This window comes from Onychostruthus taczanowskii, unplaced genomic scaffold, assembly GCF_017590055.1.
Source record: "Onychostruthus taczanowskii isolate IOZ18803 unplaced genomic scaffold, ASM1759005v1 scaffold11, whole genome shotgun sequence".
Lineage (NCBI taxonomy): Eukaryota > Metazoa > Chordata > Aves > Passeriformes > Passeridae > Onychostruthus > Onychostruthus taczanowskii.
In genome coordinates this window covers 3,395,567-3,539,745 of record NW_024497629.1, presented here as the reverse complement: position 1 = coordinate 3,539,745, position 144,179 = coordinate 3,395,567, and the positions used below count along the sequence as shown (strand labels likewise).

The window sequence follows — 144,179 nt, the reverse complement described above, 5'->3', positions numbered from 1 at the left end:
AGGCAAATCTACTGTTTCACAAAATATCTGACATCCCTGTTTTCCCTTTTTCATCAGGTAACAAGGTTGGTTGGTGACTTTTCCTTACTTTTGATGAAATAGCCATTTTCTCATAAGGACTAACGATGAATTCTGTGTGTCTAGAGTGATACAATAATAAACTAGGGAAGAGTTTATCCCTAAGAAGCTTTGTTGTTGGTGGGGGTTCACAGGTTGAAAGCTGAGTAGAATTGCTCCTCTAACGGTAGCACATTTTTTATAAGCCAAACAAACACATTATATGCATGATAAGTAGATCATATTATCTTTTGCACTAGTGGCAATTATGGGATGTCTTTTTCAAGGTTGGATTTTATATGTGAGGAGAACACATATTTATAACATTTCACAAAACTGCCCTCCCTTGCCTCTTCAGTAAAGCAGATAATTTTAAAATGATAGTTTATACATGTTTTTCTTAGTGAGTTTTTAATTATCATTTTGTGAGTGTCCATCACCTTAAATGTTTCTTCAAATCCTCAAGCACAAAGCTGGAAAACAATGACCAGGTCTTTGCAGAAATCAGTGATTTTCACATCCATTTATTGTCTATTGTAAGAAATAGGTTCCCCTACACTGCCAAACTGAAAATCTCTACAAGATTTCAAAGAACCCTCTAATGCGAAGAAATGTGCAGTAATAAATTGTCTTGTGGTTTTTTCTACAGTCCATGAAGACAGAATAAGTTCAAGGACCCCATTGCATAATTAGTTTTGAGATTAGAAGAATTCCTCTATTTTAGAAGCACCTGACACTTGAGGCCAATGGGGGGTAACAGGGTCAAGTAGCAAATAATATAATAAATTCACCAAAATTTATAAATCTGCAAGTTAGGCTGAAGAATTTGCTTTCATCTTCAGAGCATCTGCTGCTTCTCAGGAGGGCAGATAGGAATTTTTCCCTTTCCCTTTTTTTTTGTCTTTTTTCTAAATTTCAATCACAAGGACTATGTTAGGACTTAAGAAGCTGCACTATTTCTTGGTGTCTGTTTTGGATTTCATTGACTAATGACCAGACTTCAGACACTGACTCTTCTGATTTTCAGTATCTAATGTTGGTCATGCTGTGGCTGAAAAGAAAGTAGCTTTAGGAAATGGCCTCAACTTGCATGACTGGGAGGGGGTCTAATTTATGCTGCATGAAGAATAAACATAAGTACATCCTTTGCCAGGGCTGCCAGTATTCAGAGGGGTGGATTTTGAAGAATTAAGGTGACTAACAAAGTCACCTGGTCTGAGGAGCTCAGAGCTTGGAGAGTGGAAAAGATGGAGTTATTTAAGGCACACATACTAAAACTATGCAGAAATGGTATTCCAAAGAAGAAAATACACAGGGAAGAGCAATGCTAGGGTAAGCAGACAGCAAATGAGGTTCAGTGAAAGAAAGAAAATAAAAGATGACAAATAGATATAGCTGCATCAGAGGTAGGGAAGAGGAGATGTAAAATGAGAACTGCTGAGTGGAGAAATTATTTAGACTTGACAGATATAAAATAGGAAAATGTTCTTTGCCCATATGAATAGAACAAGAAGAATGGAAAAAGTGAGCACCAAGTATGGACCAAGGATGCTCTAGATACAGATCCCAAAATAAAGAATAGATACTCAAGCACCTAATGTGAGATTTAAGCATAATATAAACCCCCAAGCCAGCTGCCTGCCTTTCTGTTATGACCTGGCTGCAGTTCAGGGGGCTCTTCTGCTTGCATGTGCCCATGCTGCCTTCTTGCATGCTCTTACTTGCTGTGCAAATCCCCGTTCAGGAAGGATTTGCAAGGTACAGATTATATGTGGCAGGCAGGTTTGTTTGGCATTTGACAGCACAATAACAACAGCAAGTAACGCACCTCTGCCCCAGCAGTGGAAAAACAAGGGGTGAGTGAGCAGACAGGGCAGTGAAAGCACAGAGGAATGAATCAGATAATACCAGCATAACCACACAGGCTGCACACAAGGTCAAGACCACAGAAATGAGGGTGGGGAGAGCTGCTATTTAGACTAAGAGGAGCAGAGTTTTTAGCAAATGCAGTACAGCTAGGAGTTAAAGGTCTTAAAGGCTGGTCTAGGAAAACTCCGTTATTGTGGTTGGCTAATTCTCTTGCTTCCAGAAGTTACAGCATACACCTCACTTTGGTATCATTTTAGGAGATTTACCAAAAAGCTTTCCTGCTGGGATGTTCAGATAAATTTTCCTGCTTCAGCCTCTCTTGCTGGTTCTGTCCCCTTGTATTCTGGTTGTCAGTGGTCAGGAGATGAATCAGTAGCTGGGGAGATCCTGTTCCCTGTGTTTAACTTCATAACAAGATAGAAGCAGTCAGGTGTATTGATACAGAGCCACTTGTGACACCACATCTGCTCTGCTGTTCCCAATGACTTGGGCACAAGTACAGCTCATGCTCTTGTTGGGGTCGATGTGTTGGGGAGAACAGAGGTCAAAAAAAATAAGACTGAATTTACATTGAGATGGTCTGAAATGAATTCTCAGCTTGATTGAGATTTTATTTATCCCTGTCTATATGAAAAAAAACCAAAACCCAACAAAATAAAACACTTCCAGGCCACTCATTTGCTACTTACTGCATAGCATCCGGAGAGAGGAAATGTATAAAATATCTTGTGAACCAGCAGGACCTGCTAGGAAACCGTGTTATGTTCCCCTCTGTTCAACAGGCTGGAAAGTCTTAATGTTTCCTGTCATCTTAAACTTCCTCTTTGCTTTATAAATAATTCCTGGATGCAAAACATTTTCTAGTGCCTTGGCCCTGCACTGAGGAATGCATGCTGAGACAAGCTCCCTGAGACAAAAAACACTCCAACAATTGTCCTCTTGATGCACTGCCAAGCAATGGAGATTTTCAAGCAGGCCCTGCAAATTGAAATGCAGCTATGCAGATCATCATCACTTGGAAAAAGGGAAAATTGCTTTACAGGATGAAGGGTTTGTAGAACTGGTGAAAATAACTTTCTGTAGCTCATGCTGATTTGAAGGAGAAACTGAGCCAAATTGCCATTTAACCCTGCTTAGGGCAGAAAATCTGGAAAAGCATAAAACAGTGCAGAATATCTTCTCTCATACAGCCAGTGTTAGGGAAAGATCAGCCCTGGATCTTCCCTGAGAGCACCCAGGACTGGGAGCTGGGAACAAAGAAGGAAAGACACCTCAACCCCTTTCTCATTCTCCTCTCTGCTCCTTGAGCAAATCCCAAGAGGTGGGTGAATCTGCTGACAGCTGGTGTGAGCTGCCCAGATCAGCAGGACTCCCAGGAGCTTTCTCCTGGGGTTTGCTCCAGGATATTTCACCTCTGCTCATTCAGTGTGGGCAGAGCTGGGACACCACAGCTGAATCCATCAGAAGCAATCTAAACATGCTCACTGCAGCAATCCTGCTGCTATTTCATCAGGTCGATATGTAATTGTTTCTCTTGCTGGAAGGCTCCATCACCCCCTTCATTAAAATGCAAATTTTACATTAATTAAAAATGCTGGGAGCACTTGCACAATTTATGACCAAATCTTAGAGTCCAAAACCCCCACGCTGGGGAAAGGCAGCAAGACAGTTTTGAAACTACTGGAATAAATCCTTATCTCAGAACACTGAGGATGTTTTAGCTGATAAACGTTCTTTGTGGACTTCTAAAATTAATTTGTTCCACCTACATTGGGAAATAGACAAAGCAGAAGGCATTCAAGCAGAATTATATTCCTACAGATAAATGCATCTAAAACTTTTCACACACAAGAGAAAGGAAGAAGAAAGATCCCATTTTATGCTCTGATGCAGCAGTAAGTGATCTTGTATCTTCTCAACCTTCCTTTCCCAACCAGAAATTTTGCATATTCCCCTGTATAGCTGACCTACTCTTACAGCACTGGGAACTTGTCTGCTGAGATCCCTCAGCTTGATTGGTGTAAATCTCATCTGCTCCTAATTAGTCAGTAATGGTAGAATTTCTCCTGAGATGTGCTGGGGTGGGTGGGGAGCAGCTCCTCAGTGACACGTAACAGGCCAGCAAGGGGAGACCCTCAGGCTGTGGCTGTCTGGTTTTCATGCAATGAGCTGGGACCTTTCCAGCAGTGTTCTGCTCTGGAGTGAGGATCTGGAGAGGTGCTGGGGGAGCCTGGGCTCACTGGTGCTCATCTCCTTGTTCCCTTACAGGTATGGCTGCAGGGGGCTCTGTGTCTGGCAGGGGGGAAGGTGGGAGTGGTTGGAGTGTGAAACCCTCCATGAGACCTCGTGACACATTCATGGCATGTGGAGCCACCTGTGGTGTCTTGGCATGACTGGAGCCTTTCACTCTGCCCTAGGGGAGGAAGCTGTGTGATCTCCCTGCTGGGAAGTGCCTGGGGTGAAGGATCAGGCTGCAGGAAATCTTTGCTCTTCCTCCACAGGATACCTCAAGACTATGGCCAGAGGCTCTACCTCCTCATTCAGCCAGTGCAATTTCAATTTTCAGTGCCTTCACCTTTCCTGAAAATCAGGCAGAAACAGCCTGAGGGTCTCATCTTGCTGGCCTGGTACATGCCACTGAGATGTAACCTTTTCCCCTATTTTCTTTAAGCCTTTCAGCTCTTCCTACCTGGTTTACACCCTTCTGCCCCAGGGAAACCTGTGGCAAACCTGTCCTTACTTCTTCTGGGAATGAGCAAATCACAGCGTGCCACTGGGGGAAAAATATCCCCACAGCTGCAAAAATAACCCTGATGTGAAAAAAATCTTCTGCCTTGGAAGTGCAATAAATGGCAATGGAGGGTGGCAGTTCTGGGCACACCCTGGCCCCGTGCAGGAACAGGAGAAGCAGGAGTGTGAGCAGCATCCAGCAGTGTATGGGAAGAGCTAGGCAGGTTGCACAGGGATCTCTCCCAATGTGCCACTGGAAGTGACTGCCCCTGGTGCCTCCATGCCTGAGGTTCCTGTTTCTGTTCTTCATCTCCTGCAAGGGATAAACACACACACGCCTAACTCCAGCAATGCCTGTGCAGAGCCTGTTTCTGGTGCATGTATAAATCATCAGCAATTTCTACCAAGGTAAATTTTGTTAGTCATTATAAAATTGTTGTAAGTTAGGTCAGAATCCAGCCTCCTGAGGGGCTGCTAATGGGCCCTGGGGAGTCTGGGTTCGTGTGTGTACGTGCATGGATGCGTAAACAAGCAGAAGGGAGGCCAGGACTCAAACACTGCTGTTATTCTCATTGCAATGCCCATCCTTGGAGAGATGGGCTCCTCTGGTGCCAAGCTCTCTGCAAACCAGGAATAAAGCAAAGGTTCCTTCTGCAAAGAGCCCACTCTGGTTTAGTGACAGCTGTAACAGGTGAATGGGTGAATGATATGGAAATGTGTGAGTGTGGAAAAACAGGGTGATTATCGACACTGCCCGGTGTCACTGTGGGCACAGTGGCACTGCCAGTCCCAGAGCACATGTGCCTCTCTGCAGATGAGATTAGTGACTGCAGATGGGTGAATTTCTGCAAATTTAGGGCATTGGCGGATCTGGTCTGTTATTTATGCAGAGTGATCGAACACAGACGTTAGTTTCTGTGAGGCAAGACTTTTTATGGCTCCCTATGGATCACACAGTGGATACTGGATTGCTGTCCTGGTCTTAGATAAATTGTCTACGAGAACCCAGGATGATCTGAGACTGTATTATTAGGATAGTTTCCACATTCTCAGCCCTTGTACTTAAACACAGTAAATAAAGAAATGAAAGATGATTTGTTTTTCACTTGGTTGAACTATTCTAAGATTTCAGGGGAAAAAAAAAAATCAAAAATCATCCTCATAGGTCCAGAGTTATAAATAGCAACACTGCATGTACTGGGGAAAATGCTGCATTCCTCTGGGTTCTAGTAAGAAAAAGGATTAAGAGAATGTGAAACTTGTAAAATTTATGGTGGCCCTTGGCCGGATGTGATGTGTCCGTGGATGCAAGGCACATACCAAACGTGAAGTCAAGCAGTCACTGAGGATTTATATCTGCTGCTTCTCTGTCCCAATAGCACCATATGTTTATATGGACTGTGCATTTATTATTGGAAATTGAAGGACTGCCTCATCACTTCTGACTGGAATCTCACGGATTTGTTTTCTGAAGGACACTGAGAGCAATCCATGCTCCCACTTATATCCTGGGTCTATTTTAGTTTAAAGTAAAATCTAAAATATGTGTTCCTTCTTCTCAGCAAGGAACAAGATTCCTGAAATTAGAGAATGGGAGCAGGCAGCAGCCAGCCACCTCATTTCCATGTTTCTTGTGAAACCTTGTCTTCACATGTAGAATTTTATAAAAAATTTACATTCTTCTAGTACTGTACACATATCCCATCATTCGAGCCGGGTGCGAAACAACTCCCCCAACTGAAAAGCTGCCAAAAATCCAGGAGCATCCCCGGTCTGCAACAGGAATAGTCCTGGAAATCTGTCAAAGCAAAAGAAGTGAGATGGGGGCTGGGGTGTGGGTGCTTCCCCAGCAGCCAGGGAGCTGAAGCTTGGCCCCAGTGCCCTGGTTTGCCCTATCAGTGGCAGGGACAGAGTGATGGGGCACAGGAGCTGCTGACAGAATTCCCACATGGGTGGTGGAATGGTGACAGAGTACTGCTGGTGAGAGGGAAGGCAAATGGGCAAGAGCACGTCCTAATGTGCTGAGGGACATGACGGGCAGGGGGGCTCAGTGAGAGGCATTGCCCAGTCAGAGCCCTCCCTGAGCAGGCAGGCAGCCAAAAACACCCGCTGCCGTTTGGGCTACCTGTGCTGTGCAGCTGGAGGGATGAGAGCCATAACATGCTAGGGAAATGAAGTTGCTTTCCCAAGCACTCATTCCCAGGAGCCGGTGGCAGGTGGGGATGGCCCCAGGATGGGAGCTCCCAGCCAGGGAAGGTCCCTCTCACCTTCTGCTGAGACTGATCTTGTGCCAGCAGCAGGAAATAATATCTTAAACAAGCACTGCCATGGGTAGTTGTGGTAGCTAAAACAATATTCCATACTCCATGGAGATGGAATTGTTGTGGTTAACCCAAGTGTAACTCACCCTATTAAACTCACCCTATTAAGCAGCTCCTGCTCATGGTGAGAGTTACTTTATACTTAACATAATTTTACTTACCTACAATCTAAGGTGTTGCCTTTTTTCTAGTCTAACCCAGGCCTATGTGAATTTGTCACTGCTACCCTGCAGAGCTGCTGTTAGGTCACAGTTATCTAGAGGATACACACACACACACACACACACACATGTACTCTTTTAGGGTATATCCTCACTGGGGAATTTAAACAGCCAAGAGGTGTTCCTCAGCCTCAGTCAGGTTTTCTGCCCATTAATGGCAACTCCACATCTCCAGTCAGGCTACCCACATTCAAACAGCCAATTGGGAAGAGCCTCTGGTCCCTCTTAAATCCTAAACTGTTCCCAGGGATTGCAAGGGCCTTGCTGGGGGCCCAGCCCTGAGCTATGTCAGTGCTGCCAATTTAGCAACACCTGTGATCAAGTTTCAGGGCTCAAACCTGCAAACCTGGACCTTCAGGATGAGTTTGCTACTATGGATGTAACCTCTGCTTTCTTCATGGGGAAGGAGAATAAACAGGAAAAACCTCTCACTTATTTACATAAACTATTATGCTCTTACCCAAAAGGCTGCCTACTAACACATTACCTTGCCTGGAATCTGTTTAGTTTTTGATTTCACAAGCGATAAGAGACTCTGCACATCACCACTTCTGTGAAAGGACATGCAAAAGGCAGCAGAAGCAATGGGCATCACCCCAGGAGCTCAGACCCAGGCTGTAGGTGCAGACTCAGTGCTTTCAGGGAGGGCAGCACTACCTGCAGCATGGTCTGGCCCAAAAACAATGTGCCCTCAGTTAAATGGTGTGCAAAATCTAGCTGAAGGAGAGACAGGGATACCCAGCTTTGAACTAATTGGTGTAAGTCACATGCTTAAAAGTTATCTGTCTGACCCCAGAAACAACAGTGTCACTAAGGCTGAGGAGGTCTTGCCTCTTGTTGTGTCTGCCATCAGAAACACAGCTGAAATCACATATGAGATTTTGGAAAAAGCAGGGGTGGAAGCAGGACCCACCCCAACCTTTTGCAAATAAATCCAATCTCTCTCTCGCCTTCCTAAGTTTGATTTTGTGCTGCAAAGACCCTAAACACCTCCTGGTACAAAATGAAAAGGAACAGAGTGATGTTTATTCTCCAGACTGGCAGCGTTTCAACCCTTGGACCAGTCTTCTAAGCTAAAAATTGCCGAACTAGCTGAATGCCTCCTTCTGTTCCTGGATTAATGTGTTTGGCTTCTGCTGATTTATGGGAGCTGTCACCTCATGACCTCAACACGTGCTCTGAAGAAAGTGAGTTTGTGCCAGCAACCAGGAGCTACCCACTGGAAAACAAAGCAAAGAGAGATGGATCTGGTCTGTAACTGAGCACTGTGCCTGGGGCTCAGGTGTCCTGTGCTGTCACTATCACAGAACATCTGTGACTGCTCAGCTGGGAGGAGGGAGAGAGAGGGAGATGCCACTTGTCATTCCCTTCCTGAGGTGCTCAGTGCCTTCATCCCCCCATAACCCCACTGGCTGCACATCCTCAGCTGTTCCCAGCATCCCTGGAAGTTTCCTGGAGTGTCTGATTAAGGGGCCAGAAGAATTCCACTTGATTAGAGCATGATCTGATCACAGACACTCTGATGCATTTTCCATATCTGAGTGGAAAAAGCTGCAGCTCTGCCCCAGTGTAAAGGTAAAAGATTGACCTGGTGTGTCTGCAGAAGGAAAGTCCTCACAGGCTTTCAGCAATGGAAAAAAGCAGAAAGACAGACCAGTGATAACAGAGGGACAGCTTTCCACACACACTGAGCTGGCAAGGGCACAAAGGACACACACAGAGGATTCAATTTTTTTTCCTAATTCCATCTGACATTTAGCAATCGTAACTTTTCATTTGAGTAATAAATGGATTTGTCCTTTCCAGCAAAACTGCTGTGGACATATAATTCCCTTTATGGTGTGTTTTGCTGAATTCCAGATGTTGCTGTTTATTCAAGTCAAAGTTCAACCAAAGAAGAGTCAAAAACAAAAAAAAGAAGTTTTGCTCAAAATGAAAAAGAAAATAAAAGATTTTGAAAGCAGTTAATTTCTGCAGGTATTACAGTTATATGAAACTTTACACTGAACTGAAGTACAGCAGTGCAGTGTATCATTCCAGGGGACTGAAAATGACTGTCAGTGCTTGCTTCTCCCATTAACCTTTTATAATGTGAGCTTGTAAAATAATATGTGGTCTGGAAGAGGAGGGAAAAAAGAGTACTCACTGAGCCAGCCTCCACAGGAGAAATTGTCATCTTTCCTGATGTAATGATGAAGGAAATAACCCTTTGCTTATCCAGTGTACCCCCATATCAAGTGCCTCTCTCTGCAGGCAGAGATGGAGTAACCAGAGGAAACACATGATTAAAGATGGTGCTTGTTCAGTTTATGCCCAATTGTTTCTTTCTCAGGTGAGATCTGTGTGCTTGGTGCTGCACAAAGCAAAACCTGATCCTCGCTAGAACACTGATAGGCACCTCAAGTCCTTGCTCAGAGATGAGAATATGAAACATTCTTCAGATGTTTCTCAATAATTGAAATGTAATTGCTTGCATTTTAACTAGCTTTTAATCTTGGGAACCAGTCCCTCTGGAAGCAGCCCAGGTGGCTGCAGAGCAGCCTTGGGGTAGCTCTGAATAGCAAACCTCTGACTATACTTGTGTCTTGGTCCTGGAGTGAGAAGATGACATAAAGCTGAATTTTTTCTCTCTGCATTACTAAGCTAAGGTGGTGAATTTGCCTCCAGTTTTGGTAGATTTCCTCCATGTTGCAAAGGAAAACAAGCAGAGCAAAAGCAAGAGATTGGTTTTAATCACCTGGAAGATGTTCAAAAGAGTGGCTTGCTACCTGCTGTCGCTAGCTGAAGGCTGCTGAGATATTTAGCACCTATTTGAACTAACTGCATTCCCTGTGACTTCATTTTTAGATCCTAAATCAGCCTTTCATCCCTGTCAAGTGGGATGAAATCACCCCTAGTGGGTAACCCACTCCTGCCTGAGGAGGTTTTAATGTGCGCCTGCCCATCCATCACTGCGCTCCTGAGATGAGGGACAGATGTGGAGAGAGAGCATTCCCTGTGGCATGTGGACATGATGGAGAGGTTTTCTGAAGCCATTGGAACTGGGAACCACCTCCTCAGGAATCCAAGAGGCTGATACCTCCCCAGTCCAATGGAGGTGAAAATAAAAGTGTGTGGCATCAGGAGTGAAGAGGCCTTATACTGGGCTGGAAATGAACAGCAGTGCAAAATCAGCACAAAGCACAAACAATAGGTAGCCTTTCCCTGGACAGTTTTAATGTTTAGCCAGTTCCTGAGCAGCTTTTCCTTTCAGTAACCCTTGGAGCACTCCAGGAGCTCGTCAGGTTCTTATGAGCTGCTCTTGCCTTGTGCAGACATGAGGGATCAGTCACAGCTGAGGGAGGCATGCTGGGGTGGCCTGTGCCCTCCAGCAGCTCACAGCTCTCCCTCCATCCTGCAGGAACCACGGAATCATGGAACCACTCAGCATGGAAAAGGCCTCTAAGACCACCAAGTCTAACCAGTAACCTGCACTGACAAGTCTCCCACTAAACCATGTCCCGTAATGCCACGTGTACGCAGTTTTTAAATACCTCCAGGGATGGTGACTCCACCACTGCCCTGGACAGCCTGTTCCAGGGCTTGACTACCCTTTCCATGAAGAAATTTTTCCTAATTACAAATCTAAGCCACCTCTGGTGCATCTTGAGGCCCCTGTAACCCATCTTGTGACAGATTTGAGGTGGCTTTGGTGTGGGTTTCTGGGTGTTGACAGGTGACTGCCGCACAGACAGAAATGCTGGTGATGACAAGTGAAGGGCTCCTTGGCCTCTGGTTCTGGGTCTTCATTCCATGTCAGACATGACAGAGGGACCAGGAGGACACGTCAGGGCTGGGAGTGGCCGCCTTGAAGCAGCAGAGCTAAAGTGCCAATTGAAGACTAAAATGTGAAATGCTTGCACTCATACAGATTTTTTTGAGTACCTTTGCCCCCACTTATGGAGAGGTTTGGTCTTATTTCACTCAGGAGCACTTTCTCCCCATTCAGAAGGAGCAGAGGCACTAATGGGTGGCTGCCCTTATGAACCTTTGTGGCTTCCTGCCACAAAAATCTACCAGAAATCACTTGACAGCTCCCTAGGGCTTCTGTATCCCTTAGGTTTGGTTTCTCCTTAATTAAAAACTCACTAGATATCAAACAGATTTTTGTTTTCATTTGATTTAGCTGCCTTTGAGAAGGGGGAAGGGGAAACAACCTTTCCTCTACTTCCTAGCAGGAATATTTGCCTACGGACAGAGCCTAATCTGACTTTCAAGCAAACAGATCAATATTTGCTTTTCACCACATTGAAACTGGCTGTTAGCATTCCTGGTACAGAAATTACTACATGTTGATATTAGTTAGGGGGCATTGATTTGTCTGGTGTATGTGTATGTAGGTATAGCCTGCTTCAATTCAGCAGAGTCAGTATATTCCATCAGAGAAGCTGCCCTCATATATTTCACAGTTGTATCAAGCTTGGTTTCCTAAATGAAGTTGCAATCGAGATAGAAAAAAAATGATGAATGGAAAATTAACAGCATGAGATCAAACAGGAATCAGCATGGGCACCTGGGAGTGTGGGGGAGAGCCTCATTTGAAGGAGGGGAATGCTGTTGCGGGCTGGGTTACTGCTATCCCCTGCCTGACTGCCTAAACCTGCATATCTCAAGTTTCCCAGGTCACAAGGTTATTCATATTTGCTTGCATTATAGCCTCTGCTAGGGCACTAATGCATCACTCCTTTTGTGTTTGCCATGAGGAAATACATGGTATTAGTCTGCCTGCCGTCTACACAGACAAGGTAAGTAGAAAGTGATAATGCTATTGTTATTTATGAGCTGGGAAGGTTCAGGGAAGGAGATTAAGGGACATGCCTGTGGCAGTCTGTGGCAGATAGAACAGACTGATCTCCCAAGATCCCTGTTAGTGTCCTTCTTGTATGGCCACCTCTCCCAGGACAACACCCTGGTCTTATGGGGACAAATGAAATTTGAGCTGTGCCAACTACCCCTGTAAAATGACCTTTCCAAAACATGGATGGATTTTACAAATAGCTAGATATACCTTTTCTTTACAAATTAGTAATAGGAATCCATTAGACCTACTACAGGTGTCTTTGGCCTAGTACCAGTATCACCACTGATGATTTGAAGGCAGATGCTACTGAATATTGCCATGGGCAAGACTTTCGTCCCTGGGCTTGTAAACACCCCCATGTGTAACACATGGCTGGTGAGGAGTGGTAGCTTGGTGAGACATGGATTCAGTCACCAAGAGAGCACTCAGGACCTGGAACACGTGCACTGCACTGTTGTATGATCTAAGAAGATATTTAAGGTCTCAGCTGGAAAACAAACACGGAAGAGATAACCATGGATTACGAGGCAGTTTGAGATCTACATAGATACATTGTTTTGACAGCAGAAATTATAAACAGCTCATTTTTGTTGACCTGTGCCCTACAATCTGTTTGAAAGCAATTCCTGCTTTTTATCTGAGAGACCAATGGTGGAAAACATTGCTTGCATGGAAAATATTGTCTCGGTCATCTCTTGCCCAATGGTTTGTTTCGAAACCCTGATTACCCAGGCTAAGGCTCATTCTTCCTTGGCAGTACCTGAGTGTGAGTCCCCGAGGCTGTCGCTGACGGATGGGTCTGTGCTGATGAGTCACAGCCGACAAGTCTGTGATGGACTGATAAAAGGAGGATGACACTTCAGACAAAACAAACCATGAGAGACCCACACATGTCAACCTGTTCCACAATACTTTCACCAGTGGTGGAGGAGGAAAGTGGAAAAGGGAGACAGGGTAATGAGAAAGGCAATAGGAAAAAAATCAGGGCATGGACACATTAAAAAACATTTCCAAAGCAGAGAAAAGTGGCTCCCACACAGAAATCTGCTCTACTTTGTCCTGCTTACTTAACAGAAGCGCTGCAAGCTTCCCACACCTCTCTTTTTGTTACTGGTGACAAGAGAGAACCAGGCTGTTTAAGCATGTTTCTCTTCCTCACTATTACACTTGACCTGCTGCTTGCTCTTCCCTTCTTAGGAGAGTGACAAGGTGGAGGCAGGGGACTGGGGTTCAGAGCAGCCCTCCTGGAACTGAGGTAGGGCCAGCAAGGCAGCAAACATGTAGGTTTGGGCAGGTTTGACCAAACAGTGTTGCTGTGTTACTGCCAGGTTCTATGATCAAGGCAGAAACTATAAGGGGAGGAAGGAAAATTCCTCAGACTGCTGGAAGCAGTTTATCCTGGTTTCACTGTCCTCTGAAGTGTGCAGGTGGGGGTCAATGGTACCTGTGTGGGAGCAAGAGCATTGCTGCTGTGACAGATAGGGGATTTTGCTCCATTAATCTAAAGAGATTAGACCTCTCTTTACAAACCTGGCTGGAAAAGGAGAATAGCAACCCATTTTACACACTTTAAGTGTGTTTCTCTGGGACTGAGGTCCAGCAGGCTCCAAGAAACTCCTACCCAAGTGAGAGAGCTGTTGCTAGACCTGTGTTTACCCAGTCATCAGTCTGCCCAGTTATATCTGAGAAACATTCTTGTGGAACTATCATTGCAGACCATTTGCTGGTGTGGATCAGTGCCTGCTTTTTGCAATGTCCTTTGACCTTTCCCCAGCAGCATTGCTGCCGGGGCCAAAACTGGGCTTTCATTGTTGCAGTTATAGGAGTCATTAAACTTGCACAGGATGCAGAGTTGAAGCCAGGCTAGTCTGTTTCTCTCCAGAGACTGGCTTTCATCTGCATGTTATTATGTTAGAAATCTGCATTAATGGGAGATATTCTTAATACAAGATCAATTGAGACCTCTTATTTGGCTCTGTTCTGCCTACCCACTGCTGTCCAGACAAATTGCTCCCAGGACACGACAGCCATGGGTGCCAATTCCAATCTGCTTCTGTCATTTCTAAAGCACTGCTGTTGATCATGTCTGACATAAGTCACTTGTCACCAGCACCTCCTCGGGTTCACACCATAACTGCTCCCTATGCAGGTTCACGGGCCCTGATCCTCTCCCCAGCCAGGTGTGCTCTCCCCTCTCCCATGCAGAGTGGACACCATGAGGCCACCTGAGGCAGGGTAAACACAGAGAACCTGCCTGGTGGGAATAGTCCGTATTTCATACCCTGTGCAGCAGTTGCTTGTGAGGTTGTTTGATGGTCTGAGGACAAAAACCATGCTGGCAACAGAGATACTATTCTATTGATATGGAAGCCTCCAGACACATGCCCTTGTCCTATTTATATATTCCCTAAATCAGACATGGCCCAAATGACCTAGCTTCAGTAAGCTATGTAGGGAAAATATCAGTCTAATGCACCATAAAAAACAGACCCTTACTCTGGGAGTGTAGCAGATCCTGCCCAAGGCTTGACAAAAAGCCTGGGGGTTCTTGGGGCTGCAGGGAACACAACAGCTCTGTGCCCACACCAGTGGTGTTCACACCCCCTGGGCAGCATTTGTGCTGCTGCCTCTATGGTCTTTTGCTGCCAGACACAAATCAAAATTAAGCAATCACATTTTTATTTGGGTATCTTCTACTCTCATCGGTTTTTACAGAGCAAGATCTGGGCAGGAAACATCTGCTTCAGTGACTGCAGCAGCCAGAGCCGTCAAGTGGGCTCTGGCAAAATGGGGAGTAAACAAAGCTCGTGCATAACAAAGTGGTGTCCGGCAGCAAATTCTTCCTATCAGAAAGAAAACTGAATCTCACCCTTGTTTCCCGGAATCCTGTCTGTTTCCCGGTTAAGCCCCAATGATTTCAAGCATCCCAGGCATGCAAGGAAACACTGTTGATGTCAGGCGGGGGGGAAGAGGGGATGGAGCTCAGGAAGTCTGGGCCCCTGGCAATGAAACAAATACTGTGTGGAGAGCATATTCTGGGTCATAAAAGGGTTTCCCCGGTGTTCAATCTGTCTGAGACAATTTTCTATTTAAACTCCCCAGCTGTAGCCTGAGGAAGGGGCAGTGGAGCACAGAGTGAATCACCCATCCTGTCCAAGAGAATCCTGAGGTGGGAGTTTTCCTGCCTTTGGAAAGAAAACAAGATACACAGTCACTGCTGGTGCCAGAGGGGAATCCAACACCATCCAACTGGAACCTCAGAGAGGCCATCCATGAGCCCAGACATTTATTCCATCTGCCATTGATGCCCCATGCTCAACAAGACGTGAGCTGGGGGCTCTCTCATGACTGGTCTGCTATGCTGGAGTAGACCCAAAACAGGGCAGGTGGTCCCAGCGCAAAGCCAGCTGCAGCCGGGCTGTGCCAGTGGAGGAGGAGCTCACAGCCACCAACACCATGCTCCTCCTGGCCACTGGAAGCAAGGGGAGCCTCCCTTCCCAGCTCCATTCCTCTTGGAGGCACGCTGTTGTCAAGGCAATCAAGTCCACGCTGGTTCATGAGCTGCATAGTGTGGTACTCTCTGCTCACCTCACTAAAGGACTCCTACAGAAAATTATTCATCAGAGAAAGGTTCAAGTTACAAAACACTGTTATTCATTGAATCAGCACTGAATCATGTCCATACTCAGCACGTAAAGCAGACTTTAGCCACAGCAATGCTTAAACTGCTGACTGTGAGGAAGAAAGTTGTGAACGCAATAAAATGTAGGCCAGCATTAGCTGAGCTACACCTATTGAAATCCAGATATCTACAGTACTCAAGTTTTAAATTTGTACTTCAGGCTAAATTTTGTGTCATTTTGTATATTTTAAATGGGATTAAGGAAGGCACTTTGAAAATGTTTTGGGTCTATTTTCCCCCTCACTGAACCATTGAGAGTTTCAATGGGAGCCTCCCAGGGAATACAGAAAAGTTGTAGGTATGTGTTTGAAGAATCACTGTGGTCAGACATGCAGATTGCTGATCTGCTAAAAATTCAGTGAACTGATTCAATCATTCTCATATCATTTTAATAAGTTACCTTTTTACAGGACGGTTTCATATTGGATCAGACAGTTTTTATTGTGTCACTGCAGCTTCACGTCAAATGGAAAAGCTGCAGGTGATGCAGGTCACCTGTCTGTCAGACAGAGACTGCCCTACAAATACCATTTTTGGGAACTTGCTCTATTTAATAGTGAGTAACATTTGCAACCATTTTCTGTACCATGTTATGCTAATCAAAAAAACCATTTCCATTTATTTGACTAGCTTTACATTAGTTCTAAATTAAGCATTGTATTTAAATATGCACTTTCATAATATGTCCTTATTTTATTCATTAGAGAAGTAAATTTCTGCTTGAAATACTTAGTAAACAAATAAGGGGAAGTATCTTTGTCTGCAAGTATGCTAGAGGTGCAGACCTCAGTCACGGTGTCCTTATGGGAAAAGTTTTTGAATGTTTGACAGGAAAGGTGGGATTTGCCCAACCAACTCCAGATGTTCACACTGCAAATTTCTACCTGTGAGCTAAGAGCCTAGAGTGTTTTTATAGTCAATGGAAAAATACAGGCACTTCAGGACGTATTTCCCCTAATCCTAATGTCTGCAACAGCTCTGATATCCACTCTTAAAGTGCCTGCTTCTTTCTCCTGGCTGTAAAGGGAGCCCCTAAAGTGACTGGCACTAATGCAGATGTTCAGGCTATGTCTGCACTAGAAAACTAAAATGCCAGGGATCATCCCTTGGCACTTAAGATGAGGGGCAAAGACTGGCACAAAATATTCTTGCCCTCAGAAGCAGTGAGGTAGCTCTCAAGTGACTGCTACTGCCCTGCCCTGAGCCTGCCAGGCCTTTGGGAGAGCACTGGGTGGCCCAGGTTGGAATATGGGAATATGATGCTGAGGACAAGCAGCTGGGATGGTGCAGAAGCACTGTGGATGGCCACAGGAGGAAGCTGCAGTAGCTGGCCCAGGAAGAGAATTTTGTGTTGTAGACATGCTGAAGAATAGAAGTGAATCCTACCAAATGTTTGGGGGTGTTCAGGTTCTCCTCTTCTGCCTTCCCTGCCTGTAATTGTGAATGATTTTGCGGCTGCTTGGAGGCTGTTGGTGTTTCTTCTGAACAGAACTATGGTTTCTGGGTAATATTTGGCTGCTCTGACCTTTCCCCTTATCCTTCCTGAAGCAGAACGGTATTTCTTGCCAGTGCCTCCAGCTCTTTTCACAAACTATGAAGGAAGAGAATGGCTCATTTACCTCCATAGAGATTTCTCTAAATTGATTTCCCTCTAGTGGATTTGTGCTTTTGGAAGGATTAAGGTTTTCTCTTCTTATTTGGTGATTATGACAATCATTGGGGACAGAATTGCAAGATCAAGCAATGTTAAACCCAAAGGGCTTCCTGAGTGAACTTTTGCTGTTCCTTTGATACCACCACATGACTTTCCTCATCCATACCAGAGTCAGTTGTCAGCTGCACCCACAAAAATCATGAGCATCCTTTTGTAAATTCTCAGTCTGGTTGGAAAACTAGTTGTTAATATAATGGAAAAATCTTTATTTTGTCTAGATTTCATAGTGGAAGCACACTGTTTTAGGTTTACTTTTTGCCCTGAAAAAACTGCTTGTTTGTAAACTGTTTCATTATTTTGAAACAAAATTTCTCATTTTTCATCTTTCAATAGCCCTCTCTTGTGTCTACAAGACACAAATATCACTGTCACTATGATCTATTGCTGTGGGTATGAACTATGTATGCTAAATCTATCAGACTCTGACCACAGTTTTAGTGGTGCAAGTGTAGCATGGCCATGATCAGAGTCTGTCTGCTGGGGAAATAACACCTGAGTTAATTTCATGCAGCTGGGACACCTGTTTCTTCACATTTTTTTGCTCTGTCTCAGCAGTTTCAGAGAGATTTCTCCATACAGCAGCATAAATGAGAAGCAAGTCTGACCCCAGACACTGAGGACAGACAGAAATTAAAAATAAAACTCAAACCCAAGGAATTGATGTTTCAGTTCAATTGCAACATAAAAAGTAGCAGAAATGGGATGTGAGAATCTGAGGGGAATCTAGAAATCATGACATGTCATTACAACTGCTTCTTTTTAGTATGAAGTCTTGTTCTTTGATAATACATTACTGAGTAATTTTATCTATACACCTTCTCTTCCATGTAAAAATACTGTTTTTTCAATTAAGGAAGCTTACTTTTGTTTTGAGTGGTTAGATTTTATTCCTGAAGCTTTAAAACAGAATAAAAAATATTGATAGGAAGAGTGCTCATATATATCACAGGCAAAATTCCTAAAGACAAGGAGTTCTTGAAAATTGGTCTCCAGACCAATTTTTGCACAAATGAGAAGTGCTGTGAAAAATGATAATCCATATTAATTAAATCTTTTGGTGTTAGAGAACAAATTGAGGCTCATCTGAAAGCTGAAGGGATTTGTAATGTGACTCAGTCTTTTTGCCTCTAGGTCACCACTTCAGAGTTGGTCTAGGCTAGTAGCAACTGAAAGTCATTATTCTCTGACAGCTGTTTGGAGACCTCTGGGAAATGAGTTTGTGCTATCCTGCTAGCAGTGGTAGTGACTGATGCAGCACCAAGTAATCTATCCTCCCTGCAGGGGGTAATTGGTATTTTCCTCCATGATGGCAAACAGAGAGTCTGTAGCTAAAGCAGGCATAAACCAAAATTATCATCCTCTCATTGTATCACCAGCATCAGCCACACATTTTAATGTGCAGCCCCCAAAATGCTAATGCTGTGTGCACCTCATCACCACAGGGCTGGGCTCTGGACACTGGCACTGCCAGCAGGATGGCACCAGGACTGGAACCCCTCTCCTTGCTGGGAAGGGAAGGGAAGGGAAGGGAAGGGAAGGGAAGGGAAGGGAAGGGAAGGGAAGCTCTCCAACCACTCCCTAGGATGTACTGTTACTACACACCACACGTGCTGCCTGCAATGGCACAGATCCTCTTTGTTTCTGTTCATGGCACTTGGGCTCAAAGCAGCGTCAATGGCCTGTTGGTCTGGTTCCTCCTGCTTACTGCCTGACTCTCCCACCATTCACTCCTGTCCTCCTGAAATTTTGGTTTCCTGACTGGCAGCACCAGCATGTGTGCAGATGATGTACCCCTGAGCACAGGACCATGTTAACCAGTGGGCCCAAAGCAGCTTTAGATGGGCAGCTGAAGTCAAACATCAACAAACTTTGGTTGAGAAAAAGCTGCCAGAATGCATTAGGGCCTTGTTGGTATTTCACATTCTTGTAAATATTTTGCAATCTTTTTTTCAAAAAATTTGCAAAGAATGGGTCTCCATCACATGTTTTTATCTAGTACTAACACTCCCCAAATCCAGGTTTACTGCCCTTTGTCACTTTTAGAGACTGACTCCCATCTCAGTCAAAGCTCTCTCAGTTTACCCTGACTGTGTGTGAAAATTGGGGTCCAACCTCCACTGGAATTTCCTGTTATTTCCCTGGTGGGGTCTGACTGAGGGAGGGATCTGCATCTAGAGGCACTTTCCTGGCAGATTTTTCTTGCCGTGTTTTTCTCATCTAGCTCCCTGTGCTCTCAGGCTCGCTGTGCTTTGTGACTGATGCAGCCTCCTACAGACACTGGTGGTTCACTTAATTCAAAACCAATTCAAACCAGAAGTGTTGCCCGCCAGAGAGGCCTGTCTCACCCCACGGTCTGAGAGCTGCTTGGAATGATGCACTCACACTTATGTGTAATAGAACAAAACCTGGTAGAAGGAAACCTGCATCTTAGCATGTGCATTTCTAGAAAGAGTTAACAAAATGGAGTCAATATTCAGAAGAAATTTTAAAAAGTATTTGTAGACCTGGAAAAATATGTTAGAAGATTTAAAGTGATCAGTTTGATTTATAAAGGAAAAGAAGATTTAGTGGCAACTCAATTTACAGTCGATAAAAAGGCTGCAATGTTAAACAGCTTTTTAAATCTAATGGAGAAGGACATGACAAGAAACAGTGGCTGGAAGCTGAAGCCAGACAAATCCAAGTGTAGTCTCATAAACTGTAACTCCCATAAAGCACTGTGCAACCAAGGGGAAATTAAGTTTAATGATGGTCCTAACTCAAAGCAGATCATTGCTGGGAGGTGACAGCCGTGCCAGCATCTACAACAAATTTTTAAGCATTGAGATTATCTGGGTGTTGTGATCAGACTCAAGTGGCCAACGTGTGATCTGAGCAACCACAGGTGAAACCTGGGATCCTCATGCCATTTGAGGAGTTCTGGGAAGTCTGAGATATCCAGACAGGACTGGCCAGTCATGCCACAAGACCTACAGAAGACCCTTTTGGAGTAGAAGCTAGAAAGTGGGAAGGATACATGAATGAATCTGCAAGGATGCTGGAGGATGGCAAGGGGATGGCTGAGTGTAGTCCCAGTTGCCAAGAATCCTCTTACAGACAGTGGAGGGCTTTAAGTAGGCTACTCAAAAATGGGGTTCTGAAATAAATCTGATGAACCATGACATGAAATACCTATTTGTCTCCTTGCATTGTACAATGAGAGCAGGGAATTTGGCTAAGATATTGATACCTTGCTGTAGGCATCTAATGCTAATGTATGAGATGAATACAGTACTCAGTGATTAAATTAAATGCTCTGATACCATAGCAATGACTTTAGATATGTTGGATTCTAAATTGCAAGATTTTTAATTCATCTGAATTTTGGATAGTAATAAAAAATGAACAGCCAGAAATTCAGTGTTTTACCTTATGCCAAACTAAAAAATAAGATAGAGTACAAGTTATTTCAGTGCTCTCAATGAAAAAAAAAAATACCCAAAACAAACATACACCCATTGAAATCAGAAATTCTCATTTTTCTCCCAGAAACATCTCAGGCCAACTTATGCAGTTTGATGAATATATACTTGCTGATATGATATGTATTGCTACAGCCCAGAAATCCCTTTGCCTGAATACAGAATCCCAGCAGTTCGATGAGAACCCCGTGCCACGTGTGTGTTGTTGTGCAATGTCCAAGCATAAGACTATTGCCCAGCAATACACAGTGAAGCAATCAGGGAAGAAAAGGAGAGGAGGAAATAACCCAACCCACAGTAAGGGAAAGATCAGAAGATTGTTTGGTCCAGTGGCCTTTGCCATGGAGTTGCTGCTGTAGCTCAGGCAACACAAATTTTCTGCTTGGGCTCTCCAGCTGGAAGAGACCATTGCTCCCTTTGGATGACTGCACTTTCTACCACTCCTGCACAAGATTAGTTGTGTAGTCCAGGTCTGAATTGTGAAGGAAAGTGCAGGGAAGTGGCAGCAAAGACAAAAGCTGTGACCAAGGGTGGCAGAGGTGTGGACACTGAAGCCAGCTGGGTGCAGAGGAGCAGCACTTTGCCCTGTGCACACCCAGTGCTGTTGAGAGGCACATGGCACCACACCCTGCAAACACAGAGCTGCCAGTGAGCAGAAGCGCACAGGGGTCAGGATTATTTTTAGAGACATGAAATTAACCACCTTCCTTCCTGAGTCATTGGAAAAACATTGTTTGGGGGCAGTTTCTGCTAGGAAATGCACACCACCTTTAAAGGTGCGTTTACCTTCTCAACACCTTTAAATGTTTGTTTGCCTGCAGTACATATGGGTTGGGCTTCAGAGGACAGAAATACTCGAAGAAAAGGCAATCTCTAAATCACTTACAAGCAGATCTTTTAGGACAAGCAGATTATCACATTAAATTGTTCAACAAGTGCTGAAGTCACAGGCCAAGATGTCCCTGTAGTGCCTAAAGGAAAGTGGGCTGTGGTTTGAGCCATACCATGGCATATCCTCTTGAAGAAGTGGTTTTTAATGTGTCAGCAAGGCCTGACATTGTTTTAGCAGGTGTTGCCTACAACTCCTCTTTCCCTCACTGGCTTCTCCTAAATTGACTATTTAAAAAAAATCTTGTCTGCAGTAGTATTTTAGTGCTATTCATTATTACTCCAGGAGTGTCTCTGGAAATTGAAATAGTTTCCATTTAGCAAAAGATGCTTTCCTGGTCCTGGCCTCGCAGGGGATAGAGGGATAGGTGACAGTGAGAGGTGACTCAAGACATACCCTTGGAGTGATGCAGTGTGGACTTTAGTCCACGGAGCACAAGTGCTTCTGCATGTGCTGTTACCTGAGCTGGTCCTGAGCTGAGCTCTGCCAGCTCCTCGTGGAGGGAGTGCAGCTGCTCCTGGGTTTGACTGCTGAGTGCTCAGAGTGCTTGAGAAATCTTATGGCACCCACGTTTTGAGAGAGCCAAGCAGATGGGTGTGTAACTCCTGCCTTAGCCCCTGGGTCATGGAACTTCAGGAGGGCTCCCAGACTTTGGGGCTAAAGCAGGAAGTACACATCCATCTGCTTAACTCCACCAAGAACAGAGCATTGGGCCAGCTCCCACTTAGCTGCTGCAGAAATTCAGAAGCTAAAACATAAGGCTCTGGTGGGGTTTTGATGCCCTAGGGCAAGGCAGATTGCAGGCTGAAGTTCTGGATCTAAAAATTCCCCACTTTTGGTTGCATCTGCCCTTCTTAGGGTCAGTGCACTGCAGAGCGTCCCTCAGCTAATGCCACAATACATTATCATGCCAAAGTCCTCAAATGATCCAGGTGGCTGAGTATTCATCCTTTGCCATGTGATGATGGGAAGGTTGAAAGCTGGATCCTGTCCAGATAAGGATGGAGATCCTGGATGGAGCACATGCTGAAGCACTGGGAGGAGAAACATCTCTCACTGGCTCCCATCCAGACTTTCACAGCAGCAGAGCCAAGAGAATCATGTGAAACCTAAGCACAGAGTCAGCACTTCAAGGGCTTCAGCACTTAAACCATTGGCAGTCACTGTTTAAAATAAAAACTTAATTGACCTTTCTGATAGCTACCTGATGCACTCCACCAAAAGTATGCTGCTGCTTCTTTTTTTTTTTTTTTTTGTTTTTTTTTTTTTTTTTTGGTGGGCTGCATTACCTTTTTAGGTAAAAATTTAGGAAGAAAATGTCCATTAACACAGTCAAATGACATGGCAATTACTGTATAGTCAGACAGCATGGAGCCTGTACTTTTAACGCAATTAATTCTCTCATGGCTTAATAAATTAATTACACTAGTGTAGTCAAGACTGAAGTTCAAGAAGCACAATTGTGAGGTTTCTTTTGTTTTTAAATACATAAACATTGAGATCCTTAAAAGGGAATTTTGCCTACTCAAAGGCCTTGACTGCTGCATTATTGAAATAAGGCACCTACAAAAAGATGTGCTTTTTGACTTTTTTTTTTTTTTTTTTTTGCTTTGCATATGCTTTACAAAATTGGACTGATTTTTTTTTTAATGTAAATAAAACTACCAGCATTTTTGTATCCTAAAATCCTTTGAAAACAAAAGCTAATTCTGCTTTGCTATGCACCTGTGTCTCAGAAGATCAGGGCTTTCGCAGGTGTTTACCACTCCTTAAAGGAATGCAGGAGACACTTGTATCCCTTGAAGAAACATGCTCCCCATTTTTCTATACAGTATGACATGGCAAGAGCTTCAGAGGAGATAGCAGGAGGTTTAGGTGGGAATCACCCAAATCTCAAAAACTTAGTCAGCATTAAGTTACAGTCACAATTCTCACCTTCCTTGCCCAGGCTCCACCCCCTCATTCCATCAGGCTTCCTGTGACATTTTAGGGCTCATGCAGTTGTACCAGAAACAGATCTGATCTCATGGGAAAAGAACCAAAAGTTGTCCTCTGGAGGATCTGCTCACTGAACGCATTTGGTGCGCATTTTTTGGCTTTTATATTCCACTGGCATGAACCATCTTCTGATGGCATTAGCCAATGAATGCTACATGCCCTTCTCTTCATCAGGCAGTGCTAGGAAATAATTGTTCCTTCTGCTTTGAGGCTCTTGGGAGTACCAAGCCAGAGAGGCAGCGTGACTTTTCAGGGCCCACAAGGACCAGTCTGTGTTTCTCAGTTTGGTGCTGGGTATGAGAGCATGGCTCACTCTTAAGGAATATGAAAAAAGAACTTTGCAGAGCAAGCTGTTTAGAATCTTACAGACCAATGTAATTTCTGCCAAAATGATAAAACCTCCTAAATCCTGGCTTCCCATGGTTTAGGCACAATCTCAAATGCCTCAGTGCTCATTTTAATTTGTTAGCTCTGGACATCCTACGAGCAAGATGAGGGATGTGCCAGCAGCAGCAGCAGCCAACAGGTCCTCACAGCCACCGTTTGTGACTCACATGCTGAGGGTATTTACTCACACCTGCAGCCCTGGTGAGTGTGCAGGATGTGTGCTGCTTCTTGATGGTGGTGACAGCTCTGCAGGGTCTCATCCCTTGGTCACCTTGTTCTTCAAGGACTGATCCCCATGACAGGTGGAGGGAGCATTGCCATTTATCAGGACTTAGCTGGGGTCTAATATGCAGTTTGGTCACTGCACTTGTGGATGGAGAAGCTGGAAGACCTTCAGGGGGAAGCAGCACGAATGATTTCAGGTCCAGAAGATAAGATTTGTGGATTCAAAGTACTTGGGGATCATCAGTCTGAGCAACAGGTGACTGCCAGGGAAAGATAAATGTTTGAAACAAGGCAAAAGTGCCCTTAGAAAGGAAGGGAATAATCTATCTGTGCCTGGAAAGGAGTCAGAGATTATGGATTTTAACTACAGCAAAGACTTCAGTTAGAAATTATGAAAAACTTTCTCAACCTCAGATATTGAAGCCAGGAGTTGGACATCCAAGGGAAGCTGTGAAATCTTCACACCACTCTTTTTTTTTTTTTTTTTGGAGGACAGATGAGAGAAGCACCTGTCAGGATTAGTTTCAGTGCTGTCAAACTTGTCTTGGGGCAAGGGATCTGCATAGTGACCTCTCAAATTCTCTTTCAGGCTGGTTTTCTCTGATGATATTAACCTGTGAAACTTTGTCACAGAAAGTAATTTCTCTGCAACAGTGAGATGCAGCCAAGTTTATATTTCTGGGTGTGCTGTGGCATCTTTGCAGGGCATGGCTTTGCAGAGCTGCTCCAAGCAGGAATGCAGAGCCCAGGGACACAGCACAGGAATGCAAAGCTGAAATGAGAATGAGACTTTAATTAATGGTGCAGCTCTTGAGAGGGGTGTCCTGCAACACTTAAGGACTGCAAATGGTCAAGACCTCAGTGAAAGATCCGAAAGGGACTGGGTATTGATTTCTCTAGGGAAATCTGCCTCTAAAATTCAAGACCATTGCAGACTCCCAAAGGACCATAAACTGTCTGCCTTGATGATTCATTTCTGTACAGAGGAGACTTTCTCCCCTAACAAGCCAGTGAAAGCTTGTCTCCTCCACATGTACCTGAGCAGTCACCAGCAAATGTAGATTTGCTCAGTAAATCTTGAGCCATGATATCTGCAGGATTTTGGAACTATATATGTAAATGTATCATTCACAAAAGGGTTTTTCTTATTCAAATGCCACAGAAATGCATCCTCTTTATTGAGATCCTGCACTTCATTTGCGATCTCTAGAGTGATAGATCCTGCCTAGGTAGCTGGAAAATAGCATGTCAGGAGTTTTCTCATTGTAAACACATTATGAGCTGAGATAAATGCTGGGCAAGCCAAGCTCACAGCAGATGAAATATAATAGAAACAATGAAAAGTTTTTTAGTCCCACAGAGGGGGTGGAGCTGTCTCTTCTATTCAAATGGGGGATCTGTATCTCTACAGGTATACACAGGAATGAGAGTTGTTCCTGGTAATCCCCTTTCCAGCTGTGAAGCAGTCACAGTTCACAAGCACTGCAGCCAGGCTGAAAGTGCACCTCTTGCATGTGATGTGTCTGCACAGGGGAAGCTGGAAGCAGCAGAAGTCCTGACAGGAGAGGGAGGCTCTGAAGGAGGGATGCAGAAGGCCCTGAGCAGGAGGTGGGAGAGGAGGAGGCTGTGCTGCACCCAGGTGCCTCACATGAAATCCAAGCCCAGGATCCATCACAAGACATGCAGCCCATGGGTAATTTACTGCAGCATCTCAAAGCAGCTTGAGGCTGTGAGGGGCACCAGCCAGGCATGTTGTGGTTGTGTGGGCATTTTGACTCAAAAACTCTGCTGATTGTATATAGATCATTTTAGTTTGGGATCATCCAGTACAAACATGATCTGGGTTTATGTGGACATTTTTCAAGGGACACTGACATGGCAGAAAAAAAGGGATGTATCACAATCCTCAACTCTCCAGATCTCACCAGCTGCCTTCTCTCTGTGCTCAGTGATGCACTGCCAGCCTCCCTCCATTCCCACCTTGACAGACACAGCTGGTCCTGCACACACAGCTGCTGCTACAGGCTCTGTGTTTCAACCAGCCCCTGCCTCACAGTGCAGCTTGAAAGAGGCCTTGGGTGAGCCTGGGTGTTTTGGGGCACCTCTGAGAATCAAAGGTAATGAAAGTTCCTTTTACATCATCTGTCATGCTGCTTGAGTTAATGTTAGCAATTGGTGTGAGCATTTGCCACAAAGAGTTCCTACAGAGTAAGAGAACTAGCCAACCCCTGTGGCATTATCAGCAAATTATATTCACTAATATTTCTCTGGTTTTGAGACAGTAAAAAAAGATCTGACCTGGCAAAAAGCTGTGGAAAGAAAGACCATATTTCTGATCAGCCAAGGCTTACATCATTGTCTCCAGGAATTCCTTCTCTGCAGGGAGCACAGAGCAGCCCTTCTCTAGAAAATCAACAGGGTTACTTAAACTTGGGTCATTTTACACAGCTGGGCAAATGAATCTGGTGAAACAGAGGTGGCAGAAGCCTCTGTCAGTGAGACTGGAAGGGATGGAGACCAGGATGACTCTCTGGAGCTACAAACCACTGATAACAGACTGTTCCCAGCTGAAATAGCTGGTCTGATGGTATCTTTTCCAACAAAGACATCTGCAGCCTTCATCACCCATCACTTGTTCTGGGGTGGGAGTTTGAACCTGACCAAGAGGCTACCCAAACCCAGTGCCTCTTCTGTTTGCTCCACACATTGGGAATAACACTGGGAAAGCCTTAGGAACCATGTCTGGACTGCAGCATGCTCCAGTTAGTGCTCCAGTTAACCAAGGTGAGACCAGAGTGCTTATCCTGAAGGAGATGGATGGATGCTGAGCAGAGAGCGGTGTGTGGGAGGACTGTGCCTGCTGCAGGAGCAGGGTCTGGTTGCACATTCCTCAGCCCTGAGTCACGAGGGGCTGCCTGCTGACCCCTAACCCCACTCCAGCTCCAGGCACAATTTTCCTGCCTTACTTCTCTGGGAGAGATTGTCTTCTCAAAGAGGAGTGATGAAAAGGAACCACTGAGGTCCATAAAACACGGCTCCTCTGAGGCCACACTGTGCCAGCATGGAGATGGCTCACAAAGGGGCTTTTCTCCTTTCACTCCTGGCCTAAGGGGGTGGAGGAAAGCCCAAAAAGCTTGTTAATTTTGCAAAAATTAATGTGAATGGCATTATGCAATGGCAGACGTCTGCAGAGCATACAAATGAGAGGTTTTAGTCTTTGTATTTAAGAGAGGTTAATGAATGATCAATAGATCATTAGCCAGATGCTTTGTTAGCTGCTGGTCATAAACAGGTAGATTTGGAGGTTGCTACAAGTCCAAAAAGCCTCATTGAAATGTTTGAAGCAAAAGCTTCTCTAGGTAGAAATTGAGGCACAATGTTGACAGTAGCTCCACACCAGCTCAATCCATGTCTGATGTGATCTTGACTTGCTGGTTGCAGACAAAGAGTTCCTATCACAGCAGTTTCCAGTCTCAACAAGGTCACAGAGGAAAGGCCTAGGCCCAAGTTCTGGCTGCAAATCCTGGGGCTAATATTTTTCTATCTTCTACCTAAGTTCAGTGTTGTGACCTCCCCTGCAAAGTGGAACGCATCAGGAGGGGTTGGTCTAAACAGTTGTGTACATTGGGCTGTGTGGGATCAGCCTGACAGTCAGCAGACAGAGCTGTATTTCCCAGGGATGATGGAGGGTTTGGGGCACTTGGAGCCTTGTCCCACCACCCCACTAATCACTGTAGATGCTACAGCACAGCAACACTTAAGGCCAGGAGGGGAGGGGTGCATTTCATCTAGATCTTGATGCCTGCTCCATCTGGACTAGGAACTGTAAAATCCCTCTCTGGTTATAACATAGAAAAAGGTACTTCTAGAATTTGGTTCATTTTCAAAAAGTAGTAAAAAATGAGATAAAAAATGTTTTTCTCCCATATCCCTGCAGCTGACCCCCATGAGCAGAACAGACCCAGGAAACCTTCCTGCATTTTCCTAGCTCTCATCTGAAGAACATCTTGTGTTGGCTATTTTTCTTTAAAACAAATAACAGAAAAAAAATCTGGATTCTTCTTTAAATAAATATTAAATGAAGTAAAAAGAACTGAAAATTACCAGGCTTGCTGCCCTGCTGCAGGTATATGAGTAGTTAGTCTTGTATAAAAGGAGCAGATGTTGTTTTTTTCCAAATGGCTCTGCCTGTGCTCAGGGTGCAAATATAACATTGTGCAGTGATGGTGACAGGGAGGTGATACCAATGGGTCTGTACATGTGCATGGCAGTTAAATACCTGCTTAAATGCTCCAGCAGCCTGCAATCCCAGCTGGCAGGTGAATGAATGGGAGTAGAAGAGAAGAAAATGTAGATTGTTTTTCCAAAGAAGGGGAGCTTTAGTCTTCATCCTTCCCTTACCAACCTAAAAGGATATCTTTGTTTCAGAAGACAAGAAAACCATATTCCAGATGTCCAGAGTATTTGAAAAAGGATGTTTATGAATGACCTGGGGACTGAAGATAAACAGGCGGCACAAAAATAACCCCTGAGATACAATAGTGGACTTAACCTCTGCATGCCAGAGGCCTGGGTAGCCCAGGGAGGGGGCAGACAGGGCTGCACAGCCTGTGGGGATGGCTTCAGGCACAGCTCAGAGCTTCTACTTACAGGTAGTAACAAATGCAGCGCTGCAGAGGATGAATACAGATCTGCTGGAGAAGTGTCTTCTCCTATTGTCTGCTTACATGATCAATTATAACCAGAAAAAATCCTGCCCTCATCGCTCATGTCAGAAGGAGCAGCCAATCCATCTTCCTGCAGCAAACACTGCTACGAGAACAAAGGGAGGTTTTACCAGTCCTTCCTTTTGGACACACATAATTTATAAACCCACAGCAATATTTTTGCCAGAACAACATCCATGCAAAAGCAACAACCACAATAAAAGGAAACCTCTTTACTTAGCTTTGCAATCCCCCCTAGCACAGAAAAGCTGCCTGCTCAAGATCAATAATGCATGCTCTGAGCAGGATGAAATCCATCTTCCCCCTTCTGCACATGCGTATTTCCACAGGGAAAGGCCAAGAAACTCAGATTCCTCCTCTGAACTACATTGCACCCCCTAAAACTCAGTGAGTCTGGGCTCTGTGGTAACTGTAGAGGAGAGATACTCATGTCAAGGACACGCTGCTAAATGGCCTTCCTGCCAGCCCAGATTAAGCAGTGTCAGGTCCAGCTGATTACACTTCTCACAGGTCTGTGCAGGAAAAGCTCAGCTCCATCCACCTGCCCTTTGGGGTGGATTTACCCCACCTGTTCTATGGCTCAGTTGGTACCCAGTGTGAAGGGACAGAGCAGCAAACTGCCTCTATTAAAAATTGCTTCTGCCTTAGGAAAGTTTATGTAAATAAATTCATAAACTTACATATGATCTATAAACCAAATAATGAAATATAAAATTAGTAATATATAACTTTAAAATAAAACCACTTATATACATAAATAAAGTTTAAAGAAACTCACAACCACAAAGGTGTGGGTTTATATTAGCTAGGGCTCCCTCCACTGAGATGTGCCTGGCTTTAGTCAAAGTCTGCACTTCTCTGGAGTATGTACAACGCACTCCAATGGATACAGTCTCAGGACTGCAGGCAAACCCCTTCTATCACTTCTGAGGAGCACCCATCCTATCCAAGCTACTCCCTGTATCTCCTTCATCACAGCCCATTTCCCCTTTCACCTCAGTCTCAACAGCTCTGATCCTCATTTGTTCTGTTTTCCTACACTGGCCTCTGACATCTCCCTTCCCTAGCCATTACTCACACTCAGCAACTGATATTTTAGATTTGTGGGTCAGGGCTGGGGAGACTTCTTGCTTGACCTTGCCTGAGCCATTGAATTTCTTTGTATCAGCCTGTAAGCTGCAAAACTGAGCCATAATTCCCATGTCAAACTGTGCATCATCTACTGAGGCTTCAGGGGAGATCCTTAAATCTCCCTGGTATGTAACTCAAGAACTGAGTATCCAAATAATGTGGAAGACTTGGGCCAAAGCTCTTTTGAGACCATGTGATTTCTTACTACATACAGGTGTACAAAGCTTTGAGTTATAGATAAAGCTTTGTGAACCTCGGTCTTAGCTGAAACCTATGCTAAGCATTGATAATGTTTGTGCAAACCAGGAATCCCACGAAGATGTGTCAAACATCCATCCTGCCCACCCACAAGTAGCTTCTCTGGCTTATTCCCAGGTTCTCCTGGTAGAAAATGGTTAACATGACCTTTGTGTTCCAGACACAATGAGAACAAGATTTAAGACTTTTCAGTATATAAAAGAAAACAAAGGTCAGGTAAAAATAAACTGATGAAAATGCCTGGTACATGGCAAAGTACAATGGAATGACCCCCTTGTGAAAACTGCATATTTGACCTCTTCAAAAAGGTAAGAACAATACTTCCCTGACTCATCAACTCTTTACCTCATTTACCAGCTGTGTGCAGTCTTCCCAGGCTAACTGGAGTCAGCTGGAATTCAGCTGCATTTGCAAAGCTGGTGCTGACGACCAACCTAAGAACTCATCATTTCTGCCAGTGCCTTTATCTCATCCAGGAGAAGCCATTTCACATTTGGCTGGAGTAAGGGCCTGTTGATTCAGGAGAGCCCAGTCTCCCTGGGCTGTTTGTGCACTGCTAGCTGAAGGTCCCCTCAGCAAACATGCCACAGTGTCTGCAGTCTGTGTGCTGTTTACCCAGCCCATTTCTAGGGCTCTCCCCAGAGGAAGCTCCAGGCATTATCATCAGTTGACACTAGTTAACTCTTCTGCTTAATGCATTCCCACAAGAGATTGCAAACACACATATATCAGCTGCCATTAAGCTGGAAAATAACTCAGGCATGCATTACAAGCCATGTCCAGTTGTATTCATGCTTTACTGCAGTTGCTACCTTGAGGTCAAAAGTTGAAATAAAAATGTCTTGTTAGTATTGTATTTATAATGTTCTTATTGGCAATGAACTGACCTGGCTGAATCATTGTACTAATCCTTGTATTCACTGAGTGGAAACTCCAAAATATTGACAAAGTGCTGCTATTTAATCTCCAGGAATGCTTTTTGTTCTAAACCAGAGGCGTGTAAGACATACCAAATGATACCAAGAGGTCTCAAGTTTATCACAGTATCCCGATGTTTGGATGAGAGAAGATCCAAAATGGAGCTGCTTGAGAATTTTTCAACTCCCATTTTTCAACCATTGCACATCAGCTTTTGGAAATTGAAGTTTTTAGTGGAAAGATATTAGTTCTGGTGAAATACAGTTTTAGCTTCACAGGCTGCTTTGTGTCTGTCACTCCTGAATGAATACACTTCACTTAGAAAATTAGAGATTGGCTTCAGGTCTCTGATTCTGCTATTCAGAGCAAAGATTACTCTGGAAATGCCACGGTTCAAGCAAGTGTTTCACTAACTATTGCTGCAGGCTATTTTGATGAGCCTTTTTCTTTTAAAATCTCAAAAAAAGATCACAAAACTGGAAAAGATCCTTTTCTCCGTACACTTTCCCTCCAAATGGACATCAGCTGAGGGAATGGAATCCCCTTGCTGTCCGGGGTGTTCCATGTTCACGAGTTCCCACTGCCCTGCGAGGTGGCTCAGCAGGCTCCTCTCGCAGGGCTCTCTCCTGCCTGGCAGTGCTGGAGAAGATGGCTGAAGAGGAAGGCCTAAATATTGAATCATCAGGGAAGCATTCTGGAGTGAGTCCATCCTGTCAGCAGGGAAATAACGTGCTTGGTTCTTCAGTCGACATCACTCCCCGCTTTGAGCCACCAAGCAATCAGTCGCGTGAGAGTTGCCATTTCCTTGCTGTCGGAAGGTGTCACTTGGGTGACACCTTGGGTGAGGTGCCACTGCATGGAAAAGGTTGAGTCACCACCATCTTTTCCAGCTTCACCAGCAACACACTACTGATGGGATACACTATCCTGATAATACTGTGGCCAAAACAGTGTTTTGGGGGATCCTGGTCAAAGGCTGAGGTGTCAAGAGGAAGCAGTGCTGGGACAAATCTTTAAGAAACACTCAGGCACCTGGCTGAGAGTCCAAGCTCAGTAATAGGAGGGAAGCCCTAGATCCATGACTGCTCTGTCCCTGCCTTTGCTAAAAAAAAGACAGAGAAATTAAAATTTGGGGATTTTATGTTCCTTATGGGCTTCATTTTCCCCTCTCATACTCAGTGTTTTGTGAAACCAAGTATTGTTGTTTTGAGGAGCCTGTAAATCTGCCACTGGGGAGCTGGTTGTCCTTGGAAACAGATTGCAATCTCAACATATTTCCAAATGAACAAGAAGTATCTGGAGATTGAACTGAATTTGTGGGACAGAAAGAAAAGCCACTAGCCCTGTGCTTTAAAGCTGCCAGGGAAGATTCAGTTTCATGAGGACATTAACAAAAAAAAAACCCAACCAAGAATGCTCTCAACATCCCCAAAAGAATATGAGCTTCTTTGTAATTACGTCCTTCCTGGATGCTTATATATGTGCAAAGTGAAAGGGTCCCTGGCATGACAGTAGCAATGCATTTTGTTTGGCAAAATGCCACTTTCAGTGTATTTCAGCTCATAAGTGATTGTTTTCCCTGCAGGCAGCTTTGAGCCTTGATATAGCAACCTCCAGCACACAGGGGAAAAAAGCACCTTTCCTCTGAGCAGATTAGCAGCAGTTAGGAAGGGAACACAATGAGTTGGTTGAACAAATTCTTTCAGCTCATGGCTGATTTCTGAAACCTAAACAGTCTTTTGGAAGGGAAGCACAGCAAGGCTGGTTGTGTTTACACTCCAGATTTAAATATCCTGACATACTGCCAGTTTTGGAGCTGTGTATCAGGCGAAGGTCAGTGAAAACTCAAACTCTGTGTGACAGGTTATTTTGTGCTTAAATAAATTCAGATAAATCATACAATGAGTTTATCTGTAGCTTTCAAAAGACTGACGTGCACCATAGCAAGGCTGCAGGCTGTCAGCCAGCTGGTGTAGGCAGTGGCCAGCATGGCCCTGGACACAGCTGTCTTATTGGAGTACAAGTACCTGGAATGAGTATCTTTCCCAAAGAGAGGAAGCCTCACAGTAATGAAAAATGCTGGAATATTGATGGTATTATTTACACTTCCAAGTTATGTCCCAAGTAGCCCAAATATGACCATATTTTCTCAGATTGTTTCTGTCAGTGGCTGGTGGAGCCTGCAGAGGAACCAGCGTTCTACTCAGCCTCTGTGGATGGAGATGAGACTTGTTCAGCCCCAGCATCCTGTGCCTGCTCCTTCTGACCTCCAAGGCACTCTTCTTTTCAAAGCCCATGCACAGGTCTTGGCTGCACAGCTCAGTCATTTTCATGCTTTTTGTTAAAAAAAAATGGAAGGATTTGATGTGTCAACCCTGCTCCCTGCTAGCGTTGTCCACTTTCAGTAGCACTAAATTGGCAAGTATTCAGTTTAGAGCTGTTTGTGCTTTGGCTAACAACCAGAGAACCCCTCTCCCCCAAAAACAGACAGGCAAGGAGCACAGCAGGTTTACAAGGAATTTGTTAAATGATGGTTCTGCATTATCTGTTTTATTAATTGAGATGAGTACTCCAGTGTAGCAAATTATAACATTAATTATTCATTCTTTAATTCTCTCCTCCCTGCTTTTTTCCATTTCGACCTGTTTCTTTCTTTGTCTCCTCAATTGCTTTAAGACCAGCAACATAATCTTCTCCCTCTTTTGCAATCCTTTGTAATTACAGTTTGGCCAGCATGACCCCATGAAAATCCTTGCACTGTGAGCAAAAGGAGTCAGGGTTGCATATTAAGCAGAGAGAAAATCTTCATTTACTTGTGTCTTAAGAAAGACACTCATCAGAATATAGGCAGATATCAAAACTGTTATTTATCAGACCTGAATTTCTATTTAAGGGAAGCAATGATAAAGCAGTAGGAGTAAAATGGAGAAAAGCCTTGCAGGATTCATACAACATTTATCTCAGTAGAAGACAATGAGTTGTGTCAGTGATATTCAGCTTGCTCATCTTTAATTTCTCCTCATTGATTTATCAGAATTCATTTATACAGCCATTAATCAGGAATAAGCTGCTGCTCTACAATTACATGGCAGGATGATTATTTCTCCTGGGAATCAAAGACTGCATCTGCCTGTGCTGCAGGATAGTTCTTGGTAAGATACCTGGGAAGCTGGGCTGGAAGACGAGGTGCAATGTCCAGCTGCACTTTTGAGTAATAGTCTGCATTTTGAGTAATAGAATCACAGAATTGCTAAGTTTGGAAAAGGTCTCTAAGGTCATCGAGTCTGACCATTTGCCCAGCAGCACCATGTTCACCAAACCATATCCCCAAGTGCCATATCCACAGACACACACCCGCACACCCATACACACACACACCCCCCTTTTGAACAGTTTCAGGGATGATTTCACCACTGTCCTGGACAGTCTGTTCCAAGACTCAACCATTCCTTCAGTGATGAAATTTTTCCTAATATCTAAATTTTTTCTGGTAGAACTTGAGTCTGTTTCCCCCCATCCTATCAAACTTATGCCTTTGGTTGGGACGCAAGTTTTCCCATGTTGAGAGGGAAGCTGAGGTAGGAAATCAGCCCACACACCTCCTTGGGCATTGGTGCCCCCCTGGGGAGTATGTCCCTCTCTTCTAGAAATGCCAACATTGGAAGGCAACTGCATTCCTCAAACCCACCTGCTTTTCCAGGCACTGGCAGGGGTAGTTGCAATGAAAGCTGTCTCTCTTTGGAGGACTTTGCTGTGCGTGGGTGTAATGTGGATTTTCTCCATCCCATGTAGTTCTCACCAGGTTAATCCAGGTTAAGGTGTGTGCTACTCAACACCAGGAAATGAACTGGGGAAAGGAGGGCCCAGCCTCCTGGGAAAGGTGTGACAAAACACATCCTTCTCCTCTGACTTACTCAGAAAGAGGTCCCAAAGTTAGCTGTGGGATTGAAGAGAGTTGACCAGACAGTCCCGGAATTACCCATGAGCAGTCAGGTTTGCTCAGAGGCAGCCAGCCTTCCAGAGGGGAAAACAGCATCTGTTGGCTGTTGCCATTTGCTGGCACTTAAATCTGAGATCCGAGTCCACTGGCATTTTCCACTGGGACAAAGAAACCACTCCAGAGCAGTTCTAATAATTAGGGCTTTCTACATGTGTTGACATTTCGTACCAGTAGAGTCAGAAAGCTGAGAGGGCATGTCCTTCTGAGGACATACTAGGCCCTGTCATGAGGTTTTTATTGACATAGCACTGTCCCTTTAAGTCAAGCATGTTTCAGTTCACAGCGCTAATCACAAATTATATTTATGTTTAAAACCATACCAGTATGTAATTACTCCATCATCCCTTGTGGATAAGTCCTCTTCACGACTTTTTATGAGCCATCCATAAATACTAAATGATTTATCCAAGTATGACCATGTTGTAAACTTGGTCACATGGAACTGTAGATGAGGGACATCCATAAATTTTAATTATGCCATTGATTCTTGCTAAAATATTAACTTGAATCTAGCTATAGGGTACTCCAGCCACTTGAAATCAAATGAAATTATAAAATGTCCTGTACTTTAAAGATGTGCAGCATATACTTTTCAGGTAGTGATCTACAGGAAAAAACTTTCATTGCCTGCTATAAAGATAACCTCTTGTATTAGGATTTAATGCAAGCAGTTATAAAAATCAGAGCCAAAAAGGATCTATTAATTCACCTCCTGGTTCTCTGCCAGCATAAGTTTGGTCCAAAAAAATGTATTATTGAGTGTTATTGGTATAGCAAAGCTTTCAAAAGGGCCAACTAATGGGAATTCCGTAACTCTCTTTGGATGTTGTCCCCAGGCTAATAGACCTTGGCTTTGGAAAAAGCAGCTCTGACATTTAATCTGCAGCTTCTCTTTTTCAGTTTCACCTCACTGCTTCCAGTTGTACCTGCTTGAATCAGCTTGAGTTTTGGCTCTCCAACCCCAGTGTTACACAACCTCTAACACAGAGCCTCTGTGCTGTTCTCTGAAGAGCCTGGGTGCTTGGATCAATTTTTCAAAGCAGGCTCAAGGATCCAGATACAACTGTAAAGGAGAAAAACAGGAACAGACCAGAAGATTCAGCCATATAACTTCTCACTTATTTTTTGTGGGAGTCATGTAGTTGCTGTCCAAAATTATCTTTGAAAACCTCACCTGTCTGGTTCTTTCTGTCATGCCAAAGTTGACATCCCTCCCAGCCTCCAACTTGATTTTCCTAAGGTTTTCCTAATGTTTAAATATTTCTTTAACATCTCTATCAATGAAATGACTAGGCCAACTTCCACATTGCTGAATTTTGGCTCCTGATGTATTATGCAGTGTGCATCAGTACTTGTATGCACACACATATATGTGCCTAAATCCATACTGGCACAAACCCATGGGGTTGGTCTTATCTGCATCTATAAGTGTGTTAAATTTCTTTGGACTAACATTTCATGGGGCTGAGGTCTGTTCAATTCACAAAATGGGTTTTTTCTTTTTCATCTGCAGAGTGTAGCAGACATTCAGCAGGCTGAAAAGCCAACAGCACTGGAGTGGCGATGGGTCTGCCTCATTTGCTTATGGCAAATCCCCACAAAGCCAGACTGGCCTGGAAGCAGATCATCTTTACTTCTTGTGTTATTACTCCCCATTTAATGCCAGTCTCTCCTCATCTGTGGGCTGGTTTGGAAGAGCCATAGATCTTCCTGTTAGTAAAGGAAACAGATTGCTTGGAGAAACCCACAGAGATGATGAGGAACACCCAAATGCTGACTCAGGTCTTACCCGGTCCAGATGAAAGAGACTTGTCTTCCAGCACAGATGACTCAACTGCTTTGGAAAGCAGCAGAATAGCCATCAAGAGCTATCAAATCTCTAACAAATGAGGATTTTTTAATGGCTCGTGGGTTCACCTCCCCGCATCTAAACAGTAATACTTTAAGTTGCAGATTAGTGTTCCCCTACCAACCGTGAGAGGAGTCATGTGGATCATGTGAAGTAATCTCCAGAGGTAGTTCAAAGCAGCATGAACTCAGAGTTGAACTTACTCATCTGAACACAAAGTGATTTATGAGGTAGTAAAAACAAGGTCATAAGCTGTCATTTCTACTTTCCCTCTCCTAGGACCATCTGAGTTTGGTCACTGAGGAGCTTGGTGCATCCCAGGCAGCAGGGCAGGCAGGCAGCCATGGCTCAGAGGCGATAGGCACCCTGCACTCTGATACAGCAACGTGATCCAGCACAGAGGTAAGAGCCACAGCGAACAACAGGGCAGAAAATTGGGATTGGGTGCTCCTGAAGATTTATTGGGTGTGACATGTCCATGAAACGCAGTTATATTAATCTTCCTATGGACTGTAACAGCACATCCCTGCTCTTGGGAGATTCCAGAACTGCAGTAAAACATCACAGAAGTAATTCTGGTCTGTTTAGGCTTGTATTCCTGAGCTGAGTTTCACCTCAAGGCCTTGATACTGCACCTGCAATGATTTTCAGCAAGCAGGGAAGATGCACTGCAAACATAAGCTGTTTGAATAAGTCCTCAGCAGCTCCAGCTTTAATGACTTATTCATGAAAATAAATTGGCAGATGACAGGCCGCCATCTCTGGAACAGAAAGGTTGCAGCTTTAATTAAACTTTTTAATTGGCATGGCCATCTCCTCCCACCCAGAGCAGACACTGAATAAACATAGAATGTCGCTGCATCCTTCTTATGAACAGACATGAAGCCATTTCAGAAAATCAATGACAATGATTAAGAGAGCTTTCATCCCTTGCTCCTACCTACATTTTGCTTTCCACACCAAGTGTATTGACTAAATGTCTCCTCCTAGAAGGTTATGTGTGAAGGCTTTCAGCAGACAGCACCAGCAAAATTTCTTGTCAGAGGCAGGCAATATTGCTCAAATTCCTAGCTAGCACCTTCCTTTGCTTTTGCAGTACAAATTCTGTGGGGTCTGGACACTGTATGAACCTGGCAAGAGATACGCTGTCCTCAGAGATCCTCTCATCCCTAGGACAGACTAAAAGTGGTCAGGGATGAAGTGAATTTTGCCTGCATGGGGAGCCAAGCAGTAGGAGAGGGCATATGGCTCCTGGTTGAGGACAGAAGCCCCATCTTAGTATTTCCTTTCACTATCCCCTAAGCAGAAAACATTCTCCTCTGAGAGGTCAGGCCAGCCACTGTACCATGCCACAGCTCAGCCAACATGGCACTCAGGAGGCTGTTGCTGTGGTGTCTGAAATGCAGCTCTAAGAACACCACATCCAAATGTGTAACACTCTTGAGAACTGATGGGCTTGTTGGCCTAGCCTTACCCATCCACTCCAGCTACTCTGCAGTTCTGGTCATGTTCAGGTCTGGGCTTGAGTCTCAGTGTGACACAAAGCAGATGGAGCTCAGTGACAAGTCTGGCTCCCAGATAATCACACTGCTACAGCAACCTTCTTAAAGAGCTGTTTCCTGTTTTGTTCAAAATCAGCAGCCAATCCAGATTAGGAACTTTTACCATAAGCAACAGTATTTTGTACATACTGCAATATTTCTTGAACTTTTTTTTAATATCTTTAAAAGTTTTATTTATTTATCAGAATTTTATAGATAATTTGTCACATAAAGGCCTAGTGAGAAGCATCACAATAAGTACTGGTGAAACATGCTCCAGCAGCTCCAGCAAGAGGCAGAACAGGCTTATCTCTTGTTTCCTTGCATGGGTTTGAATCTATATAAGGTCAAGTTAAACAAACCTTCACCTCCTCTCCCCACAGCTCCAAAGAACACAGATTGCTGTAGTTGACTGTATACATGCAAGGCTCAGAGCCTGGGCAGCTAGCAACAACCCAGCCTATCACTGGGCTGCTGCTGGCCAGGTTTGCCCTTCCAGCCCATCTCTGGAGCAGAGGCTGCTGGAATGCCTTTCAGCCCATCAGCTGAGAAGTACAGTGACTGATCTTAGACCTCAATTAAAGAGGTTTACACTGTGTTGCACATGAAGATTCTGCAGATGAGTGCATGAGCTTGACTGGCATCAGCTGGTGGATGGTAATTCATTGAGCTTCTGCAACTCAGCTATGTGTCCTAGCACTGAGGGGTTGCATATATATGTATATATATATAGTGTAAATATATTTGTGTGAAATATCACGAAGTCACAGAGGAGCTGAGGTTGGAAGGGTCTGGAGATCATCAAGTCCAAACCCCTGCTCAAATCAAGGCCAGCTACAGCAGGTCATTCAGGGCCATCTCTTGTGAGGTTTAGAATGTCTCCCAAGGTTGAGGCTCCACAACTTCTCTGGGCATCCAGCTGTGGTGGCACAGCATAAAGCCAGGGCTTTAATGCAAGCTTCATGGCCTCTGCAGTCCATTCCACCACTGTGGATGGCCAGGACAATGTGCTGCCCCTCTGCTGTCCTCCAGTGAAGGGGGGCAACTTTTGTAGTGTAAATACACTGCTGAAGAAATCTGCACATATATGAACATATATGCAAGTTCTCACCTCCAAAGCTATCAAAGTATTTAGGAGTCTTTATGCTTTTGAAATCCGTCATGCCTAAAAGACTTTCATAGTTGTGGGGACTATTTGTAAGACTCCAATTATTGTAGTCTAAATGTCCTGTGTTCTTATGAACATTTTTCCTTATAGTGGCCCAGGATATAGAAAGAAGGATTTAAATTATTTGTCCCTGTCAGAGACACTTCAGTGACATAGACAGCAACTTGCTTCACCTGAAACCTCAGTTTGTCCTCTCTCAGTTCATCCATTCCAGTAGCACGTTACAAATTGGCAGCTTTAGAGAAAGGGAAGCTGGCACAAGCATAGGGTTTCAAACTGCAAGTATTAGAAATGGATTCAAGCTCTTGGATCTAAACAACCCTGGATCTGTATGCAAACTTTGCAGCTGATGCCTAAGAAGTGGGAAGGATTTGTAAATTGTGTCTCAGGAGACATCTCAGAGCTACTGATACTCTTAGTGGAGGATTTGAATTGTGCTGCTGATTTTGTCATCAGGTCATGACTAAATAACAGATAAAACCTAAACTATGCAAAGTTATGACTATTGCATGCGGGGGCTGAATGACTTGGCCGAAAGGCAAGTGTCCAAAGGAGCACTGAAACAGAGCAGCTGCTGTACTGCTGCCTTTCCTCCTCCTCCTCCTCATTCACCTCCTCCTCCTCCTCTTGCTTCTACAACAGTTGGAGCTTCTCAACTGCTCCCCAAATCCCTGAGAAGCTGTGAGAGCACAGGAGGTACTGCGAGACACAATAATTCAGTTTTTCTGCCTTTTGACAGGCAAAGGCCCTTCTCCAAGTTCTCTCACATGGATATGTATTTTGTATCCATCTGTAGGCTTTGTGTGCTGCATGTAAATGGAATCATAGAGTCAGAGAATAGTTTGGGTTGAAAGGGACCTTTTAACCGCTCTGCAATGAGCAGGGACTTGTTATTTTGTGGAAATTCTGAGGGTTGGCCGTACACCTCTAGGCTGCCTTAGAGAGGATATACCCATGGATGTATCCACAGAGGCTGGATGAGTGACAGTCTGATGGTGCTGGACAAAGTGTAAATGTTCAGACAAGGTTTGGGGACAGCTGAGCTCTGGGGGTTAGAGATCTGGACTGCTCTGCAACAGTGACTTTCTGTCTAGCAATTTTAGGGCTTCCACCACAGATTTCTTTTCTTAATTAATTTTTGCATAACTGCTTCCAAGTAGCTGAGAAACCTTCCAGGACCTGCAGACCACAGTTGAAAAAACACTGGTGTAAGAAACAAAACACTACTAATAGTTGAAACAAGCAAGCATGGAAAAAGCAGAAAGAAGTAAATTGGCTCTGCATAGTTATTAGCCAGAGCAATTACCACAATTTCTTGCCTTCTAAACCATCCTCAGGCTGCAGTTCATAACACATGCTATGGAAAACCTTATTTTAATTTACTTTTCTTTTTTTTAATCATGTTTTAATTTCTAACAATGTGTATGAGGCCAAGTCTCTCAGGAAGCCACATGCTTACACAGCAATCCAGGGGAAAGCACAGCAATTGGCACTTGTTTCCCTGAGCAGCTGTGCCTCATCTGATGTGCACAGGGCTGTGGTCAGTGTGGTCAATAAAAGAGCTCAGTGGAAGGTAGGAACCATTAGGCTCAGCATCACTTCTGGTGGTCATTATTGCCAGACTTTCCTGTGAATTTTTTAGGAAGAGAAGAAGCTGGACTGGAGGTCCTTGTGGGTCTGCGAGGCCAGTCTCTCAGAAGGCACCAGTCTCTGCTGTCACAAGTCACTGTGTCACACATCTCCCCAGATGTGCAGCCATCACCTCCCAAGAGGTGATGAAACCAAGATTTGTTCCTGCATCCAGTGCTCTTCCTGCTTCTCCTGTTGTATCTGAAGCACTCTCCTCCAGTCATTAGAACTACTTTTAATTTCAAGTCTAAAGTTTTCTGTGGCTGGCTGATACTCATTTGTACTGGTGCCAGCAGTGGCTTTAGCTTGCATGGTTTTTTTCCATCCTCTGGTGTGTATCTGCTTGATGTATTAATAGACAGCACAAGTTAATTGCTTCTTAGCTTTTGTTTTGTCAGTCTAAACTGGCCAAATTCACTCAATTTCTTCTCACTGAACATGTTTGCTGTTCCCTCCAATATTTCTTCCTTGCATGCCATCCATTTGGGATGACTCTGGGCTAGAGGACGCCATGATTAAACACTTTTTGAAAAATAAAACATTGTAAAAGAGCAAAAGGATGCTTTCAGAAGCCTCTTTCCTGATGCAAGCTGTGACTGTATTTGCTGTCTGGTGCACATTTCGTGTTTGATCAGCACACTCTACTTTACAGTAAAACACTGTTATTTCTTAGGCCACATTTATGGCAAGCCAGTACACTGAGCCAGGGCCTGATGGTGAGGCATGGCTCACATCCATGACTCTCTTAATCTCCAAACCAGAGTGACCTCATCCCTACAGCCCCTTGGAAGCTGTCCCTGGTTGCTGCTAATCCCCAAACCATGCCTGGGCATTGTCTAGCAGGGAATTGCTCAGCCCGTCAAACAGTGCCAGGAAGCGCATAAACATTTATCCTCGCCGATGATCACGGGGCAGTTCATAAACCTGCCCTGGCTCAGTTTAATTAATTAGTGTAGAGGGAGCCTCAGTGCATGCCAGGCACTTTGAACTCTTCACTCCAGGTCTGCTGATCCAGCTCTCCAATGCAGTGTGTTTTTCCTTTCTGCTATTCCCGATTCACCGATGCCTCCCAACTGTGTATTGTCTGCAAATATCATTAGCTCTTTCTTATTTTTTGTTCCAGAAGAAAACTATCTAAAACTGGCTCCAAGTAATTTCACCCATTATGTCTCCCTGGTCCTATCATTTTCCTTTCAGAAGAACCTGTTGTGTTTGTTCTTGGCTGTTTCCTGACAGACCTTCAGCTCAAACACCAGTCCCTGCTTCTTCCAACACAAACAATGATTTCCCATGTGGCTCTTTTATCAGAAGTGTTGCCGAAGTCCAGACAGATTAGATCTAAAGCATTTCCCTTGTCTAAAAAAGCCCATGGAGAACTTTGTTTGCTCTTTTTTTTTTTTCTTTTCTTATCAAGTTAGTCTGACTCAAGTGACCTTGGTAAATCCTGGAGTTATTGTTATCATATTTTGTCTTTTACTATCACGACTTCAGGTGTTCCTTCAAAAACAGTTTGCATGTTATCCAAACATCCAAACATCCAAACAACATGTTCAGCCCTTTTTCTCTGAATTCATGTAAATTCAGTCCCTAAGCAGTCTGTGTCACTTAGATATCACAGCCTCAGGAGGTCTGAAATTCTCCCTGCTGTGTGAGCACCTTCAAGAGATGAGGCTATTTTAAGATGATGGGCAGAAAGAAAACTCAGAGCTAGAGCTGCCTCAGTGCAGTGTGGGAACACTCAGCCTCACTTGTGCCAAGCAAAATATCTAGTCATGGCAAAAAAAAATCACTTGCATACTAATCCCCTTCATAATTAACATTTAGGCCAATGACCCTTGTTTCTCCATGGGGGTTTTGCAGTGCCCGCCCTGCTGACCTCTGTCAATCTTCACTGCCCCAATCCACACACATCTGAGTGTGCAAAGACAGATGTACAAGGACCTGCAGGGCCAGCACTGACACTGCATAGCACAAGGGCCAGCTAGGCTGATGTGAATTTTCTGGAACACTCATCTCAGAATACAGTTTGGTCAGGACCTGTAGTCCCCTTTTTAAGGGATTTGGTGGCTATCCCTGGCGGCTGTGACAAGTGCTGCAAGTGCTCCTGCTGTATTTATTTCAAGTCTTTTTTACTCATGTTACACCTCTTTCCTGGCAAACCTGTCCCTCAATCAGTACCTTTCCACAGCCTCCTTTGTGTATATAAATATATATATAAATAAAGTATATGAACCTATATGTATATCTATCTATGCATATGAAATCAATGTATTTCCAACAATTCCCTTTGCTCTTTTTTTGCCCAGTCTAATGCACACACAACAATAATGCAGGAGAGTACCAGCAGCTGCAGACAAGCTCCTTCCCCAGTCTCCATCAGGCTCTGATCCAAAAGTCTGCTGGTCTTAATCTGGGACAAAGGAGCTCTTTCCCTATTTAGCTGGAGGGTAGCTATGGCAACATGGCACAAAGACATCTCAATAGCTGGCTAAGGCCAGACCAGCCCCCTGTCTAGCAGACAGACACTGCTTGCTGGCACTTTAATTTTTTTTTTTTTTTTTTTGACAAAGGGAATGTTTATTACCAAAAACTGGGCCCCTGGCTCAGAATGTCCAGTAGCTGGAAGTGAAAGCAAGCACTGCAACTCCCTCGACAAATGGGACATTGCAGGGGATGTCCATGAATAGGTCTTGTAGTGGGTAATGAAAGAAGCAGTGGTGAGGGAGGGGAGGAAATGAATGAGCAGAGACTGCAGCAGCTAAAGAGAAGCTCGGTGCAGGAGACGGGAAAGGGCGCTCTGATTTATGGCTTGTCTGTCTGGGAAAGTTGCGCTGATAGAGCTTTCCTTTTTTGTCTCAAATGTGCTGCCTGTGGCCACACACAAATTGTCTCCTGTCCTTTGGTCCCACCTTCCAATGGAAATGCTGTGTTCTTTCTGTGCAAGGGCTGTTTCCGTCCTTTGTGCTGTAAAGACAAGGGTGCAGCCACAGCAAATCGCTGTCTGTACCTACCAGCCATCACTGGCCTTGGGACTTGCCAGAGGCATGTTTGGGAAAGCTTTGGGGGAAAATGGCCTCTAAACACCTCACAGTTATCAGTGTACCTGAAGATCTTTTGGGGAGCACTAGCACAGCCACAAAGGAGCTGCATTTCCATGTCCCCACATAAAGCTCTGCTCCTGCACTAACCACCCCCCCCCCCCCTTGGTATTTTATCTTTTCTCCTATTTCTAACTTCTACATTTTGGGGGATGACCCTGGGAAAATCAGACACTCAGACACTGTTTCAGCCTGTAGGCAGTGGCAGCTCAGAGGTCACTAGAGCCCTCTCTGCTCTTGCCATTACTCTGGCCAGAGTGATCCCAAACACACCAGTTCTGAAGATCCAAGGCAAGGGGCAGTGCAGATGCCTAAACCAGTAAACATCTCTTTCTTTCTCCTTCTAGACATTGGCAGCATTCCCCCCTCCAAAACCCGGGACTAGATGATGCCCAGGCTGCAGAGGTGGGCCTGGCTGTGCAGTGAGGGAGCACAGCCACGGTACGTGGGCCCTGTGGCCCTGGTCTCCCCCAGCATGTGCCTCAAGCAATCCCACACATTTATTAAAGAAAGCCTGGGGAATCTCCTGCTCCATCCTGCCCTACAGTGTTTCCAGCAGCAGCAGGGCCAGGAGGTGTTGTCCCTTTGACCACTCCACCACCCAGGCAGGCTCATTTCAGCCGCCATTGGTGCTGGCTGATGGCTTTGGGGCTGTGGTGTCACTGCTGGCACACGCAGGCACATTTATCACCAATTAGTTTCCTTAAAAGCACCACGGAGGCTGCAGAGCCACCAGCCCCAGCACAAGGCCATCTGTCTGGCATTCCCAGCCCTGTCACCTCCTGATGACAAGTACCTGGAGAGTGGCACAGCAGCTGGTGCACGGCAGCCACTGCTGCCAGCAGGACAGCTCGGTGTGCTCCCAGCTCCACCTGCTCTCCCGTCACACGTGTTCATCTCAGCCCCGAGGGTGGGAGGGAGTTGGCTGTGCTGCTGGATCAGCCTCACCTGACCGAGCCCCAGCCCAGCCAGAGGCTGGAAGCAGCAGGCAGGGAGTCAAGGAGCTGCCTCGTGGCCCTCTGTGCCCTGCCGAGGCAGGCAGCACCAGCTGGCAACCAGCCTTTGCTGCTTATGTCCTGCACTGACACATCCAGGGTGTGCAGAATCCTCTCTACTCACTTGCAGGAAAACTGGAGGTGTTCAGAGGATGGCTGTCACCTCACAAGACCACCAGTTCAACTCAGCTTCATGCAGGTGTGGTGGTGATCCATGGCTTGCTTCCGAACATGAGTGCAGGAGGCTCAAAAGAACCTGAACGTGATGTTAGCAAACAGCTCATGTTTTACGTTTGCTGCTGAGGAAGGTAGCAGCAAGCTGTTTGCAAGGCAATGATCAGTCATCACTCAAAAATATGCTAATATATTAGACTGGGTAATTTATATGTCATCTGTGCTCCTCTGTATTTCCATAAGTAACCTCCCTCCCGCTATTGAGCCCAGCAGACTGTACTTACCTGAAGCAAGGAATTGATTTAAAGGAGAGAGTTGGCTGCTGCCAAAACTCTGACACTTTTTTGGTTCCTCTTAACAAGCAGCACTGCTTTTGGGACCAGTGGGGATGCTTGTGTGTACATCCATGAGAGAGCTGCTGGCACTTTGGGTACCCTCCTGCTTCTCACAGTTGCTGTGGTGCTCCCTAACCCTTTAATTATCAGTTCTCTGGGCCTGCCCTCTGCTCTGCCTCAATAACTCAGAATCACAGAATCACAGAATTTCTAGGTTGGAAGGGACCTTTAAGATCATCAAGTCCAACTCATGTTCTAACACCACAACTAGGTCATGGCACTAAGTGCCACATCCAGTCTTTTTTTGAACACATCCAGGGATGGTGACTCCACCACATTCCTGGGCAGATGATTCCAGTATTTGACCATTCTTTCTGTGAAAAACTTCCTCCTTAAATCTAGCCTGTATCTCCCTTGGCGCAGCTTGAGACTGTGTCCTCTTGTTCTATCTGTTGTTGCCCGGAGAAAGAGACTGACCCCCAGCTCACCACAGCCACCCTTCAGGAAGTTGAAGAGAGTGATAAGGTCCCCTCTGAGTCTCCTCCTGTAGAGTCACACTCCAGCTTTCACCACAGTCTGCCTGAGCCATTTTGGAGTGCTAATGCCATTGAAAACCACTCATTTGCTTTTCTGGATGAGGGTGCTCAGCAGTCTGATGTGCCCCAAAGCTGGGGTGAAGGGAGGTAGAGGAAAGGGAGAAGGACCCTGATGACCTGTCAGCATTGACATGACCTCTTCTGGCTCCTCAGCTTGCTGCTTTGCCCCAGGCACATCGCTGTGTGCCATACAGGCCAGGATGTTTTTTTCCTGGATAGCATCAATATACCTGTTATTGTTTTTCTCTTTCTTCCTGTGGGACCAGGACATTTTCTGAGACCTTTGTCCAGCAGCTTCAGTCAAATTTGATGCAGAGGCACTGAAGGTGCTAACTTTTCAACAAATACCATGACTGAAAAGCAGCAGGAGAGCGAGAACAACCCTCTGGAGAGGGAGAATCAATGGGTGTTTCAGGTTGCAGGCATACCAGAAGGCAGGCTGGGGTCTGGGGCACAGATACCCACAGGAGGTGTGTATGATTGCCTCCTGGCATCCAGCAGGGTCCTACAGCCATGCTATGTCCAGTAGGCTATATGTCATCCATCACTCCAGGGTCTGGGCCCTGGGAATGCCAGGAGGAATGTCCACAAGGATTGTCCCAGGTGCCTGTAGGGATGGCAGAGAGACACTAGCATGCTGCTTTTTAGGTGATGAGATGTGTTTCCCCCCACTCCTGGCAGATAGGAGTGTTTCCAGCAGCCTGGGACCCCTCAGCTGAGCCTCCTGGGGTGACCAGGGACAGCAGACACTTGCATTTTTTAGCTTTATACATCAGGAACCCAAGGAATGACATCAGTATGACTTTGTCAGACGGGGTGTAGGCTGGATCCCACCCTCCACAGCACTGCTGGTGAAGAAGCCCACCACACAGGGAAAGGGAAGCTGGAAGCTGCAGCTTGCTCCCAGTTTGGGCATGTCTTGAGTGCAGACCTCTTCCTTTCCAGTGTCCTGAAGAAGGGAAGACTGCAGGGAAGACTGCTCTTATCTAAAGGTCAGCAAAGAGGCAGCTGACAAATACCTCTGTCTTCGGCCTGTCACTGTGCACATCACACAGGTGATGAAATAATCTGCCTGGGGGTCTGCTGGAGGGGTTTGGAGGGGTTCTGATGAGTTCTAGAGAGAGATGCATTACCTTGTGCTAAATGCTGTGCTAAAGGAATGCTGTGTTACAGCCTTTTCCTCTGCTGGTTAGATGAAAGGGGAGGGGACAAGGAGGTCTGGAACTTGTAGCACCAAATAATTTAATGGTCATGATCTGTACTTTGAAGCAAGATAATAAAAGATGTCTTTTTATGCTATTCATTTCAGGAGCCTTTACTCTTCAGCCAGGATTTTTCTGCCTGCTGGGAATGGCCTGATGGAAAAAGTTTTAAAACTTTCAGAAATCCCATCTGAGACTTTTACTTTGTTCTTTACCTCTGAGGTTTATGTAGCATTTCAATGGCCTTATACATCAGACAAGACAATAAACATCAAGAAACTCCAGGTCCCACAGGGACCAAATTGCCAACTCAAGCTCAGCTGGTCTCTTATCAGTACCAGATGCTGCACCAGAGCAGATTAAACACCAGAGAGCTCTGGAAAACCATGGAGAACTTATTCCACAGGCTCTGCCTAACTCCTGAGGGTGCTAAAACCCAGTAGGAATGACCAAACTGAGCATCCAACAACAGGCCTTGATGGTGGTTTGTTCATCACTGCTGGCATATGCTGCAACATCTGGCTTTGAGTTCTGGAAGAGATTTAGGGAGCTTACACATACATGTGAGAGCTGAGCCTTAAACTGGGGTTTGAAATGCCCCAAGAGGCACCAACATGAGACATTGCCAGGAATTGTCTTTTAGGTATCAAAGATGGGAGTGTCATCATGAGGCAAATGTCAGCTACAGCAGCAGCTCCAGCACCCTGAAATAGTCAGGGAGGGCAGGGTCACACGAGCAGGTTTGGCTGTGAGGTGGATGGAACCCAGCTAAACTGACATATCCAGGCACTACAGGAAGGAGTTCTGGTTCTTCAGAAAATTCGTGGTAAAATCCTGAGTTGCCTATGCAATGCAGGAACCTCCACAGACAGGCAGCAGCTGTGGAGATATCTGCAGAGCTGGAGGTCAAAGCTAGACTAGGTCTGAAACTCCAGGTCTGGACTTGTACACATTTTATCATGATTTTCCCCTATTTCTCTAGTCAGCTGGAAGTTAATGCAGACCATCTTAGCTCTCTTCCAGACATATCACTATAATAAGCTGTTCAATTGTTAATGAAGCCAAGAGACTGCTTTTCTAAAGACCTTCTGAAAATCAATAGTGCTCTTTACAGTGATACTACTTTACAACGGTAGGTCAATAAGGAAGGAAAATGCAAAGCCTCTGAGGGCAAGGCTGCCTTCTTACCTGAAATGGTGAATTTTATGTGACAAAGTTCAGTTAGACATATGAATGATTTGAGGATGTATCACTACCACGTCAGCTGTTCTTTTGAATTACTAAATTGTTTTTTGGCAACAATTAATTATTCAGAGGTCAGAGATGGTTTAGTATTTTTGAATTCTAGTACAAGATCATTACTGGTCTGAATTTCTTATAGCATGTCCTATACTATTGGGGGTTTTTATTATTATTATTATTATTAGTAGTAGTAGTAGTAGTAGTAGTAGTTGTATTAGTATTATTTCATTATTATTATTATTATTATTCTGCAAAAAGCAGTTGGCAAATAGGAACACTAAGGCATCCTTTAGGTAACCTGTTATTAAACCTGACCATCTGTATTCGGACTTGTCGTGTCAGGATAAGTAATCATCTCAAAAAAAAAAGGAAACTGTGTGGTAAATTCACATTAGTAATAAATGTCTTTGTTGATTCAGAAATGCTTTGTTTGATTAAAAAGTCAACAACTAAATTAATCTGGATCCAATATGGGAATTCATGTAAAACTCTTACTATATGTGTCTTCTTTGACTTCAGTGAGATTGAAAGAAATGCCAGAGGTTTTTCCTTAATTTGGAAATTTCCCAAGCTGAAGTGTATATTTGTGAGCTCACTCATGCTGACCAAAGCACATTCACGCTGCCAACATTTGGACACCTCTGCTAGAAGTGATTTACTGGTGTTCCTTACACCTTTTATGGGGAGAGCTGGGAGCTGCTGAGCAAGGGTGCAGAAAGCCTGGATCTGCCTTCCTGTAGCAACCAGCCTCCCTTCTCCAGCCCTTGCCAGCATTCTGCAAACTTTGTGATTTTCTCCACTGCTGCTATTGAACAGTCTTGGCAGCTCTGGCGCCTTTGACTCATCTGTGTTTACTTGGTCTGCCCCCAGTGTGGGGGGATGTGTGACCTTGGAAAAAAAATATGCTGGACTTCTCTCCATCCCACCCCCACTTCCCTTTGCACCCCTGGGCGGATGTTGTCTGCACTTAATGCCTTGTCAATACCAAGAGGCTCGAAGCCTTCACAAGCTATTTTAAGATTTATCTTACAGACTTCCTGATTTTCCTGCATTTCTCTCTCTAAATAGCTTATCACCATTTTAGGTAAAAGTCTGTCCTTCTGAGCTTTGAAAACAATGGCCCAATAACTCTGTTATTACATTTTTTTCAGGTTATATTTTCCTCTGTATCATTTCTGAAAGGAAAAATTACTTCTCCTCTCCTAGTGACATTAATCATAAGTTTTCATATATTTTTGGTAAATCCTGCTGTCCAGGGAACTGGGTCTTATTTTTGTCATTTTTATTCTTCTGTATTTTGTAACTTTGTTGAAGTTTTATTCCCCTTTCACCTTGCTCCAAAGTTTTTAGGTGAGAATAGATATCACACATTCATGGGTCACCCTGGAAACTGAAATGACAAGGCATTAGAAGTTGAATTGAAGGATAATATTGCATCTGGGTGCTTTGGATTTTAACCCAGTTCTGGCAGAGTGGGATCAATAGCCAGGAGCAAAACACTCAATAAATCCATCTAGTTTCAGCTGCCTTGGAAATGGGAAGAATTTTTGCCAATCTCTTATTGCAGCTCATTTCAAACATAACACCTTGGTCAATCTTGGTTGAAGGGCATTGGGGAGATCTCAGATAAAAATGCAGGTGGGCCCAGGTAAAACACTATACAGGGAAGAGACAGTGAGATAGGAAATTCTCTGCTAATACAGCTCATGGACACCAATGTGGCAGATGTACCACAAGTGTTCACAAGGGAAATAATAGGGAGAATGAAAGCAAAGTAAAATGAAATTTCTGCGATGCATTTGTTTCACCCCAAAGTCATCAGGTCTTTCCTTGGTGACATTAATGTGGAATTTCCTTACTTTAACACAAAACCCAGTTTCAGTACCAAAATAGCTGACAATTCAGCTTCAAAAAAGCAATGTTTTCTTTAAAAATATCCTTATTGTTTTTTGGATTTTTTCCACCGAGCTTGAGATGAGGTTTCTGGAGATGAAATACTCACAGTGGATGTGCAGCCACATCTGAGAAAGGGATTAAGCATTGCAATCCTTCCCACAGCACTACAGTATGGCATAAAGATAAAGGATTCTATATCCAGGAGAAATCACATTTATCTTGCAGTGACACGCAAGAGTGAGAACAATGCTCTTTATTTTATCCAGCATCAACCCCTTCTTATCTCCTTTGCAAAATACTTTCAGTGGCCAACTGGGCTGTGTCCTGGAAAACCATATTAGAGGTTAATTAGTAATGGATTTTTAACAATAGTGGAGAAGACATGCACAGGAGAGAAAGATCAGGCAGTTCAATTGAATTATTATATTTCCATAGGTTTTCAGATTGAGAACTTTATGCTTTTGATTAAATTATTATAATTTATGTGCTTTACAAGTAGCAATCTTCTCTGAGACATTATTTTCTTTTGACCCATCTCCATATAGAATTATTTCCATGGTAACAGTATGAATTGGGATTTGTGAAACAAAATTATGAACTTCCATTACTATTGGGATAAAACCCTAAAATTTTAAAACAAAAATGCAGCAGATTTTGGCTTTAGAAATGATAAAGAGTAGCATCTGAAGGACTCACATTTATATAAAGAGAAATTGAAACTTGATCTTTCATTATCTCTTTGCAACAAAAATGTTATCTTCCAAACAGGGTTATAAATTGCTATCATTAGACCAAATAAATCTCATGTTTATCTGCATTTGAAAGTATCTTTGAAAGTATGGGGTTTACAATACCCAATATTTCTCTTGAGTCAGCAGACTGATAAATCAATGCATAATGACTATTATTTGGTATTTCCCCAGAATTTCTTCAGTGCTGAAATGTTTAAATCAGTTAAAGGTTTTAAATGTAAGGCATAAATTAGAGAAATTAGTTAAGCCATGAGATGCAGATGACAATCACCCAAGGGTAAGTGAGGGATCAGCTGGAGCTCTCCTTGAAACATTAACAATCATCTTTGAGTGCAAAATGAGGGTGGAAGGGGAGATCCCAATGGGCCAGAGAAGAGCAAGCAACAGAAGGAAAGGGAGAAGGTTGTGGACAGAGAGAAGCCAGACCAGTCAGACTTCCTTTGGTACCTATCAGGATTCTGTGAATTATTTACAACCTTATAAGCACCAGCAGGATAAAATGCAAATACAACAGAAGTAGATTTTTCAGGAACAAGTCACATGAGTCCAGCCTGACTCCTTTGACAGGATAATAGGTCCCAAGAACAGGGGAAAAGTAGCTGCTGTGTTGCATCATGACTTCAGAAATGGCTAGATGATGTTCTTACATACTACCTAACAGACTGTGAAAGAGATTAAATCATAGCAAGGCAGGTACTGAGCTGCTTGGCATATGGCACTGAAGGGCCAGCTGTGAATAGTTTGCTCTCTAAAAAAATTGCAGTGTTTTTAGTAAATTTTTTTTCACTTTGAGTTCATGATGGAGTAAAGTATGGAGTTTCATTTGTTGAGGGATGAAGCCTCTAAAAGGAAGTTTTCACATGTACTTGAGATGTGCAGCAGGGCTCAGAGCAATCTGCAAGTCAGGGGAAAAGCACAGCCGTGAATGTGAATGAAATAAAATATTGAATTTGGGAAGGGTGGTTCAAATATGCAAATACCAAGGAGGCAGCAAAACAATACACCCTCCCAAAAACCAACCAACCAACCAACCAACCAACCAACCAACCAACCAACCAACCAACCAAAAAACGAATGCCACCCCAAACCTCCCCAAGCACAAATTTTTATTAGATAGAAGATGACATGTGAAATACAAGGGAAAATGCACTAAATAAAGGGAAAATGCATTCCAGGTTGTATTGGTATCATAAGCTGTGGTTTTGCTCTGCTCTTTGATGATGAGTCTTGGGTTTGCACACTAAATTCAGCTTAAGAAAAGTTGGCTACTGTCCAGGATGGGCAGCTGTGACAGAGGTTTAAGAACTGTGAGTCAGGAGGATTGGCAGAGAAGTTCCTCTGGAAAAGAGAGGAGTGAGGGGAGAGGAGCATGCAGCAGTCTCTGAATGTGGGATGGAGGACAGCAAGGGACTTTTTCTGTCTGGCTGGTAGCACTAGGCAAAACATATTTGATGGAACTGCCACAAACAGTATTTGTATGAGATATTAGGAAAATATTTCTAACTATAGAATGCTGAAACTGTGGATTGAGAGTCCTGGAGAGTTCCTGAACCTCTTGTACTGTGGATCATACAGACCAGGTTAGACAAGTCTTCACCAGGGAGGGTCTAAATATGTTTGTTTGCTCCTGCTTTGAAACTGGCTAAGAGGTCATCTTAGTTGTCATCTCTGTCATCTCTGTTGGATCGTGCCTACATGGGAAGTCACCATGGGAAGATGCAGCTGGATGATGTTCTCCCCTTCTGTTTGAAAATTTTCTTCATGCCCATGGGAAGCTTTCTTTTCCAACATTCAGATGTCAGCAGAAGAGATCTGGAAGCAGAAGAGGTATCAGGAACATGTTTTAAATCCCAGGTTAGCAGTCCTGCCCTGGTGAAATCCTCTTGATGCAAACTCCCTGACTACACTATCAAAGAGCGTCTGTGCCTCTCACAGCTCAGTTCCTACACCCACAGGACACTGTCTGTCCTGGGTACCAGCCAGACTCATACCTCAGAAAGACCCATATAGATAGATAGATAGATAGATAGATAGATAGATAGATAGATATATCTCAAAAAAGACCCTTTAAATGTACAGAGTTGTCATTACCTACCTGCTTTAGGTATATGTTTAACCTGCTTACTTTGCTGAACAGAGCCCAGAAGAATAGTACCAGGAACAGAGTCAAATTTGCCTGAAGGCTTCCCAAGGCACTTGCAGGATTTACCTGGAGTTTCATTAACAAAAACACCTTCTTCAGCTAGGCAGGCTCTAAGCCTCTAATCTGATCCCATCAATAAACTACTATCAAGAATCCTGTATCACAATGCTGAAATTGCTTATTCTTATGCATTTTTACACTGCACTGTGCCCCTGGGGCAGACTGACTGCTGGGGCGAGCAGGCTTTCCTGCTGAAAGATAATCAAGGCTTATGCCAAGGGCTCTGCTGGGAACATGCACACTGGCTAATCCCTGACGTTAAGCAACAGAAAACAGAACTTCCTGCGCAGCCCGTTTAATCCAGAAGATGAAATTCATTCTGGATGGTTTCTCTTTCTCAAATCATGATGGATAAAGGAAGAAGTGTTTTATCAGGTTGTGTTAAACATCACTCTCTTCTGCAATTTTTAGAAACAGACACTGCCACATTCACAATGGATCATTTCTTCTTCTAATATGTTTCTTCCCTCTTTTTGTAAATTTTCAGGCTTGTCTAGGGATTCTTTTTAAACTCTAATCCTCTAATCTCAGTGTGATAAAATTTCTCTTAAAAGGTAGCTTGGAAATGGTCTTAAAAGTTGCTTGGAATGCACACTGGCTTTCAAAAGAAAAAAACTCATGCTTATGTCTTCTTGCTAATTTAGATCATGTTATCTGTGCAAGGAGGCTTCAGCCAGGACAGCTAAAAATGAATCAGGGAAGTTTATTCTAACCACTGCTAAACTTTCCTGTCTTGTGATAATGGGAAATTAAATATTTTTTAGGCGGAAAAAAAGTTGGATATGTGGAAGAAATAGACCAGATTGGTTTTAATAAGATCTTGTTTTCATACATTATTTTGCACTTTTCAGGGTGCAGAAAATCCATTAATAGTTTAATTTGTATTCCAGCAAGATGCACTTGTCCCATCAAATTTTGGTACTGGCTGAGTTCAATCAAAGCTCAATGACTTTGAAAACACTAAAATACTCTTCTCCAGGGACACTGCTGTCCTGGCTGCTGCCTGCTCTGGGTCAGCATGTTCCACTCCTTCCCACAGGGAGTCATTAGGGACAACGTTCTCTGCCAGCATCTTGGGGAACAGGACACTTCCCACTCCGGGCTGCTCAAACACATAACTCCTTACCCAGCTGTCTTCCTGGCTAGGGAGATTAAGTATGTTCAAAAGGTTTCTGGGAAGCAATGGGTGCAGGTCACTGGGACACACAGGCACTGGGATGTTTGCTGGTGAGGGTCCAGGCATTGCTCCCAGACCAGAGGTGTTAGTGGGCTTTGGTGCGAGGCCCAGGCATTTCCCATCTAGCAGGGCACTTGCCACCCCAGCCTGCCCCTGGGGGTTGATCATCACATGAAATCCCATTTTCATTAAATAAAAAGAGCCTACTTCAGTTCAGGCTCATTTTTTGATTCTCAGCAATGGTTTTCCCTCCATTTGATTAATGTCACAGCACAAAGCCTTGGATGAACACTGTCACTAGTCAGAAGACCAAGTCCAAGGTGAAGCAGCCTCTCCTGAGCCTCCAACTGAAGGACCAGAGTGAAAACCAGAGAGCACCCTAGTGCCTCCCGCCTTCTACAGTATTTTTAAAAGTCATCTGGCTGCCCAGGTGTGAGGTATTTACCACTGCAAATAAGCAGGCATGTGGCACTCCCTAATATCAGCCTCTGGGCCGTTACTGGGACTTGCTCCTGCCCAGGGCTGCAGTGCAAAGGCAGGTGAGAGCCCCGTGCTCTTCCTGTCCCAGCCATCCCCTGTGTCCCTGTTCCTGTAAGCACAGATGCCTTGGGGAGCAGCAATATTCCTGAATCTTTGCTCCAACCACACCTCCCTGTTCCTGTAAGCACAGATGCCTTGGGGAGGCTGAAAATCACAACTGCTCCCAGCATTGGCAACAGCAATATCCCTTCATCTTTGCTCCAACCACACTTGGCAAGGTTTGTCCAGTTCCTACTGCCCTTTTTTTCTCTCTTACTACAAGGCTTGACCTGTTTAGGGCCAAAGGATCTACAGGCTTTTCTCTGACTTAGGTATTTTTATGCTTTGAAGTTCAGTGATGGTCTTTACTTCCTCCTCATATCTGAGTTCCATCCTGTTGAGATATGAGGGAGACCCTGTCCTTCCTTCAACTTCAGTCATCACCTCCTCATTTTAGAGGATAACAGTCTCATAAACAATATAGACACCTATGTTTCAGTTTCACAGGGGAGCTTAATTTTTGTGCTGCAACAGCTGAAGATTGAAAGCAGAAGAGGTCCAGAATCAATTAATCAGTTTGGAAGTGCCTTCACCCATCTTCCCTTTGCTTGCAATACTTAGTTAGGCATGTTAATAAGTGAATAGAAATCAAACTGTTCTCAGAGAGGCTGGGCCATCAGCTCAATAAGAACAAAGTATTTCATTAAAAAGAGCTCAGTAAGATGTTCTCAAAGAGAACACTTTAAGAACAATTTAAAAGAAAAAGGGCAACGAACCATTATGCGTGCTAATTGCAAGCCAAAAACAATCAAAGTTTGCAGATACTGGTTTAATCACTAACTGAAAGGACTACTGTTCTGCAAATCTCGAGGCAGTAGCTGTGTTGCTCTTATGGGATCCGGTCCAGTCCCACCACCACAAGTCCCACTCCCAGCATGCTGTCTGTGGGCAAGGAGGGCACAGGGCTTCTCTTGGCATGAAAAGCGTCACACCTTCCTTCTGTGCCTCCCTGAGTCCAGAAAGTAAAATACTCATCTTCACGGGCAATTTAGTAGGGCGAGAGGCAGCTCTGCAATCTGCATTAATTAGCACTGTGGCTACTGCACCCCATTCTGGGGACAAGCACGTTTCTGTGTGCTGCTTTTTGGGAGGATGCTTTGAGTTGTGAGGCCTTTTCCATAAATAGTCATGGCCAATTCAGCCCTGCCAGACCATTTCTGGTAAATGGGACACTGAGTTTCCCATATTCTGAGGGGGGAACTGGAGCGTCACACAGGAAAGCGCCAGGCACCCGTGTGTCTTTGTGCCACTTGTGTTGGTTTCAGCAGCGTCTGTCTGGGTTTAAATAAGAGCCTTTCAAGGCAGAATTTAAATGAAGCATTTATGGCTGCTTTGTCCCAGCATAGTAAATGTTGGGAACTGTAGGTCCATTGCAGCAGCCTGGCTCGGCTGATGGGTCTTTTTGTGCAGCCCAGATTTATGTGACCTTGTGTCCTGAGATCTTCTGTCTGTGGCCAGTATTTGTGTGTCCCCTGGGACACGGCAAGGCAATACTGCAATCACTCTGCATCCAGAGTTGGCAGCTGGCTCTTGGAGAGCTCTGACAGCTGGAGTTTGGTCACTGATTTTGCTTTGATGCTGTACAAAACCACCTGTTGTGAGAGACACAAAGCTGCCTGAAGCACATCCCTGTGCAGCAATTAAATAGGTAGGCAAGGCTGTGCCCTCTTGGGACATATTTTATTTTCACCTGAGATAACTAAAGATAAACTGCAAATTGTCTTAGATATCTCTGTTGTTGGCCTCTCCATCCTTGTCCCCATGGATCACAGGGGGACAGTACAACCTTCTACTAAGGTGACAGGGAAAGGGTCTCACCCCCCAGCCCTGACAAGGCCAGTGTTTTCTCATTTTTCTCCCTCCAGCCTCAGCAGGTTGAAGACATCCATCACTCACAAGCCCAGAGCCTTGTCTCCCAGCCTTATAACCCCATGGGAGTCATGGGGAGGTTTTTCACCTGAAATAATCACATACTGTTGAGGGTTAGAGCATTCCTGCATACAGAAGATGCAGGTGGAAGTTTTGTGGAGTAGGGGACAAAGGAAGTAGAGAAAATAGGATTTTTCCCCAAGCAAATGCTCTGACTACTCTCATGCAGAGGATGAATATCAGCTTGGCTTGTCTGCTCCTAAGCAGAGACATTACAGCATGATGAACGCTGCTGACAGCTACACACCTGTGCCAGGCATGCATGTGTGGCTGCTGCTGAGGCCTTGGATGCAGGGGGACATGGAGCAGTGTCTGCAGCCTGGTATTATGTGTCACCTCCAAAAGTAGTCAGGATCCCACAACTGCTTATTCTATGAATTTAAGCCCAAAATTCAACGTAAACTGCATTTTAGTTGCATTAATGACATTTTCCTTATGCCACTTCCCAAAGATCTCACTTTTCCAAACTGGAAATTATATTTGCAGATATTAAAACACCTGTTGATATGCTTTCCCTTGGTGTAAATGACCTGTGAAATGAGGTTATTTAACTGGTGTAAAATAATGCTGGCTGTGTGCTTACATCTCAGGAGACAAGAAGCCTGCAACAGCAAGGATAGCAGTGGTTTTTTCATCAGGTGTTGGCACTTCTGGAAATGGTTGGCAGTGTTTGCTGAGAAATTGGGAAGGCATCAAACGATCCAGAACTAATCTAATTTGCATGGATATTTTACCTTAAATGCCACCTTGAACAAAATTACAGTTCTGCAGAAATTTTTAGGAAGGCAGATAAGATGGAAAAAATGAAGACAAACAGAAAACAATACATATCTGAAGAAGGTTGAATTACCCTCTGGCAGTTCTGGTTTCTCCCTCTACAGAGAGCTTGGCAGTACTCAGGTGACCAGCTATGACCGTATACTTTTTAGCACCCAGTGTGCCAGGACTGCTGCTTTCTGAGCATGAGTGGCAATTGCTCCTCACTCTCTTGAATCCAATGTCTGATGGTGATGCGCTGAGATCAAGGCTGTCCCTTAGCTCTGTGCTGTGTGATGTTAATAAGGCTTGGCTTAATAAGTCCATATGGAAAGTTCAAACAGTTAAAGAAGAGGAAATGAGGCTCATTTGAAGGCAGGTAGCATATTTGAAAAGTCATGACAACAGCAGAAACTTAGAGGAGGCAAAAAGGAAACAAAACAGGATAAAGCATGTTGAAGTAGAGCATTAGTCAAGGTGAAGGCAGTCAAACTGCAGTCTGACTGATGAAAAGGGGATTCAGCCCCTCCTAGAAAATAAGGATTAGAGAAGAGTTAATCCTCTTGCTGCTTTTTGAGTTACAAAATAAGTTCTTATTTGCTTTCAGGTAGGAATGGGACTTGGCTGTATTCCTGAGGAGAAGCAGAAGGGATGGAGCAGAAAAGAGGGAATATTGCAGCTTTGCTGAGCCGCTCAGGGCTACCAGGCATAAGGGTGACTGCAGATGCATGTGTCTGATGCATGTCTGCTGCATGTCTGCTGCACATTGCCTTCAGAGAGCTGATGCCTCAGTGCTGCAGGATGTTGTGTTTCAAAACGGGCTTTGTGACACGGGAGCTCAGCTATCTCTGATCATCCCCAGAGATGCTAAAAAAATTATTCAATTTTAAAAGAAAGAATCTGTCTATGAGGAGGAAGGGCTCCGGGCTTTGTGACACGGGAGCTCAGCTATCTCTGATCATCCCCAGAGATGCTAAAAAATTAAACTTCAGTTTTAAAAGAAAGAATGTGTCTATGAGGAGGAGGGTTCAATGAACAAATTAATATATGTTATACTGCCAAAGTCTGTTTATGGTTATCTGAGGAAAAATGAATGACCTCACTAACATTTGCAATTGCAGATCATGAAGAAAACATTTCAGAATATGATATCCTTAAAGGAAAAGTTTGGCAATTGCCCAACGGGAATGTCTGATCATTTGGGCCCACAAAAACTCCATATAGTAAATTTTCTATAAAAAAAGAGAAAAATTATTCTATTAAAAATTTATCCAGTTTTAACTACTTCTGCTGTGACTAATATCAAGCAGTACTCTATTCCTCCTGCAGCCAAAGAAAGGGTAAATGAATTAATTAAGAATTTAGAACAAAGGGGCAATATATTTAGGACACATTCCCCATAAAATAATCCTGTTTGGCTGCTAAGAGAGCCAGATGGGAGCTGGCACTTAACAACTGATCATCGACAACTTAATGCTAAGACAGAAACACTCACTGCAGCTGTCCCAAATACTACAGATCTCACTGCTGCCCTGCAAGCAGCTGCACATACATAGATGGCATTTTTTAATATAAAAGACAAGGTCTTCATGGTTCTGCCTCAGGAAGAAGACAAACCCAAATTTGCATTCACTTGTGAGGGAACACAAAACCTTTAATTGCCTGCCCCACGGGTATAAGTATTCACCTACCACAGCACACAATGCTTTAGTTGAACTCCTTCAACAAATGAAAATCCTGGAAGGAGTACAAATCTATCAATACACAGATGATGTGTTGACAGAAGGTGAAGAGTGAGATGCAGTAAGAACAACAGAACAGGATATATAGAATAAATTGAATGACAAGGGGATAGAAATGCTTCTAATAAAAGACAACACCCTTCTGAAGAGGTAAAATTCTCAGGAACCTGGTGGGTTGCTGGTCAGACTCCAATCCCAGATGGAACAATTACAAAACTGGATGCTATAGCTACTCCTACTATTGAAAAGGAACTTCAAAAGATCGTGGGTACTTTAGGATACTGGAGAAATGTTTCTGGATTTTTTCTAATAGAAAGACCATTGCACACTTTAATGAGGAAAAAGACCTGGGAGTGGCCTGATAGTCACAAACAGGCTTTGGAAACACTGATAGAAGAGTTCAAAACACATCAAGCACGAGGTCCTGTTCATCCCAGTGATCCCATAATAGTTAAATGAGGTTTTTCTGAAAATGGGACTTATTGTAATATGTTCCAGAAAAGTCCACATGTATCCAAACAATCATTAAGGTTGCCTTCCAGAGGATTGAAGGATACTGATAAGAGATACATTGGCTGGGCAAAGGGATTATTATCTCTGACCTGAGCTCTTAAACAAGTAGAAAAATTCAACAGCATCAACATGTACAAGTCCAAGGACCTTTTAGCCTGTCAGTCATTATTAAGAAGGGCAGTGCTTCACCAGGTGGGATTGCACAAAGACCAACAGTACACAGAAGGTTTGCATGTCTCAAGGATCAGATGGATATAACTGAAGGGACAACAAAACCTGCAAAATTACATAGCTGTGACCCCAGATATGCTAGCTTTGCAACAGCCATATAAACCTAGTCCTGTACTTGATGCTCCTGCATTTACATCAGACCCCGAAGTTAAAAGATGTCTGGTTTGTTGGTATGTCAGCCAAACACATTGATGGTAAATGGAAGTACAGACCAGTTGCTTTTAACATTCAGACAGGAATGGAAGCAAAAGAAGAAAGAATATGAAATGCACAGATGGGAATGTTAAAAGCTGTATTGCTGGCAGTAAGAGAGAAAGCAAAGACAATATATTTTGACTCTTATGCAATCTGGGCTGGTGCCAGTGGTTGTGTCAATGGAAAACAATAGTTTGGCAGGTAAATGGAAAAGAGGTGTGGCAGAAGGAAGATTGGAAGTGATGTTTTTACAGGCTCAAACCCAACCAATCCACATAGGATGGATCAAAGCTTATACCAATGGTCAAGCCTTCCAGGACAAACTAAAGGTGTTCCAACCCGTCAAGGTCAAACTACCCCAGCTGGGATTGTGACTCTAATGGACACTTGAGGACCATCAGCCTGGGTGGCTACAGGCTCTAATGGCCACCAACACAGAATCAGTTCATGGATAATTCCCATGTTCTGAACGAAGGAAATTAACCTATCCTATCTGGCACTGCTGCCAAGGTATACATTGGTTTATTTTACAGATCAATGGCTGCTCCTGGTCGTCATCCTGATGGACACACGTGGAACACTCCAGTGGATAACATCCTTCAAACAGCCTGGAGGCTGCTGAAATGTGGACTTGCAAACACAGCAGATCTCGTGGGCCGGTCATCATCCTGATGGACACACGTGGAACACTCCAGTGGATAATATCCTTCAAACAGCCCGGAGGCTGCTGAAATGTGGACTTAAAACACAACAGATCTCGTGGGCCAGTAGGTACCTGCCTACAAGGGTCCCTCTCCATCTTGTAGAGGGTGTTGTCCTGCATCAGCACCCATGGGAATGAACATTACCCTGGTTAAAAACTGTTGAAACATCCTGATCTACACCAACAGGTACAACTGAAAAAGGATAATTGAAAATCATTAATCACTGTCCATCATGATGTGGAAAAATACACTGTTGTCCTAGAGAGAGTAAAAAGGGATAGAGAATGTCACTGTGTGATGACTTGTTTGGATGATCCCCAACCACGATGGGCATTCTGAATTTATTGTTACACCCTGTTATTATAATATTATTATTAATCAGAATCTGGTTTCCATAAGTAATCATTTATTATATATTTTATATGTAAGAGTGTGGTACTTAATCCAACAAATGAGGATACTAATGATTCCAGAAGTACATAAATTAAAATAATAACAGTGTTTCTTGCCAGAATCAATAGCTAATTCTATAGTATGTTCCATTTAATATTATTAACAAAATTCTAACTGATTTTTATAATAATTTTGTATGTACAACTATAAGGTATGATTATAATACAGTTAACACTATTTCACACTATCTACTAATAGTAAATAGTAAAATAGTTAAACCTAGGAGACTGATGTATCTCAACATATTTGGATGTTTTGAGGATGCCCAACAAGTTTTCTCCTCGAGGTTAAGAGAAAGAGGCCTGCCCACGAGTGTTGATATTGGTGAGTTACATCAATCTCTACTTAATAGCAGTTTCTTAATGTCAGCATTAATATAATTGCTTTAATATGGTCCATCTATTATACTCTGCACTACTAGTACTTTTAGCTTTTATACTGTGTAGTAAATAATCCCGGTTGACATCTTTTTCTAATAATTTTTCATAATAAATAATTCATTTTATGTAAATGTATCTCACAGGACATTTTTCAATTGGAATAGGAGGGGGGGAAGTTACTTAAACTGTTGACAAACTGAGAGGCTGAGATTGGATCCAGCTGACCCCAGGCTCCTCTCTGATAAGGAGTTAAGAAGGCAGAGGCAGGGGAATCCTCTCTGCACCTCGTGGCTGAGCAGTGGTGAGAGCAGCACAGTCCCTAAAACTGGTTGCAGGTGGGTATCAAGATGGACCCTTTGGGTGGCCTGGGCTCAGGATTTTCCCATTCATACAGCACCAAATATCACCTCTAGCTCACAGCTGACTCTGGGCTGCAATGTGGGCACAGTATGAGGAGCCAGAGGACAGTTGTGCATTTGTTCAAATTGCAGTGTGGATTCTGCTGCTGAGTAGCAGCTGGCATTTAAACTGTTGGTCTCAGTATTTCAGAAAGAGTTTGTTATTGTGTTTCTTCCTTTTCCCAATTTAGATGACTGAAGGGTGCTAAAGAGCAGCTCATTGGTGTCCCCGAAGCTCACCAGCTCCAGCCTGCCCAGCATCCTCAGCTTTTGAGCTTCAGGCACTGGCATGGGTGCAAGATCTATCAATCACCACAGTGCTGCAGAGAACAATGGAGATCTCAGCACAGCAGGAGCCAAAATGCCTGGAAAACAGTTGTTCCTTGTTCAAACATGCAGGCTGCATCCATGCAAGAAGTCAGACCAGCCAAGAAGAAAGTTTTGAGAAAGGGACAGGATCTGCATTAATCTTTATCTGATAGTGAGGGTTCCTGCTTTCTTATGAACTCAAATTCGGCAGTAATTAAATACTCACCTTTCTCCACAGAAATAAGTACACTGATATACAGCAGGGGATTTGAGTGCAAGCTGACAGGCCATGGTGGCTTAGATGAAAGGTGGAGAGACCTGTGATGACAAACATCCCTTGCATGCAGGACAAAACACTGGGGAGCTACAATGGCCAAAATGATGTGTAAAACCCAGGTTCCATCCTGCCCTCAGTCCTCTTGGCTTCTACAGAAATACTCCAACACTGGTGGGCACCAAGTCTTGTGGGAATTCACTGCTCTTCTTCCAGCTCTTTGGGAAGCTGGGTAGATGAGAAATTGCCTTCAACGGAGGCCATCACAATACCTCAATATGTGACTGTTCCCTCACTGTGGGCTAGGAATGGAGACACCATAACATCCCTGGGCAACTTGTGCCAATGCTCAGTCAACCTCACAGTAAAAAAGTGTTTCCTAATATTCAGAGAGAACCTTCTGTATTTCAGTTTGTCCCCATTGCCTCTTGTCCTGTCACTGGAAACCACCAAAAAGAGCCTGGCTCCAACTTCTTTGCAGCCTCCCTTCAGGTATTTATGTGCATTGATAAAATTCCCTTTGAGCGTTCTCTCCACACTGAAAAGTCCCAGCCTTTCCTCATAGGAGTGATTCTCCAGCCTTCAATCTTTTTCTTCAGCTTTTTCCAGAGTCTTTTTAGTATGTCCATGTCACTCTTGTACTGGGAAGCCCACACCTGGACCAACACTCCAGCTGTGACGGCACAAGTGCTGAGTACACTGGAAGGAGCTTGACCTGCTGGCAATTCTTTGTCTAATGCAGCCCATGGTACTATTTGCCTTCTTTGTCACATAGGCACACTCCTGGCTCATATTCAGCTTGGTGTCCAGCACGACTGCCAGATCCTTTCCTGACAAGGTGTTTTCCAATGGGGTGCCCCCAGCATGTTCTGGTGCATGGGGCTGTCCCTCCTCAGGTGCAGGACTTCACATTTGCCTTCACTAAAATTCATTAGGTTCCTGTTGGTCATTTTTCCCACCTGCTGAGGTCTCTGGATGGCAGTGTGGCCCTGTGCTATCAGCCTCTCCCCACAGTTTTTTATCATCTGCAGACTTGCTGAAGGTACACGCTTCCCCCTCATCCAGACCATCACTGAAGATGTCAAACAGGACTGGACCCAGCATAGACCTAAACTCCCAGTCACTGGCTTCCACCTGAATTTTGTCACCACCCTCTGGGCCCAGCCATTCATCCTGTTTTCAATCCCCCTTACTGTCTGCTCAACTCACCCACACATCAAGAGCTTGTCTATGGGATCTAATGTGAGACAGCATTGAAGTCTCTGGAGACATCCAGGTGGAAATTATCCACTTTTCTTTCCTCATGTCCAGCCCAGTCATTTCTTCACAGGAGTTTGTAAAATTGGTCAAGCATGGCTTCCCCTTAATGAAACAGTGCTGACTGCTCCTAGTGGCTTTCCTGTCATTTATGTGCCTGGAAATGATTTCCAAGGATAAAGTTGAGGCTTATCAGCTTGTAGTTCTTTGGGTTATCCTTCTTGTCCTTCCTGAACATAGGGGCAACCTTTGTTTCTTCCAGGCTTTGGGTGATTACTCCTCTTATTTTATGGGGAAATGTGTCAGTCCTTGAAAGAGGTGGTAAAACAGCATCATCACTGAAAAGATTGCATGTGAGAGAGATTTTTCCTGGCCTGGCTGTGCTGGCAAATCCTTCAGAGATAAAGGGTGCCTTGGAAACCAGAGGATTATTTTTGATGCTAAGCTGTGTTTCAACTCCAGCCATGGATTCACAAATAACCTCTAGCATGCCTCTGCTTAGGTGATCTTGTGGGCTATAACAAATTTGTGAGTGCAAAGACAGGGAAAAAGAAGTTCAAATCCCTGTGGGCATCTCTCCATAATGATTCACTCCTGGCATGACATGGAGCTTGCAGCACTCTCCATGACTGATCTGTGCTCAAGAGTCCCAGCTCTGCAGTGAACTGTGTCAACCAATACCTAAATGGCAGAGGAAATGCCTTAATACTCATCCATATGGTAAAGGAAGTAAGAACATCAACAACAAAAAGATAATTAGGGAAAGATATCCAATGGAGATGCAAATTAACCTCCCTCCACAAAGTCCTTTATAAATCCTGGGATTTTGTGCATTTATTACTTCTATTAAATGTGACATATTTAAAGCTTCCCTTTGCCAAAAGTGCTCTTTCACTCTTTCTCTCTGACCTCCCTTAACTAGTTCATGAACAAAAAAGCAGATTAAAGGGGAGATAAATACAATTTATTAAACACTTGGGACCAGTGGAAAAAAATGCCATGTATAAAGCCTTCATGAAACATACAGTATTCTTAAACATTTTATTTTGCTGAAGGTTTTGAACTATTAATTACCAGTAACATTCCAAAGTTCAATGTTTCTCTATCAACCATTCCCTTGCTTGCTAGGAGCTTAACCAGCTCCCTCCTCACCACCCCTGCTGCTTGTCTTGTTTCCTCTTTGCATCCAAGCTTGTAGCAACCACTAGGATCTAGGTGGAAGAAAAACACTAAATATACCTTGGCTCTAGGTTACAGCTCAACAAAAAAGGGCTTTTTTAAAGATTGGATGAGGTGTTTGCCTAACATGGAAGGTCCCTGGCAGGCCAGCACACAGACAGTGCAGTTTTTTGGCATCCAACATGTAAGGAGAAGCTCTGGGTGGAGGTCACTGGGGCTAGGTCATCCTACTGGGAAGCAGGTTTTGCAGGGTCGAAGTGAGGGGCTAAGTCCATAGCAGCTGATTTCTGACTGACTTCAAACGGGAGTAGAAACTCTTCCCTTCTTCTACCCCTCTGTGGCTTTTTCTCATTTCCAAAAGTTGTCATTTGCTGCTGCAGGGCACCTGGGTTTTAGCAGGAACATCCTGTCCTTATTTGCAGCTGGAGCTGAGCGAAGATTTTGGTGGTGGAGATCTCTGGGGAGGCAGTGCCACCACACGGTGCAGGTCCAGCAGGTGCACAGCAGTCCCACGTGCCACCCCATGTGTCAAACAGCTCTGATGGCTGCAGACCAACATCCTCAGCAGGTGTGGAGTTACTGACACAGCTGAATGGCAGGAGACCTTGGCCAGCATAAGGCCCCAGCACTTGGTGTATCCATGGCAGGACACGGAGCTTGGCTGGATCCAGCACTGCTGTATGTAAGTGGAGACAACACCCTAAAATAGCCTGGGGCAATCATGGAAAGCATATTCTGCATGGAAGACAGTCAGACACGTTTCCTCCCACGTGCAGTGGGAGTTGTGATGGCTGTCTGGACCAACATCTCAGCCTTCAGGAGATATGAGGCAATCTGGTGCAGCTGTATCCTCTTTCACTGCGAGCTACATGATGTCATACCCAGCCTCTGCTGCCAGAGCCTCACATCACACTTGGGCACTTGCTGCTGCTGAGGAGCTGTGTGATAACCTGCCAATCTGCAGTCACGTGTCAGAGCATCTTAATGGGTGCAAATTGGGAGCAACTCCATAAAAGTTAATTACACTGGTGGAAAACATGGGCAGTGAGCCTTCTGTGCACTTATCAGTGAGGCTGGGCCTATTAGTCATGATTTACTCAAAACTGAACAGAGAAAAACAAATGTCTGGCTGGCACTATTGAAGTAACTGCTTCAAGTTAAATGGGAAATGGTCTGTGTAATGGGAAACAGCTCTTTCCTTCTGAGCTCATGTGCCACTAAAGAGTTTACTTTCTTCTGCATGTCCTTACCAATCATCTTTTGTTATGATGAGAACATAGATTTTATTAACATCCTTTGGGAAGTTAAGGTTACTTTGGGAATTAATTTATTTCAAAAGCATCCCCCTTGAGACTGAATATGTGTAACAAACTCATGTAGCATAGCAAGAAAAGGCAGTTCTGAGAACATGCTCTTCCCTCACATTGCAACTTCCAGTAAATGCCCCAGCAAAGCTGCATGCCCCTTTGGCTTGGACCTTTGGGGAAAGTCAACCTGCACCAGCCCAGGGTGCCAGGCACCAGAAGGGCTTTTCAGTGATGCTATAGCGGTCCTTTTTGGTAGATCCTTTGGGGTGCATTAAATTTAAATGACACTGAATGACTGGTATATACATATCTATTTTTTTAGCTTTATTTTAGAACAATTTGGTTGCAGTCAAAAGGAGGTGTGTAGCCATTTTTGGTATTCTCTATGGAAATATAACAATACAAAAGTATAAAAGCATCACTTAAGAAAATATACAAGGAAAAGTAAGAGAAAAAAAGGAAAAGAGTAGACAGTAGAAATTCACCAAGGTATCATCACCCGTGGATCAGCAATGAGACATGATTGTTGCAAAGTGATGGTTGCAGTCTTGATCCATCAAGGGGTGGATCTGCTTCTTATCAGCCTTTTTTCTTATTTGGCTCAAAAATCAGGGAGTTGCTAAACAAAGGTTGGTTTGTCATGGTCATCCTCCAGTGGTGGGTGTGCACCCCCCTGCACCTGGGCTGACAGGTCTCTTTCTCCCCTTCAGCTGGGCGTGCAAACCTGGGCTCAGCAAAGCACGCCCTGCTGCTTTTACAAATGGTCGATTGTTTGAGTCATTAACCCTTCACATCCAGTCTCTCACAGATGCTGAGGTGGTTGGTGGTCCCTGCTCTGGGGGCCCGCTCACACCATGGACCACTCCTACAGCAGTGTGATCCCCCTGTGCCAACTGCTCTCAGTGCTGGAGCTCCTGCAGGGAATTAGCTTCCAGCAGGGCTGTCAGTGCTTTTTAATAAACACCTGAGCATGTCCTGGGCCAGCAGAGAATTATGTGAGTAGGCTGTGGCAAGAAGAGGGTAGGCACCACTGCTGGAGGCCAAGAGGGATCATTCCTCTCCTGGCAGGAGGTACTTTCCACACCATGTCTGAGCCTTACAGCACCTGTCAGGCTTTCCTCTACTGAGGCTTAGATTTCACCATCCCAGGTGGGAGCTTTAGAGAATGCAGTGTTGGAATGATGTTCCCCAGGGGCGGGCAACCAGACCTGCTGAAGAATGTGGCCATTAAAAGGTGGCAGGAAGCAGGAGTCACAGCAGGGATGTTGAAGGAGAACGTATTTATTAGGTGGTGAGTAGGTGGAGCCACGCTCTGTGCCGCACCTCTGCTGGGACACCCATTGCCATGGTCCCCAGGACACGGCAGCAGTGGCATTTGCTATCCCAGGGATGTGCTGATGCACCCTGGCTGTTCAGTGCTCCCCAGCTCTGGGCTGATGTGTGCTCCCAGGCCAGTCATGGAGCTGAGGGTTTTGTTAGCATCAGGAGAGAGCATGTTCATCTCAGCCTGACCTTTCGTCTTTTAAATCCCCGCAGTGGAGGAGTTACTCAGATTAGGAACTTAATTGGCCAATTGAAGCAAAGGTTTCTGCAAGTTTTCATTATCAACAGAAATTTCAGCTTATTGAAGCAATTTTTTGAATCTTTTAACCTAACTCTAAACCCAGCAGTTTTATCCTGAAGAGCAGGGAAACATTTGGAAACCTATTAGACACTCTACTGTTAGCTATTCCTGTGGGAAAATGGAAGTTGGCTGTAGGAGCAAATGAACAATAGTAATACCCAGCAAGTCACTCCTTGCCATTTTTACTGCACAACAGTGCAGATCACACAAGTGTTGTGCCTGTCCACAAGAAACTTGGCACCTGGACTCCGGTGTTCCCCCAGCTTCTGTAATGAGAAATATCTCAACACTCCCAAATACTTCAATTAAATGCCAATCCTTCCTACATGACATGCAGGCAATGTCAAATAATCACTTGAGGTACAAAAGCCCCAGGGTAGTAATCCCTTTAAGATCAAAATATCTGTAGAAATGTTTTTTAAACCAGGCACAGGTTTCAGGTTCTTTTGATACTTCTGCTCCCATTTGCTGAATTTATTTCACTGGGGTGTCAGTAGTAGTCAAGTATCAGCGTGGCAGCTTGTGTGTGTTGAACTAGAGAGGGCAAGAAGGTCCTGCTGCCCACAGCCCAGCCCAGCCCAGCACCACATGAGCAGCTGCTTATTGCTAGTCATTGGAACAAACTGTGTGTAACACATGCCTGGGGAGAACGTGTCCAGGGCTGTGTTTTATGTTCCAGGTCAGCACTCAGGCAGCTGCTGGGGGAAACGTGCACAGTTGTGTAGGAATGCGCCCCGTGCCTCCCTTAGGAGAGACAGACCTGTGCCTCCCTCTTAATGGGTAAATGCTCCAAATGTCCACCCCAACACTTCTATAGCCCTCCCAGGGTTAACATTTATGAACCAATTTTTAAAGATTCCCTGTGAAAATGTACTTTTGCCACAAGGCCAGCACCTGGCAGAGAGGGACAGACCTCTGCTCCACAGGAGATGAAGCTTCATGGCTTGGGAGGAGCCAAGTCCCACCTGGGACAAGCCACTGTCTCTGCATTTTCCCTCATGTACCCACTGCCAGTGCATGCTTAGGCTGGCTCGTCTGTTAACAAATGACCCCGGGCACATGTGCAGAACAGGGCCAAAATAATGCTCATGGCACCTTTCCAGCTGATGGGTCCCTGCCTGGAATAGCCTCCCAACAGCTGGCTGCCTCCTCTGCTTACAGCCCAGGGACACCCAGCAGGACTCTTGGGAGACAGGCTCCCCGGGCGGATCCCTTTCACTGAGTTTAGGTGCTCCCAGCCTGCAGCTGAGCGAGCTGGCCACGGTCCCTTGGAGAGGAGATCAGGCAATTCCAGAGGCCATGTCACCTCACCCTGGGTTAGATGGAGGTCAGATGAAGCAGCCTGGAAACACCAGTTGTTTCACAGACTATAAAAGGGTTCTCAGCTGCCAGCTCTGGGATGGGATACACCATTCTTGAGGTTTGGTTCCTTTGCCTAAGCGCAGATGTCTAATATCTGCTTGGCCTGCAGCTGCTGGCCCCAGGTCCTTCTTGTCTCCAGATCCAGGCTGATCACCACGTGCCACAGCCCCTCCAGAGCAGGACACTGGTGGCCAAGGTTGTGCAGGTCTTGCTCAGCATCCTCCTGCACTGGGCTATTGGAGGAGAGATGTGCCCAGTGACCAGCTGCAGATGGGCACTGACAGGGGAGACCACGTTTGTGGCAAAATGTACAGAATTGCTCCCAATATTTCAGTACTGGCAGTTTATACATCAGGCTTTTTCCTTCTTTTCTTTTCTTTTCTTTTCTTTTCTTTTCTTTTCTTTTCTTTTCTTTTCTTTTCTTTTCTCTTATCATACACACAGATTTCAGAAGATGTGGGTTTTGTCTGCTTCTGATTAATAAACCAAAAGGAACCACTCTGACATCCAAATGATTTCTATGCTGATTCCCAAACCATTCTTTCAAGCTTTGAGAACATAAAGCCTTCTCACCCAGGCTTTCTCACTCACCCTTCTTACCCAGCCTTCTCACCAGGAGTTTTATGAAAAAATATAAGTAGAAAAACTTTCTACAACTACTTCATATGAAGACTCATGAGCTGTTTGAGTTGAAACATTCTTAATATCTCAGTTCTTAATATCTAAAGTGGAGCCAAATAATGGCATATATGAAATGTTATCCTGAACAATTAAAACCTGGCAAAGTTTAAGGAACTGAAAACAGGAAAGAAAAACATAAAGGAAATGGCTAGATGTATTTATCTGCATGAGGAATAATTTGCCACTTAATTCTAATAAGGGTCATGTTCATATTGGTTTAGCCAGGTGCCAAATGGGATTATTGTCTCATTTGTGACATGTAATCAATAGGGAAATAATAGCAGGAAGTGTCCTGTGATTAGAAACAACTCAGATCCCAGGAAACTACACTTCTATTCCCACTCCACGACCTCATTTCTCGCTCTGCCTGCCAGTCCCCCGACCCTCCCGCACACGTAACGAGGTGACGAGGGTGACGGCGCCCGTCGCCACCAGTGACCTGGAAAGTTCTGGGCTCAATCCCTGACCTTGCTTTCCCTTCTGGAGAAGCGCACAGTCACAGTGCCAGGCGATGCCCGGTTAGTCAGCATTCCCTCACGCCGCAGGCATTCCTCAGCCGTGGTTCCAGGAACGGGGCTGCCGTCCCCGCGGGGCTGGGGCCTGCCGTCACCCCGGGGCTGAGGGGCTGCTGTCACCGCGGGGCTGTGGGGCTGCCGTCCCCGCGGGGCTGTGGGGCTGCCATGACCGCGGGGCTGAGGGGCTGCCGTCACCCCGGGGTTTTGTGGCTGCCGTCACCCCGGGGCTGTGGGGCTGCCGTGACCGCGGGGTTTTGTGGCTGCCGTCCCCGCGGGGCTGTGGGGCTGTCGTCCCCGCGGGGTTTTGTGGCTGCTGTTCCCGCGGGGCTGTGGGGCTGCCGTCCCCGCGGGGCTGTGGGGCTGCTGTCACCCCGGGGCTGTGGGGCTGCTGTCCCCGCGGGGTTTTCTGGCTGCCGTCCCAGCGGGGCTGTGGGGCTGCCGTCCCCGCGGGGCTGTGGGGCTGCCGTCCCCGCGGGGCTGTGGGGCTGCAGCGGCAGCGCTGCCCCGGCCGGTGCCGCTCCCGGCCGCGCCCCGCCCGTGCCGCAGGGACAGCAGCTCCGCTCCGCTCTGCTCAGGGGGCAAGCGCTTCTGCAACGCCGCAAAACCGCAGGGAAAGGGGCCTATCTGTATCTGCCTATCCCATATCTATAGCCAGCACCTGTTCTTTCAAGAAACCACAAGGTCTTGTTACAGATAGATAATGAGATGATTGGCTCCCGTAATTAGAAGGTAACTATTGCGTGAATATTAAGAAAACCTTTGGTGATGTATAGTTATGCTATTGTAGTTTAGATGTCCTGTGTTCTCCCCATGGTTCCCTTTTTATCCCCCTGTATTGTAACCATCAGACAGCCGGGGTTGTCTAGGACAGGTGAAAAGAAGGCGTGCACATGTGTCCCTTACCTGGGGCACTCGGGAATGGAAGAGCTTGGTGCTTAGGGGGTGCGGCATGGCAACACCTGACCTCCAATCAAGTTACAAGAAAGCAGTTTCCACCGATAAATGGCAAAAAAGAGCTGACTGACAGACTTTAGGAAGGGTCAGGGTTAGCTGATGCAACCCCAGGGGTATAAAAGACTGAGCATCCATCGTGAAGATGAACTGGCCATGTGATATGCACAAGAAGGAGTTCCCAGCGCTGCAACTTTTTCCTTATGTGGCCCTTTGTTGTATTTTTGTTAAGGTTTAATAAACCTTTTTAAATTTTCAAAGTGAGCAGTTGTTTCTCACAGTCTGCAGTGCTTCATCCTGGGGAAAGCCACACAGGCAGCTTTCTAGTGCCTGTGCCTCTCAAGGCATCTCTGGGTTTGCTGTCTCCAGTGGTTTATGAGTTCAGAAAAAAGTTTCACTAAAAAGTTTTACAAAACTTTTTGCCTTACAGTGTTCTGACACCAATCCAGTAGAAGTTTTATTTGTCCTGATTCTGAGCGGGCTGTGGTGACTGAACAGTGACTGGTTCAGGGACTTCAGACTGATGGGGGAAGGATGATTTTTAGAGGAATTTAGAGTTTGGACCTGTTTTTCTGACATAATAAAGAAAATACTTAAGTTTTTCCTCTTTCATTTTTAAAGGTCAGTCATTTCCTTTTTATATTTTATTGGGAAAAAATAGGAGGAAGCCCAGATTCTCACACCCTTAGTGTTGGGAAAAGTCTTTAGCAATCCTAACAAACATTGTTTTTCTGACAAATATTGTTACATATTTTAAAATTAAATAGAAAATCAACTGGAAAAGAAATTAAAACCTGTGATACCAAAATAGATAATATTCCCTCCTTTCATCTGTCACAATGGGACCAGTTCACTGTCTGCCCAGCAGACAAAGCATATTCCCAGATTTCTAACAAAACACAGAAAAGGCAGGCAAATGGTTTTTTTTTCAGAGGGTGAATATTTTAGGTCATCCTTATGCACATCACAAAAATGTGAAAACAAATCAGAAAATCCCTTAACCCACAGGATTGTTTGGTTTATATTTTTAGTTTAGCCTTGAGGTTCATGGCCAAGATATGAAACCAGACAAATCTTTTGCTGGCTCTGCTACAGCGTCCCTCTTTAACTGTGGGAAGGTTAAAGAGCCTCTCTGATTTTTCCACGTTCTCATATGTACTATATATTGTACATATTGCCAGACACAGAGGAACACGGGGTCTATAAATGACTCCTAAGCCTTAAATCCCAGACTCTACTGAAGTGTCAAAAATAACTGAGTTGTTTTCATGCTATTAAAATAGCCACAGGAAAAGGAAAGGGGGTAGCAGGTCTCTGACAGTCACACGGGTGAATACTCCAACCCCAGGGCAGGGGCACGGTGCTGTCACCCTTCCCCAGCACCTTTTGAAGTGTCACTGCCAAGGAACAGCATGTTCCCAGCAAGGCAGCAGTGGTACCTGCCATCTCCTGGGATCTCTTACTGGATTCTAATGCTGTGCTGTGTAACTCCCTTTGTGGTTCTCTGGTAGAATTACATGGAATTCCTTATTCAAACATGGCTTTAGGGAAACTTCTCTTTTTCCCCATCAAACTCTCAGTTTTCTCTTTCTCCTCTTATCCTCTGGCTGAACAAAAGAAACTCCATGATTTTCTTTAACAAAGCTGGAAAATCTGCAGGTCAAGTGGAAAAAAAGAAAAAGAAGAAAAAAGGAAAATAAAGAAATAGCAACAGAAATGGGGGTGGTGGGGGGGGAAAGCTGTGTTAAATGAAGACATTACAGATTTCACCTGCAGTAATTTAGGGATGGAGCCACTGCAGGTCAGTACCTGGGAGGGGAAGGCAGTCAGTCTGCTAATTACTGCATTAAATGGAAAGGGTCAGCTCATGGCTACTCTACAACACTCAGTCGTCATGCACACACTTGAAAATACAGGAAAACTGGAGCTGGCTGATGAGGAAATGCAGCACTGTTCAGAACAGCCCTTGCTTGTCAGCCCTAGCTGAAACCACACCTCAGGGTGGCACGGAGCTGGCACACACACCCCATCCAGCCTGTGTGGTGCCAGCTTGGAGACAGGAGAACGCAAGAGCATCTCATAGTGACCCCCAGTGACCAGTTTTTAAGCCAAGCCTGGGACTGAGTCTCCTCTCTTGTTGCTTAAGGAAGTTTTTATTCCTTCTAACTTTCCCTGGTGCACTGCTACTCACCCAGGAGGGCAGACATGCAGGCCTTTTGCCCTTCTGAGCCACAGGGACTTTCATTTCCATTTCTCCAGAAAACAAGAATCAAGGCAGTGCCAAAACCATGCATTATCTTCCCAGCTGAAACTGGAAAGAAAAAGGATTCCTAGAAGAAACAGGGATTTTACTGCAAATAGGATATCTACTTGAGAGCAGGAGATGCGGGACTTTGTTTTCTCTCCTAACATCCTCACTATTTTTTTCCTTTAGCTGAGCCAATGTTTGCTTAATGCAAAACTCACAAACAGCCTGGACAGCAGAGACAGATGAACAGAGACCAAGCTGTTACAGGAGGGGACCTGGCTGGGTATTGTGACACCCACTCCAGCACCTGCAGACCATGGAACACCTGAACCTCTCCATGATTTTGGCCCTTCCTCCCTTTGCTCCCTCAGTACAATCCGTGACTGCAGAGCTGGAAGGGAACTGGCTGAGTTCAGGGGGATTTGGGGCTCAGTTTACCACCAGGTGCAGAGTGGTACAGCTGCTGGTGAGTCCCCACTGCCCACTCCTGGGGGAGGTTATTTCTGCCTCTGGACCCAAGTGTCTGGTTTGCTGCCACAGCAGCTCTGTGATGGGAACCAGAGTAAGGTCAGGTGAGCCAACCAGATGTGCCATGAAAACGCTTCCTTGAGCTAAACTAAACCACTGATGAAGACAGCCTCAGATTTCTTTTATCATTCCTCATGAAATAGATGAATTTTCCACACAATTCCAAGTAAATTAGTTTTGTTTGTTGGTTTGGTGTTGTTTTTTTAAAAATTTTTTTTTTAAGGTAGGCATTGCAGCTATAATTAGAATGTAGTTGTGGACATAAAAAGTTCCTTTTGGGGACTGTACACAAGATTAAATATGTAAGCTATAAAAAGTTGAGATGGGGAAGGCATCAACTGGAAAACAAATCATAGTAGCCTGCAGATTTGATTGCTTAAGACAGAAGGGAAGCACTAGGTAGTTTTGGTTCTCAGCATTCAATGTAAATAAATGATTGGTTTTTTCAGAGTAAGAACTTGTTAACATACCCAGACATTACCAAACTGACTGTTTCATTAAGCTCTTCTGGAGTACAATCAGTATCATTAAATCATTATCACCAAAAAAAAAAATCTGAGTTGTTTGTGATTGTTAGACAAAAACTCTGGGAGGACGTTTCATTAAGCTCTTCTGGAGTACAATCAGTATCATTAAATCATTATCACAAAAAAAAAAAAATCTGAGTTGTTTGTTAGACAAAAACTCTGGGAGGATTTAAAAGGCAGATAGATTACCAGAGAAGTAAGATAAGTGCTCAGTAAATACCCCAGGAATTTTATAATTTTGTTTTATGTTCATTTGAAAAACCATGGAGCTCCTCTCACCACAGAATCACTAAACTAATTGCTGATTCCAGCCCTACAGCTGTGATATTTCAGGGGAATTGAACGGCTCTGGAGCTGTGTGTATAAATCAGGCAGATGCCTTCTTTCATTTTGCCCTGTCTCTCCTGTTTCTCAGTGGTGCCCTCCAAGCCCATCAGGCTTGTCAGTGGTGTCACATCCTATTCCTTTACCTCCCCTCTCCAGCATCAGCATGACCAGGCTTCCACTGATCTGCACGAGGTTTTGACAGCTTAGATTGAGAGCATGACCCTCACAGCAGTCACAGGAAACAACCTTTTGATGACATCAGAAACACTGCCTTTGGTAGAAAATAGCTAAATTGCATTCTGAGAGTATTTAATGAGTTCAAGGAGAGACTGGTTTGCATTTCTTTTACCAAAACCCAACAAAATGTTAGGTTTTTATACATTGTTAGGATTTTTTGGTGACTGAAGGACCACAAGAAGGATGCCACACTGATCATAATGCTTCCCCATGGCTTTAACAGCTCTACATCTCCAATTTAATACTGTGATTCCTTGGTACTTGATAATAAAAACAATATATCTGAGGGTAAGAAACCATGGTAGCTGTTAATGCAGCAGGGGGCAGTGGGCTGAGGTCTTTTTGTATATTTGCTGACGACTTCAGTCTCTGAGGTTCCTGAGCACCTTGCTGAAAAAGATCATAACATCAGCTGCTCTGTTTAGGGGGTATTCACTGCCGTTTGATGGTGTTGTGATGATGCCCATTTATTGCCAGGTTACTCTGGTAAACCTCCTGCATGTGACATCCTAAGCAAACTGTAGTGTGTCCTAACCTTCCCATCCAGGGTGGCATCAGAGTCATAGAACAGTTTGGGCGGAAGGGATCTCAAAGATCATCCAGTTCCAACCCCCCTGCCATGGTGGCTCAGAGCTCCATCCAGTTTGGTCTTGAACACTTCCAGGGATGCCCACAGCTTCTCTGGGGAATATGCTCCAGTGTCTGGGGTGTCTGGGGACGATTGCAGTAAATAATATCTTCCTAATACCTAATCTAACTTTGCCTCTACTTTGAAGCCCCTTGCCCTCTCCTATCACTGCAGTTCCTGAAGAAGATTTCCTCTCCATCTTCCCTGCAGCCCCCTTCAGACACTGGAAGGCTGCTATGAGGCCTGAACACAACCTTCTCTTCTCTGGGTTGAACAACCCCAGCTCTCTCAGCCTGTCTTCACAGGGGAGGTGCTCCAGTCCCCTCACCAACTTTGTGGCATCCTCTGGACTTGCTCCAACAGCTCCATGTCTTTATTATATCAGGGGCACCAGAACTGTGTGTTGTATTCCAGACGGGGAATCCTCACTAGAGCAGAGGATCTGGATCTGGAAGAGCATTCAAGAATCATTGGAATCTTCCTCTGATACCATCTGGACTTCTTCTGCTCACTAAATGTCAAAAACAGCTTTTGAAAAAGTATAGATTGGAAACCAAAATTTCCACTGACTCCAGGACTTTCTCCTGTGTAAATAGGAGAAGCTGCTTTGTTGTTGTAAGGCCAGTGGAGGGATCTTGTGGAGGGTGCTGGGAAGCAGGGTGATAAAGCACTAAATATGTTCTCTTCCCTCAGTCATCAAATCCTCCCTGAGTGACTCATTCCATGTGGGTTTTGGGTTAGCCCAGATCAGTATTCCTTACAACAGCCAAAAGCAAATCACTCTAGGGAAATATGACAATATTTGGCTGTTGAGTATTCTCCTTGTTTCCAGTAGCTGAAGGACTTTCCAAGCTCTGAGCGGCATAACCATCAACTGATTTCTCTTCCATGAATCTAACCGGTGTCTCCTTGACCCCATGTAAATTTTAGGCATCCCTAATATCTTGGTGTGAATGAAACTTAGTCCCTAAATATCTAGAACTAATCAATCCTTTAAGCAGCTTTATTGACTTCTGAACTCTCACAGCAGCACTTAATTTGACAATTAATTTAATTTACCACCTTCCAGTGCTAGTATCTTTACTCAAAGCAGTGCACAAGATTTTCCCATCACTTGAATTCTTCATTAGGTTCAATGCATGACATGAAATAACAATATGCAGGAGGCTCTAAAGGAAGATCAGTGATATGGTGAGGGCTGAAAGAAATTGAATCAGGAGGGTTTAAAGATGAATTAAGGAAGAAATGGGCACAATACTGAAAGCAAGTGACTTAATTTACTCCAGTTGTTGATGTTGAGATGAAAAGTAAGAATACAGATAAAACTTCACAGTAAAAGCCTTCTATCTTCTTGACCCACAGACATTTAAACTGTCACAAATGTGTGATCAGTTGAGATGAAATGTGGTTGATGCATACACACACAAAAATTCAAGACTCCTTAGTGAATTAGTGACAGTCACATTTTTAAGTGAAACATCAGTGCTTTTTGGTACTCGGTATTAAATCTAACAACCTCAGGGATTGCTCATTTACAGTAGGTAATGCCCATGAGCATGGTGGATTTTCATGACCTTAAATCAGAGGTTGACTTGTGTACTCTGCTGTAGCCAGCTCAGCTTCTTTGCAGAAGCTAACATCTGGGCAAAAATTAGCAGAAATATCAGTTTCAATTAATATTTTGTTTTACAACTCAACCCAAATTGTCAGTGACAGAACTAGGCCTTAAGTGCTACATGGGAATTAGCTTTCCTAAAAATTCAGCAACTGAACAGACCTGAGCAGATGATCCACAACTCATCTGTGAAATACTCAGCTTGGGGAAATAATCTGTTTAACTGTGACCCAAATAATGAAGTATACAGTGTTAGTTGTCAATTAGTGCTGTACCACAGAGCAAGCAGAATGTTATGCAGAACAAGAAGCTGCTTATAAAGCAATACAGGTATCTGTTATGGGTTCTAACTAACCTCCACGTCTTTTTTAAGGATTTAAATATAACTCTTCCTTGGCAAATCTTTTGATGAACTCTATTACTGATGTTGGAAGGTGATGACTGTCAGCCAAGAACTACATTAGAGTCCATAACTGAATTTCAAGAGTTGTCAAGAGCAGGCTAATCAAATACCTGCTACTAGAAGTAAAATATTAAAGAAAGAAAAAAATTAAAGTTCTCTTCTGGCAGGATGCAAAGTATGTTGTATAGTTTCCCTATGTCATTTCTAATAGTATGTTCAATTTTTCTCAGCTACCTTTGCCTGACATTCTTCTCTTGTATAATAATGATTCATTATATATAATGTATTCAATGACTGCAACTCACCTCTTAGTGCCCAAAAATATGACTGCAGCAGACATTTGCATTGTAAAACAAAAGCATAACACCAGGGTTTATGAAGGATCCTTTTATACTAGTTTCTTGACAGGAATGCTAGATTTTATTTTTTTTTCTGAAGTAAAATACTGACCTCAAAATAATCTTAAAAATCTAGCACAGGAAACAATTAACAGCTCTTCTTTCCCTGTGCTTAGGAATTTGACAATTTTAGGGAGAGCTAGGGAGCAAAACATTCCTAGGCCATTTAAGGAGGGTGAAGAACTGCACTCACTGTACTGATCATTAAACCCATGGCCTGCAGTTTGGAAGTTTTAGCAGTGTTCAGGATATGTGAAGGGTGGGCTGTGGTCCAAAAATACAGAAATGCAGGCAGTGCTCCCAAACAGTGATGAATAAAATGGAGATGATGCTCCCTGAGCCCTCAGCTAAATATAGTGGTTGTTCATAACAGCAGGGAGTGCAACAGGAAAGCTGAATTAATTTTTCCTACCTGCTATTCCCTGCCTGTTCTTGGGCAAGGCATTTATTTTCTCCTCACTGCTTTTATTCACCTTTTTTATTCCTAATTGCTCCCGGACACTGGGGGGACAGACAGGACCAGGTAGTACCTTTGGTTCTGCCTTTAGCTGCTCTCAAAGGAAATATGAGCACAGCTATATTTTCAGTCTCATAGTTATTTACACTTTAACACCACACAGCACTCCTGAGCTAAATGGAATCGATTCTTTGCTGCTACTGTATATAACCTAGAGAACAACAGCAACACCAGTAACACCTGCAGGTTTGCAAAATGCTTTATTATAGTAAAACATACCATACTCTGAGGAGAATCAATGGTTATATTTTATCTGTCCCATCAAAGCAAAATACCTTTGTAATATTTCCCACTGGCTTAAAAAGGAAATGCTAATAGAAATAATTTCATTATTAAAAATATATAATGTTTTCTACTTATTTTGTTCTATATTAGAAAGGCAAATATTGAGATGATGATATGGCTTAAATATATTAAAATTTTCCCTCTGGGGAGCTTGTCTTCATCTCTAGCTAGACCACACACGGAATGAGTTCAGGAAACTCTGCATGACAGCAGGTATCAACCCACATTAGGTGTAAATTTGGTATCTTCAACCAGAGTGCCTGAGTTTGACAAGAGGAAAGTCTTGGATACCTATTCTACACTGTTTTTTTTTCTCCTGCATATTAAAATGTCTCCAGTATCTTTTCTTTCTATTTTTTTTCCTCTAGATAATGAAAAGTTTGTCTTCTTTTTTCTCCTGCATATTAAAATGTCTCCAGTATCTTTTCTTTCTATTTTTTTTCCCTCTAGATAATGTCAAGTTTGTCTTTCCTTGTTTTAACCATTACATGGTAAAGAACAGACCACCATCTTATCACACAAACTCATTTTAGCTTAGTGGAATTAATCACTATGGCTGGTTCTTAAAAATTCTGAGAGAAGTGAAGGAATAGGAGAGAAAGAGTGACTCCAAAGAGCAATTCAGATTTCCTCCATTAACACACCTGCACTGAACTACCCCCTGGAGAAGCCCCTCTCTCTCTCCACTAGCTACAGTGGAAACCCAGGAAGACTTGGCTGGAAAAAATTAGCCCTTGTGAATCTGGAGTTCACAGGAGGCCTACAGCATCCAAACCTCCCAGGCACTGCAACCTCCATCTATGTCTGGAGAGTGTTCTTAGTCACCCCAGTCATCTGCCGGGATTCAGAGATGCATAGCATGGTCTTTGCAAGCCTAAAGTCCTCTTACAAGTTGGCATTTGTGCAGCAATAAGGCAGCAGATTGTCACAGTTAGCTGGGATTTCAGGGATCCATGGAAAGACACAGGAACTGTTAACTATATTTAGCAGTTCCTGTTAAAAAATTACTGAACTACCAGTCAGGGAGGAAAAGGCTGCTACAAAAACACACTGGATGAAAGGAAAATGGTGTTTTTCACTGAGGTGAAAAACACTATCTAAAAATGACAGGAACAGCATCCTATCATGCCTCAGACCATTTGTTGGACAATACTCACAGTTGCCATGTGTACAACATCCTCAGCATTTTCAATCAACTGGCCAAAACTCTATGATGTTGATACTAAAATAGCAGTAGACAATCTGTAGTGCTACATCCTTGTTCACATTCCCTGTGAAACCCTGAAAATCTTAAGGCAACATTAGACCACAGCTGCACTGTTTTGAAAACCTCCCAGGGAGGTTCTGCTACTCAAACCTGCTGCTCTCTGCATCCTGGAACATAAATGAGCACTGTGGCAGCTGAAACACTTGGTCAGTTCTTGCTGCTGTCACTGGAGCTCACTAGGAGGTGGGGCCAAGAAGCCATCATCACATTTTGAAAATAAATCTGTTCAAAAAAGACTGGTATCCTGGTTGTTGATAGATTCATTTTCCTGGATATATTGGAGAATGTCCACTTCATTCATTGTCTGAATCCTGTTTTCCTTTTGCTTTGCCAGTGAAGGTGAATTAGTGCTCCTGGGGGCAACTGCTGGCTTCTGAGGCAGAGGTGGTTTTGGTGGGACCTTAGGTTTTGGTTTGGAGGTAACCTCTAAGAGTTTCTCAAAATCATCTTCAACTCTGGAATGAAAAGAAAAAATCAGTAACATCCTGGGAATTTCCGAACTGCTTTTTGTTCTGTAAGAAAATGCTATCTTTCAAAACAAAACCTTCTGCAGGAAAGGATCTATTCTGATAAATTTCTCTCTCCATAGAAGTTTCCATAAACCATCTTTTTCATAATATGGTTATACAAGTTAACTTATACAAGTTAATTATACAGCATGTTTTCAAGTGTCTAAATTAAAGGCAATTAGCGATTACTAAAACCACCAAACTTTATTTTAGTTTCGGAAAAAAATGTTTTTGACTTGTGACAGGATGCTTTGCTTCCCCATAGATTTTCATGGGAAAGTAAAATTATCCACATTCAACTCTGTTTCCTCTTCATCCCCATCACCCAAAACTGAGATTGAGCATCCCCATGCTCAATCATGACAAACAGTAAACACTAATGGATTTTAAAATTCCATGTTCATATTTGGTTCTGGGACACTGAAGAAGTTTTGCAATCACCACATACAACAACTCTTTTTGATGATAATTTGCTGCTGACTCCTACTGAAATAACCCAGAACACCTCAAACAGTTCAGGGTATTTTCTACCTGCATTGTTTGACCTTATCAGATATGCAGCAGGCTGTGCATGCCCAACTCTGTTCCCACATGAGCTGTTAAAAGATTTTAAGAGAGCCCTTATCATAGATTATCTGGTGACTCCAAGAACTGTGTGCCTTTGGAAAGTCAAAATATGGAGTAAAGAAAAAGAAGGATTCTCTTCAGCAGCTCCACTCACTGGAACAGGATATGGTACTAGAGTCTAAGGAAGATGCTTTTTTAGTTTGTTCTTCTCCATTGCCCATAGGTAGGCAGTCCTTGGGGCATGAATAAGTAATTTCAAGTCATGTGTTTTTTGGTTCTTCCTGTCATTTTCCTTTTGTAGTTCAAATCATGGGACCACTGAATATCCTGAGCTGGAATGGACCCATCAGGATCATCAAGTCCAACTCCTGGGCCTGCACAGGACATCCCAAGGGTCACACCATGTGCCTGAGAGAATTGCCCAGGAGAGAATTGTCCAGATGCTCCTTGAGCTCTGTCAGCCTGGTGCTGTTACCAGTGCCCTGGGGAGCTGTTCCAGTGCCCAGCCACCCTCTGGGTAAAAAACCTTTTCCTGATATCAAGTTTATAACTTCCTCACTGCCAGGCAATGAGGCATCTTGGGGGGTTACCCAGATGCCTGTGAAACCCCTGGGATTACTTCTGTTTCCTAAATGGACAGTGATTCCTCCCTTTCTCTCTTTGTTCACCAATTGCCTCAGGAGAGGTACTGCAAATGCCTCTACCACACAGCAGCAGAACTGGTGGGGCTTTCTGCAGACAGTTATAAGTAAAACTCAGCTTTTCCATAATTTAGGAAGCAACTGATGAGGCAACTGTCCAGGACGACCAGGAACATGATCAAAGAACCAACATCTCTGAGACACTTTATTCCTCCATCCCCAGTGAATACTGTTTGAATGTTAAAACCATAGGTATTTATACAGCTACAGCCCCTTCAAGCTAAGGATCCCACTTCTAAGATAAACTGCATGATTTCAAGGGTTTCTTTTTCATTAAAACCTGAGAGCAATTTACAATACTACTGCCCTGGCTGAGACAAACTACACCCACCATGAACCAGCCATGAAGTCAATAACAATTAGCCTAACTTTTCTGGTGTAGAGACAGTCAGAACTCTTTAAGGTAAAACCATTCCTGAAGCCAGACAATTCCCTTGTTACTCCCAAAGGGAAACTTAAAAGAATCACTTTTAACCAAGACTGCTCTTGTAAAATCAATAGCATGAACAGTGATATCTAAAACTAGGGAACACCTGAACAGATCAGCTGATGAACAGTGCCATTCACTGCCCCAGAGTTCTGCACCTTGAACTCTACCTGTGGTATTACAGCGAGCAGCACCTCAAATTGAATCCTCTAAGTAACTCTGGAGATTATATTCTCTTTTATTTAGATAAGACTTTTGATGTCATTTATTTTCCATGATTCTTTGTGGGTGACATATCCTACTTAACTTACAAAACACACTCAATGTATTTCTGAATTCCTCATCTCCAAAGAAATTAATTTCATTTAAGCCCAGGCCTTTCTGTTTGTTGCAAACTCTGATATCCAAGAGGTATCACACCTGTGATCACATTGCCAAGACATGTTCTTGCTCTCTTTGCTGTGTAATAAACAAAACTTGTTAAGGCTAGTATTTCTGAAGCCTCCCTTCTTGGCATAAACACACAGTGAATGAATCAGTATCCATCTCATAAAGTTTTGGTCTTAGAAAACATAATAAGCAGAGGAACAATGCACAATACATAGAGACCATATGGAGGAAGCAGCACCTTGAAGTAGCTGCACTGCTCAGAAAAGGCAGCAGTAAATCCAGCTCACTAACCTGGTATGATGATACAACTTCCTGAATTCTCTACTCCAGTTTCTGTGCTAATCACAGCAACAAAGCCACTTAGCACAGCCAAAAAACACCCCCCAAAAGACCCAGTCCAGTAGGTTGTGGGGGTCTTTAGAGGGTGGGGGTTCGGTGTTCTGCTTTTAAGCCAAAGATTCTGCAGAAGAAAGTCTGGAAGCTGATGATGTAATTTCCTTCTTCTGTCCTGGATTTTTTCAAGAGCTTGGTTAGACAGAAGTCTCTTAGAGAGAACACAGCAGATAATATGTGGTCTTTGTCTCAAAACCTGCTTTTCAGTGCTGCGGTGCTAGGCAAGCTGTTTGATCCACTGCTGTTTGATCATGTGAGACACAACTGTCTCTGCAAAACTGAAGAGGTAAAATGCAAAATGCCTCAGGCTGGGATAGAAACAAGGACTTCTATTTCTTGAAAGCAAATGAATTGTTACAGTGCATAACTACCACCATATTTAACTCCAGGCCAGGAGGAGGAAGAAAAACATCAAGCAATTATTCTGAAACAAGATTAAAGGAAGAACCTTCCCACCCCATCTTTTTGTAGACAATCAGGCACAGAATCCATGTAATTAATCATTCTTTAATTAGTCTCTTTCTATTTCTGTAAAAGAAAAGCAGCACCACATTGTTTAAAATTCTTGCCATTTGTTGTGCTGATTCACAGACTCTACTGGTGGAAATTCTCTCAGAATTCCAAAAGAAAGCAATCAAAGCCTTTACTGAAGAAAGGCTGCCACAAAGCCCTTCATGACTGCTGGCATGTGGACTTTCAGACAGTAAATGAGTTCTGACTTGGAGACAGATGCAGCTGCCACAAGAACATCAACATTTTAGATGCCATTTCTCTGGACTTTGTCCCTTCTCTCTGGACCAGATCTTTGGGACAGGAATGACTGTCTGCATGTACAATATGATGGGGACAGTGACCTCTGCTTGCTGGGAATGCTTTAATGAGCAGAATCTGTAATGAAAGCAAGAGACAAAGACCCCCATAATTTGCTAAAAATCCAGAAGGCTCATGCTTGAAGCTCAGTTGTGTAACTAACTGCAGTTCTTGCAGAACTGCAAGAACTTTCATCTTTTGATATCTTATGTTCTTTACTTTGTCTGGTGTTAATTCCAAGTACGAGAGATCCCTTGGTGAAGCCTTGGGGAGTGCTGTAACATCAAATCTACAACTTGGGAAAAGACTTGTACCCAAAAGTAGACAGGAGACTTCGAAGTATCTGTTGCCCATGACATCTGCTATGGTCAGGAGAGACAGTGTGATGTCCAGCAAGGTCCAGGGAAAGATACAGGCTGGAGTTAATCCCAGGAATGCCATGCACTGGGGGCCATGAAGGAGATCTCTCTCCTCCTGCTTCAGCTTTCCCCTGCAATCCATTACAGGTAAATTCACAATGGTATTTTAACCTGGGCCAGGAACTAGGTCTGGACACTGGAATATGATATTTGTATTGTCTAAATGCTACAAGAACATGGCTTTGGTCCAATCCATTACAGGTAAATTCACAATGGTATTTTAACCTGGACCAGGAACTAGGTCTGGACATTGGAATATGATAGTTTGTATTGTTTAAATGCTACAAGAGCCACTGGCATGGCTTTGGTGTGGGAGAGATTAGCCCTCCTCCAAAAACCTCTCTGGCAAAACTCGAAGCTGGAGTGGGACAGTGACCATTCCCTGGAGGCAGCTGCACACAGTCCCCTTGTCCTGCAGCTGCAGAGTCCAAGAGCATGGATGAAGGCAGCCTGGTGGTGCTGCCTGGCTGAGTGCCAGAGAACAGGCTCATTAGTGCAGGTAAGTCCCACAAGAAGCCCTTTGAGGACATCAGCCTGCTGGTTACATCACTCACCTTGGAAATTAGAAAAATCAATTTTTCCAGTCTGAAAAAGTTGAAACCTCTCCTGCCTCTCTAGAAAATTCCCCAATCACCAGCCAAAGGCACAGCTGGGGCAGGGGACAGCAGGCAGCTTTTGCCCCTTGAGCTGACAATGTCTGTCAAAAATGCAAACAACCTGGGGCGAGATGGTTGAAATCTGGTGGGTCTCAAGCCGAGCAAAAGCATCTCTTGCTGCACTAGGACCCCACATCGCCTCTGTACATTATTCTACACAACCTGTACATGTTCCCAGGGGTGGAGCAAGGATTAATGTTTCTGGTATAGCAAAAAACTGGTTGTTTTGTTGGCAAGTTTACTTTATAGCTCTTCTAATGCTTGTAGCATCCTGATACTTCACAGGAATGAAATAAGAAAATTGTTGAAAACCATCACAAAAGAATTTGTTTTTCTGTAATCTACTGCAGCCAAATCAAGGACCTTTCCCCACAGTTCTGTCATAGCAAGCAAGAGAAACTGCCCTGGAGTGGTCAGGAAATTTCTGACTCAATTATTGCAACCTTCTCTTCCACCTATACATTGCCCAAATAATCCTCTCCCCAAAGGATCTACATAAAAACCCTCTGGAGTTTCTCAAAGCTTTTTTCCCAACTATAGTGCTGTTCTCATACTCTCAGAACAGTGAGCATTGTTGCTGGAAATGCTGCTCCACACAACTCCTGGATAGATTAAAGATGTGTTACTCTGTGAATTCAGCATTTGCTAATGCCTGCTGAAAGAAGAACACACAAACATTTTCTGCTTCAAGGGTGGCAACAGTTCCTTGAATCTGATGAACCTGCTCAAGAAGCTCAACGGACTGAAGAGTGGCTGGGGTGCAGTTTCACAAACAGTCTCAGCCTTAAAAAGTATAATGCTCCTGAAAGGGTTATCAGTGTAATCCTAAGAAGGAACACACCAGATCTGATATCGGGGCAGCAGAACTGGGATCCTGCTGCTGACACTTTTTTTCAGCACTGGAAAAAGACAAATGTGCTCACAGCTGCCTCCTTCCATCTCAGCTTCCTATTCATTATCAAAGGTGAAGCTAATTAAATCTCTCCTAAAAGGCTGCTCAGACAGCTGTGGTAATTATTTCAGGCTAGGATGTGTGATAATTTATGTAATTCTGTGGGCACACAGAGCTTCTGCAACATTCACAGGATCAATTTCAGCATTGGTTTTCCACAAAAACCTTATCCATCACACCAGGCAGGCATGATTGAGATTAATGAGGCAGAAGAGTGCATGCCTGCAGGGCTATGATCTCATTGGCATCATGGAGACATGGTGGGACAGATCCTGGGACTGGAGTGTTGGAATGGAAGGATACAGGCTCTTCAGGAAGGACAGGCAGGGACATGAGGAGGGACTGTCACCCTCTATGCCAATGACCAGCTGGGGTGCACAGAGCTCAGCCATGAGCCTCAGATGAGGAGCCATCCAAGAACTCAGGGGTCAGGATCAAAGGGAAGGCAGGGACAGGTGACATTATAGTGGGGGTTTGCTACAGGCCACCAGAGCAAGAAGAGTGAGTAGATAAGGTACTCCACAGATAGGAGCAGCTTCACATTCACAAACCTTGGTCCTCACAGAGGACTTCAACCACCCCACATCTGCTGGAAGGACAGCCAGTAGAGCTTAAGCAATACAGGAGGTCCCTCAAATGCACTGAGGCCAATTTACTTCTCCAAGTAACAAAGGAGCCAACAAGGAGATGTGCTAGGCTGGACCTCATTCTCTCCAGTGAGGAGGCTGGTGGGGAATGTAAAGCTCCAGGGCAGCTGGGCTGCAGTGACCACGAAATGGTCGAGTTTGAATCTCTCATGGCAGTGAAGTGGGTGCTCAGCAAACCCTGGATTTCAGGAGAGCAAACTTTGGCCTCTTCAGGGATCTGCTTTGTAGAGTCCCATGGGATAAAGCCCATGAAATCTTCCATTGCACTTAGAATGCAATTGGTTCTTCTCAATGCTCAGCACTTGTTAATGTCAAGTTGGTGATTCTATTTAAAACAGTAATTCTCATTTCATATGAGCAAGTACCCACAGAGAGCAGTCTTCAGTTTGCAATGAGAACGTTTATCAGATTCTCTTCTCCCTCATGTTGTGACAAGCACAGCCCACACACATTTTGCAGACTCATTTTTCTCCTTAACAGCTTCTGCCTCGTGAGTTACAGCCACTGCTGAGGATTCACTGCTGTGCTGACACTGCTCTGGTGCTACTGCTGCTCAAACCACTCAGGTACCATAAAGAGCACAAAGCATTTGGTTGCTCCTGTGCTCTGCTCTGGATATTATCTTCTTCCCATCCCCCTCTGGAAGAAGGTTCTGCCCTCCTCTGCCTCAGGCAGCTCTCTTCTAACTCTGCCCATGATTCAGAGTGAGTCAGACAATTCTCAGATCTACCACACACATGTGAGCAGACCCTGAGGTACATGTGAATGTTCACTGCACCAGTGAAGAGCTCCCACATCTGCATTATTCAGCTACTCCACTGGAGTGCAGTGAACGTGTCCAGCTTTCTGGACTTACCACAGACCTGCTCGTGCATCATAGCTCAGGACAGTCACAGATCTTAACAAAATGTGTCCAGATAAACTTTTGGTATGATAGAACTGACTATGTCCAAGGGATCAAGAGGTTTCCATTTCCATTTCTAGTAGCATAACCAGCTCTAGCCTGCTAAAGGAATGGGTTGTCACAGCTCCTACTCTGATTTGAGGGCTGCAGAGAGATTTCTTTAGTCCCTTTCCCCACTCCCCTGGGAAAGGAGAGTGTCAACACATACAGGGCAAAGACAAGACTTATTCTTAGGCCTCAAAATAAGCTCAAGCTCCCATGCAGGGAGATTGGAGAGTGCAACTTATGTTGAACATCTTCTCACCACAAAGTGTCACTGCCTGGAAAAGAGCCTGTGGTATTGCCCTGCAAGAACATTCAGCACCAGTTTGGTGGGAAGGGAAGGTGGGAGAGGATTCAAATGCTGCCTCTACATTTATGAGACCTGACTGTTCTGCTGAGGCTTCCAGCTGAACAGAAAACAAAGTGCATTTTGCCCTACCCCTGAATTTCAGGTGACTGCAGTGAATTTGCATAGGGGGAGGTGAAGTGTTGCACTAGGTTAAAACAGTACTGCCACTTCTCCTCCTCTCTTGGACAGCAGCTTCTCCTTTACCCTCAACTGCCTTGCACTGAATTCACCAACCCTCTATGATGTGCAGATAACACCATGAACTGGGTTTACCAGGGGAATTTCAGAGGGTGTTAGGCACCTGAAAAGTCAACAGATCCTGACCTATCTGCCTATACCTCTTGCACAGCCAGGAATGTGCAATCCAGTTGCCTCTGGATTCCCATAGCAACTTTCCCATTGGACCACTTGCATGGTTTTCTGCTTCATTACATGTATGCCTTTCCAATTGGACCTTGATGACGATTTATCAACTATTGGAAGCACTGAGACAAATCAGGAATAAACAAAAACTACTGGAATTTAAAAGAAATTACAACTTTTCCCATGGGTTCCCCTAACCATCTGGGTGCGCTGCTGTTGTTGATGATCCCCAACTGATCTGAAAGCATGGTCCATTGGTCTCAGAGCAGACTTCAGAGACCTTTCTCTGAAGATATATAATCCAAAAGACAGTACCACGACAGATGGAGAAGTTCTCTCTAGTGGATAAAAACGCAAGGACTGCAGTGGAACAGGCCCTTCTCCTGTAGTCATATGAACACTCTGGATGAAATGCTGCAGGCTGAGATCACTAGCAGACAAGAAAATATTGCAACCACACGTGTGTTTGCTCTCAGTATACCCAGCATAAAAATCAGGTCATGTCCTCCCCCATCAGCTTCTATAAACATCAGGTGGACTGTCAGGGTCTAATGCAAGATGGCACCCAGCCCAATTTAACCTTTGTTTAAAGTAAGTCAGGTATTACTGCTGAGATAGCCAGCACTTCTCCGTGCATAGAAAGCAACAGCTGCAGAATTACCTGCCTCAGGAGAGGTTTGAAACCTCACACAGAGTCCCTCTCCTGGGTTTAGTACCTGCTGTGGAAATCATACATCCTAACAGGAGCTGGTTGACACAAATTAGCACTGGAAGCAGGCTGGCCTCATCATTCAGATGCCAGCTTGAGACCCAGAAGGAATGAATTTGACTCATTACTGCAGCACAGATTCCCTGAGTCTCTCCAAGCACTGGTTCCCTGCTTAATCTCTGGAGGATTATCAGCACAGGCAAACCAGCCCTGTGAGGGAGATGTCAGGGATAAATGCATGGTGTGCTGATGTGTTCCAGGCTACACTACCAAGGGAGAAGCAATATATTATACCCTCCCGCAACTCTGAGCTCCAGCCCTCCTTCCCACTAGATTAAAAATTAAACACAGGGTGATAAAGAGGCTGTGGAGGTATGCACAGGATACCTCCTGGAAGCATGCATGAAAGTCTGTGAGCCATCAGCAAGAAAATCATTCCTCCTGTGGCAAGTGCCCCTGATTTCAGGGCCCTGAAGCTGAACTGTTTTTTTCTCTGGGCTTTGTTCCCCACTTTTCACAGAGGAGGTCATGTTCCCTGTGGATCATTTGCAGAAAGTAAAAGTGTCATGTTAGAAAACAAGAACAAGATAGGCTCTTCCTTTGGAGTCACAGAAAAATTCCTTGCAGCCCACCTTTCTCAAAGGGTCTTCCTAATTTCCTTTTTAATGTGTTTGATGTCCAAGCTCCATGACACATGTTACATTTTACTTGTCGATACAAGTATTGATTCACAGTTTGCATTCTGAGTATTTAAGCTTTGTCCCCAAATTCACCTCTTTCAAGATAGATCAGAATAGATCAGACCACCTTCATCCCACATGACAGATTTGAGATGAGTACCTCAGCAGCTCCTCAGTGTCCTCCTCAGGATCCCTGCTCAGCACATACTTGCTGTGCTCACAAGCAGCTGGCAGCAGGAGTGAGTCACCCAGTCTCACCACCCCACCGAGGTCTGGGTCTTCAAATAACTTCAGATCTAGAAAGGGGAACAGGAAGCTGCTGAATTTAAATCATGCTATGTCACACAAGGCCTGCACTAACACTAACTAGTATATCTGGCTAGGTGGGTTGAAAAACCAGATCATGCAGACAATTCTTTTTTCCCAAAGACTTCCAGTCCACAGAATGCAGTGATACTCTGCACTCTAGGACTTGGTAAATCTGCTTTTTCCTTGCACTCAAAAGTAGGTCACATTACTCCTGTTAGTGTGGCAAGAATGACTGTGGGACAGTCAGCTCCCACAGACCTTAATATCTCAATTCAAAATGTTTACAAAGAACAGCTACGAGAGCTACAGGTTTCATTTGTTCTTTCTGAATGATTCTAGATGATTCTGCTCAGCTGAAGACTTGCCTTAACATTTCCAAGACATTATTTAGCCTGTATACTATGCATCACTGTAATTTAAAGTCTCAGTTATACACATGCTTTAGATAAAACAATCTGTGTATATACAAATATAGAACAGATTTACTCTCTTTAATCTTTCCTCTGGGACTGATTGATGAAAAATCTTTTTCTGGGCCAAAGAGTCCTTCATTTGGATCCACCTCCTCTTCAAAAATGGTTAATTTGGGCTTCTCTTCCTTGGCTGGAGGAGCAGGTGTCTTCTTTGCTTTTTTCGTTCTAAAACATAAGAGAAAAGAAAGTTAGCTGCAACTATTCCTTTAACAAGGAAGATTTATGGCTAGAAAGTCTCCTAAGCTGAAAATAGATGGTGGGAGGCTAGGAAAGGTTTAGACAAAGGTACACAGGCATCTGTTAATTGCTGGCAGGAATGGGATACTGACCTGGAGGACAGTTGGTCTGGCATTCTCTAGCTGGACCCATGTTGTGTATTCTTAACATATGTCAAGGAGTCCAATGGGAATGGGAAAAGCAGAGCTAACAATGCTGCAGTGTGCAAACGACTGCTCAGAAACATTTAAGCAGTTTTACTGCTCCCACACAGAAAGCTTAAAATAAGGAAGATCAGTTCCATCAACACTGTTTGAGACAGAGGAAAAGGATGACTTGAAATACAAAGTGCAAGTTGGTCCATTGCACTGATCCCTGTGGACAGGTTTTAAAAAAATCCCTTTAGCTCCATTACCCTGCCAGCTCCTGCTGCTGTTTATTATTGCTGCATACTCCTTTCATAAAGGCATTAAACACCCCCCTTATTTGCACATGGCTTAAACACAGAGAGTTGACTCCCTTTCCAAGAGCAAAGTGAAAAGCACCTGCCTCTTGCTTTCATACCCAGGACTCACATTCCACCAGCTGAAGCTACAAGGCAGCACTCACCATAATTGAGCTTGAGTTATGAGGGAAACCAGATGGCACAGAAAAGAAAATTTAGAGGACAATAACCTGTGGGTGAAAAGTCCAATTCAAACTAGGCTGAAAGAGAAGCAGTCCCTAGGACAACATTGCCATATTTCAGAGATCTTCACTCTCAGCAGCTCTGGTGCTGCAATTTCTAAGGTACCCCTTTGAGTGCCTCTTCCAATAGAAGATCTGATCGTCTCTGCAGAGAGCAGGTCAGGTTTCAGCCTAGAGCAAACCCAATTATCAGCACTTAACATGCCATAGTCATCAAAAACTAAGAACAAGGTCAAAAGATTACACACACATTCCAACTACATTAAAGAGTCTTGTAAAATCTTCTTGCAATTACAGCTGCACACAAAAGCAGAGTCCAGTTACGTCCAGTTATTTTCACAAGTTTATTATCAACAAACTGGAACTCACAGATGGTATTACCTTGCTACCACCTCTTTGTGGCAAATGCAGCCTAAGAGCAAGCACCATGCAGAACCTAAATATTGCTTTATTTGGAAATATACCCTATTTGATACTCTAAAGAGATCTGCAGGCGTCAGCAACTACTATTCACGACAAAGCCCTTTATTATAAAGCAGAAGAAACTTTAATGATTTTTTTTTTGCATTCATATTCATTAGGGATATGCCTCAAATAACTTTTGAATCTGAGCTACTTTTGAAAGCACAGCTCCAAGGAACTGCTTCAACCTGAAGCATTTACAGAAGACCCTTCTTCCAAAACCTATCAAAATCTAAAGTTAAAATATGTACAGGCAGCTTTCATCCAGGATACTTACACAAACTCAAATTCATTGCTTTATTAACTGTAGTAAGGGATCTATCACTCAAATGACCCTAAGTATTAAAGGTAAAGGTAAACCAAACAACAACAAAACTGGAAGAACAGTAGGACCAAGTCATTTAGAGCTGAAAACTGATTAAAGAAAAGATTTAGCAAACACAAATAAATCCAATCTACTATGGAAGAAGCAACCTTTATTTGCATAACTCACAAAGTATTCTCTGAGAGATGAATGATAATATAGGTGAGGATTTGCCAACCTACAGAATGCCAAAAGTCTTTGACAAGACCTCTTGTCCATTTAGAGTTACAACAGCTCAACTGATGCATAAGAGTCCATCATGGCAAAGGTAATTATATACAGGAGCCAGCACACTGCCAAGCAACAGGTCTCCACCCTGGTGAAGTTAGCAAGGAATTTACTATTAGTTAGCTCAAGTATTTGCAGTAAACAATACCAGAATAGTGGGAAACACCAAAGAAAGGGAAGAGAATCATAAAGAGCATCATACAGAACAGCATGTAAAACAGAAATAATGGAACTGAAATATCCTGGTAATGACCTTTTGTGTAGTCTGGCCACCAAACCAGCCCACTGACATGGGCTCACTTTCTGTTTGGCCAGGGGACTCCACTGGCAGCTACAGGGCACAGGGCCAGACCCGCTGGGCATGACTGGTACCGGTAGGAACAGCAGGAAATTGTTTTTCTGCCTTCAAGTTGTTTCCCCTCACTGCCCTTCTAAGGAAGCCACTGTTGGACTGCCAAGTAATTGCAGCATATCCATAGAGGGACACTGTTGAGGTCAGTCCCTAAGTGGGAAACAGGATTCCCACGGTCCTGTATTTAGCTGTGCCAGTCCAGACTGCACTGCTGAGCAGAGGTTAATAGATGACAAGGGGGTGTGGGAAATTTAAGAGACTGTCTGAGGTTCTGCAGCTGGCCTGAGGGTGCATCTGCCTGCCCACCCATCCCCTCTCTGTATACTGCTGCTACCTCCCCATAAACAGGGCCCAGGGACTGTGCTGGAGCCAAGCTGACTGTGAAGCCCCAAGCTGGCAGGCATGCAGGGGAGAAGCTGCAAGGATAGCTAATTCGATGATCATGATGTACCAGGGTGCAGTAAACTTGCACAGGAATGTAGAGTCTTTGGAGAAGACAGAAATGAAGGAACATTAATTCTTCCAAATTATTACCGTACTCAAAGCCTGCATTTCATTAGCACCTTCTTCATACAGCACACTCACAACCTTGGCATATGACATTTTGAAACTACCAGCATCCAGCTGGCAGAAGATGACCCATGTTATTGCTATTTCTTCATTTATGAAACAAGTGAACTTTTGGAGCATCACTCTAGTGACTTTTAAAACCTCTACAAAAACCAAAGCAGCCCTAAAGATGACGTAATCCTTTGTTCAGCAGAAACTATTTACCCAGTTGAGCCTACTGATGTCTACACAGGAAGCACTGTGAGAATAACTCAAACAATACTGTCACCTGCTCTGACTAAAAAGGAGCCTCCTAAGTGACTGTACATAAAGACTGGCCTTCTAATTGACATGGACCAAAATTGGATGATCAAAAATTACGGTATATGAATCCACCTAGTCAGGCTGCTGGAACACTCAAAAGTCCAGCTGAGACTCCTGGCTCCCACATGATCCTCAAATCACCCATGAAAATGTCAACAAAGCCCTGTATGCAGACACTTTCAAACCTCACTCACTTTGTGAGCACAGTTCTCCTGTTACTGTTTACTGACACAATGTAGGTCACTCCTCTGGCAGCCTCCAGATCTCACTGGCACAGCAGCAAAGCACAAGAGCTTTCTGGTCAGGTGTGGAAAACAGCAACGAGGATGACTAAGGCACTCCAAAGTCAGAAGATTTCCAGACCTGTGTGTGACAGCTGTTTGTGAAACACTGGAACTACAGATCCAATGCTGGGTGACACTGGTTTAAATCACAGTGTATCACTGTGCTCTATACAGAGGAGTCCCTGCCCCAGGCTCACTGCTGGGTTAAAACAGTGAGTGTTGTAATCAAGAGCATGTGTAATCTCAGCACACAGGAAAAAGTCTTCAGGTGTTATTGTTCTGAAAATATGACCATCTCTTTTTTAGAGAAGTAAAATTATGCTTCAGAAAAGGAGTGCTACAGCAATATTAAAAAAACCCCAACTTATTCAGAATATACATACTTATACATTAGGTATTCATGGAATTTTACAAGGGAAGAGCTCACTAGTATAAATGGACATCCCCACTCCCACACATCTATGTTCAGGCTTGAACAAAAGAGCTACAGCTAGAATAGCAGCAATATCAGCACATCTTCTTGAAAACCACATCTGAAAAACAAAGATCCTATACACTAGTTTTTGCAGAAAACAAAATGTCATCTGCTGCTTTCTTTTCACTCAACAGTGCTCGTTTTCCAGAGCTGCCTGATAATAACAGACAGGACAAAAGGGGTCATTCTCCATTGCTCTGGACAAGGGATCCCCAATAGAAACTCAAAGCCCATCGGCTCACACAGCCTCACTCCTAAGCATGAAGCTGCCACGACAAGTGCTGGCTGCAGGGATACTGCACCTCACACAGCAATCTTTTTCTTGTGGACATCATGCTAATTTACAGTATTTTAAATGGCTTTGGCATGTCCCAAAGTAAGATAATGTGTAATTGATAGAATAAATTGCCAATTAGAAATAATGTGGAACAAGATTATTCATTTGCAAAGTTTGTCTGCTTCTGTTCTGACATTAGGTCAGCCTCGGATTATTGTTCCAGCAGAGCAACAGATGGAAAGAAAGCCTGAAGGAACAGATTTTCAAGAGTTCAGCTCCCATCCAGGGACCTGCTTTTGTGGAGAGATTTTTCTGGAGGGCTCAGAACTCAAGAGTACTTGTTCTTCCTAAACAAAGGCAAGCAGTGTTTATAATTTGTCCTCAAGTTTTCTGATTATATCCTTTTCCAGTGTAATCTGAAAGCAGATGAGAAGACCACAGATGGACAACTTTTGTCTAGTACACAGCTCATTAGCAATAATCATAATAGAGAAACATTTGCTAAAATGTTTTCAACTAAATAACTAATAAAACTCAAGCACTCATAAGACTGGCAAGGGAACTAGGGTTAGAGAGTAGATTGCAAAGAATGAAAATTAACATAAAGGAAATTTCTTTATAATTTTCCTCTCATTTTCTAGACTAAACCAGAGTGTAAGACTTGCTGAAGCAAGTTAACGAACAACAAAAGACAAGTTTCAAAATCATAATCAAACATAATCATGACTAAATTAAACCACAGTGGTCCAGAACAAGAGAAGCATAATAAAGTTGTCAATAATGATGTGAAAAAGCTAAAAATACTCATTAGTATTTTGGGTTTCATCTGCAAAGCAGCAAAATGATACTTCCAGGGTTTCTGACAACAGTGAAATTTTTCTTATCCTAATACTTATGTTAATGATGAACATTTTCAGATATGCAGTACCAGATAACATGAACTAAGATGTTTCAGAAAAAATTGGTCAGGCATTTTCTGCGCCCTGGATGTAACTACTCAACACAGTTTAGAACTCCAGGGAAGTTACAGAGGGCTAAAAATAAAGCTATTTTAGAAATCAGAAAAGTTAAAAAAGTAGAACATAAACATGGGCCAGTGAGCATTGCCTTGATGCTCAGTAAAATTATAGAAAGGCAGATTATCAGATATAATCAGTAAGTAATTAGAAGAGCATTCATTACTAAAATCTGTCCAGAGTCATGCTATCTTCTTTTCATGAACCTACAGCCTTGATTAATAATGGCATCATACCCAAGGTGTGACATAGCAATCCTGAAAGTTCCCACCATTTCTTTCTAAAGCAGGAGCAGGACAATGTAAGTTTCTCTCCTCTGGGTCCCGCAGACAATGATCTCAGTGCACCATTGCAGGAACCTGCTTCTCTGTGGAGATCCTGAGCCATCTCTGCATTAACTTGGACACTCAGATGCCACAAGCAACAGGGGATAAAACCACAACACTCTTTTGGTAGGACAAGCACACGAGAATATGATGTCTGTCTATGAATTAGTAAAAGAGCTACAAGGCAAACATGATGATGGCAGCATCAGGGCTTGATGCATACCAGCTTTTATCATGCCCTTAATTCTCTTTCTCTATCTGTATGTCTGGCAGGACTTGATTTCAAATTGATAAAAGGAGAGAAGCATTGATCTTTGCTCTGCTTCCCTCTTCTGGTGCACCTTTTTTTTCCTTTGTGTCCAGCTTTTACAATTTCTGCCCAATTCCATCCTTTTTCCCCTTTTCATCCCTCCTCCTCATTTTCCCGATGTTTCTTGCCAGTATCAGACATTTTCTTGCTCCACCTCCAGAATCTGCAGTGCTGCTTTACCCTCCAGACTGACAATAAGGCTTCCTTGTCATCTTGAACTCCCTTCTTCACATCATGTACCTCTAATTCTCCAGACCTCTGTTCTGGACTGTTCTTTTTCTGCTTTAACCCTAAAGATTATTCTCATTGATCAAATTACGCTCCTGAAAAAGACCCCAGGCAGTAACTGAAGGAGAAACAGGAAACTGCACTTGGAAATTGGGAAAATGCAGATGAGAAAATGTAAGGAATAAAAAAGGATAGAACTAAGCAGAGGTAACAGTAGGCAAAACAAGAGAAAGGGGAGAGGTTGAAGCTGATCACAAATGATAACTAGCTGTTAAGTGCTAGCCCCTAAAAATAAACAATATTTACTAGTCAGTTTTCAATAAAAGGCAAAATTCATGTCAAATCTTAAATAAATGCAAAGTCTTTCTAATGAAACAAAGCTTTATCAGAAAATAAAATGAGGGAGAACAGTTTGCACTTAAAAATTCTGCAAGACATTATCCCTTGGTTTATTTCCTTTAAAGTAAGATTCAAGCTAAAGAAGTTACTTTCAGGAATAGTTACATTTCAGGAGTTACTTCTCAGGAAACTTTCTTTCAATCCTATAAAAACTACACTCTAAGAAAAAAAATCCATTCTGTTACATTAATTAATGATTGCTGCAGGTCTGTATCTCCAAAACTAACAAATTCTTGAGTAGTACTGTGTTGCCTGTAAAGTGATGTCTATATGAAGTATATCTCAGCAATAAAATGTGCCTCAAGAATTTAAATTTGACCACTGTAATGAAATCAACCTCCCAACATCATCCCTTTATGAGACATTCTTCACAAACATCCTGAGAAGCTTCACAAAGCAAGTCACCCAAGCTGAAACAGTGTGTGAAAAAAACTTGTTAGTAAGCATGTTTTCTGCCACACTCTCAACAGATTTGGGAGCAAACACTTAAAAAGAAGGCCTCACAAAGAGGGAGTTAAAGGTACTAAAAGTATGCAATGTCATGTTGAGAATTCTTACAAGTAGCAGCTGTAAGTGAAAAATGCAAATAACAACCATTTTGGAGAAGTGATTCGTTTCTTCAACACTGAAATGGTAAAACCTGCTCCCTTCCTGACATGAACTTACTACTGTAGCTTCTTGTTAGATCTGTTTTCTGAGAAAGCACTGAATGTGTGAATAGCTGACACCTCATTTTCGGATGTGTTGGGTACTCATGGAACAGTAGAGTCACAAAATGGTTTGGGTTGGAAGGGACAGTAGCATCACCTATTCCAAGCCCCCTGTTGTGTACATGGACACCTGCCATTAGGCTGCTCAGAGCCCATCGAACCTGGCCTTGCACACTTCCAGGGCTGGGGCATCCACAGCTTCTCTGGGCCAGTGTCTCACCACCTTTATTGTGCCTATATCTCATCTAAACCTACCCTTTTTCAGCTCCACACCTAAAGTTTTATAAAGTGTCGTCTCACTACAGGCCTTGGCAAGGTCTAATCAGCAGCTGCGTGGTGCCTCCTCCCCAGGACAGGCAGCCTGTTTGCAACCGCTACCTCCACTTAATAAAGTTTTAATTTTGGGTTATTTAATCTTTGCCTTCTCACAAGAGAATGTACTCCAGCCCCCTGGACTCACACTGTGCTCCTCAGGAGGAGATAATTTCCACTTTGCTGCTGCCTCACCTCAATTCACTCCTCACCACATTGTACAGCAGAAGAGGTACAAGAGCCCAGACTGCAGACACAACTCTAATTTTTCTGTCTGTGAACAGAAAAGTTTCAAATAGGATAGAGGATGTTTGCATAAAGAACTTCTGGCCTCTCTAATCCCTGACACTCCATATAAAACTCAGTCTGAAGGGTATCTTTCCTTTTCCTTGCCTGGTACCTCCACAGACCACCCCCCAGCCTACAGAAAACCTCTAGCACATGATGTTCCAGTCTAAAATTTTGTCTGACACATCTGCCACACCACATCTAAAGAGCTTATGAGAAGCTCAAGAGGGGCCAGTTACCAAGGCAGTGAGCAGATTCCAGCAGCAGCCAAGCAGGACTTGCATCACCTCCAGGAGGGATGACGGGGCTGAGCCTGGTTCCCCACTGCCTTCCCTCCCCCACATCTTGCTGTTCACAGAGGTCACTTTTTCCTCTTGGCTGTGCCATGGGTAAAACAGACCTCTCACCACAACTCAGAGATGGCTCCACAGGAACGACAAGAGAGAAGGACACAGTGAGACATTGTCAGAGCTAAATGGCACCGCTGTTGCAGACACCGTGCTGTGCTCCAGCTGCTGCCTCTCCTGCTGATCATGACATCAAAACAACTTCCATAAAAAGAGAACACTGCTCTCCTGCCTACAGGTTCCTTGTGATGATTTTTTTTTTTTTTTTAACAGAGGTAGGATAAAATTGCTCTGGGTGAAATATTCCCTAGGCCATGGATATACCTATTGCATGAAGCAATTCATGTGATGTTGCAGACACTGCTGGAGGTCAGACTGTAGGAACAGTCACACCAGGGAGCACCCCAGACACAATCTCTCCCTCCTAAGCCAGATGCTGAGGCTCTGCAGTGGCAGCTGCCCAGGGGCTGCTTTTTACTGTAAGCAGAAAAATGGCTGACGAAATTCTGCATTTTTAAAAACTGGATTCTTACTTGTAATTTTATTGCTAACTAGCTTGATTTCTCAGCAGAGAAGCTTTTACAAGGTCAGTAATTCCAGGGGCTGGCACTGAGCTCCATGTGCCGGCTGCTGGCTGTCAGGCTGGAGGGGGGTCCAGTGGGGAAGCACCACAAACCCCTTGGGGAGCACAGCGGGGCCAGGCACTGAATCACTGGAACCTGCTAAAGCCACAACGCGTGACTGAAAGAAGAAGAAATGAGCAGTCTTCACAAGTGCTCTGGCTTACGCACACAATCCAACTCAGTGCTGGTGTTATTTGGCAGCCACGACAATATTCCAAAATCTTAACAAAATTCACTCCCCTCCTACTGGCAAAAAATCTCTGAGCTCAGCTCAGCCAGAGGACACTTGCTATTCCCACAGTACTCTTCAGAGCTGGCAGATAGATGATCTCAGGCTTCCAGCTAGCATCCCACATCCCCAGAGGATTGATTATGACTTGACACAAACAACATGAGCTTGTAGATCCACACAAGTGACTCCTTGCAGACCCCACTCCTTGCTCCTGCTCAGCCACCTGATAATCTGTCCAGCAGCCCCTTGAGATGCTGTATTAAACCCTGAAGAGTCCTGTGCTGCAAGGCGTGCAGCAGGGAAGATGGATCAGGGAACACAAACTGTGGGTAGAAATGCTGGTAAACATCTCAGGCTCCCATACCACAGATGACATGAGATATCAGGCTTGTGTGGGGACAAAAAGCAACAAACATAGAGTTCCAACAGCCAAGGAAAGCTCTTTCCAGGCTTAGCTACTGGTCACTCACAGGGTGAGCCAGATTTAGCTACTGGTCACTCACCTGTGAGCTAACTTGATCCTTTGGGTCAGTTTGCTGACTCACAAATCCTAAATTCATTCAAAGAACATTAAAGCTCCATTCTGTGAAGGATCTTGTACCATTTAGTAAATTGGAGATGTGAGAAATTACTTTAGGTTTGGTAAAGGAGGATCTGTGGTTGAATACAGAGAGGGTACACAAACTGTATCACTGAACTCTGTCAATAAGAGGGATGACTGGAAAAGTGCTGAAATGGTGCTGATGAGAGCAGGGGAGTAGCAATTACAAATAACTCCACAATGTTTTGAGCTTTTACTCCCTTGTGTTACAGTGGCTATGGCAGTATTGGAGGAAGAATGATCATTACAGACAGAAAACACAGGCCCAGGCCACTTCAGGATTTGGATCCATAAGCAGAAATGCTACAGCAGACCTTTCACATGCCACACAGTGAGGACAGAGAATACCACAGGGTCAGTGTGGCTGTACATCAGTACATACAGTACATCAGATATGGTCAAAATGCTGATTCACAGGGCTGACTTCTTTCTGTAGCCAACCCCTTCATGCTGCTCACCCAGCTCCTGGCCTCACTCCTGTCTCTGTTCATCTTCCTTTGCTCTTCCAAGAAGGGACATTGGTACCGGTACCGGGTTTGCATGGCAAGGTTTTGGTAGTGGACAGGGACTACAGGAAGGACTTCTGTGAGAAAATGCTGAAAGCTTCCCCATGTCTGACAGAGGAAGTGCCAGCCAGCTCCAAGAGGGATTCCTCAGTGGCCAAGGCTGAGCCCATCAGCCATGGTGGCAGTGCCTCTGTGATAGCACAGATAAGGGGGAAAAACTACTCTGCAACTGCAGCCTGGAGAGAATGAGAATGTGAGAGAAACTGTCCTGCAGATGCCCAGGGCAGTGAAGAAGGCAGAGAAGATGCTCAAGGAGCCAGAACAGATATTCCCCTGCAGCCCCTGGTGAGGCAGCTGTAGAGATCCACCTGCAGCCTCTGGAGGATCCCAACCCAGATCAGAGGGATGCCTGAAGGAGGCTGTGACCTTGTGGAGACCCCACACTGGAGCAGGCTCCTGGCAGGACCTGTGGCCCATGGACAGAGGAGCCCATGCTGAAGCAGGTTTGCTGGCAGGACTTATGAGCCCAAGGGAGAAGGATGTGAGGAGTCCTCCCCCTGAGGAGAAGGAACTGCAGAGACAACATGTGATGAAGTGACCCCAGCCCCCATTCCCCATCCCCTTGCACTGCTGGTGGGGAGGTAGAGAAAATCAGGAGCAAAATTGAGTCCAGGAAGAAGGGAGGGATGAGGGAAAGGCATTTTATAATTCAATTTTATTTCTCATTGTCCTACTCTGATTTGACTGGTAATAAATTCAGTTCATTTCCCAAATTCACTGTGACAGTCACTGGTGAATAATCTCACCCTGTCCTTACCTCAACCCATGAGTCTGTCATTATAATTTCCCTCCCATGCACAGCTGAGGAGGGCAGTGATGGAGTGGCTTTGGAAAGATTTTGATACTAAATTCCACAGCAGAGGTGCCATGAGCACAGGAAGCAGCACACATACCTACTCTGCTGAACAAGAGGGCTGGTGCAGGACTGTATCCATACTTTAAAACACTTGGCCTTGGTCTTCCCTTGCTCTCTGTGGCATTCTGGAATTAATGTTTATTCTGCATCTGTTTTTAAGTTCAAAGTGCTTGAAATGACATGAGGGTTGTGCTAGAGCTCTGCAAAGTCATAGCCTGAACTGGAGCCAATGAAGTGCTTTGGGCACAGAACAAAGGCACATGGGGGTGCTTGAAGGAGCAAAGGCTGCTGTGATACTGCCAGAGGAGTGTATATGGAGGGAAGCTTGATGTCCATGCCAACTTCTAGAAAGGATCCTTGTGAGGGGCCCTGGGTACCACCCTTTCCAGGTAAGCAGAGAGCAGAAAGGAGACTGTTGTCCTTTGCCATGTTGTCCATTTGGCTGTAGGGCTTAAGGATACCTCAACATCTTTCATAATATCCACCAGCAGCACACAACAGCACCATGGCAGCATCCCCCCTGTGAGCAATGGTGCTGTGCTGCCAACAGCTGGAAAAGGACTGGCAGACCAAGGAAAATCCTCCATGACAGTAAGGGATACAACTGGCTGGGTAACATCTCCAGCATCACCTCCCAAGAGCAACTAAACCAATGCTTACTGACAACAAACCACAATGTTTGGATAGCCCCAAAACACCTCACAGCTTTCAGAATTCACTCTCTGCACCTCTGCTTGTCAGGGCACACCAGCATTGTTCCTTTACGGATCAGGAATGCAATGTGGTCCTGAAAACCAGAAGTGAGCTATCTGCAGCCCAAACAGGATGTCTTTGAAATGAAAAATCGAAACTAATTCTCCTGAGACTCTGGTGCACAGTTCTAGGCCATGTGCTTCTCCTTCACATCGGCATTGTGTGGCACTGCCCTCGTCTCTTGGCAGCATCACTGAACAAATAAAAACAACTCCAGTGAGGTCAGGGTTTGGTGCAACAGCCCCTGAGGGACAAAGTGAGGGTTAACCCTCAGGAGTCTCTTGAGAACACATTTGCTTTTTTCTGTATTACAGGAACAGCTGGGGCCATGGCTCTGTCACTCATAGCCAAGAGGAGAAAGATGGATGATTCAGGAATAAGTTTCCAGGACAAGACTATTAACACACAGCAACAGCCTATGCTGGCAGATAACCCATCACACAGATGAAAAATGAGATGTCTGTTGCAAACAGGTCTAGATAATGTAGTAAGTTCTCATTAGCCACACAGGCACAGGGTGTGGCTTTCCTCCAGCAAGCAGCAGGGTGATTGAAAAAGGGCTCTAGGGAGCGTGGCCAGCAAGAGTGTGGCACAGCAGTTCACACAGGCAGGGCTGCAGGTTTCCTCCTGCCTGTGGGGTTTTCAGTTTGTTGTTGGTTTTGTCTTCACTGGTTGGTTGGTTTTGGGTTTTTTTGTTAGTAATGGTTTTTACACAATCAAAAACTGCAGTTAGTAAAAGTCTATGTAGCCAAAGAGAACCCTCCTAAAAGGATGTGTCTGGCCAGACCCATTCCTGTGCAGAGTGTTTGAGCTTATCAGTGGAACCAGGGGATGTTGCACAAGAAGCCTGCCTGCAGTGTGAACAGGTGAATGATCTCCTCTCATTGGTGGCTGAGCTTAGGGAGGAAGTTGAAAGACTAAGAAGTATTAGGAAAAGTGAAAGGGAAACAGATTGGTGGGGTTTTGCCCTTTCATCCTTGAGGGAGGCCCACCAGGAGTCAGAGGACTCCCATGCCTCCCACTGTCAAGCCATAGGAAGACACCTGGTGGATGAAGGGGAGTGGAAATGGGTCCCTACTCAGGAAGGTAATAAATATTCCTCCTGACCCCCATCACGTATCCAGGAGTCAATTCAGAATAGGTATGAGGGCCTGGATCTAGAGGGTCAGACAGATGATGTAGAAGAAAATTATCTGGGGGAGGGAGCCTCCCAGTTACGCTTCATCTGTCAGACAGATCACCTCCTCTAACATCAAAAAGGAAAGAAGGGAAATCATGGTGACTCCCTTCTGAGGGGAACAGAGGGCCCCATATATTGACCAGACCCATCCCACATGGAGATCTGCTGCCTGCTTGGGGCCCAGGTACGGGATATCACTGAGAGACTCCCTGGGCTGATTTAGCCCTCTGATTATTACCCAGTGCTGACACTCCAAGCTGGCAGTGATGAGATTGTAAACAGGAGTATCAGGGCAATTAAAAGGGACTTCAGGGCACTGGGTCAGGGGGTTGATAGGGCAAGAGCAAAGGTAGTGTTCTGCTCAGTCCCTTTGGTGGCAGAGAAAAATGATTAAAGGAATAGGAGAGTTCACATTATCAACAAGCAGCCCAAGGGTTGGTGTCATCAGCAGAATTTTGGGTTCTTTGATCATGGGGCAACTTATACAGCACCTGGCCTGCTGGAACTGGATGGACCTCATCTCTCTGTTAAGGGCAGAAGGATTTTAGCTCGTGAACTGGTGGAACTCACTGAGAGGGCTTTGAACTAGGTTTGAAGGGGGAAGGGGATGCAGCTGGGCCGTCTGGAAGCAGGCCCAGGGGTGGTAAGCCTGAGTTAGGGGTGAAATCAGCAGCCCAGCTGAGGCGCATGGATACCAGTGCATGCAGCATGGGCAACAAACAAGAAGAGCTGGAGGCCATGGTACAGCAGCAGAGCTGTGATGTAATTGCCATCACAGAAACATGGTGGGATGACTCACATAGCTGGAGTGCTGCACTGGATGGCTACAAGCTCTTCAGGAGAGATAGGAAATGGGGAAGAGGTGGAGGGGTGGCCCTTATATCAGGGAGGCCTTTGGTGCCATAGGTATATCTAATGATAATGAAGTTGAATGCCTGTGGGTAAGAATTAAGGGGAAGGCCAACAAAGCTCACATCCTACTGGGAATCTGTTATCATTCACCCAGCCAGGAAGAAGAGGTGGACAACTTATTCCATAAGCAGCTGGAGAATGTGCCCTGGTGGCCAGGAAGGCCAATGGCTCCTGGCCTGGATCAGGAATAGTGCGGTCAGCAGAAGCAGGGAGGTCATTCTTCCCCTGTACTCAGCACTGGTGAGGCCACACCTCGAGTGCTGTGTCCAGTTCTCAGTTCAGGAAGGACACTGAGACACTTGAGCACATCCTGAGGAGGCAACGAGGCTGATGAGGGGCTTGGAACACAAACCCTGTGAGGAATGATTGAGGGAGCTGGAGGTGTTTAGCCTGGAGAAAAGGAGACTCAGAGGTAAGCTTATCACTCTCTACAACTTCCTGAAAGGTGCTTGTGGTCAGGTGGGGCTGGTCTCTTTCTCCAGGCAGCAACTGACAGAAGCAGAGGACACAGTCTCAAGCTGCATCAAGGGAAATATAGGTTGGAAATTAGGAAAAAGTTATTTACTGAAAGAGTGATAAAGTACTGGAATGGTCTGCCTGGGGAGGTGGTGGAGTCACCGTCCCTGGATGTGTTTAAAAAAAGACTGGATATGGCACTTGGTGACACGGTTTAGTTGAGGTGTTAGGGAATGGGTTGGACCGTTTAATCTTGAAGGTCTCTTCCAACCCGGTGATTCTGTGATTCTGTAAGATGGTTTTGAGGGTATGACACTGTGTTTTGTGTTTAATGATGCCATCAAGTATGCTTCAGATGCTATCACAGACAAAAAGCAATAAAGCAAGGAAGAAAGAAGCTTACAAGTCTTCCATTCAAACCACTCCAATCCATTTGTGTATCGTGACAAAGAGCAGTTATTAACAGAAAATTGTGGTTCAGAGAGCAGACCTCAGAAAATAACCTATACTACTGAAAATCAAAATCAAGACCTTGTCCAAGCCATGTGATAAACCACAGCTCACACTCACAGGGCTGAGCTCTGTTACAGCCCCAAAGAGGCAGGCTAGGCTGCACCTATCCAGCTCCAGGCTAGTTCCTGACTGTGCCACCACCCAACAGAGTGCCAGCTGAGAGGAGCCAGCAGCCACACCCATCCTTGCTGCAAAATGCCCCTGCGGGTTTATGGCCACAGAGCATCCTCAGGTGCCAGGGATACACTCAGTACTGCCTGCACCTCATTACAGGGCTCCAACAGCTCCAACCCTGACTCCTAAAAATGCACATTCCCCAGGCTGCCCTGTGGGCAACAAAAGGCCAACAACAGCAAATAAATGTGGTGAGTGCACGGGCTGCGATAATGGTGCACAGCAACTGCCTTGTGAGTTTTTAGCATGCTCCCCAGCATGAATTTGGCTAATTATTGCTTTCTCAAATGATGCCTGGACAAAATTTAGGGATCAGTACAAGCTTAGGGCCCTTCTGGTTTTGGACATAGCCAGTTTGCTCTGGAGAGCAGAAGGATTCAACTGTTGGACAGAAGTTACTTTATTCTAGTTGGCAAAAGCGACACTACAGTTCCTGTCTGCTTTTATTTAGCAGTTTAGCCACAGTCAAACCACCTACCACAGCTGTGTATTTCACTTTCATAATGAATCTTACTCCCTCTATGATTTGGACATGACTGAGCATATTAGCCAATATGGAAAGAAAGGGTTTGACTCTTACCCAAAATGTACAGAAAGTAATGGAAAGTATTTTTTTTTGCTTCAACAACAGTGTCATTAACAACTATCTGAATGGCATATTTCTGTGCAAAGGGGAACTTTTCCCTAGGCAGATCTATAAAATCAGTTTTATTCCTTTTACTAAAGGGATAATGGAGAAATCTAACTTTTAAGTACTGTGATATGACCCAAGAAATTCAAGTGCAGAATGAAGAGCTGCTGTGTCCCAGATGCATCTGTCCTTAGGGCCATTCCTTTTTAATTGACACTTCAGATGATTCCAGACCTGGCCAAATGCTGCAAGGGGCAGCAGTAAAAGATATGATCCCCAGGTGTGTTAATTACTACCAATCTGTAGTTATATAGCTAAATCATGCATTTTTTGTAAAGTTTTACAGATTGCTTTCAAAAATGGTTTTCCGAAAGCTGATTCTTTGATCCTTTGAAATGAAGACAGAAATGTCTGCAGCAGGTCCATGGGGAAAATGAACAATGGTTTTATGAAGTCTGCTGAATTAGGAACCTGACAGCATCAGATGAAAGGAAAAACAAGTCTCCCATTTCGACTTAAACTGAGCACACATTAACCTCACAGACAGCTTCTTCAGTGCACAGTAAAGCAATAGGGCAGCTCTGAATCCATCCCTCATTAGCAGTCTGTCTCATCTATGAGCAGTTCCCTGCATCTGTCCATTAAAGATTTCCCCTGCCTTGGTGAAAGGAGCAGGCTCATCGTTGAGGTAATGCTTTTTTATTCTAATTAAGGACTTGAGTCATCCTATTATTGTAAAGTCCATGAAACAAAACATGTTTAAATCTGCCCAATTACATCATGTTCAATCCTCTTCCAAAGGAGAAGGAAAAAAAAAAAAAAGACACTTTTGATTCTGTGTAGTCATAAATTTATGCTCTAGCCTCTCTAAAGGATCTCCTGCCTCCTGCTCCTCTCTTTCTCTAGTTAAGTAAGGACTTGCTGGACATGCCTGCAGAGCGGCTCACAGCATCTCCTGCACGCCTTCAGTGCTGCCCAGCTCTGCTACAAATGCCTGCACATCCTGCCAAAACCAAAAGCCAGGAGTTCACTCAGAGGACTATGGGAATTATTTAAAAGCTGGTACCAGCTAGTGGCAATGGCATTTTATTCCAGTTCCCTGGTATTACTTGGCTCCACAGTTCTTCTGTATACAGAAAAGTGTATGTTAAGTTTTACTCCTTTAGTACATTGTAAACAATGAACCAGGTCTGTTAAAAATCCTGTGAAATCTTTATTAAAAGAAGACAATCTACTTTAGCAATCTGGTCAAATTCCAAGCTGGGTATTTGCATTTACATGGGTGCAATTCTCTCTGCATTTCCAGTTGAATTAAGTGTTCTTCATTTATGGTGCTGCAATGCAGTGTTGCATGAAGCAATTAAGTCCTTGCTGCATTTTACCCCAGGTGAAGTTACATTTGTGTTCTGCTTGGAAACACCACTGGATGGTACACAGCTGTAACACTACACAGACTAGAGAGCTATTTTCAGCCCTTTGGGCTTAGGATGATGGCATAAACACAAATTAACTATTTATAAAACCCATTAAAGTATATTCAGTGTTCTAATCAGAGAGAAAATGAAGCACATTAAAATAATTACTTAAACTCTTTCCCAGAGGATTCTCATGTTCCAGCTGTGGATGTACTGGAATCACTCAAGCCAGTCATGACAGAAACTCATCACTGAACTTTAAGCCAGGCAATTGCTTAAAAACCTGGGGAAATAATGACTGCATAATCTCATGGGACTAAAAATCCAGCACTAGACAGGGACATATGAATGCTGATAAGGACAATGCTGGCACAGGGAGGACTCACAAGTTTTCCTTAGGTCAGGGAAATGACTATTTCCAAAAGAAAAGAAAACACAGAGCAGCCAATTTTAGAGCTGTGACTTGTGTATCCATTCCAAACCTCTCTGGCAGTGTGAGTGCCCTAGCTCTGATCCCAAGGTACAGTTCTTTCTGATTGCTGGGGCAGACATAGCAGCAACCACCTGTGCAATACACTCTCCTGAAGGAGTGCTTATGGATAGAATATATGTCAACTACATGTCCAGGAGTACCCAAAAATCTCAGTTTTCCTGAGCATAATTCTATTCAGTCTGCCCTCCCAAAGAAAAGCTATGAGAGAAGAGGGTCAAGTTTTTCACACATCCAACTTGATTCCCCTGGCTGGGAAGTACAGCTAGGAAAGGGTCTCAGCTCCACCACTTGGAGCCACACAAGCCTTGGTAGAGTTATCTCAAAGAGAACAGGTTTCTGCCACTCAGAAGACTTTAAACAGAATGAATATGGATGATTTTGTAAGATCAGCTAAACATAGTTTCATTTTCCATTGTTTTCTCTCAATCACCCTCAACGTCCCATTTGTGGGGGCACAGCAAGATTTTCAGTAAGGAAACACATTGGAAGTTGTTCTCAGGGGATGGAATTGGTGGCAGCAAAGAAAGGAAAGCCCTCTGCATAGGAAACACCACTCACAAAGCACCTATAAAAACAAAAATGTTCAGGAGATAAACTGAAGGGATGAAATTTCTGCAAGGAGAGCACCCCTGCCAACCTGCTTTATTCCCTAGACACTCAGTTAAAACAATCCAGGAGAGGCTACAAGGTTGCCTCTAAAAAAGGTTGAGACCAGACAATTTATGGAAAGTGAGGTAGGCTTATCCTCTAACTGGGTAGGTAATACAGAATTTTTGCTCCCTTTTCTTCTTCTCTCTTTGATGGAGAAGAACACCACACCAGACTATTATCTTTGGTTTCAGAAAAATTTCATCTGTCAGTAGAAGACCAATGGGGTTGTTTACTGGGATGTTGTGAGCTGCCAATCTGACAGCAGCTGGATTGGAATTGTGACAAATACTTGTGTCACTTGGCAAAGTGATGGTCAAACATGCCTTGCAACCTAAGCTTGTGACTCAACAACTGACAGAAAATAGAGATTTGCCTGTTTAAATCTCTGAAGGCCTCTCAGCTGTGAGCACAGATACACACACTGCTAGGAAAACAAAGCTCTCTTTTCTTTCATTGTTTTGACTACCTGAATTTTGTTAAAGAAAAAAATAACCTGTATCTTCACTCTTCTTTGATGTTTTGACACTTTCTCTCTCTTTTAGCTGACCGGAACACACAGACAAGTTGTTTTTATGCTTTGTATAAATCCTACTGGATTCAGAGGGGAAGCAAACACATACCTGGCTGGACCAAAAGGCAGCTGTGAATTTGTGAGTGGCTGAGGAGCAGGATGCCTGAGGAGTGGCAGGAATACAACCCTGCCAGCCAAGGACCAGAAGGCACAGCAGCTGAACACACATTTTGTCAAGTTTGCTGCAGACCATCTGTCCAGCAGACAGCAGCTGTGCCACAACACACTCCAGCCTGCAGAAATTTTCTTCCTTGGAAGGGAAAATCCGTGAGGAAGTATGCTACCCTCACCTATTACAGCTCTGGGCACTTGGAAACCACTTGGAAAGATGCTGAATGCAGGATTCCCTTTAAGCTGATTTCTGCCTCTTCATCAGCCACTCTCAGCTGCCCAAGGTTACTGGCAGACAAAGCAAGATCAAATGCTGCCACTCAATTCTTCCTGAAAGACAGAAGGCTGAGGCCATTCTAGGCTCTTCTGCCACAACAGAGAAGAGGAAAGGAAAGGGAGCACTGGGATCAACAACTCAGGAGTCAAGCTCTAGTCTGGCTGCCACTAAGGGGCTGGGATTAGTGGAAACACAAAGGTGTAGGATGCAACCCAGAAACAATTGCTGGCTTGTGTGCCAACCCACCTCCTCCTGCAGCCTGCCTGGCTCTACAGGCTCTGGCAAGGCCAGGGCTGGCTCCTGGCTGCTCATTCCCTGCCAGTCTGCTGCTCCAAGCCATCACCTACTTCATCTGCAGCCAGGAAAAACACTGAGTGCCTTAATAATCGCCTTACCAACTACACCCAGCAACAGCAAACCTCTAGCACTGGAGGTACTTGAGCTTGACCCCAGCAACAACCAGCTACAAAGAATTAAAAAACCCCTGGCAGAAGACACCCAAAACGTCAGCCCTCACCAGCCCCATCCTTTCCTAACTATTGTCAGGACTTATCTGTGTTTAAACACAACAGATGCAAAGCTTCCACCCACCCACATGTCTGTATTCCTCAGGAGAGGCACAGATTTGGATGAGGAGAAGTCGTAAGGAAATCCTCTGAAACAATAGTAAAGGCACAGAGTCAAGAAAGAAATTCTCCAGGACCCATGATGAGATAGAAGAACTCTTGCCTAGGGAATACTCACCTCTGTGCAGTTTGCCAGGAAAAACCTATGCCTGGGGAAATACATGATGTCACTGAAAGATTTAGGGAGGCAAAGGAAAAAGGACGGAAGGGAGGAACCCTGTGTGGAGGAGAGGCTGCAGAGAGCTGATGAAGACAGGAAAAAAAGCTCAGGAAAAGGTGGGTTCACCCAAAGTGGTGAACAAATATTACCTCAGAAGGTAATTGCAGCTGAAGACATGCATGCATGGAAAGGGCTGCTGCATGTTTAACCCATGAGGCAGCCACACTCCTTTTGCAGAATTACTGCTGCTTTGTTCAGAGGAGCTGCTTCAGTCATTTTAATCAGCTGCTGTCTGAGGTTTTTTGGAATGAACTAAGTACAAGTACTAAATTCAGTTGTTGTGACTACAAAGTGGGAGGAGAGGGATGCTAAAGCTCTTGGCTTCAAAATATAAACAGTAAAACTCTGTATTTTACCCACAGAGGAAGAAGACAAAACCCAATTCAGTTACTGTGATGTGTTTTTAACTTGCTTTAAGAAGAATACCTGGAAATGTGAACTTGATCTTGCTTGGATTAAGCATCCAACTGGATGCCTGACTTGTCTACAGAAAGCCAAGCCCTAGGGCAGCTTGAGGGCAGAGTGGAGAAAGATAGCAGCAGGCAGAAAGCTCTGTGGGTAGAAGAACAGGGGACATACTGTTTTTTTTGAGTAGTTCCTTCACAGTCTGGGCCTGAGCACAGTAGCTTGGTTCAACAGTTCAAGCTGTTAGAACAGCCCCTGGTACACCTTGGCATGGGACAACCTGCCTTCTCCCAAACCATCCCAATCACAGCCCAGGAGGCAGCCCAGGCCAGCAGGCACTTGCTGTGGGCATTCTGGACACAGCCAACCTCCCTGAGAGGACAGGAGAATGTCACGGTACAGCCACGGCCAGACACGGCCAAGTCAGCCCTGGCTGAGCTGGCTGAGCACTGCTGCTGCTCTGCATCCCTGCTGCACACAGCTCCCCTCACTCCATGCCAACCTCCCCTCAAACCACTGGCAAATCCCACCTTTTTCCACTGCAGAATTTTCAACAGTACCATCAGGTTCAGGTGAATAGCTCATCCAGCTTGTGCTGCTCTTCCATGCCCTGTCCTTCAGAGGATTAACCTTTTTCAGATCCATTGCTCTTGTTTCTTTCATTTCTAAAGGCATGCCAGCTGGAGAGCTCCCTGCAACTGAGACTAGCCACACAATACTATTTTGCAATTTATGAGGAAAATCCTCTAAAATATTTCTAAAAAATACTGCACCTTTAAAAACTCTGATACCAAAGCACTATGGTAGCCTACTAAGGATTTAAAAATATGTATCTGCAAATGTTGAGCCCTATTAATTTAAAGAAGAGTGACAAAGAGTGGTGACAAAGCTGAGTCAATATACCTAATATTGTCCCTACAACAGGAGTTAATTACATATCTGATTTCCTACTTGTAAGGGAATTAAAACACTTTAACAAAGGAATATTATAATGATTGTAGCTAAAGAGAAAAAAAGTGAAAAAAAAAAAACCCCAAACCCAAGAGATGCACCTTTTAAAAAAAATGCTGCGAGAGCCTTATAGTGACTTACAAGTCACTGTATACTTAAAGTGCTAAGAAAAGTGAAAGAGAGCTAAAAGTGTGCCACTGCTGCAAAAGTGACTACACTACAATTCATTCCCTTATGCACAGCTGATATCAAAGGATAGTCTTACTCTGTAGTATGAGTGATTTTTCTTACAGGACCTGTATATTCTGTCCAAAGCTGAAAAGATTTCTACAAATGTCCAGGAAAGCTTGCAGAGTAATTGGTGACAATACACTGAAATACCGCTACTCCAAAATATCAAGAAAGGCAGAGGGTGAAGAGAAGAACACATATTTCAATGAATATCAACACTGCATCCTACAAATGTAAGTTAATATTGAGCATCTTTTATTCTAGGAAGAACCAGGCTTCTGGGGTAAAAAAATATAAAGGAGGAGGCATGTTAAGAGATGAAAACTTAATGAGAAATATGTATTGTTTTTCACATGTTCCTGGTTTGGACAGCAAAACCTCAAGTCTTTCTGTTTTTAAGAATCCCAGAATCACCCTGCTAACACAGAGAAAAAGCTTTGAGGCATAAGAACCATACAACAGAGAAACACAAAGTTTGTAGATCATCATTAATACCCACAGAACATGAGGAGCTGAACTGGCAAGTGAGTTTGCCCACCTGCCATCAAAGAACAACTCAGACACAGCCCTGAAAGCGAGGCAGAGAATCAGCACCCCTGGGATGTCTCTTCCAGGCAAAAGGAACCAGGCCATTATGAGCTTCCACCTGGATGAACACCAGCAATACAAAACCAGGAAAAAAAAGGCTCTAGCTTAGCATTTTACCCCTAAGGCCTGATATTTAACTGGATATTGGGTGGTTCAGCAGCACAGCAGCAGTGCTGGGCCAAATCCAATTCACAGCCTTCTGGCCCAGGAGGAGAAGTTGTTACCAAATGAAGCATGCTGACAGCATATGGAGGCCTGTGCTACTGGAGCAGTTTCATCCTCATCCAGAAAGCAAAAACCTGTAAGATTATGCCAAACACATGATTCAATTTAGGTTGGAGCTCTGCTGCTCAAAGCACTCTGGACACCACTACTTCACAAAATGGACTGGCTTGTTTCAGTGCTGACTCTACAGCTTTCCAAAGGTTTTTCAGAGAGGAAAGGAGTATGGATTTTTTTTTTCCCTTTTTAACCTGAATTTACTAGGCACTAGGGGACAATTTACTACTAAACACATTTATCTATCTTCTTCACCTCCCGTTTATTCATTCCCATGCCCAAATAACTTCAAGCACACGTGAAGCACTAAAGCTGTGGGGTTTCAGCTCCCTCTTCAAAGGAAGCAAGCACCAAACATTTTAACAGGCATAGAAGACACCCTAAAATGTCCCCTGAGAACTGCATATCCACTGACCACTATCTCCTGCCTTTGGCCTCTCACCTAGACACCTCTTACTAGATGGCACAGAACTGGGATACAGTGCTGATGTACAATCTGATCTCCACTGATGTGAGCTGAAAATAATTTCCATGAAAGCAGGATGAGTTACAGGAGAACAGAGACAATGAAAAAAAACCCCTCAGAATTCTTGTTTCCACCTTCATGTTTCTGCCCCAACACTGTACACGTGAGAATCACAGAAACAATAATAAATAGATATGGAAGTTTCTTTTACAGATAGCCAGCCACTGTTTTAGGGTGAAAAACATCTGACTGCATAACTTCTGCTGCAGAGCTGCAGCTCTGTCCTGGTGAAGACCATACTTCTTATATAAATGAAGTTATTTTTACGCAGTAAGAATTCTGTACTTGGAAGGAACTGAAGCAAAAAACTAAATGAGGATTAAATACCAGATCTTGTCATCCTTCAGTGCATTAGAAGACCAAAATAATCAAGATTTTCAAATGCTGTGTCAAGCTGTGCAGAGGAGAAAAGCAAACTTCTTGCTTGCTTTGGCATAGCAAGCTCTTTACAGCTTCTACTTGTTGTAAGTTGGAAAATATAACATTGCATTTGCTAACCCAATAGATCACTTTCCTAGCCAAAAAAGGACAGCTGCTTTTGTAAAAATACTAAGGACCATTTTGTGGGAAGTATTGCTTTATCTAACTTCTTGTTGTAAATAGTTACTTAAAATTTTAAATTCTCCTTAAACAAAAGAATAATTTTGATGCTGAGTAATTCAGCACATTTTGTCAAAAGAGCAATAGTTAATGTTTTCTGGTGATCTTTTTCTGGTGAATCTTTTCTGATTTATAGGATTAAATACTTCAAGTAAAAAGGACAGTGCCTGGGCATACACAATTACATATGATTATAATAGCAGGAAGAAAGTCCAAATAGTGCTTCCAGTATTATTCATCTTATTTGACCACACTTAGTGTAAGAGACTCCAGCTTAGACCTAGAGTGAATGATCCCCTGGAAATGATTTAATGCCACTGGGAAACGGCAAGAGAGGGCTCTGGCTTGTTACACTCAGTTACTGCCTATTGCTATGCAGAAGCACTTTGAAAGCACAGTCTAGATCCAAGACAACATTCAGTAGCAGCTGGTGACTCTGCAGGGCTGGAACCATCCAGGTGGGGCAGGAACCATCCAGCTGGGTCAGTCAGTGCTTACTGAAGATCAAGAACAGGTACACCTTCTTCACTTGGACATCTAAAGCCTGAGACACCCTAAGGAGTCGTTGATACTCATGATCCCAGCACAGAAAAACTTTATTTGCTTCCAGACTTTAGTAGTTAGAAATCAGTTTGGAATTCAGTGAGAAATTCCATCTTGAAGTGAAGAAAGTAACTGACTGAAAATTACTGGACAGGTAAAGACACCCAGATAGCAGTATCAGGAAGCTTTGACCCAATCACTCAGGCTGTTACTGCATATGCCTTAGTGGCATTTAGCATGTGACACCTTCAGACAAAGGCAAAAGGAAAGAAAAGCCACAAGTGAGCAGAAAAGCAGTTCCAGACACTGTAATCAGAGTGTCCTGTGTACTCCAGAAGGCACATCCACTGGATGCTGGAGGGCTGATGCTTTGTGGCGGAACCCTGCAGTGCCCAGCAAAGTACCCTCTGCAGCTGGGACTGTTACCAAGGCACTCATGATGTCCCTGTCACTTCGATGTCCTGAGGAATGTACTGAAAAGGCACTACAAAGTCTCTTCCATCTATCAAAGTACCTCATTCATGAACTACAGAGGCCTGTCCTCCCCTGTGAAATTTAGTGATGTGGGGACAGTGACATACAACAGCCTTATTCAGAAAGGCTGAAGTCTAAATATCTAATTTACAGAATTTTAGCCATACCTGATTATACCAAGAGGGTCTAAAATTTCCTCTTCTTCCTCATCTCCCCCTTCCTTTTTCTCCCACTTTTTGACACCTTCCACTGATAAAAGCTGTGAGATTAAGTCAGGTGTCTTCTCCTCTTTGAAAAAATCGAAGGCCTCATTTTCTTCATCTTCTTTCTCCCTGTCATCAGGCAAGTTTTTACCCTTGAAGTCAATGGCACTGGAAGATTTTGTTCCTGCAAAACATAGTAATGGAGGCAAAACTGAGTATACAAGATAACAACTACAGGTTTTTTATACCTTGCACTTGTTCCTGAGAGTTTTGTTTGTGGAAGGAAGGACATGATCAGCTTTTGTGAAATTTCAAAACACTCCCACTGTTCTCTTTATTCACTATGTGTCATTATGTGTCTGATCTGTTTACTGATTCAAAGTAGTTAAGTAGAGAAAGACAGAGGAAATGAACTTTATCTGAGACACAGCAGCACATGTCAAATCTGCTTATTTATGCTCCTTCTACAGTCAACAGAAACAACAGAATTTCCTCACGGTGATTCATCCCATCCAAATGAAGTCATGTGAGTTTCTCATTGAAAGGCCTATTTCTCTTCTACTGGCTACAGAGACACTGTAAATACTCTGCATAGATGTAGGTAGCTAACTTTCACATAGTTAGTAGAGATAAAAATCCTCTTTTTGATACAATGTAATTAATTTGGGCTCAAATTAGAGCATTGGGCAGCATGTTTCTACAACAGCTCTTCAGTTTACACTGAAAAATGAAGCCTGAAGTTCTAACACCCTTCAGTATGCAAGATGCATCCAGCTCAGCAAATTCAGCCAACTGGAAAAGAAAACTAAGTCTTCTCACCATACTTGTTACATGCAAAGGCCAGCAGAATGAGGAGAAAATGGTTCCTTGTTGTCGAGTTCCTGAATGTCCAGGGAAACAATTTAAAATCATGAGACCAGCTAAAAAAAAGGCTACTGAAAATTGTGATGACTAAAATGCATGGTTATACCATTTTGACTATTGAAGTAACATGGCATGGGAGAGTCACCTCACCCAGCTTTTCATGTCTGCATCTGCCAAATCAGGGTAAGACTGACATTATTCTAAGGCAAATTCTGATTGCACAGAATGCAGTTCAGCCTAGTTTAGCTGCAGACGTGCACCATGGTTAGGTTAACCAGCATGCAAAGATCAATCAACATGAATTCTGAATTACCTGTGCAAGGGATGTGCTTTCAAGAGAATACTGCCCAGGGAAAAAAAGCCCAAACAAAAACCTTACTACCTGAATTTTGCTACACATTAAGAAGCTTTGCCCCCTTTGACTTTAGGAAGCTCCCAATTTCACAGAACTAATCCGGCCACACCTGACACTTCTGCAAAATGGGCTGTTTACACTTGTTAGCTTCTTGCAACTTCATTTACTTAAAAGTAACCCTCCACTAAGAATCCTGCACAGCACCAGGCTGGAGTATTCCATGCTCAGCAGCCCTCAGCTGAATCAAAAGCAGAGAACTCATATGTTCCACTCATTCAGTAACTCCCTGCTATGCCCAAGGGACATAAGAAAGGTACTGTATGAATCACTAGACAAGACAACAAGAGCTGGACATAAGGCTAAGGAAAACTAAGAAAAGAAAAAAACCTAAAAAGAAAAATAACTAGCCAGAGAATGTGTTTAATTAATAAAGAACCTGTTTCCATTTAAATCTTTTTCAGAGTAAATAATTTGCAGGAAAACCAGACAAAACATGGAAGAGTTGCTCACTAAGGGAGACCCTGCACTATCCCTTTAGGGTCCATCTTCCCACTGACAATGTATGACTATTTAGCCTTCTAAACTTACATGTTCTGAAGCACAGCAGGAAATCAGAGACAGGCTAGCACAATGCTTTGGAGGTACCTATCAATATCTCTGAATGAGGAGGGTGTCCACTGAGAGGAGGGAGAAGCACTAGCAAACATGACTGTGCAGCACTGTAAATGCACATGAGGATATTTTCAGTGACAACCTTTATTCTGGCACCCTCTAGTTTTTGGCTGCCCGAATCAAGAACTTAACACTTCCAAAAGGCACACTTATGGGAGAGGGGACACTCACATCTTTTAGTTACCTAAAAATTCCAGTAACTCAGGACTCGTTGCTAGATCCTCATCTTTGGAGATGAATTTCATGATATCATTGAACATAGCTCTTCGTTCAGAGATGTCAGATTCCCCCACAAAGAGAACTTTTCTAGGCAGGAGTGGAAGAGAAACCTGTGGATACCGTGCTGTCAGTCTCTGGTAGAGCTCCTCAATCTCGCTGTACTTCTTGGAAACCTGCAATGAAAATGTGTTGCCTGAGTTCATTTCTTTTCAGGAAAGACAGGAGCAGCAAAGCAGCAGTGAGGTGCTGTGAAACATTAACTGTGGAAGTGGAAAACCATGTATTAGCAAGGAGTTTTACACATGGCCTAGCAAAAGCCTGCTATGTATCCAGTGAATCCTTAAGCATTGTTGCTAGTCTTCTAATTCTGTTATTAAAAATCCACTGCTTAATGGAATTAAAGTTCATTGCCAGAATCCATTTGTCTGACTCATCAGCTAATGAGATACTGGGAAGGTCACCGCTGCAGATACCTTTCTGACAGCAGGAATCCTTGTCCACTAAAAGTGATGCCCAGTCCTGAGAGACAGGAGGGAAGAAAAGCCCTGCCTGGCAGGTACACAGGAAGAAAGCTGCCCATGTCTTTACACCACTGTCCCATTCCTCACTCCTGGTGGCTTCAGTGCCCTTTGGCTGCTTAGGCCTAAAAAACTGTCACGTTTTCTGCCCTGAAGAGCACGTGACACAAAAACCTAAGGGCAAAGACCTCAGCTGACCCCTGACTATTCAGTTTATCCATGAGAAAATAAAAATCAACAACTTGGCCATGCCCTAAAAGTTCTCATACAGGGAGAAGATGCCAGCAGAGTCATTCCTTCTGTGGACAAAGACAGGAAGCCTGAAGAGAAATAAGGCTTAAGATATTACAAGGAAAGCAATAGCTATGGGAATGTTGGTTAGAAAGGTGTGGCTTTTATGCCACATTAAGTATTGAGTTCAGTACCTTAAACCAATACATAAAACCCACACAAAAACAAAACACTGTTTCTAAGTGACGTTACAGATGCAGTGAGGGTGACTTCCCCGCTCTGTGGTGTTATACAGATAATATATTTGTTGAGGCCCTCCATGGATCCATAATCTACCAAACTGTTTCAACTAATACAGAGATTAAAAATAACCCAAAAACCAGTGCTAGTGGAATGCATAGGACACACTCTTTTAGGGTCCAGCTCTCATCCTCCTGTAACACGTGTTGCTGAACTCTAGAGGAGTGAATCCTAATTAGCACTGCAATATGTGCAGTACTGCACATACTGAGATGGATAGAAAAGATGGAGAGACTCAAGCACCACATCTTGGAAAGGAGCAACACAGAGTTCTCCCACCAACACAGTGATAAAGAAAGTCAACCTAACAAGAAGCACATAAGGGAAATGAGTTACAGATCAATGCAGAATTCCTACACTGCATCTATGCAAGCAAACTAAACAGCATCAGGCATATTCCCAGCCACTGGAACCTGAGAGCACCTACTAGACATCTCATTTACAGTGTCTACTGGAACCTGCCAATGTCTGGCACAGTTCCTACACTCTGGGCAGCTGTCATACCCCCAGATAACTATTCAGCCCAAGATTTGGCCCTGTGGAGAGATCCCTCAGCAGCCAGTTTGGGCACTGATGCACACTGCAGATGGTAAGGAAGTTTAATGCTGCGCATGCAGGCAGAGTGTGTGAGCTGCCCTCCAGGCCAGGAACAGGCCCTGGCAGTAACAGGCACACCTCAGCCAGTTCACTGATTCAGATGTGGGCATAAAGAGCAATAACCACCTCAGCTTCATGCTTCCCTGCCTTTCGCAGTAATTATCAACCTAGCCAGATGATTTGGAAAAGCATTTGCATTTCAGCTGTACAATGTTCACTGTGGGTTCAGTGCCCAGTAACAAAAAGCAAGCAGCTTTGTAACAAAGATCTGAAACACAACACCCAACCTGAGTCGACAGGGGAATGAAAACCAAGAATTTTAGAGTTGTCCTGGGAAAGCAACAAAGGTTAAGTGTGAGTAACACTGTGCTCCACATGCCAGATGTGAAATGCCATTCAGCAACCAGGCACTAAAGTGAGGGCAATAGAGATGTTCCAGAACATCACAATCTTCCCTTTGAAAGACACCCCAAAAAGAGAGGGGAAAGCAATTCCAGAGCTTCTGAACTGCTGTACATTTTTAGTTTGCTAGGTCCCAGTAGCACTCTGAGCATGGTAGGATGCCTGAGCCCCTCACAAAAATACTATGTAAGCACCAATGTAAGGGCAGTAAGGAATTCACTGGTGCTCTTTCAAAAGCATAAACATCATTACCATACACCCAGGAAAAAAAAAAAATTGTCTGATTTGCGAAAAACATTTAACATGTAATTAATTTCAATAATAGCTACCAAATTAATTTCTGAAAGCATTATAAGACAGCAGCCAATCAAGATTATGCCAAAACAGTTTTTTAAAAATACTCTAACAGTGAACTGAGATACACAAACTTATTTCTTTCCCCACTTAATTTTCATTCCTCCTCTATCAACGTCTGTAAATTATTCATAAATCTCAATTTATGTCTAATTACACCACTGAACCTAAAGCAAACGCACACCCTCGCATCCCATCGCTAATTGCGCCTTTGTGGATCTGCGTAGGCTTTGAACAACAACGCCGGGAACGCAGAGGCGACACGGAATACCAAGTGTGACAGCACTGTCCCTAGAGCATGCTAATGCGCTTCCCAGAGCCCGCAGCACACCGAGCAGGCCGAAATCCCGCAGTGCCGGGATGCCCTCTGCTGGAACACCCTGCTGTACCAGCGAGGGGTCAGCCCTGCAGCCAGAACCATTCCCAGCTCTCCTAAGCCCAGCGCTGGCCCCTGCCAGCCCCTGCCAGCCGGGCTCCTCACCCGCTGTCCCTGTGCCTCAAGCCCTGGCAGCCACGGGCCCCTCCACACCCTCGCTCAGCTCTGCTGCCAGGTTGGGTTTGGTGCTGGAAATGCCGGGGTAAGGCTGGCTGAGCTCAGCAGCCCCAGACTGCTGTGCTGAGAATCACCAAATGGTTTGGGTTAGAAGGAACCCTAAGGATCATCCTGTTCAATATGGGAGGGACACCTGCCCCTAGACCAGGCTGCTCAGAGCCCCATCCAACCTGGCCTTGAACAGTTCCAGGCATGGGGCAGCCACAGCTTCTCTGGGCAATGCTATGCCAGTGGCTCAGCACCCTCACAGTCAAGAATTTTTTCCTTACATCTAAACTAAACCTTCCCTTCTTCAGCTTAAGGCCATTCCCCTTCATCAATTCCAGGCCCTTGTAACCAGTCCCTCTCCTGCTTTCTTATAGCCCCTTCATGTACTGGAAGGGGTCTAGTGTCACCCTGGAGCCTTCTCCAGGATGAACAGGCTCCCTGAGTGTCCTCACTGTCCCAGCTCTGTGACCACTTCTGTACCCTTCCTCTGGATCTGCTCCAATAAGTCCATGTCTTCCCTGTACTTAGGACCCCAGAGCTGGATGCAGCAGCACAGAGGCCTTACACAAGTGCCAGACAGGTTCCAGAGTGTGTTTTTTCAAGCAAATCCCAGACATGACGCAGACCATTCTCACACCTTTCTAGTCAGAAAGCACTTCTCTGCTGCAGCAATTCTGGACCCTTTCAATTTGACATCCTCTGTTAATTTTACAGGAGAAAGGTGTATCAGCATGCAACAAAATTAATTCTTGCCTTTCCTGGTTATCACTTACAGCCCGTTGAAAATCCTTGATGGATCCTATGGCCCAAAATGTCAGGATAGAAAATAAGCACTGCTCTAAACCCCATTTTATCAATCCTATTAAGCAAACAAAATTTGATTTGATTAATATTCTAGTATTTTTCTTCTGCTTCCTGTAATTCCTCCAGGTCTTGATCCTGCAGTTATCCTCTCCCCCTCCATGCCTCTCACTGAACTCTGTGAACACGGTGGATCTAAAGCCCCCACACCTGTAAGTCAGCCTGAGTGCACACACTTCAAGGAGTTCTGTCAAGTCACAATATCAAAGGCTCAATCTGATTCACTTCAAAAGAGTTAATCATGCAAATACAGCAAAGCATGTGCACATTTGCCAGGTCAAGACCTTATTTGCCTGTAACAATTAACATCCAACACAGAACTTAAAAGACAGGGATGGGTTGAATGTTTTGGGTTTTTTTTTTTTTTCACTAGGAACAAATAAGTTGAATGTGATCAAGTATAGCTAGAAGGTTAAGAAAACCACCATGAAGTTCAAAGTGAAAGTCTGAAGTTTGCTACTAATCCCTCAAATCTCATGCATGTGCCTTGCCCTCCTTTTCCCAAGGGCCTCACGCAGAAAAGTACACACCGGAATGGCTGCAGGATACGAGCCTGGGACTCCCACTTGAGCACAGAATTTGATCAAACTCAGTATTAAAGCTATTTAATGCCTCCTTTCCCTTCAAAGCTCCTTTTACTGCCCCACTTGTGACATCAAACTTGTCTTCATATGCTTTATATCTACTGCAAGGATTTCAACAAAATGGAGATCTTAGAGCTAACTCGAGCCCTTTGCCAGCCAGTGCACACCAACAAAGAGCAAGCTTGATTTTACAGTATTTCGTGAAAACCAGGGCTACTGTGACTTTCTTCTTATAAAGTCCACTTCTTAACACTGTCAAAAAAGGGAGATCCAGCATCTCTGTCCTCTTAAACAACCACTAGCTTTGGGTACAGGAATCAAAAGCATTCCTTCTCCCAAGCAGCACAAGCCAAGCTTTCGCTTGGAAACTTGCAATTCAAGCCATACCAGAATAAATGTTGCTTGGTGACCCTGTGGGTGTGCATTATGGTCGATTTTAATTACATGACCACATGCTGTTCTTCTCATCTGTTTTGCCCAGAAGAAGAGCAAGAACTCTAATATTTCTTTTTAATCAGCATGAATCCTTAGTGGCTCCTGAACCTATTGCTACACTGAGCATTAATTCTTTCCCCTCCTCTCACATCACAGAAGCCATAAATCAAGGAATTTATCTTCACAACATACCTGTATAGTCAGGAAAAAGCAACTCCAATGCACAGATTTTGAGGCCCAATAAAAAAAAAATATGCAAAAAGGCAATGATGAAAACACTGAACAATGAATACACACCCACATACTCATACACTCCCATGTACTCATACACTACCTCATTTTAAGAGAGGAAGACAGTTCTATAGTAAATGCCTCCCTAAATGGTGCTATGCCTGTCAAACACCGGTAGTTATTTGTTCAGCTTTGAAAAAGAAAAAACTTGACTAACAAATAAGTTGTGCAGAAGAATTAAACTGGATGCAGATAAAAAGAGAAGGCACTAAAGGCTGGGTGGATTTTTAATAAGACTGGGAAGGGAGAAGTTAATTGCTAAAAAAGCTAAGGTGTGGCTAGAAGAAATACCTTTAAGAAAAGCAAAGTCTTTTCTTTTTATCACAGAAAATGGCAAATCTACAGGCAATAATTAAATATCACCTTGGTAGCAGTACCAAAGAGAAAATCAATTTCCCTCTTTCTATAGTACAAGAGTATTCTGACCTTTGAAAGAAATGCAACTGACTTTTCCTTTAATTACCAAATATAACCTTAGGGTTATGCAGTTCTAGAACCCATTTGCCCTATTTTAAATTAGCATTTTTTTAAATTAAAAAATCCCTCCACTGTCTAATAATTTAGAATGTCATCACAGAAGTGAATTTCTTCTTCTGGTAATGTTTCACAAACATTTTAATTAGAGATGCTGTGATGCTGATTTTGCACAGTCCTGTTAAGGCTGGGGAATAGGGCACTCTGGATTGTTTAGACTCACAGTAAAGGCTTCACAGGTCAGATCTGAATACTCTTTTTGATGTTTATCTGGTTTCTGTCATAGGGCCTTAACACATCTCTCAGTCTTGACAGGACGAGAGGACAGAGCCTCAAGCTGCAAGGCAAGGTTCAGGTTGGACATCAGAAATAATTTTTTCACAGAAATGGTCATTAAACGTCGGAATGGACTACCCACGAAAGTGCTGGAGTTCCTGGAGTTGTTCAAGAAACATCTGGACACAACACTTGGTGCTCTAGCATAGTTGACAAGGTGGTGATCCATCAAAAGCTGTGTCAATGATCTTAAAGGCTGTTTCCCACCCAAATGACCCTGCAATTCGATCCTGGAGACCAGAGCTAGCTTAGAGGGCGCTTCTGCCCTGCTCACCGTCCCTTCCCAGGGAAAAGAGGAGCCACTGGTCCTCACTGTGCTTGGTGCAGGCCCTGAGGGCAGGGCTGGAGCAGTCGCTCCTCTGAGGTTTCGGGGACAGCGACAGGGCAAGGAGGAGCCACAAAACACAGACCTGGCTCCCCAGCTGGCCAAAACAGAGACAATCCAAAAACTGGTATCCAGAGACAAGGAAAATCCTACCATGCCAGCCTGCCTTCTCTAACCTACATGTCACCTCAGCGCTGTGTCACTGACTCCTTCCTCCAAGTTTCAAAAAAAGCAAAAATAGATGTCCCCTCTCCCATTCTGCTCCAGAAGAGGCACACAGTAGTTTCTCCTTCCTCCTTCAGATGTCTCATCTCACTGTGCTCTGATACAAATTTGATGTGTTAGATCTGCAGCCCATTGCAGCCTCGTTCTTCTCTATTGTTCCTCAGGTACCTCACTTACACTTCACTGCAAACTCTGGGGAAGGGTCACAGCTCTTGCTCGTGCTGCTCCAGCATCCAGCAGAACAGGGCACTGCACAGACACTCTGGGTGCGACCTGCCTTCCCCGGCAGTCACAGGACTGGCACTTCTCTCTAGGTTAAGCCATCTGCCTACAGGCATGAGGTGTCAAGTTCCATGACAGTCATTGGTAAGATGACATTTTGGTGAAATGTGACTGAAGCTCAACTCACCTGAACACAGGCAGCCAGTGGCACCTTGGATGCTGCACTGTATTCTCCTTGCTGTTTCAGGGCAGTTCCAATGCCTTTATGTCCTCTGTCACTCCTGCCAGCCCTGTGCACACGCCTACGGTAATTTAGGGTTTCTCAAATGGTACAAGACCTTTATGCTGGGTTCCCCCACCCTGCAGATGCTCAGCTATATCCTTTTTAACAGCACTGCACCGATGGGGATGGAAGTTTAGAAAACCAAACACAGACATCTGCAGACTGTTCTACCCAGAAAAAGGCATCCCATGCTATCTGAGATGCTTTGAGGGCTTGTGTGTATCAGGTTAATACACATAAGATCTATAGGAAACCCACAACTTCTGAAGGCCAGGTAGAAAACCCCAGGGCACCTCCGAGTGCACACAGAGATTTGTGTGCAACTCTATGGACCCTCAAGCATTTCAGTCTGGAGTTGAAGCCCCTCACTGCAGCTGTCTATAATGTAGATGTCTATAATGTAGACACTTTCCCTTTATGGTCAAAGAAGAGAGACATTTCCAGAGGATGAGTCACATCATTCCCCTCCTCCCCCCTGACCATATAAGCATGGACAGACTCAGATTAAAATATCCAACTTACAGAGAGATAAGTTACGACAGGTGAATCCCTTGGTTCCCTCCAGTAACACATACAGACAAAACTCATCGGAATGAATCGATGGAAAGCATCCATCCTCAACCTCCCAGCTCACGGTTTTAAATTACTCTCACACAACAAACTAGATAATATATCATATTTAGTCAGCTGAAAAAAAAGTAACTGATGAGATAAATGTTATTCTCGTCAGGCTCCACCAGTTTTCTTCTTCATGAAGAATGAAATGTCAGGAGACCTCACCATAGGAGAAATCAGGAAGGTTCATTTCACTTGAGAAGAGCAACTGAGTGCTGAAAATCCTCCCAGAGAGACAGGGGAACAGACAACCCCAGCAAGCACAGGGGCTGCAGTACAAAGTCTGTTTCTCCACTTTATAGACAAGCTGATTTTATCAACTTATTCTGAAATGATGCAAAATGAAGTTAGATGACAACAGCCCAGTTTAACACCTGAGGTGTAGCCAGATTCTTTCTTCCACAGAGCTGTGTGGAAAAATTACATAACATAAGTAGACATTGCTGCATGAAAAAAAGCAATTGCACATCCCCATCTCTTATGTGCCCCGGTCTGGCCCATCCCTGCCCTAGAAGAAACTTAATTATATTGAGCAAGTCAAAGGCTCAAGGAACAGGTGTAAATCAGTACTGAATAACAAACTCCAAAATACGCATTTTTCGCCAGGAGCAGTTGCTGAGCTGACGTTATGGAATAGCTACATAACACTGGCACACAAAAGGAAACACTGCCGGAGCAAGAACAAGCAGCCAGGGATGAGGAGGGTGAACAGAACAGACTCCTATGCCAGCATTGCTGCTTTTACCATAGTTATATATAGCACAAGGTGTGGAATAAATGCAGAAGATCTCATTTGTTGTAAAGCATTTCTTTACAACACTGCCAGATATTTATCTGCAAATCAGATTGTTTAAATAGGTTTTTAACAACTATCTTCTACAAAGTGTGAGTTACACTACAGGTCATGGTCTACCAGGTAACCACACGCTCACATCACTCTGACATCACAGTTAATGCCAAAACAGCTGAAAAGAGCAGATGGTCACAGCATGCAACAGGGTGTGTTCCCTTATGGTCAATGGACAGAGAAATGCACTTCTTGGGAGTGATTCAGCAGGCAGCTAAAGAAGATCAAACAGAACACCTTAAATGCACCTTTTCCCATCAGCTTGACAGACAGTCCTAGGGGCAACAGATTAACTGGATGTGCACATGCCATAGATTAGATTAGTTTCACATGTTTTAAGTCATGTGCTGTGCTTTCAAACCTTTACTCTGCAGGTATAAGAAAAAGACAATCCAGCTAAATAATGTTTTATATGGACACTTCCTGTGTCCAGGTAATAGACCCATTCAAATAAGCTACTATATATTTATTTCATGTTTCTCTACAAAGTCTAGTACTGATACATGTATTAGAGAAACTAATTTGTAGCAGAACTTGCAAAAAGTTTAATTGGTTTCTATTTGTTGATCCATAAAGAAAAATGCTTTAAAGGCAACAACAGTCATTGTCACTTTTAGCTCCTGGAATAAAAAGTTCAATTACTGTGTGGATAATGGAATACACACAACGGAATAGGAACTGCAGAAATGGTACAGACTGTGTTGTCCTACCAAGGACCTTGACCTGGAGAGGCTGTGATTGATGATGAAGCATCTGCTACACCATGACAGAAATAATCAAAGCTGATTAAGAAAGTGATCACTAACACAGGTCTGATGAAATATTTACCATAAACTGAACCACATCTTCAGGCTTGTGCTTTGCTGATTTGAAGGCAGCCATTCGGGTAACAACAACAATGTGATACTCGACATGGCCAGACATCATCTTCCCACGGATTTCCTGGTATTCTGGCACGGACAAATCCAGCCCTGTGTGCACATTCTGAATTTGCCTAGGGAAGAGAATACACAGAGTTCAAGCACTGGCACAAAGACTTTTAACTGTCCCTCTCCCAGTTACAAGCCCAAGAAAATCAAAGGCTCTCACTGGAACAGGACATCACACAGACCCTGTCCCCAACACTTCCTACTCTGTAACAAGACAAACTGGGACATGCCCTGTTTTCCATATTCCATCCCAAAGCACCTGCCATGAGCCACTGCAGGCAACATGCCAGGAACACAACATTTCTGCGAAGAGATGTGCATTCATTCAGAATGGGACTTCACTTACAGGAGCTGAAAGTGCTCTTAGCCCAGCATGGCTAAGATGGTGAGAAGATCCAATGATCTCTCATCAGGTTTATTTTGAGACAAAGGTCTGTTCATAGTGACTCATGCAGAGCTCTACCCACCTCTCCCTTATCTAAGGACATTTCCAGCAACAACAGAGACAATAACTGAAAGATGCCATGAAAGAAAGAAGGGGCTCCCTGGAGCACAGGGACAACTTGAGGTTTGTGAAGAGCCAACCAGGGAAGTGGATTAAAGCCAAAATACAAAGGAAGCTGCTGGCGCAGACTGATGGGCAAATCAGTTTCCTCCCATGAAGGTCCTTGATGAAAATTAGACAAACATCAGGACTGAGCAAGTTAAAGGAGGACATGATCCCTCAAGCTCTATCTCATACACAGTCTTGTTGCCAAACAGCCTAAAGGGCACACTAGCCAAAACATATTGGCTTTCCCACAGAAGATCCTACTGGAAACAGAACTACCTGTCCTTTCATACCCAGTTAAAGTAGACAACCACAGCATTAACCTCTGAGAGCTGCCAGCAGTAATAACCATCCATGGCTCCTCCTGGAGGAAAATGCAACAGGGGAGTTGCTGCTGCAGTTCACTCAATACATTTTTTTCCTCCTGACCGCTTCAGATCCACAGAACTGTGGTGCCACCTTCCTCCTGGACTGCCACTTGAAAATATTTATGACATTTTTGCAAGAGGAATGCCAGGTCATATTAGAGTGCTCACACATCAAGAGTAAGACCAAGCAGTTGCTGTTGGAGCATTGATCGGTACATTTAATGAAATAAACAGTCTGTTTCAATAGCCTGAAAACCAAAACTGATCAAAGATCCCTTCCCCAAAGTTACCCTATGCCAAGCCACAGACCACTCGCTGTCGCTGGAACCAAGTATTCTGCCAGAATCAAAGTTCACCATCCAGAGCATTGAATACCCTCTGAACACATCTCTGAGCACATTCTTCCGATGTGTGAGTGAATGCTTTTTAGAGAAATCAGAAGGGACCACTTAAAACAAAACTAGGATCATTAAACATTTATTCTGCCTTTTTAAACCTTAACCATGAGGATTATCAAGTTCCACCTTCCCTGGATTTCCTGCAGACTGCAGAGTTCTTGTGGAATTCTTACCTCTTCCTTCAGGAAGTTTAGATTCATTAACACAGGTGCCCTTTCACCTGAGGATATACAATGCTTAGAACTTAATATACACTTTCAAGAGGCCTAAACAATCTAGTTTCAAACAAAGTTTCAAAAGATTCCTCTCATCACGTCAAAACTTGATCAGTTCTTATGAAATTTGAGCTTCCCCAAGAAGGCAACCTCTGAATCTCTAATTCAAAGCTTGAATAAAAAGCCTTTTAAAGAGAGTATCTTGAGAGTTCCTGATAAATAGGATAACAATAAACAAGGACACAGACACAATTTTGTACCCAATCCTCTTTGCAAGCCATGTTTAAAGCATTAGGGGTTTAACAACAGCTTTACCATCTCATGTTCTGATGATGCTATTCTCTCTGCTCTGATTCTGTTCTCATGCTCTGCCAGTCAAGGACTTCACTTTACATATCCAGACAAAATTTTGTTCTCAGTTACTCGTGATTGGCTCTAAAACACAGGACCAGCAGTGCCCATGTGTGAATACACAGGTGCTTGGCTTTCACACAGCAGCCTGTGGGATCTGCGAGTAACAACCATCATCTGGAACTCTGCCTCTTTCAGTAGCAGCCAAAATGCTGACTCTAAGGGCATGTGCCAGTAAAACCAGCTGGATCTGGACCTTTTTGGACTACACCTGCAGCACAGGATATGCTCTTAGAAGAGACTTACAGATCACAATAGCCCTAAACACTATTAAGATCATCAAGGACTTTGCCCACTCTGGCAACTCCTCATCTGCAACCATCAAATTCCTGGACTTTTGTCTCACCCCAAATCTGCCCCCACAAATTCCTGGAAATATGGACAGAAAATTAAGCCACCTGATGGAGACTTGAGATAAGATAAAGGCAGTACTATTGTCCAAGTTATCTCAGGCCTAAGGAGAGGTAAACAAGAGTGGGGGAGAAGAGTGGAACACTGCAAGGAGTCCATGGAGAAGGCCAGCCCAGCAACTGTGCTGAAGGTGAGCTCTTGACTGGAGGAGACCATAGTCCACTGTCTCAAAAGAGACATACTGAGCACAGGACATTCACACTCACATGCAGGCCTGAGGGTATTTATCCCTTCTGATGGGGTATAAAAGGCATGAAAGGCAGCTGTCATGTCTTAAAAGGTGTCATAAGCCTGCAAAGTCACCCAAAGCATCCCCAGATTTATTTCTGGGACCTTCCATCAGAGGGTGTACATGATTCTCAGTGTAGCAAAATTCCACTCTGCAGGGGAGGTGCTTGAGCATGCCCATATATACCTGATTGCATATTAACCCATTAAACTTTATGTTTTGTGGGACCCTTACCACCAAAAAAGGTGAAAAAGAGCCTACAAAACACTGCTGGATCCACAAGGCTAGTGATTATCTTTCTACATAACTGTTCTCTCTCTGCTTTTCCCACCACCCTCTTTTCTGTGTCTTTGTCTCTCACACATTTCACTTAATAAAATCTGCATTATTGATTTTAGCATATGATCTCATTTGCACGTTAATTTGGGTAGAAGCATCTCTCTCCAATAATCACAATAATCAGATCTTAACAGCTCTCCAGATGTACAGTCGCTCAGAGGTTGTGATTGCAGCTATGGCAGCAAAAAGGTCTGTCTCTCATACTCAGGAATGGTTTACTAACCCAGGGAAGTCTGATTACCAGTCCTTGAAAGGATGTGTGGATGAGGCACCGGGAACAGGATTTAATGGTGGATGTGGCAGTGCTGGGTTAATGTTTGGAGTTGATGATCTTAAAGGTCTTTTCCGTCTCAAATGAGTCTGTGATTCTGCTTCTGTTAACACAGAGTATAAATGACTACTTAACCTGCTTTTCACCTCTAATATAAATAAAAGGAGTAATGACCAGTGAATCATCATCAATGGCCTTTAGCTGAAAACAGCAACTGTGTACAGATGTTCTGAGATGACACAATGACAACTTCACTGTAAGAGCTGCTGCATTAGAGAGTTCTGAAACTGCAATGAAGTTAGTAAGTACCTTATACCCAGAGTTTTTCTTTTAAAGTTTTTAGAAGTCTGTGCTAAAATGTCATGGAAAATGATTAGAGGGAGGGGGAATAGCTACATTTTAATTTGTTTGCTTTAGGCCTTATGATGACTTTCATTATCATCTCCTACAGGAAACCCAGCCCTATTATCTTCTATAGCATTAGCATTTCTTTTTAAATATAAAACTGATTCTAAACAGAAATCAGCAGGGAGGCTGAGACAAACAGAACATCCTATCCAAAGTGCTCCCTAGTTCTTTTAATGTCTTCAAAATAAGCAGCCTTAATGTTTTAACTAATTAAGTACTGTTATTGTTATTCAAACAGAATCAGCACCTGCAAACCCCAAGACAGAATATAGTTTCACTGCATTTTTCACATAAAAACAATTATTTTTACACTTGCAGCTTTAGAAAAAAAAAAGGCAGCAAAAGGAGATAACTAGTTGTTTAACTAGGGCACACAGTTTATTGCTTCTACTCTTTATTTGAATCTAGCTTATCTCCAGTTTACACTTCTGTCTACAAAGCAGTTCACCAGAGACCTGGGCACATGGTTAACCTTCCTAACAGGAATCACTTCACCCAAATACAAGGAGACCATTCATACCAGCAGCACTGCTGTGAATCAGATCATTGCACAATCAGATCATGCAGGATTGGCCCAGAACAGAGGAAGTGCAGACTATAAAAGGTCAGCTGAACTGAGCAGCTCCCATAGTTCACGGAACAGCTGGGTGCTCACTACTGGTTCCTTGATTTGCATATAATAATTAAATTGTATTTTAAATAATCTGCTTTCTGTGCTGAAAGGCCAACATGGGGGGGTGGCTAATAGCTACCTCCACAAGAAAGTAAAACAAGAGATGCAAGTGCTGTGACCAGAGAAACATTTATGCCAGCATCTGTGTGGCCAGGAGAGCAGAGTCTGTGCTTCCTGCCTTGATAAACTCAGCCCTGCCAGCAGCACCCAGCTCCAAAAATCTCTCTCAAGAGAGAGAACAAACTGTGACATCCCTGGTCATAACAGGAGAAAAAATTGCACAACTTGTTTTATTTATTAAGTGAAGGCAAAGTACTCACAGAATAGTTTATTTCTCTGTGTAGTCTAAGTGCAAGTATACAGATTTGATAGGCTCCCCAGAGAAGTGATGACAGCACCAAACCTGACAGGGTTCAAGAAGTGTTTGGACAATGCTCTCAGGGACATGGTGTGATCCTTGGAATGTCCTGAGCTGAGCCAGGAGTTGGACTCAATGATCCAACTCAGCATATTCTGTGATTCCATGATTTATATTACCACAGCAACTAGGAATCCTATTCCCAAAATAAGTATGTGGGGAAAAAAGTGGAAAAGGTCACAACTATACAGCTATTTCACCTCAGAAGCTAGAGAGTATGTTCACTTGCTAAAGTCTTAATCCCACATACATATATACCCAAGTTTATCACTGAAAGCATTTCAGTTTCAGTGGGAAAATTTGCAAATGCGTCTTTTTCAATCTAACAACTGTAAAATAAATCCAGGTGTTTGGATTTCCTTTTCTAAGGCTAAACATAATATAAAGTCAGTCCTACAAAACATCTGTTAATCACATTAGATACATTTGAAGGTTCAAGGCCACTGCTTCAAGGAAAATGCGGCCCTGATCAGCCAAATATTTAAGGATTAAAATAATGGCTTTGAAGTTAGAGTGACTGAAATAGTCATTATTTATGTCCTTCGAGGTAAGGATCTTGCTGAATCAACACTTCTGCTTCTCATGTCTCATCTGATAGCAAATTGCTTTCATGTGGTCTCAAATATCTCGTGGGTATTAAAAAAAAAAAAAAAAAAAAAGGAGAGAGAGCGAGATCTATCAATTTCCCTATAAAAGATTTGCCATAAGCATTTTCTTCTAGAGGTATTTCTCATCAGGATTCATTTACTACACCTAGAAAGAAACAGGGTTTAAAAATCTAATGCAACGGAGAAGAGCGCCCCTGCACCACGCAGGGGACAGCTGCGAGGGAGTGGGAAAGGAGAATAAACTCTTTCTGCCCATCCCTGGGCAAAGCACTGCTGACACCGCAGGATAAATCCTAATTCCTGCCCACCCACCTCGGAACACCGACAAGGAAAAGATGTGTCCGGAGGGCGACAGCACACGCTGCGCCAGAGTGAACGGCAAACAACCCGGAGCTATCACAAGAGGAAAGGGCACGCAGGACAGGCCAGGGATCTCCGGCGGCTGAGGAATGCAGGAAAACTGGAGAACATCTGAAGTGCCCCGGGGCAAACCCACACAGCACCGCCCGGCTAGCCCACAGCCTCCGCCGCCCCGCGCTCCTTCCTTTCCTTCCTCTCCTTCCTTCCCCTTCCCTTTCTCCTTCCCCGCTCCCCGGCCCGGGCTGCCCCGCCGAGGCCGCTGCTGAGGCGGGCGCGGGGCCGCTGCCCCGGCCCGTCCCCGGTACCTGGTGGTGACCAGCACTGCGGGCGCCGGGCCGCGCTGCTCCATGGCCGCGGGAGGAGGTCCCGCCTCCCTTCCCGGGGCTGGACCGGCCGCCCTGCCGGATGTCAGGCGCCGGCGGCTCCGGTGCAAAACGAGCGGGGAGAAGAAAACGTCCGGCACGGGGAGGAAAAGAGAGACGCGGCTCGTAGTCGGCAGGATTCGAACCTGCGCGGGGAGACCCCAATGGATTTCTAGTCCATCGCCTTAACCACTCGGCCACGACTACACCGACGGGCAAGAATACCGCCGCGTGAGCCCCACTAACTCATCCCGCGCTTCCTCTTCCTCCCGGGCCGGGCACTTCCCCGGGCTCGGTGCATCCCTGGGCGCTGCTCTTCCTCCTCACGGGAAACAGCTCGCACGCATCTCCCGCTGACACTGTGGGCACGGCGCTGCTTCCCCAGCCGCATCCCTAGGCAGCGCCAGCCGGGTGCAGGGCACGGCCACCGCCGCAGCCTGGCCACACACCTCGGAGCGGCTGTGTGTTCTGAAGTTTATTTTGGGAAAGAACAGGGAAGCAGCTGGTCCTTCTGCTGCCCCTCAGGCAGCCGCGGCAGGGCCGGCAGCCTTGTTTGTTTGCAGGCTGCTGGGCCTACCTGGGCCCTTGGTTGTCCCGCGGTCCTCTGCGCTGGCTCCTGCAGGGAAGCGCTTGGGAAAAAAGCTTCGCACCTGGCACAGCTTCGTGGAATCACGGAATTACAAAGTTGTTATGGTTGGAAAAGACCTCTAAGACCATGGGATCCACTCGTTTAACCATCTACCATGTTCACCACTAAACCATAACCCCAAGTGCTACATCCACATGTTTATTTGAACACTTCCAGAGACAGCAATTCCACAACTTCCCTGAGCAGCCTGTCCCAATGCCTGACCACCCTTTCAATGAAGAATTTTTTGCTAATATCCAATTTAAACCTCTTTAGGTGCAACTCGAGGCTATGTCTTCATCTGTCACTTGTTACTTGGGAGAAGAGACCAACTCCCCCCCCATGCACCTTCCTTTCAGGTGGTGGTAGAGAGTGATAAGGTTCCCCCCGAGCCTCCTTTTCTCCAGGTTAATCACCACCAGCTCCCTCAGCTGCTGCTCATCACATTTGTACTCCAGACCCTTCTCACCGGCTCTGCTCTCCTTCTCTGGACAGACAGAAACCACGGGCAGAGAATCTTAAAAGTGATGAAAAACAGATGCTGACACTGCATCAATGCAGCCAGCCTCCAAACAGGCTCAGCACCTCAAGTGGTTATGCAGCAGTGTCCCCAGAGAGGATCAGCCCTTGAAAGAGGACCTAGTGGGTGGATTAAGACTTTTCACCCCAGAAAGGAACAGCTGGAGGACTTTGGGAGTGATGGAAATGTCAAAATCAAGAGCAGTCCAAAGTAGCGGACACAGAACAATCTTTTGATGCTTGTGGTGAAACAAAAAATCTGGAACATGAAACTCATGAGTCAAAACAAAAAAAAAGGGAGACTTCATAGGTGGGGTTCCTTCCTAAATCCCCATTGTTTTCTCTCCCTGCCACTATAAACCTTTTGTTAAGCAGTGTGTAAACACCACCACCCAGCTGCAGCCTTTCTGGCACAGGAGTTGCAGTTTCCAGAAGTGCTGAAAGCCACCAGAAAGTGCTTTTGGAACATGAATCGTTCTCATGTGGCCTCTGAAGGGTTAAAAACCCCTGGGGTGGAGTTCCTGAAAGCATATAATGAATAGTTTTATGGCTAAACAAATTGCTTATCCAATGGCATTTTTGTTCCCATTTGACTTCCTGGATAATGCAAGTTATTCAGATAGTAACAAGGAATAAGCAGCTGGCAGTTTGCTGTCTAAGACAGCAAAAATAGAGCAGGACCTGAGCCCATGAGTTCCCACTGAAATGCTTGCTGAGCAGTGTCCTTCCAGATGTTGCCAAGTGCCTGTGAAGGTGCTTCAAAAGCTGGGGATTTTCTCCCCAAACAGAAGTGTCTGCTTGACCCCAGTGAGCTGCCACTCTTAGTCCTGGAGAGGCTGTGTATGCTTTGTCTGTGTACTCATGGAGAAGTTTGAGCAATGCCTGTTTATCTGATTTCCTAACAAGTCTTGTCATACATGGCATTTTTATAGCTCCACAGCCTGAATCGTCATAACATAGGAATAAAACAAGTGCCTCAGTGGTGCTAACCTCTGAAGTTGTGGAAATAATCAGCTGATTTTCCCACAAGGTTAGGGCAGGGTCTTTGTTCAGATGGTGACTGTGAAGAGTGAACCTCTGCATAAAAGGTGGACACAAATCAAACCTGTCAGGAGAAAACTAATATGCCAGCAGAGCTATCTGCAGGAGCTGAGCATTGACTTGCCTTGAAAAGCAACCTCCAGAATACTTGGAGTTTGATTCCCGTGTTGCTTTGGATGTTACACAGAAAATTTCTTCCACTTAACCAATTTTTAAACTCAATTATCCACTGGAAACCTGCAGGAAAAAGCCTATGTGAGAATGTGCAAAGAATCTGAGAACCAATCCCAGTAACAGTCATCACTTATAAATGTACATTTTCCTACCTACTGCTTGGGTTACCCTCAGCTGTTCCTCTCTCTTTCGTGATCCCCTTTGCCTCAGTTAAATTCTCTATGAGCAAAGGAAAGACAAATAAACTCTCTGAAGTTTCAGGACTATTTTCTTTGGGATTTATGTCTTTTTCCCCTGCCTCTTAGCTCTGCAGTACTGACTGCTATGGTACGTTGCTTGACTTACTTTTATCCATTCTTTTTCTGTTTTTTTTCCCCCCTTTCTTTCCATACCCTCAGCAAATTCAATCAGCATATTCATGCAGTCTGTATTTACTAGCCTAATTTATGCATAGCCTCTGTAGTAAAACTATTAATTCATTTGCATAGAATAACTGCCTAAATACAAATGCATGTTCTTTTACTGCAGGTTATGTGTGGCACTGTACTAGACCTCTGTGGTTTCTGCATAAATGAGGCAAGGCCAAAGATGACTGCTCCAAGTGAGAGAATATATTCAAAGAAAAGGTAAGTGATTTCAGTCAAAAGCTTTTAGAAATTGAAGGAAAAGAATGAGTGGGAGACAAGTAACTAGGCCCAATAGGATGTTGAAGGAGGGTTTTTTTGTCTTCAAGATGTCTGAGCATTGGGAAGGAGGAACTCATACTGAAAAATGGTATCATCCAGGAAGGCTAAATAATATCCCTCCCAACACAGAGGTAATGGAGAAGTCAGGTTTTAAACAAAGAGTTTGTGGGAAGATGCATATAGCCTCTTTAACTAGAGGTGTTGCTGTTTCATGAGTCAAGTGGCTGTTTCTGGTTTTACTATCACCATCATAAAAAAATCTTTTAGCTGTCATTTCACAGAAGCAAAAGAAAAATGAGTTATTCTTAGAACTCAAAACTCAGATACTTACTATAAGTAAATCCCAACTGCAATACAATATCCTTATGAATGTCATGATTTTGGGACACCTTTTGAACATTTGGGTTCAGCACTATGGTTCTGCTGGTCTGGGAGTACCTACTACATAACTGTTTTATGGCTTGTGTCCTGAGCTGACTTCCTTGATAATCTTGTTTTTACAATGACATAGTCTAGGTTTCCACTTTACTCAGTTGCTTATCACTTTGTGAAACAAAGAATATTTTCCCTCAGAGCTACTAAATCCAGCACTGGCAGGGCTCTCAGAGCAAAGGGTTCCTGGAGGCTCACTAGGAGCTGGGAAACGAGTTCATATAATTTTTTCCCCACTTCTTTCTTCCCTTCCATGACCAGTGTTTCTATTCTCCTTCCACAGTACCTCTGCTCTTCTGACTGCTGACTACACACAGGAGCAGGAACTGCTGGTGTTTCCTTCAACACAAGGAAAAGCAAGGAAAAATAGTGTAAAGGGGTTGAGGTGGTTCCTGTCCTTGAGTCAGCTCTTACCAGGTGAGGTGGGCATCCCCTGCCACCCTGCTCTGCTCTCTCATCAAACCTCTGCCATGAAGCGTCACAGATCAGGGAGAGCTGGCTGCAAGTGCCCCTTGCAAATCCTGCTCCCAGACACTCAGCACAGGCCCATGGTGTGTGGGTATTACAGACCCAATGCCTCAGACACTCAGCTGAGGGTGACTTAGGGACAGCACATCAGTTTTGTTCGCCTCTGTATCCGTTTTCTGTCCACTAGAGAGCACTCAAATACCACCTATGGACGCAGGATGAGCACTGGTGCCGACTGCAATCCCCAGCTGTGTCTCACCGTGCTGGTTTTGCATGCAGTAGAGTTTATTTTGTTCATAGCATCTGCTAAACCATGGCACTCCCCCTTTGGGAGCCCACTGCCCAGCTCCTGTTTGGCACCATTCGCTTGCACACAGAATCCCACCAGCTCCAGTGTAACCCTCAGCTCGTGCTCAAAACCTGACTCTGTGACCAGTTACACTGGGATTTTCTGCAAAGCTAAAGTCACTCAGTGATGTGTTTGCAGTTAGGACTGATGTTTGTATTTACTTTTGATACACAATTTGCTCCCAACAGTTCACTTGCACTGACACATAGCCCAGAGGGGTTTTCTCAGCCACCTGCCTCAGCGTGGATGCAGGGCACTGACTGGTATGAAAAAGGGGAAGAATCACCACCTGTGCTCAAGGACTGCTCACCAGCCATATCCAGCAGGCACTGAGGTCCCACAAAGGGTTAAAGCAAGGAAGAAAAACCTCTCGGAGCCTGTTAAAATATTGAGTGATTTGTGGCTCGGGTCTGTTCATTCTGTTCCATGCAAATGGACTGCAGTCCTACAGTTTAATCCCTCTCTGCTCTTCACAGGGGCACAGGGAGATGAAGGGTCTCCATCAGGGTCAAGGTGTGACCCCATGAACTCATCCCAGGGTCATGTCTGTCTCCTGTGCACTGAGCAGGGACCAGTTCTTGCAGCACTGCATCCCTGCCTGGGTGTGATTCTTGGCAGCTCATGGATTTGCTTTTCATCTCCTCAAAGCAGCAGGAGAACAACAGTGAGTTTATAAGCCCAGAGGAAATTGTCCACCAAGTTTTGAATCCCTGGCAGAGGACTCTAGCTGTAATCATGGCAGGATGAGGGGAAATCAGAGCCCTGCTTAGGGTATAGTAAATAAAATGTGGGGGGAAAAAGCAAGGGCAAAGGAACCAAAATAAATCAGCTATGGAAACACAGTTTAAAAGCTGAACATGGAACTTTTTTCCAGCCTTGATTTGGGAGAGATGCAATATAATTTCATTACTGAAAAAGGCTGTGCTAAGAGTCCAGTGAGATGGTCACTCACTTATCACTCCTAACACTATTTCTTTTCAGATGACAATTACAAAACCCAGATGTGAACCACTAGGAGATTTTATATTAGAACTGGGCTTCTCAGTAAGTTTCAAAGGTAGCCAAAATGGTAGATTTAAAGTTCACTCTTGTTATATGATGTGGTAAGGTTGTTGATAGCCTGTCATGGCAGTCTTTTAATCTACACACCTCCTAAACTCAGTATAGATTTATTTTGGAGAAAAGGGAGCAGAGCTATAGAGCTGTTATTCATTATGCCTCATGCTTTCCTCCCTGCTTTAAACATTTAACCTGTAATATGATGAGCCACATGTCAGGAATAATCTAGTATAAACCATAGGTAATCCCTGCTGAAAGATAAGCCTGGCTCTTGACCTGCTGCAGGCCTGGAATTAAAATTCCACCTCTCAAGTTTGGGTGTCCTAGGTAAATCATGGATGAGTTTCATGGTAGCCAGTGAGGAAGAAAAGATGAGATTTCCTGGTTTGCCTCAGTTTAATAAAACCAAACTAAAAAGTAGAAAATTTTCTGTATTATTAAAAAAATCACATCTACAGTAGATACATACAGTGATTTTATTTTTTTTTCCCCAAAGAAACCATAGTTTTTGGGTAGTTAAGTCTTTACATAGCAGCAATGGAAAATATTTCCCCGGTCCAGGAAAAGCGAAGGAACAGTCAATAACTGCACAAGTTTCCACCTAAATATGTTGCCAAGTTTTTCAAGTCCATCTTCACCACAAGCCTGACCGAAGCTGGTGCCCAAGGATTTTACCATCACTTCCCTTACTCCCACCAAATAAGCTCTGGAGGTGTTTATGTTTGTGCTAAGTTTTTAGTTGGAGATGAGCAAGAGCCCAAGGCCTGCTTGGTTTTGGTCCTGGCTCCTGGTTGCTCATTACCATGTGAAAGTGTGGAAGTGACTCCCTTTATGCAGATTCCTGACTGTAAGTGTAAAGGCTGAGAGTGATGGAGACCCAGGCTTCTCTGCTGAACTGCCCACAAGAGCACAGTGTGAACCATCCTGGTTAGAGCTGGCCAGGTTTTGTTCCTGGATTTCTTTTTACAATTAGGAAACCTTTCAGGGTCATTGTTGGAACAATTCCTCCATTTTATGAGTGATTCTGTACCTGACTGAAATTCTCCCAAAAGGAAAAAATTCAACTTTCAGAATCAGCAAGAAAAAGAAAAAGGGCTGGGAGGTGAAGGGGTGTTAGTATGTTGTTCTTCAGCACCTCTTCCTAAAAAAGGTGTGTGCCATTGTCCTGTCTGTTGCTCCATGTATCTGCCAGTCTCTGTGGCTGCTCCTCACTGAAAAACACTGCAGTAACTCAAGGACCCATTTTAACCAAGCACAACAGAGGAGGAAATGGCTGGACAACTTTCAGCTCCTCCAACCACTGTAAAAACCTGGCAGCTCAGTAGGTGAGAGGCCAGGGTTTGTGTCCCTCTAAGGGAAAAACTGAGGCATAAACTCAGCAGATACCTGTTTGATTTGGCTCACCAGCCGCTTCTCGTATACCTCCAGTGTGTGATGGAAATAAAAGGCAAGTACAATGCAGGCTTTTTGGTAAACTGAGTCATATTGGTTCTGCTGCATTTTTTTCAATCCAAAATAACTAATTTGGCAGATGCCATGAGAGCCATTTCAATGGCCCAGCCTTTTCTAGGTGACAGCAAGCCAGGATAGAGTGATGCAGTTGTCCAAGGAGATCTGCAAGATGCCTCTGTCTCATAGCACAATCAGTACAACACATCTCATCAACCAATCATTCATACACAGCTATGGTAGGAAGGTGAACATCTTTCCAGGTCACTGCTGTTTCTTTCTGGAGCTGAGTTTAGCTCACACATATTTTGCAGCAAGCATTTTGAGTCAGATGCTCTGATGCTTACCTAGAAAGTGGCTAACAGATTCTGGGTTTCCCCAGGTCATGGACATGGTATTTACATTAATGGGTTTTTAATTAAGATATTTGTGGCTGCAATTGTAAAGGTGTTATGAAGCAGTAACTGCTTGCCTATCTAGTGTCACACAGGGAGATTATTCTTGCTTTAAATTAGATTTTGACCTGCTCACCCTCTTGCTCTGTGCTGACCTGGTAGACTGGCTTTGTAGTCAATGGACAAAAGGAAAAATTCTGGTCCAAAGAGTGACACAGCTGATGTGTGTCTAACAAATCTCATGTTGTAGATCAAGTGAAATGAATCTACCCTAAATACTTCTTTATCACATTCCTCCAAAACAGTGAATACTAAAGTGGCTGTACATGGCTGTTAGAAATTTTAGAGATGTGGGTGATTGTGCTCAGAAAGACAGAGGAAAAAACATCCCCAGAGAGAGATGTAGACTTTTATGGTACAGTGGTGTAGCAAATATTTTGGATATTTTTCTCATGAGTCAAATTTTCAGTTTTCTGTAGTGCAAGAAGCAACCACCACCTGGTGAGAGAAACAATCAGCCTGAGGAGAATGGAAATTAAGTCTCCTTGGGAGACCACATTGTTCAAGCTGGTCCTACAACCAGCTGTTTTTATTCCTGGTTCATATGACTGGAGCCTAAGCTGGAATCAGTCACTGGGACGTTCAAAGCTGCAATTACAAAACCAGAATGGTAATTGCTACCCGAGCATTACGCAGTCAGGGGAAGTGGTCTGGGCAGTGCTGAATTGGGAAGTAAAAAGGGAAATGCAGGAGTTGAGAAAAAGCTGTTTGCATGGAAGGTGCTCTTCCTTCCTGACACTGCAACTCCAGTCCTGTGCAAGGTTGTAAATACAACTTTAGTATTTCCTTAATCCTTTTCCCAAACCGGTCACAAGAGCAGTCTGTTGCAAAAGAGAGGGAAAAACTAAGATGGGAAGGAGTGTGGCTGTCCCAGGGTCCCAGCCAGCCCTGGCTGAGCTCCCTTCCCAAGGCAGTGTTCTTCACTGCTCTTGCTGCCAGCTTCTCAGCTCCCCACCAAATACCAAGGGCCCAGATCTTTCTTCCAACAAGAAAAGCCACTGTTTCTTGGCTGGCTAAGGTTCAGCCCAGCCATGCTGGAATAAGCTTTTGAAGGAATGAAGGCAGGGCCACAGACAGCCTGACAGCCACCTAGGTTTTCTACACACAAGCCCATCAGGTACTTTGCCCTGATCTTCAGGGTCTCCAGTGTTTCATTTACCCAGGAAAATTAAATAATGCCAGGGAGACAGGTCAGCATTGTCACAGAGTTAAGAGGGCTTCTGATGTGTTTTTGGACTCAGACCCTGATGAAGAGTTCCTGGGGCAGTTCAGTTGTAAACACAGGCTGGGGACCTTCCTCAGCTGACAGCTTGTACACAACCATCAGTCTTGGAGATGATGGGAATTTATCCATGTGGACATAGGCTGATCCACAGCGCTTCACCTTGATACCAATGAGTGTTCCTACAAACCTTTAATGTACATGTATAGATGTAGCCCAAGTGGCTACCTCTACTTGCACAATTATGTCTGCCTGAAGAGCTCATGAGTCTTTATATTCACAACCTGTCTTATAAATATTGTATCCACAAGCCAGAACTGTAGAGAGGGAAAAACTATGGAGAAGATTCAGAGGTAAAAGCTGCAGAGAAGATTCAGATCTTGGTTCACTTGCAGTTTCCACAGTGCTAATTCATCAAGGCCCAGGACAACCTTTAATTGTCCTTTTGCCTTTAACTCATAAAAACTGTCAGCCAAGACTGAACCTGCATGCAGGGTGAGGCCCTACAGAAAGGACAGAGGCAGAATTTAACACCTCCTTGTTCCAAGTGTGAAGTTAGGAAATCAGCAGCTGCCCTCCCAACAATCATTTCATATCATTTCATTTCATTTCATTTCATTTCATTTCATTTCATACAGGACTCAGTCATATTTTGAACTGTACTTTTCTTCTGGAAACACAGATGAAGGAGCCCAAAATGGCATATTTTGACTTACTAGCCCAGTGAGATCAATGTGTGAACCACAGAAATAGGCAGAGCTCCCTGTACACTGCTGAAGTGACCCACACACAGTACTGTGCTCTTCAAGGATTTCTTCAGTATCAGAAAGTCCCATATTTTTTTCCTACTAAATTCTGATGATCTTCTCAAAAGGTCACGTGCTGAGGTGCTAAAATAGGTACCTGGGGTTTCTCTGCAGGATACTCAGGAGACCCTTGTAGACTCAGAATCCTTTAGGTTGGAAAAGGTCTATAGACATTGTGCTGGTCAATGAGGCAGAAGGTGAGAAGGCCCCCCTCTTTTCTGAGGCAGCAGCTGGAGGTCTGGATGTCTCAGGTAGCACCATATATTCACATTAAAGAATCTGATACTGTCTCAGGTGCCTGAACCTGTGCATAAGTGTTCTGGTGGGTAAGGACAGACAAGTGGGCAAGGCAAAGCAAGTGTGTTGCCTGCATTAAATATAAATCATAGAATCATAAAAAGGCCTGGGTTGGAAGGGACCTTAAAAATTATCTTGTTTTGCCCTCCCTACTGTCATGGGCAGGGACACTTTCCACTAGATCAGGTTGATCAGGGCCCCATCCAACCTGACCTAGTACGCTCCCAGGGATAGGACATCCACAGCTTCTCTGGGCAACCTGTGGCTGTGCCTCACCACCCTCACAATAAAGAATTTCTTCCTATCATCCAATCTAAATCTCTCCTTTTTTAGTTTAAAACTATTCCCCCTTGTCCTGTCTCTGTCTACACATA

At 44.1% G+C, this 144,179-nt stretch overlaps 1 protein-coding gene and 1 non-coding gene across 2 annotated transcripts; both read right to left on the bottom strand.

Moving 5' to 3' along the window:
- Nucleotides 1–81,169: 81,169 nt before the first annotated feature.
- HS1BP3 (HCLS1 binding protein 3) lies at nucleotides 81,170–134,317 on the bottom strand. The gene is made up of 7 exons (XM_041421965.1): nucleotides 134,164–134,317; nucleotides 128,099–128,264; nucleotides 118,795–119,002; nucleotides 116,684–116,903; nucleotides 91,918–92,069; nucleotides 91,283–91,418; nucleotides 81,170–82,059 (listed from the first exon to the last, which is right to left on the bottom strand). The coding sequence occupies exons 1-7, from the start codon at nucleotides 134,205–134,207 to the stop codon at nucleotides 81,831–81,833; spliced, it is 1,155 nt and encodes a 384-aa protein (XP_041277899.1). The 5' UTR covers nucleotides 134,208–134,317; the 3' UTR covers nucleotides 81,170–81,830.
- Nucleotides 134,318–134,345: 28 nt separating this feature from the next.
- On the bottom strand, nucleotides 134,346–134,427 carry TRNAS-AGA. The gene has a single exon. It is a non-coding gene; the product is annotated as a tRNA-Ser (tRNA).
- Between the last annotated feature and the right edge of the window lie 9,752 nt (nucleotides 134,428–144,179).

Bases quoted from the DNA above. Each gene is read 5' to 3' on its own strand.
- HS1BP3 (XM_041421965.1), bottom strand. From the start codon at position 134,207: ATGGAGCAGCGCGGCCCGGCGCCCGCAGTGCTGGTCACCACCAG. The intron at 119,003-128,098 runs GTAAATATTTCA...TTTTCATTGCAG, and splicing joins AAGATGTGGTTCAGTTTATG to GTTTCCAAGAAGTACAGCGA. The intron at 82,060-91,282 runs GTACTCATCTCA...TTTTCATTCCAG, and splicing joins GACACTGAGGAGCTGCTGAG to AGTTGAAGATGATTTTGAGA.